The sequence below is a fragment of the Conger conger genome, chromosome 18, assembly GCF_963514075.1.
Source record: "Conger conger chromosome 18, fConCon1.1, whole genome shotgun sequence".
Classification (NCBI taxonomy): domain Eukaryota; kingdom Metazoa; phylum Chordata; class Actinopteri; order Anguilliformes; family Congridae; genus Conger; species Conger conger.
Window position 1 is genome coordinate 10202538 of NC_083777.1, and position 144179 is coordinate 10346716.

General features: G+C 44.2%; 5 protein-coding genes across 6 annotated transcripts in view; 2 read left to right on the forward strand and 3 right to left on the reverse strand.

Annotated features, from left to right (window-relative positions):
* Nucleotides 1-6634, reverse strand: part of LOC133118232 (SERTA domain-containing protein 2-like) — a 12801-nt gene extending 6167 nt beyond the window's left edge. Inside the window, exon 1 of the mRNA XM_061228059.1 lies at nucleotides 6236-6634. The gene's annotated coding sequence lies outside the window, so the exon portion shown is untranslated. The remainder of the gene's footprint in view (nucleotides 1-6235) is intronic.
* Nucleotides 6635-22329: 15695 nt separating this feature from the next.
* On the reverse strand, nucleotides 22330-42146 carry gclc (glutamate-cysteine ligase, catalytic subunit). Its single transcript, XM_061227919.1, has 16 exons — nucleotides 41547-42146; nucleotides 37901-38013; nucleotides 36273-36455; nucleotides 35034-35147; nucleotides 33276-33334; nucleotides 32903-33039; nucleotides 32214-32288; nucleotides 31528-31644; nucleotides 30728-30866; nucleotides 29753-29865; nucleotides 28668-28760; nucleotides 26726-26830; nucleotides 26436-26517; nucleotides 25831-25934; nucleotides 25072-25192; nucleotides 22330-23163 (listed from the first exon to the last, which is right to left on the reverse strand). The coding sequence occupies exons 1-16, from the start codon at nucleotides 41694-41696 to the stop codon at nucleotides 22979-22981; spliced, it is 1890 nt and encodes a 629-aa protein (XP_061083903.1). The 5' UTR covers nucleotides 41697-42146; the 3' UTR covers nucleotides 22330-22978.
* Nucleotides 42147-46846: 4700 nt separating this feature from the next.
* klhl31 (kelch-like family member 31) lies at nucleotides 46847-51988 on the reverse strand. The gene is made up of 3 exons (XM_061228805.1): nucleotides 51842-51988; nucleotides 49545-50747; nucleotides 46847-49049 (listed from the first exon to the last, which is right to left on the reverse strand). Exons 2-3 carry the CDS (start codon nucleotides 50717-50719, stop codon nucleotides 48317-48319), a joined length of 1908 nt encoding a protein of 635 aa, XP_061084789.1. The 5' UTR covers nucleotides 50720-50747; nucleotides 51842-51988; the 3' UTR covers nucleotides 46847-48316.
* Nucleotides 51989-52593: 605 nt separating this feature from the next.
* eloal (elongin A, like) lies at nucleotides 52594-64732 on the forward strand. 2 transcript variants are annotated; one of them, XM_061227353.1, is made up of 12 exons: nucleotides 52594-52704; nucleotides 54314-54370; nucleotides 54502-54614; nucleotides 54805-55747; nucleotides 55830-55929; nucleotides 56287-56448; nucleotides 56793-56890; nucleotides 57711-57891; nucleotides 60435-60585; nucleotides 61094-61146; nucleotides 62392-62480; nucleotides 63550-64732. In XM_061227353.1, exons 1-11 carry the CDS (start codon nucleotides 52630-52632, stop codon nucleotides 62475-62477), a joined length of 2019 nt encoding a protein of 672 aa, XP_061083337.1. In that variant the 5' UTR covers nucleotides 52594-52629; the 3' UTR covers nucleotides 62478-62480; nucleotides 63550-64732. The 2 variants fall into 2 exon arrangements, with proteins under 2 accessions (XP_061083337.1, XP_061083336.1); XM_061227352.1 differs by lacking the exon at nucleotides 61094-61146.
* Nucleotides 64733-68827: 4095 nt separating this feature from the next.
* Nucleotides 68828-114393, forward strand: lrrc1 (leucine rich repeat containing 1). Its single transcript, XM_061228338.1, has 14 exons — nucleotides 68828-69400; nucleotides 87211-87328; nucleotides 88209-88287; nucleotides 90447-90536; nucleotides 96537-96593; nucleotides 97588-97651; nucleotides 98266-98340; nucleotides 100006-100150; nucleotides 101523-101641; nucleotides 103071-103154; nucleotides 108727-108842; nucleotides 109391-109563; nucleotides 112172-112311; nucleotides 112801-114393. Exons 1-14 carry the CDS (start codon nucleotides 69242-69244, stop codon nucleotides 112948-112950), a joined length of 1569 nt encoding a protein of 522 aa, XP_061084322.1. The 5' UTR covers nucleotides 68828-69241; the 3' UTR covers nucleotides 112951-114393.
* Nucleotides 114394-144179: the final 29786 nt, after the last annotated feature.

Consider the following 144179-nt stretch of genomic DNA (forward strand, 5'->3'; position numbering starts at 1 on the left):
AGGTGGTTTTCTGGAATGTTTTTATTTTTTTTATATTTTTTTTTTCAAAAAAGTCAGTGTTCTCGAGCTCCATTGCTTAAGCTAACATTTTAGTTGTGGTTGTTACATCAGCATTCGAATGTTCAGCTAGGAACATTCTAGTTGTGGTTGTTACATCAGCATTAGAATGTTCAGCTACGAACATTCTAGTAGTGGTTGTTACATCAGCATTAGAATGTTCAGTTTGGAACATATTACACAGAGGAAAAATGACTGTAAAAAAGACACAGAACTGTCTGACAGGACAGAGGTCTAACAACTGCCAAAAAGTACTGGCACAATTCAGTCAGAAGTAGACAGGGAGACATTAGACATTAGACTGAAACAGAGACAGAATCAGTTCAAGTTTGTCAATATGAAGTGTTTATGTAAAGCTTTGGCAACACATAGGCTAGATCGAAATATGTCATTCCAATAATGCATTTTGAATTTAATTATGAGAGACAGAGAGAGGGAGCGAGAGAGAGCTTTTCAGGGGAGAGGGGAAGCAGCTGTACGAGTCATAGTGACTCACGGCAGAGACCTGCAGTAGGGACTCGAAAAACACCACCAAGGCCCCGCTCCTCGGCACAACTCCCGCCCCTCCACTCTGGACACTCTGGCGTATTGGTCATGAGCGAGGCCTGCTGCAGTGTGATTGGCTGTGAACGCTTAAAGGCTGTGTGGGTGGGAGGGGTATGGGGAGGCAGTGGCTGGGACAGAGCCTGACACACTCTCCTGCTCCACTTCCTGACTGTCACCCGACACCCTGTGTGACTGCCAGGCACGTGCGCTAGGCTCCGCCCCTCCAATAACCCTCAGCGGCACTTCAGAGAGTCTCCAGGCACGTCTTCCTCCACTCTCAGGCCTAACAGTGCGCGATCTCACACACACGCACACGCACACACATGCACACACGCACAAGCACAAGCACAAGAAAAATATTTACGTGTGGGACTTTCCGATTCAGAAATTCTGAAACTTCCCTTGAAGAACATAAAAAACTTATCTGGCAAACCCCTATTCCAGATTACAGTGTAAAAGCAAAGATACTAATTTCCTGCGAAATGTTAACTTAACCACAGCAACCGGTAGCAAGGTGAAGTATTCAAAAATGTAATCAAAATAATAAATAAGACATCGGCAACCCAGCAGAGACAACAAACTCTCTCACTCAAAGCTTCCAGCAGCACCTCGTCACATACAGATGGAACCTGAAACAGGGACTCAGAACTACAAACAACAAGAACTACAACACAATGGAATTGTGCTTCCATTAGACTTCCTGGCACAGAAGTACTCCACTTTGCACCAATCAGGACAGCAGTATCCCATTTCTTCACAAGATGGCAGACAATCTGCTGGTGCATAAGGCAGATAGATATATTCTCTAAGAGCCGTGTGACGACATAAAATTCTCCTATTCTGAGGTTAAAATATGTGCACCTTTCTCGCTCTAGGGCTACATGACGTTTCATGCTCTCGCTCTCATCCGATTGGCTGTGCCTGCTTCCTGTTAGGCAGCAGCAGGCTTGTTATTGGACAGAGGTAACAGAGATCAGTGCGTGCTTCTCTGTCTGCTTGATGGGAAGTCTGCAGAATCAGAGTATTATTGTACCTGCTTCTAGTTTACATGTCACCATTTCTAGTTGCGACATGAAGAGGCAAAATAACTGGGACAAAGTTGAGGATTGTAGGATTTAACAGGTATGTGCAGCAGGATCTACAGGCTGCACTATCATCTATAAATGTAGAAGACAAGCAGACAAAAAACAAGGGTACAGAAGCTGGAGTTTCCAGTGATATTATGATCCTGTAATTGGATATCTTCGTCTGCATGCCTCCCCTCCCCCTCCTCTCTTCGCAGTGCTATTTCAGGTCCTGAGGGCAAACGCATGCGTGCGCAGCCACACACACACACACACACACGCGCGCACACAGACACGCACACACACACAGACACACATGTAAACACACACACACAAGCACTACACACATAAACACACACACACACACAGTAGCACCATACAAACATACACATACACACACACACAGACACCAATTCAAATACACACAAGCACCACACACACACACACACACACACACACAGTCCACATCAGTTGTATGAAGCCTTCCGCACACGTGCACACAGAAGAGTCCAACCCCACCTCCCCCACATTCCACTCAACATGAACCCTGGCCCAGGACTGCCGGTGGACCCAGGCTGCCACAGAGCGGTGAGATGAAACAGAAGCGGTCGATACAGTAGGACAGCGTGTCCCTGGGAGAGAGGCCAGTGACAACGCTAAGCGTGAACACGTAGCACCTTTCACAAAATAACTCAATTCACCGACCACAGTTCAGCGTGAGCCTACGCTTCGCCCCGTCTCCTCCTCGGCGGCCGAGGGTTCCAGATGTAATTACGTGCGAACGGCGAAAGCATTCCGAATCTAGGGAGAACATCGACAACGGTCGCTAACGAGAGGCGGCAGATGTCAGCAGCTACGCCGGATGCTAGGCAACGCGCATCGGCGATCGCGAAACAACGTCCTCGCAACATTCAGGTGCCGCGCAGAAGAGCAGGTGGAGACACGGACTAAATTAGCGTCAGCATTTATCCGCGACAACTTTCAGTGACATTTGACAGGGTTCCGCTAAGGTAAACTGGCTAGGGGACAAATTAGGTACAGGTTAAGCTGAGGACAGGGTTTGACGTAGCACTGCATTAGCAGGGTAATTAAGGTTGCATTTCCTCACAGCTAGTGATTCACACAGGCAAGAAATTCAGGTGCCTTGAAGGAAACAGAGATGTTTTCTTTCTGCTCTACACAGCTGTATAAAAGTAGCCTACCTTACACCTTGGACAGGCGGGTTAGCGTACTTAGCCAATGTCTTCCCTCAAGTGTTTAAAAAAAAAAGCGTAGACCCACTTGTTTGGAAAGGGGCTATACAGGGTGAGAAAACACAGACACTTCAGACACTTGGAAGTCAGGTCACCTGGAAAGTATGTCCCTGGTAGCACCCCGGATCCATGAACAAAACAATACATAGGCCTCAGTATACCTATACAGGCAATATACAGCCTGTATGGTTACTTGCTACCGGCAAGCTGGCAAACAAATAAAATAAAATAAATGAAGCATATATTGCTGCTGACTAAAAATCATATCATATGCTATTAGAGGCAAAAAAAAACAAAAAAACAACAACCATTCGTTTTCATGCAACATCAAAGCACATTGTGTCCCATGTAGACGTTTTTTTCTTTTTTGGTGTATGGTCGGCTCCTAATAGCCAGCGCTGGTATTAGCTGCCTCTTGATCACTGTGGCCCCCATCGGCATGGAGCCACACAAAATGAACACTGCAGTCCGAATTGAGTTTACTTTCATCGGTGTCCAGCAACCTGTTTGCCAGCGAGTCTATTTCAAAACGTTTGTACAGCGCTTGCCGTACACACTCCCTACTTGAAAACGTTTGCAGTGGCTGTGACTACTTTGATGCCAACTGCCCTTTTTCGAGCCTGTGGCAAGCAAATGTTATTACAACGGGAGCCAATCAATCAGTCCATTAGCCCGCTGGTCAAGAGGACGGTGCCTTTCTGGAGAGCCACCTCTCGCAGTCAGCCGCAGACCGTCTGTATTAAAGACCAGCCGAAAATAAACTGGGCTGGAGCAGCACTGCTGTGACATAACTACATGGCACCAAAGATTCCCTACAGTAACAAGATACCCCACACACACCACAGTGGTGGCGGAGCTTAAAGCTGAACGGTTGTAACTTTTCGAAACTGAAATTAAACTTCTAGGACGACTGAGCCTGGAACTCCTCAGCTGATTATGGAAAGCCATGAGATTCTCCCTAACGGCATTTAACAATTAATACCATCTATTACTACACAAGCCAGCTATGTATAATCCTTCATTTAAACAGGGGATGCCTCTCATTGAGAAAATGTCTCTTTTTCAGAGAACGGATTCAAGTGGGGAGAGTGAGAGGGAGAACATAGGGGAAGCCCCAGGAGACGTTTTCGGGCTAACGGTCTTGCTCAAAGGCTCTTCCTTCTTCATTCAAGGACCCCGACTTCATTTCTCCAGCCAGCGTCCCTTATTGCCCACCTTGGGCTCAAACCTGCAACTCGGGCAGTCAAGCGACCTACCACTAGGCTGTAGCGCATCATGGCCGTTTGAAAATGTGTAGTACTGCGCACAACTGCCCTCAGCCACGATCACACAAACATGGTGCAGGTCCAAACAGAAGAGGGTTACAACAAAGATTGGAAATGAATCCCAGATTTACACCACCTCGCAGATTTCTGAGTCACCTACATCAATTCAGCCTCAAAAACAACCCAGGTCTAATACATAAGTGTTCAGATGAAACCGAACTATAAGTTTCCAAGAGCCTCCTGCACTAGGATTATCCAACCAATTTATTAGAAAAGAGACCGCATTCAAATGTATCCTATGAGTTATGGATCAAGGCACTGGAAAACAATGAACTTTAACAAATGAGGACTACCAGTTCGCAAACGTAGGTGCACTTTGATCCCTCGGGGACGTACAAATGTTGGTCTTTGGACCATGAAATCACCCGACAGCGGTGTCCCACTACAAGACCCACTGCCTGCCCTAGCCACAGCTCCAATGAGCCACATCACACTCGGTATTCCTACAGGGGGGACATGCCGTATTTTGCCTGTATTCCACAGAAGAGTTAATCATGGTAAAAAATGACGTGACAGTTAAAATATACAAGTACTCTGCTCTAACGAAGACAGTAGATGAGTAGAATCGATTATTATTTTACAACGGCCAAAAACTCTCCACTTAAATAACAGATGTGGAATATTTTTAAGACTTTAATTATACATTTCAACAATACTACACAGTAAAAATAACTTACTCATTCGGCCGGTTGTAAAGCATGAATTAATTTGCAGGGGGAAACAAAAACCAGATTTTTTTTTGCACATAACTAAATCACGTCACGCAAATCTCATAGATAACTGACAATACAATCGCCGCAATAGCGGTCCTGGCCAAAATGAATGCGTTACACTCAAAACACATCCACACTGCTTGGCTAAACAGGCGAATCGCGATACGTTGCTTTTAAACTTCCTGTACTTGTGCATGCGAGTCACTAGTACACTAGTCGGTGCCAAAGTTTTCCAGATTATCTGTTAAACAAACGGCCCGGTCAGTCAAATATACCAGCTACTGGTAAACGAATGGGGTCTTTAAAACAAACATTTAATTAAATACACATGCAAAAGAGTACAATCAAATGCATGCCTAAATGCAGATTTTTTTTCAGGGCATCTAACTTAAGAGAAGTGGTTGACAAGAACGCAAGAAACGAGTCCCGTTTTGTTATCATACATGAAGAAATTCTTGAAGCGTAAGCGTATAAACTGGAATACATTATAATCTAAAAGCCTATTTATACATTTTCATGAAAGAAGCAACATAACACTATGGCTTCGAGGTCGAATACGGTGCATTTGTGATAAAGCTAGATAGCTAGTCTAGATAGTAGTTTGGTTACATCGACCAATTCGGACGTAGGCAACTTTACAATACAAAATCAATCATGCTCCGTATCCGACTTAGTGAGCGTTCAACGGTGTAACCCTTTAGCCGGCTAGCGGGCTAGCTAAGGACAAAACCGAAAGAAAATCGCCTAAGAGCAGCCAAATAGCGATTCCGCGAACAGCTATCCAGCTTATGCTTCTAATCGAATGCATCGCCAAACACTAAAACATAAACAACTCATGCAAATGACATAACCTACCATGCTTTCCATGACACTGCAGCCAGCAGTAGGCTAGAACGCAAGTTTACTCCAAAATTACAATCAGAAGGTCAACCGCCACTAAAATAGCTTGCATCGAGATCGGGACTGACACCTCTCGCTAGCTACGGTAGCACGACGTTCGTGCAGCTGAACTTTGGCTACAGACCAACACGAGCTTGCGATAACCGCCTGACCACAAATAACCGAAAAATACTTCTCATAAAAACAATAGTAACACTTATATTTGTAAGCGTTTCCTGGATATCATCACAAGCTCTTACCTATGAGATATAAAAAGGCAAACAACATTTAACGTTACAGTAATTCCAACAACATTATCGAGTAGTTTGCAAGCTAAGTTGACTAGATGCGCTATATTTAGCCAATTTATATTTCAGATGTCTGAAAGCTGCACTTACCACATTTAGTCCCACCTGAGGTTTTAAGTGAAACATCGGGATTACTCGTTGGTAAATAGAGCTTGTTTAAAAACTAAACCACTGCGTCCACTATACCCTCCTTCGCTACATTGTCTTCAGACTCTGCACTTTCCAGGCGACAGTGAGCGAAGATCCACAGGCACACAATGGCGTTCCGGTGCGGAGAGACAAATTCCCCACCACTGGTTAGCCTGCTAAAAACCAAGACAGTGCCGTCAGCTGCGCTAATGCTGTCCCCGAAAAGAATGACGTATAGTGAGGCTTCAGCTGTGCAGTACGCCGACAACACTGTCTGGCTTTGGTGAGTTCCGCCCCTCATACACACTATTGCTCAGCCTGCGTCCTTTCTCCTCCCCCTCCTCGTTTGCTCCGCATACACTTAGCAGCTGGGAGAGGGACCAAGCAACCGCAACGATAGCCAGCCTGCTACATATGCCCCTTCTTCGCCTAAGTAGCCAATCAGAGAGGACTCTGGGCTTTCCTCTCCCGGTCGCTCATGGTTCATGCATGTGCCTTTATCCCATGGGGAAAAGTAATGCTTATTTTTTTGTGCCCTTGCGAAAAAGTCCTATCTGTGTGATACCAGGTCCATGTACGAGTTTACGGTGGGCTACAAAAACTTCAGTATTGCCTACGAACAATATCAATATCATAGGCTACAGTCAGCGACGCTGAACGGGCGTATCTTCATAACGCACCACGCCGCGAGAAGCGGCCCTGCAGAGAGAGCGAGCGACCACAAATATTTGAAGCATTCGAGTTATTTAACAAATTGAAACCGGTCAACAACTTCACTTACTAGACACATTAGTATTTGCATAGAGCAAAAGTAATTTGAACATTTTTATTTATTTCTACGTACTGTTTTAGTCAGACCAAGCAATGTAAAATACAGTCATGCAACTACCAATGGGACAAAAACTATAACTGTTTTCTAATCTTTATCAGCCAGCTGTCCCCTCCCTGTCTCTCAGGAAAGCAGCTAACTTGTTAAAAAAAAGCTTCCTATAGTGTAGTACAATTCAGGTCCATCTGATAATTTACCTTTTCCCCCATCTTAATAAAAATTGGCTCTTGTAACACAAGTGCCACATGTGGACTGTGACAGATGGACAGGCCTATGCCTCCACACTGCATTAGCTGGGTTTCTGTAATGGCGTTGTGTTACATTGACTGTGTGAAATCAAGCCTTTTCAGATTGAAACAGAATGACTGACATGCCATCAGAACTGGGTGAAACGAGTAATTCTTTGGGATTTAAATACTTTTGCCTGATGAATCATGGGTGAGCCAACCGAGAGGACCATAAGGCAGGGCTTGCACTTTATTAGGGTATTTTATAGGTTTCAATAGACCAGACGAGCTCAGGACAGTGTAGAAAAGTATATAAATCCCAAACAATTTCATATTTTGACCAAGATCTGCTTGCCATCAATTCATTTACAGTAGGTAATTCCAAGGAGCAGTTAATCAACAATCAGACAATCCAGCGGATTTGGATGCGCAAAAATAAATAATTCACTCGTACGCACTGACTGTGGTGTGTCCCCAAAGCCAAAGCAAGCCTACTTGAATAATTAACCCGAGATAACACAGGAAGTGCGCAACTGGAATAATCTGTCTTCAGAAATGTATCTGGATGTACGTATTTCTCACTGTATGTAGAAAACCGGTCAAACAGGTATTTGATGAGCACAGCAACTGCATAATATTGACTGAGGCGCACAGGCAGAGAACATATGGATGAGCCCCCTTCTGCTGGTGGACTGATACAGTCAGTGGCCTACAAAGCCTCTTACACTGCATTTCAGTCTCTAATATCAGAAATATCAAATAAAATTTTTTGGACAAACCAATAAAAACTAATATGAAATGCCCTGCCTGCAGAAATCAAATCATATCTAGACCAAAGAGCTTATAAGGAGGAAGCTGTACAATGTCAGATTTATAATAATAAGCGACACCGCCACATATTTCTGGCACTGGTTTTAGTGATGAAAGGTGTTTCAATTTGCGCAGTTTGACTTTAATAAATTATGAGAGGATGTCTCAAATACACGCTGACAGCAGTTCAGTTTGTCCTGTCGGCCATCTTGCCAGGCATCGAGCAGGAGGATGAGCAGATAGCACAAGCGAGGGTAACGTGTGCAGGTTTGTATTTCCCTCCTCTCTCTCACTGCTTTCCTGTAAACAGGCACCTCTCTGGGACCTCAGCAGGGCATGAGTCCAGGTGCATGATGGGAAGCGTGCCAGCATACATCACTCCACTCCATTCATAGACTTTTTATTGGTGGTTACCGCTTGGCTGTACTGACTGGATAGAAAAATAGCTGACCAAATGGCAAAAATAAAACTATGATATCTTACGCAATAATACACGAAGAGTGAGATATTTTCACTGTTGTGCTGCGTTTGCATAATCACAGCACAGCAGTGACAATATGTGTGACCCCAACTCCTGAAGCTGGGCCCCTGACTCTTGCATCACTGCATAGAACTCCTGCTGTGCCTCAGTGTCAGTCACACGGCTCAACTGTACCATCAGACGCACAGTGACCATGAAGAGTACCTGGTCTGTTCATTCCTCAGAAGGAAATTCAATTAAATTCAATTCACGAATGTACAAATCTCAATAAAACATTATTTTAATAAAATATTAAATTCATGAAGTGAATTTGCTCTAACCCTGATTGGCATTCAATTCAAATTCAAGCTGCACAGATGTTCTTTTAATTTTTTAATTATGGTTCCAATTAAGGCCACATATGCTTCAGCCATAACCAACAAAACACTTGTATTTGCTAAATATTCGATTAAAATTGGACATCCTGTAAGTGCAGTCTGGTCACTCCCAGCTCCATTGTGCGTGTAATTGGTTAATGCTGCTGTGTTGAGCTGGTTGAAAACTGTGGCAGCAGCTTATTCTGAACAGCTGAAGAACACGAGCACCACACTTCGATCAGTCCATTCACAAACCCAGACCGCTCTTTCATAACAAACCCTGCATGAAAAGAGCTTCCACGACAGCAAGGTCTGGCAAAGGTATCCCATACCTCTTATAGTATACCTTATAGTATAGCAGCCGATAGAATAGTTGCCGTGGCCTTGTGTTAGCTGTGCTGACAGGTCTTTCCATTCCCCTTTCTGAAGAATCCGGAGCAGCGTGACTCCTGCAGTAGTTCTGTGATCCCGACACAAGGGTCTGGATTCAATCAATGATCGTTCTTAGCTTTCGCTTAAAAATAACTGCCTGGTTTGCAGGTTTGCCGAACTCTCCTCATCTGAAAACCCACATGGACATGCGCTGGACTGACTGCTGTTACCAGACCTAAGCTCAATCACAGCCTCACAAACATCTCCCGTCGCGCTGTTCCAAAATGGGCACCGATTATGTTCCCAGTTTTTCCCAGTACCACCTCTCTGGATCCAGCGTCCTAGCAGACCCTTTCCCCGAGATACCTAACGGAGCCTGGACATCCGACAGCTTCCCAGTCCATCGCCACCCCAACCCGAGCGAGCCCCGGCACGCCACACAGGGTGGAGAAGAAACCCGATATCTACACGACTGCACCAATTGAACTATGCACCGCGAGAGACAACGGACACCCGAGCCGAAAATCTCATCCGCTAGGATTTCTCTTACCTCTATGAGGGGGGGACGATTAAAGTTTCATGAGAGACACGGCAGAGGTGGAGCTCTCTCACGGCCGTCGACGCTCTGCGTGCGCTGCGGGCCGAGCCTCGCCGTCGTCTGTAGGGGCCGTGAGCCGCGCCGCGCCGCTCGACGTGCTCTCCTTAATAATGGACGACGTCGACAGAAGGTGCGCGGTCAGGTCTGCCGTTGGGCGTCTGCTGCGGGAGCGTGAGAAAAAACCGGCCCGTATGCTCACCTATTTTCAGTCTGGCGTGCGCTAAAGACGGCAGAAGGCTCCGCCGCCGGCCCTCTCTCGTGTTTCGGGAGCCCCGGGAGCGGTGCGCGCTAACAGGTGGGACACGGCACACACTGCGCCTTTCCCCACGAAGCCTAAATCTTGAGCACAAACAAAGAATTATCAGTCTGTGTGGGGCTGCTTTAATTCCACCCAAAGATTGTGAAATTGCACATTCATTGTGAGTTGGTAGTACACAGTGTTAATGCCAGTAGTGCACTGTCATTGAAGCAAGTGCAGTTTTTAGCACAGTTATTCGCTGGCGGTTTCCCCCCCCCCTCATCATTTGTTTTCTTAACTAAACTGCGACTGTAAGGGGAGGTGGTTCTAAATAAAGCATTGGAGTCAAAAACAGGAAACAGCTCCCTGAGTAATGAGAGTGGGACTGAGCAGCTCTGGCTCCTGGACTGAACCCACAGCGGCACTCTGTTCCCTACCAGAGCGGCCAGCACAGCCGCAGAGAGGCTCCCCACGCTCCCCACCGCCCTCCCCACTGTTTACACCCCCTAATCTCTCACCAGACTCACCGTCTCTGCAGACGGGGGTCAGGTTAGGCCAGTAAACTACCCACAAAATGGTGTGTGTGTGTGTGTGTGTGTGTGTGTGGGGGGTGGGTTCATAAAAGGATAAGCGATTCCTTTAGGCTTTTACTCCTGAAGACGGAAGTCAGCAATTAGACTGATTAATTGGGAAAGTGGAGAGGGTCGTGGATTCGGGAAGCAAACTGCCAATCTTAGATTTCAGGTAATTAAGGACTTTGTCACAAGGCATTTGTGCGGTGCAGAAAGGCAGTGCTCCCGGGCTCTCTGCCCTATTAAAACCACACCGTCACGCAGACAAAGGGGAGGCCTGATTATAGTGCACTTAATTACATGGCCTTTCAGGGCAGGAACAACGCTCCAGCCTGTTGTAGCAGCTGAAGCCCTGGCCGCCTGCTCTCTCTCTCCCCTGCAGTGAACGGGCCTGGCTCGCCCCGCTCCCTCTCTCTTTCTCTCCCCTGCAGTGAATGGGCCTGGCTCGCCCCACTCCTGCTGTCTCTCTCCTGCAGTGAATGGGCCTGACTCTCCCTACTCCTGCTCTCTCTCTCTCCTGCAGTGAACGAGCCTGGCTCGCCCCGCTCCCTCTCTCTCTCTCTCTCCTGCAGTGAACGAGCCTGGCTCGCCCCGCTCCCTCTCTCTCTCTCTCCCCTGCAGTGAACGAGCCTGGCTCGCCCCGCTCCCTCTCTCTCTCTCCCCTGCAGTGAACGAGCCTGGTTCGCCCCGCTCCCTCTCTCTCTCTCTCTCCTGCAGTGAACGAGCCTGGCTCGCCCCGCTCCCTCTCTCTCTCTCCTGCAGTGAACGAGCCTGGCTCGCCCCGCTCCCTCTCTCTCTCTCTCCTGCAGTGAACGAGCCTGGCTCGCCCCGCTCCCTCTCTCTCTCTCTCCTGCAGTGAACGAGCCTGGCTCGCCCCGCTCCCTCTCTCTCTCTCCCCCCTGCAGTGAACGAGCCTGGCTCGCCCCGCTCCCTCTCTCTCTCTCTCCTGCAGTGAACGAGCCTGGCTCGCCCCGCTCCCTCTCTCTCTCTCTCCTGCAGTGAACGAGCCTGGCTCGCCCCGCTCCTTCATTATTTAGCCGGGCCCCGTTAGCGCTGCAGCCCTACAGCAGCTGCCGCGCGCCGGCGACCTGCGTCAGAACGGGTATCTGATTGTAAACCTCAGCCAGGAGGTCCACACAGGTGCTCAGGAGTCAATGGGCTGAAATCTGATTTAATTTCAGCTGTTATTTATTCAGTATCCCTGCGGTGGTGTTTTAATTAATAAGCCACCTGGTGGAGGTAGAGCAGCGTGTGAAGATGCCGTCATAGGAGCAGAGGCAGTGCCACCGTTACCCAGTCTCATTGCCCCCCAGACGGCTGCACCTACAAGATGGGGGTATCACTGTGAGTCAGTCATGCCCCCTGCAGGGTTTAAAAATGGAAAACAGCACAACACAGAGACAGCGAGCGCCAGCTCACATCACAAGGGGGTGGGAGCGCCGCAGTACTGCAGCCGCGGCCATGAAGGAGCTCCCAGTGGACAGCGGTCTGAGGGCAGCCACACTGGACACAAAGACATGAGCATACACAACCTCATGTTCCTGCTCCTGGGGGAAGGATTTCCTGTGCATTTTGGGGGGGGAGTAGCAGCTGCCAGCCAGCAGATAGTTGCCGTAGTCCAGAGGGACAGTACCAATGCTTGGACCATGAGCCAGGTGGAGTAGGTGGTAAGGACGGATTCTCCGCAATTTATACAGGAAGATTCTGCATACCCGGGTCACCACTGCAATGTTCTCTGAGAGGGACAGCCTGTTGTCCATCATCACTCACATTTTCCGTGCACTTGGGGATGAGGTCACCGTGGTATCTCCTAGCAAAATTAAGAAAAGCAAAAGCAAAAAAGATCAGGGAGGGGAGAGGTTAAAGCAGGGATGAAGATTGGCTCCGTCTTACCTGGGTTGAGCTTTAGATGGTGGTTGGCCATCCAGCTCTGGATGTCTCTCAGGCAAGCAGAGATATGGAGAAAAAGGGAAGAAAGAGTTGGGTGTCACCAGCATAACAGTGACATGACATACTATGACCAGAGATAACAGGGCCCAGGGATCTAGTGTAGATGGAGAAGAGGGGACTGAGGACTGAGCCCTGGGGAACTCCTGTGACAAGTGGACATGGGGCTGATACTTACTGGCCCAGGTACCTTGGGAGGAGCATCCGGAGAGGTAGGGCTCAATCCAGTCTTGGGCTGTGCCGCAGATCCCTGTAGCTCCCAGGGACGATAAGAGGATGGAGACAGAGAGATCTAGAAGGATCAGAACAGAGGAGAGGGAGGCTCGGGCAGCCTGAAGGCATTCGTTGACGGAGAGGAGCGCGATAGAAAAGGATGAATAGATACTGGGAAGTAGTTCTGGATGACAGAGGGGTCGAGAGTGAGCTTCTTCAAGAGTGGGCCCTATTGAACAATGAGGGGAAACATCCAGAAGTCACGGAGGAGTTCACAAGAGAGGTGACAAATGAGAGGATATCTGGTGTGATTGTCTGGAGGATAGATGAGGGAATGAGGTTGATTGCTCAAGTGGTAGGGCGGTGGGAGAGCAGGAGTTGGGAAACATCAGTGTCTGTGAGGGGAGAGAACGGGTCAGGCACAGAGAGAGGGGTAGGCACTGAGAGGGGGTCAGGCACAGGTAAGGGGGCAGGCAGAGGGGTGGTGGTGGTCATGAACTAGCTGCAGAACACTGCGAAGTCATCTGCAGTCATGGAGGACTGAAATGGGGGAGGAGGTGTGCTGGGGAGAGAAGAGAAAACAGAGACATTGACGACAGTTAGAAGTGGATTTTAGAATTTTGGTTTGATAGTAATCTACCTTGGCTGCGGTGAAGGCAGAGAGATTGGTTGGAAGAAAGGTCAGATGGATCCCTGGATGCACAGACAGAAATTCTGACACATCTGGCACATAGACAGTAAGACAGACGCATATAGACAGACAAGGACACAGACAGTGACAGCCACAGACACAGAAAAAGGCAGGGCAGCTTGGCCTGACTCAACCTCTCACAGAGACTGGAAACAATTTGGAAAGGAGGCAGGGCCGGGCTGGGCAGAGTAGGATAGGGTGGGGAGGGTTCTCACTCCCTGCCTTAATCCTCCACAGGACACAGCTCGGGATGTCCCAGCGCGGAGATTAGGAGAGACGCTTCAAAATGTACATTTTTTCACTGAAATTAATAGAAAATAGCCCAAATATGTTAACACCAATAAAATATGGGCAATTATTTTTTAGGTCTATATATTTACATTTTCCTCTAGTAGTTTGATATGAAATTGGCAAAAATAGCAGAATCATATTGTTAACTGCATCTTCATTCATTCGCAACATTATGATCTCAGCCATTCTTTTGTCTGTATGCATGTATATTTTGTAAACCTGAAATGTAGTAGCAGGACTTGACAAATGCCGGTGGATGTTACTGCAGAATTAAAGATGGAGACGTCACCCCCACTGTGTCTGCAGTCACCACAGGGCAGGTGGCCATCTCTCCCGTGGGTTTTTACCTACAGTCTATGGTTTTTACAGGCGCCAAATGTCTGATTCGGTGACTAGGGTCTGATTTCACTAGGGTCCGGTGCCTGCTCTGCACTACTTAATTTTTCTGTGTTCACATTGTCATGGTTATCAGACAGAACACACAATAACTTATGACCAAGTTTAAAGATCTAGATCACTCTCCACCCCACCCACCTGCATATAAAACACATAAATAAACTAACGACACTGCTGGACTGTGTTCTTCTTAAGAAAGCATTGTTTGCACTTTCATAAGCTCACTCCTACAACAGCTCTCCGCCCGTATCTGTGCTGTTCCTCTTTAATTAATTAATTAGTCTTGCTGTGTGCAACTTGAAATACAGCATTTGCATTGACCGAGAGATCATTTCAAGAGACACAAAAGAGAAGGAGAAGAAACAGGTTTCACATACAGGTTCTGGAACCAACTTTCTTTGAATTCTATACTGCCTTAATACAAAAGAGCTCAGGAAGGAGAACTCCGCTTCATTGATGAATCATTTAATGGGATGTAATCCCTTGGTATTAAGGTCAGAGGTTCACAACAAGGCCCGATCCATTTCAGGATTCTCTGCCAACTCTTAATTATTTAATTAGCCCGCTCATATCATGATCTGGCATTTTTATTTAAGCGCCAGCCGCAGGCTTGTGTATCCTAAATATTTCACTGTGCTCAAGTACAGGAGTGAACTATCAGAGTTTACAGAGCTGTCAGAAAAATAAGACTAAGGCAATTGGTTGGAACAAAGACAGATCGGCCCCCCAGAACCATAAGAGTGAGCACCCCTGATATAACAATACTATTTTGCTGACACTTTTATCCAAAGAGACAAATTGATGATTTCAACAAACATATGCATGTATTAACAATCAATCGTTTATACCTTATTTAACCTTACCTTTGACTTCTAAAAAAAAGAAGGTATACCAGAGAATCACAACTTTAAAAAAAATATAGTTAAATAGTTAAAAAACGGTAACATGAAATTCCATGATCAATTTCACACACATCCACTTTTTTGACCTTTCCTCTGAAAACAAACTGTCACTTTCCTTAAATGTGAGGCAAAACGTGGAACCCAGGAGAAGGCTTATGGGGCTGTCATAATAGACAGCTTTATGATAAGGGTGGAGTAGAGCTTACTGCACCCCACTGACATAATTAGGGGGCAGGGAACAGGCCAAGCGTTGAAGAATGCAGTCTCTCTTCTGTTTGGCCTGGTCTAAGCCAGCCTCTGTTCTGCAGGGCCCGCACTGGATCACAACTGTGCCTGGATCAGTACAGAGACCTGCAACGGGCATCAGTCCCCTGGTGAACAATCCAGCTCTGCCAGCTTGACAATTGAGCTGATCAAGCTGGTCATAAACTGGTCTAGCTAGGTATGAGCTGGTCAACCAGCATGGCCAAGCTAGTCATAAGCTGGTCTAGCTGGGTATGAGCTGGTCAATCAGCTACCAGCTGTTTCAAAACCTAGCTTGAGCTAGAATCTACACACAACTCAACATCACAACCACACCCAAGGGCCACTTCAGTAGAGGAATGAGAAGATTATTTTTTTTGGGAGGGGGGGTTTCTAGGACCAGGTGAGCTTCTTGCACCAATAGTAGCAGCTGCCCCTTAGCAGGTGAAGCCATCCAGGTATACTCTTCCTCCTCCTCTTCCTCCCCCTAACGTCCGGATCATTAGGATCTGGAACATGACCTCATTTCATGTTTAGTTGTTGGGGTAACTTCTTCAACAGAGTTCTGGAAACCGGTTTGCAACCCCACAACATGAAAGAGTGAGGCTGAAAGGATATGAAGTGCAGTGATCCAGATGTCTCAAATCCTACTTTTCTTTAAATGCTCAGGACTGGGCCTTCCCAGTATGACAGCATGTTCACGCCCAGAAATAAGACCCCCTATTTATCTTTCATTATTGCTTTCTTCTGAGTATCCCCTCACAAATTAGCCATATGCTTAATATACTGAGACCAATCTCAATAATTGCAACAGGAAATATAATCTCCAGGAGTGATAAGATAAATTTATTCAACTCCAACTCTAAATCGTGACATAATTACTAGAAATATTTTGGAATATAATGTAAGAAGAGTAGAAAAAACATTCACTGTCATGTCAAGTTGCAAGTTGTTTTTGTAGTGACTGACGCATTGCTGGTAAGACCCAAGTAATTAGCTAAACTAGAAATCTAATCTAAAACAAGCTAATAATGTACATTAAATGTTTTGAGAATAAAATTGGTCTCCTTTTAAATGTCATGTTTGCGAAGAACAACCCTTACTCCACAACCCTCAAAATCACTCACTTCTGAGACCGCCCCAAGCTCGTGTCCCAGCATGCAGCAGCAGTGTACGGAGCCGAATGCGCAGGTCACAGTCGGGGGGGTGTTGGGGGGGGTGCGGGGTACGGGTCGGCGTGTGAGAGATGGTCCAGCAACAGGGGTTCCTCAGACGCAGGCAGGTTGGTGAGAGACGCCTGCATCAACAGCCAGTAAACAGGCCCCCCATGAAACTCTCGCAGGCTGCTGTGCTGAGAGCTCAGGACTCTGGGTGAAGAGTTAACCTGGCGGCCAGCTCAAAGCTTCAGGTGGAACCACTCACAGAGCATCCATTTACAACCCATACGAGTGGAGGTGATATAGTTCTCTGAGCATTGGGGGGGGGGGGGGGGGGGGGGGATTGTGAACCGAATGCACTTCCTGTGTTTCATAAAGAACATCCCATCCTGCAGGTCTCTGCCTGGCTTCAGTGTGACCTGGTCAGGGAGCCACAGCCGGCTGAGTCAGTCAAACAACTAACAATGTAGCCTCTTTCTAAAGCCATCATTTGCCAAACAAATTACGAAAGTATGAGTTTACCTGACTGATGAATCCCCCTGGAAAATGACCACATTATTCTTCATGATGAACATAGCGATTTCAAACGTTACCTGGCACGAGATACATTTCAATAGGAATTTCAAGTGCAGTTTGCTACAATGCAGGGGTTCTGCTTTCTTGTTGAATTGAAAGGCAGTATACTCTGGGGTCCCCAGGGACAGTGGTTCATCAACCACAGTTATTTTTTACAGTGAAACGGCTGAGCCCAGAGCACAAGCTCCATCTTTTTTAAGTATATTTTTGCCTAGACCTGGAGCAAGCAGGTTCCTATTCAAATTTAAGTTGAAGCGCAACAGCACTGCTTTTGTACCTATATCACAATGGAGAAGTATATGAATGATTGTCATAAATCAACTACTGTCAAATTATGCCAGTACCACAATTCAAATTTCACGTGTAATAATACTGTAGCTACTATTGTAGTAACAATGTTTGCAATTGTTAAACTACCCTTTTTACAGTAAATGAAGTTACGAAAAGCACAACAAAATGAATTAATTAATTCACATATTTCTAGCATAATTTCCCAAAAATATGGTATACTTCACTGAAGTTAAATTAAGACATTTTAGGACAAGTTAGTAAATGAACAAGACACCGAAAAATTAGCAAGTGCAAGGTCTACAGTGCGTGTCATGTATTATGAAGAAACAAACCGGTTGTGATTGTGATGTGTTTATTTCCATTTCACTGATTGCAACCAAATGGCTTGAAGAGAGTGCCATGCTACAATGAGTGAGTGCATGCTAAATATTTACACCAAAATGATGGAGCTGCCTATTCTGATTCTTTCACAGTCAAGGTCAAACCCACCATAATTTGTTTTTCCACTTGTTCATGAAACCACGCTGTAAACAGGATAGCAAAATCATCTTTAAACGGTTTTGTGTCTTTTTATGTTATGCCTGAATCCCCTCAGTTACCATGTTTAATTGGAAATAAAAAGCATAAAGAGAACTCATATTGATTAGCACTTAAGATTAAACATGTATTGTTCAATTTTTTTTTAAATTTAAGATTGAGATCGTGGACCGGGGAGGGGTGGTGGCTGCTAAAACATTCACAATTACACATGGTGGTTCAGGCAAGACAACTGGCTGGTCTGGGATACTATTTAGGTGGCTACATAGTGCCCCCCCCCCCCCCCCCCCCCCCCCTTAATTACAATGCCAGTGGTGCAGCCATCAACACATGACTGCACGGTACTGACAAGGACTCAGAATATGATAAATATGTGTAAACAACTTTCCATAAAGGAGTCATAACTGCCCATATGTTGTAAATTAATTTACGCCCATACTTTAAGGAACGTCTTCTTAGAAACTGAATACATAATATGCCTACATTTCCAAACAAAATTTTGGTTGTGATGTCTCAAAACCATTTCTTTGCACTTCCATCTTCAAGAGTAGAACATTGCTCACTTTTCAGAAAGCCTCATGACAGGAATCAGAATTTGAATATTTAAAATATTTCTAAGGAAAATACTTCAACGATCCAAAAAACTCACTTTTGGGATGCAAATGTCTAACACTTGTTCTGGTGTGCATTGCAGTCCTGCCACAGAAATAGCAAATAGCAATAGTGAACAGCTTCAGTGCTGGACAATGACTGCTGATGGTTTAAACTGTAAAATCCACCCCCTTGAACAACTCCCAGCAACACATACCAAACCCTAATCTGGATTATCAGCAAAATTAGAAGTGCCTGTCTAATCCACCATTGACAATCTGCGTCTGTAGCCATTGACAACAGCCTGCGGAGTAAATGGATGCAAGCATGAGTGTGTATACCCATGCCATATCAGGTCCAGTGGGAGTCTTTCCCATACTGAAACCATTCTGCAAATATTAATAGCATGGGACACATCTAAATAAATGGGACAAAAAATAAAAGCGAAGATGAAACAGAATAAAAAGAACAAAGTAACTTTTTTTTCTACTTTAATTATATTGTCATGAGTACATTGCTTTCAGATATTGCTTTAATAATACAACATCACAATTACAAATGCAGTAGATAATCAAAATGGTCTTCGCAAATGTGTAACCGTAGCCTACTGTAGCTACCTACCCTCGTGTTTGTCCGGACAGTTACGAATTCTAGAGCACGAGTACTTTGGCGTAACACCTCGAGATCACATTAGTCAGTAGAAAGGTCCAGAGCGGCAGCTGAATGAATGACACATTCCAAGACCAAACATGTAGTGTAATTTCGATCATCTGAACCGAGAGCAAATATGCCACTACAAAATTAACAGTTCCGGGATAACGCCAGCAGGGGAAACTGAGGATGTTGCGTTACAAAACAGTTATGTAAGGCTAAAGCAAATGTGTCCTGCTTTAGGCTATAGCAGGGGATTGCTCGATTATAATCTATCATTTTGCCAGCCATATTCTGGTGGGTCTAAGTAAAGAATGATCACTTGTGATTGTGGCACAGCTCCAGGTTAGTTAGGTAGCCTATTACGGTTTCAGTGGTTCAGTCTTTCAATGGTTTCAGTCTTATGTTCCAGGTCCAGGAAGTTATGCATCCAACATAGCAACGAAGGCGTCACAGATAAACAAAAACAGAACAACGTGTCTTTGACAATTACACACATTAGCTAGCTACTACCCATTCGCCCTGTTTGGAAAGGCTGTACTGTGCGAATACACAGCAGGACGGGCCGGAAAGAGAAGTCAAGTTCACGTCTGCCAAATTGACTGCACGTGCAGTGCGTATCAGTAACGCCAACATCGCTACCGTTCCAAGAGAGCGAAATCATTCTTATGCATGAACATATTCAAGGTCAGTTCAACTCTTAACTCGATACCTGATCAAATAAAACCGCCATATTTTCTATGTACTCCCTAGGATTTCAGCAGCGTGAAATTGAATTTAGGCAAAAGTTAAGAGTTGTCTAGAAATCCTATTTACAAAAAGGGGTGCTTCATGCATTGCACATGTTTAAGTAAGGTTTAATTGGATTAAACAATTAAATTTAAGGATAAGACAATACATTAAAGATGTTTTTGAAATAGTTGATAATACGGTAGCTTGTTGTGGACAATGCAAGTTCTTGCTGCCCCCTACCGTTCAATATTGCACTAGGAACAGGTATTAATCCTGTCGCTTTTCCTGCATGATGTGAGAAGTAAACCCAACAGATTGGAGCTCAGAAAATTATCCTAATTAAATCTTACAGTCCCAATTCCTCCGATCACTGAAAGGCAGAAGATGGGCGTTTAAAAGACCCTGCCTGTGTCTCTGTGGTTGGGGGGACAACTCCCATCTCCCTCTTTCCACACATGCAGTCCAGCGTTACCATAGCAAGTCAATTCCGATCCCAGCATCCCAGCAACCAGGCTGTCCCTACACCGGTCTTTAACGCACACACATGGCTGCCTGCTTCCATTTTGTATAATTATATGAGGTCAGTTGGAAGTGTACAGAGGGTCACTGGTTGATGTTGCTGGGTAAAACCATGATGAGTGTGGCCTGCAAGCCCACTGTCCCATATCCAGTGATGGAGGGGGGGGCTATAGCTTTGGTGTGGGGATGCATAATGTACCCAATATAGTTCCTTTTTGCAAAAGACTTTGACAGGTTTTGTGTGCATTTTGCTGGGCAGCACCTGAACTGAGGGTAGTGCTCTATAATGGTGCTTTGAGGCAGGATCTCTGAAGGTGTATATTAGATTAGTCTATGTAAATGCGGACAACAGAATTACTACAACACAAGACGTATTTATCTTAAAGGTACAATAGGTAAGATTCTTGTGTTAAAACATTGCTGCAAGACCATTGTAAATCCCTTCCTATCATTGAAAAAGGCTCACTGACATTACCCTCTGCCTGTGTTTATAGTCCTTAAATTCAGGTTTCAAAATATACACTTGATGGCCTGACACTCTGTACCAAAACATTGTATAACTGTACAATAATTCAAGCTCTTTGGTTGAAATTGGTTCTAACTGCCACAGCCACTGGCGTTTCAACGTCAGCGCGTTCGCAGAGAAGGGGTGGGATAAACAGTGTTGTGGTTTGAAGGTGTTTGATGCTGCCATTCCTCTCTAGACTGTTGGAAGTCTGAAATGACCTATTTAGAAATCAGAGTTCAGAAATCACAGATAAAGAACTTAAGAACAGGCTTTCTGAAGGAGGCATATCTGCATAAACTTTTTTTTTAATTGTATAGTCCCAACCTTTACAATAGCCAGATTCCTTTTTGCAAATGCAAATAACATTGGCATTTGGCTAAGCTTCAGTGATACAATGGTTTGAAAGATTCGAAAGGCTCCATCATATTCAGCAGTTGGATTGCAAGTCATTGGTATTTGTCTGAAGTAGGGGCGACATGGCTCAGGCAGTAAGAGCAGTCGTCTGGCAGTTGGAGGGTTGCCGGTTCGATCCCCCACCCGGGCTGTGTCGAAGTGTCCCTGAGCAAGACACCTAACCCCCAAATGCTCCTGACGAGCTGGTCGGCGCCTTGCATGGCAGCCAATTGCCGTTGGTGTGTGAGTGTGTGTATGAATGGGTGAATGAGAAGCATCAATTGTACAGCGCTTTGGATAAAGGCGCTATATAAATTCCAACCAACTAAACATAGCCCATTTGGAAAAGAACATTTGCTAAAAGGCAGTCGGGTAATGTAATCCTTAAGTATTCAACTTATTCTTCAGGGTTTTTAAATGATCCATTGTGAAATACAAAAGATAAGAGAAATCGTTGTCGATATATAAATATATGAATGATATTTACACATACAAGTTATTGTAATATATTATGAATGGAAGTACAAACATACACAAAACGTATGTGCGACAAATTATCACATTCTGAGCAAGAACTGTATTTAATGATGGTTACAGTAAAAACCTTTTCTGTGATAAATGGCAAAATATGTGTGATAATAGAGTCAAACATATTGCGCACATATTGGCAGAACTCTGAGAATTCACCCAAAGTCACTAATCTATACAAGTAAAATGCTAATCAAGTTTATTCACACGGATTGTATGAGCGTTTATGGGTTCCTCTGATAGCCTCAGCTAATATCCTTACAGTGTTCAATAGTGTCGTTAATAGCGTTAAACACAGTTAAACCCCTCTGTTATTTGTGCTGCTAAGAACTTGGTCTGATAACGTGTTGGATACATAAGCTGTATTATGTTATTAAAATTAGATCACATAGAAGGAAATCAAAAAGACAGTACAACTCAGTACAATTTATTCAGAATTACTTTTATATCTAAATCGCCAATCAATAACCCTCACCGGAATATCAATAGGCTACTACTTGCTGTTTTAAGCTTTCCAGTACAATGCAAGAACAAATAGCAATCTTTCTAAAGACACTGCAGTACAAAGCCAAAATATTTATGCTTAAAAGGAAAAATATAATTAATTTCACATACAGATGAAGAGGAAAGCTGGTAGGAACACACCGTTGTTAATGTTTGCAGAGCAATGTAACAGGTCACTGATAAGATAAATCAACTCTAATGTACAGCTTAGTGTCTCATACTTAAATAATCTCACACAAACAGAGAACACAGCTAACACAAACATGAGAGAAAATATATACATACATGTTCGATTGAAATAGTTTTTCCCCAGCTACTAAAATAATCTGTGAAATTGTAAAAATCTGATATATACAAATTGGACACATCAGGGCTGAACACTGCCGACAGCATGCAGCGTGTGCGTCGTTTAAAAATTGCTTCAGTCAAAAGTCAACGGCGGATTTGGACCCCGGGTTCTTCTTCTGTTCAGGTTCAGTATTTGGTCTTCATGCTGAAAGGGCTTTCGATGGGGAGGGCGGGGAGCTGAGTGAACGCTCTGGCGTTTGGGCTCATTTGTTGCGGCGGTTGACGGGGTCTCCGAACAGCTCCGGGCAGCGCAGCTCCCCCTTGGCGATGCGGTCGCAGCGCAGCAGCAGGTCGTAGTTGATCTTGTCGGTGATGACGCTGTCCTGCTTGTACTCGGGGTGCTGGGCCACGTACTCCCGCATCCAGCGAGCCATGGTCATCATCTGGCCTGAGGACGAGGACACCAGCACTTTACACAGGGCCGTCCTACGGCAGGGCTGGCCAGTCTCTCCCTTCAACAATGCCCATCTGAACATTACTCCCTTCAACAATGCCCATCTGAACATTACTCCCTTCAACAATGCCCATCTGAACATTACTCCCTTCAACAATGCCCATCTGAACATTACTCCCTTCAACAATGCCCATCTGAACATTACTCCCTTCAACAATGCCCATCTGAACATTACTCCCTTCAACAATGCCCATCTCAACATTACTCCCTTCAACAATGCCCATCTCAACATTACTCCCTTCAACAATGCCCATCTGAACATTACTCCCTTCAACAATGCCCATCTGAACATTACTCCCTTCAACAATGCCCACCTGAACATTACTCCCTTCAACAATGCCCATCTGAACATTACTCCCTTCAACAATGCCCATCTGAACATTACTCCCTTCAACAATGCCCATCTGAACATTACTCCCTTCAACAATGCCCATCTGAACATTACTCCCTTCAACAATGCCCATCTGAACATTACTCCCTTCAACAATGCCCATCTGAACATTACTCCCTTCAACAATGCCCATCTGAACATTACTCCCTTCAACAATGCCCATCTGAACATTACTCCCTTCAACAATGCCCATCTCAACATCACTCACAAGCCTCAACAATACCCGTCTGAACATCACTCATAGGCCTCAATAATGTCCATCTCAACATCACTCACAGACCTCAACACTACCCATCTCAACATCACTCACAGACCTCAACACTACCCATCTCAACATCACTCACAGACCTCAACACTACCCATCTGAACATCACTCACAGACCAACAGTACCCATCTGAACATCACTCGGAGACCAACAATGCCCATCTGAACATCACTCACAGACCTCAACACTACCCATCTGAACATCACTCACAGACCTCAACACTACCCATCTGAACATCACTCACAGACCTCAACACTACCCATCTGAACATCACTCACAGACCTCAACACTACCCATCGGAACATCACTCACAGACCTGCTAAACAGCTTTCAGTTCTGCAAGAAGTAGTTCCACGAATAATTAAACTACATATAAATTGTTAGAAGTAGAACAATGCTCATTTGAAAAAAGAATTATAACAGCACATTGCCACTGCTTTGTTAATGAAGTCAGTAAGTGAACATTTGCAGTCTCCAAAGCTGCACTGTAACTGGCTGTGACCCTTCGGTGCTGTGGGTGTGGATTTGCACAGGGCTTTGATATCAGAGGCTCATTGCTGCTTATCACACAGCTGCTGAACTGAGAGGGCACAGATAAGACAACACCCTTCTGCTTTATTAAACACCCTTCAGCTAACACAACCAAACACCCTTCTGCTAACACTACCAAACACCCTTCTGCTTACTCACAGTGGACTACACTCCGGCGCAACAGCCTACTCAGTCTACTCACAGTCTGTTCCCCGCCTACTCACAAACTACTCCGTCTGCCAAGAGCCTGCTCACTGACCTACTAACAACCTGCTCAGTCAACTCACCTCAGGCTAACAGCTGCTCACACTCTGTTAAAGCCTACTCATAAGCCTGCTACTGAATACACACTCTACACAGGGCCTAGTCTCAGGTAGTGCCCAGCCCTGGACCAACACTCTTACACAGGGCCTAGTCTCAGGTAGTGCCCAGCCCTGGACTGAACACTCTTACACAGGGCCTAGTTTCAGGCAGTGCCCAGCCCTGGACCAACACTCTTACACAGAGCCTAGTCTCAGGCAGTCCCAGATTGGCTGAAGGCCCTGGAGGCTGAAGGCCCTGGAGGCTGAAGGCCCTGGAGGCTGAAGGCCCTGGAGGCTGAAGGCCCTGAAGGCTGAAGGCCCTGAAGGCTGAAGGCCCTGGACTCACACATACCAGAGGCCCGTTTCTTGATGAGCTTCAGGTAGTTGAGGATGGTGCATCGCGTGTCCACATCCACCTCCATGTTCTCCAGGTAACAGTTGAGGATTGGTATGAGTCCTTGGAACACACCCTCCTAAGAGACGGTACATAATACACACACAGATTATAATAATACCCACACAACATAAATACCAGAATTGCAATAATGCAAATAGAAGCAGTAGAAATTTAAATATTCAATTACCTTTTACAAGAATACAGTAATGGATGACCTGGCACAAATATAAAGACTTAGCAGCAATTACATGGACCACAAATTAATTTCCACAGCGAATTTAACGATAAAACTATGTTTTAACATTTGGAACATTACAGCACCACCATGTGTCCTGACCAGGGCAGCGCTGGTGGTTTGATGCCGCGACCATCTGGGGTTTATACGGGTTTTTAGGAAAGCTACACCCACATTACTTGTATATCAAGATACATGACACAGCTTCTCGAATGAATAAACACTTGCCTCTTGGAGCAACTGAACATAATTCCTGCATGTTGCTCAGAATTATAACAGCACCAAAACACAGCTGCATGCCTCCATTTCAACACTACAACTAATCATTAACAATGAATTGCTGGTAATAAATGGATAATACCAGTGTTATACTGCTGTTGCTAATGTTTCTACAGATGCCACCAGAGGGCACCGCCGCTGTAATAACGGCTGATGGTGGTGGCCACAGTAGCGGTATTGGAGCCGTTTTCAGGACGTACCTTTCCGTTGATGATGGTGTCGATGCTCATCAGGGCGTACTCCGCCGTGTCGCTGTCCAGGCCGTTCGGGGTGCCGGGGGAACCGTCCAGAACCGGGCTGCAGCCTGCGGACAGGAGAGGACACCCCGCTGCTTCACTGGGAGAGATGTACCCTATTCAACCCAGAGGGGTAATCCGCCCCTGGCATTTCTGCTCCTTACGAGCTGGTTGGTGCCTTGCATGGCAACCAATCACTGTTGGTGTGTGTGTGTACGAATTGCTGAATGAGAAGCATCAAATGTACACCGCTTTGGCTAAAGGCGCTATATAAATGCCAACCATTTACCATTTATCATTTCACCCATACTAGTCACTTAGGAGCAGTGGGCAGCCCCTGGGGACCAGCTCCAGGTCTGAGGTCAGTGCCCTGGTCAAGGGCAGGAGTACAGCTAACCTGACATGCATGTCTTGGCCACACCAAGTTTACATGGGAAATAAACTGGGTGCATGCTGTTAAGGCAGACCTTTTCATCACCACGATGGTTCACCGACTTCCAATGCAAAGGCCTTTCTATGAAACTACTGCGGGTCAATATTTTAACTGTGTAATTGGGAGACATGCTCACCCTTGAAAATGTCCTTCCGGAAGTAAAACATGCCCTCCTGGACCGCGTTGCGCTTCTGAGCCACTTTCATGTTGTCATCGACCTGCCGTAGGGCACGAGATGTTAACACCAGACCCTGCCCATCTGTCTCCTGGCCTTCTAGGTGATGACTTCATTCACTTTGGGGTTAAGCTACAGGTTACCAAAAGCAAACATTTCCATTGAAAGGACTCGGAAATGATTATCGAGTTTTGCCTTGGCCTGAAAGCCCACAATGCCCGGTTGCAGTAGAAGCTGTACGGTTTTCCTACCTTGGACAGGGGAATGAGGAAGTCCAGCTTGTATGACAGGATTACCCGGGTCAACAGAACCACAAACACCACATACGCCGAGTTCTCAAAGTCTGTTAGCTGCACCTGGAAACGCAAAACATTTCAAATGTTTTTTTTATTATTGGTACAAAACTACGCACTAACGAGCAAAATAAATATTGACAGTAATCACAAGAATCACTGCATTTGTATACAGTCAGGACAATTTAAAAGCCATCACTCTTATTCTGTATCTCTATCCATTACCACTAATCACACAGTCTGCAAATAAGCTTCACCAATCTTTACAATACATTACATGTCATTTAGCTGATGCTTTCATCCAAAGCAAGTTACATTTGATTAGACTAAGCAGGAGACAATTCCCCCAGGGGCAATGTGGGGTTAAATAAGCTACATCACGTGATTGGCCAGCGACTCATGACAGCATTCAAATTCCAACTGCCCTGTATGCAAGCATACTTCTGCTCAACAGTGAGAGCTGGTTGGGAGGGCAGTGCAGTCATTGGCTGTCGCTGTGATACGTTGCCGGAGGCTCCTAGGGAGCCTTGGTCAGAAAGAATCCTCATTGTGTGTTGAAACCTGTTACACATTTCTGGGTGCATTCCATCTGCGAGTTGTGAAAATGAATATCTTTATGTAAGAACCAAACAGGAATAACCTACCCCCATGCTGGAAAAATTAGGGGGGGGAAATCAATCTACAGTATGCTACATAATAATGAACACACTAATTTTCTCTCAAGTACATAATGTAGTATGGTGTGAGCCAGCTTGCAGTTAGGAGCGAGTCTGTTTCAGGTTCATAAATTCACACACAGCAGTTATAATATCCAGAAACTTCCGTTATGCCTACTATGCAATGGTCTCTGGGCTTGGAGGTTTGTTTTAACCCTTTCAATCCCAAGCCCAATAATAAAGTGGCTTTGGTTGAGAAAACTGATAATTTAGTAGTGTTTTAATAGGGGCTCAAAAGAATAGTACAGCTGTCATTTTGAGAAGTTGAAAGGTTATGAGGTCGAGAGGGGCATATGGCACAGATTTTACGGTAGCTATGCTTGAGAGCCACATGGCACTGTTGGGCGTGAAAGGGTTAACAGAGTGTACGTGTGTGCACCTATGCTGTACAGTAGACTGATAAAGTAGTGGATTGACTTTGCCAAACACCTCAGCATCCAGCAGAGGGCAGCAGTGGTGCATTACAGTCTGTAATTTACGTCGATCTTGTCACACGGATAACGAGATTCTGCTGCGCTGCGATTGCGTTTAATTAAGTAAACAATGAGCGTGTGGTAGGGCTGGGCGTTATAGCCATCTCGGTACATTGAATATTTTTATAAGAACTATTTCTGGCAAGTGGCAGTAGGTTTTGTTCCTTCTTTTCATGTTTAATCATACTTCATACGATAACATCTCCAAACAGAAAAGCTTCCGGGGGAGAAAAAACATCAGTTGTATCTACTCAATGTTGCTTAACTTAACAAAACACATCACTTCATTTTCGCTCTTCATCTTTGTAGTCATGTTTTTATCTACCACATGGAAAGAGTAGCTGTCATATCAACATTGAAAAGATACGAGTGATGTTTCTCCCCTCTCCCCTCTCACCCCCCCCAGAAGAATTTAACACCGGATCTAACACCACATCCCGGAGATAGTAGTTACTGCAGTTACAAAAATAATGCATTATACCGCAATGCCTATATCGCTCAACCCTAGCGTGTGCCATCAGTTCAGAGACGGAACATGCCATTAGCTTACACAGCTGATGAACTGGGGCAGTATCTTGGCAAGCCAATCGCATCACTTCGGTTTGATGTGGCTTGCAGTTATAAAACTGCGGCAGGCCAACAGGAAGCTTGTTATACTGTCACCCTTAATGTCCGTGAGACACCCCCACCCTCCACCGGATGCAGACTCACCTCCATTGGGCGGAACTCCACCCTCCAGCCGATGTCTGAATTCGGGGGCGGTGGCTTAAACCGCATCGTCTGCCAGTTGGTGGACTGCAGGTTCTGCAACAGACAACACCACTAAGCTGAAAACTCTTCTGTTATACAGTCTTAATCTTAGGTTTTAAGAAGATGGAACCATTGTTAACTGAACATTCCTATGCAGATGTAACAATCACCATAGGGGGCGACATTGGCTCAGGCTGTTAGAGCAGTCCTCTGGCAGTCGGAGGGTTGCCGGTTCAATCCCTAAGTGTCCCTGAGCAAGATACCCAACCCCTAAATGCTCCTGACGAGCTTGTCGGTGCCTTGCATGGCAGCCAATCGCCGTTGGTGTGTGAGTGTATGTATGAATGGGCGATTGAGAAGCATCAATTGTACAGCGCTTTGGATAAAGGCGCTATATAAATTCCAACCATTTACTATGGGTAATTGAAAGCAATGTTCGAGGACCCTTAGAATTCAGAAAAACCCTTCTATAAAAACCTACTCTTCAAAGGGTTAAGTGCCTGATGATACAACCCACTATTTAGCTTATCTGAAATGGGCTGAACTACTTCCTTTGTGTTTGTCTTATTATAGAGCGGAAACCTGCCGGGGATAGGTTCAGTTCTGAAAGGGAATTTGGCCTGAATTGAATCAACGTTTGATCTTAAGGCTGACTTTCAAATAACGCAAGTGTCCCTTTTTCTCCAAAAGTGTGGTGAATTGACAACCAATCACAAGAATTAACCTGCTGGGCTAAGATTTTTTTTTTTTGTATTTGAGAGTCAACGTTATTGGGGACGAATGGGAAAAACTGGATCTGTCAGAACACATTTACCACAACATCAGAGTTCAGGGTTGGAATTTGAGAAATTAGCTGCAGGGAAGGACGACTATGCAGGTGTGACCAAATAGTATCTGAGCTTCGGCATGAAAAGAACATTCAAATCGGAAAAGTAAATAAACAATGCAAATGGCGGTTGAGTCTTGTGTGCTCGACGTGTGCGTCTGCGGTCAAGCGCTGAAGCCACGAGAACATCCGTTAGCACATGAGAGCGCACCACGCTCACCTCAAAGTGGTCCGATTCGTTGGCGTCGTCCAGGTGGATCTTCTCCTCGAAGAGGCTCAGAGGGTCCCGGATGAAAAGGTGGGCTACGTGCTGAGCCAGCAGTTTGTCGATGCCTACAAAAATTTACCTCAGTTTCACTCTAGAATAATAATAAAAAATAAAAACATTTTGTACCATGAAGGCCTCAATGCTGCCATCCTGTACAATGGCAGATTGTTGGCTTCCACAGTGATTCCATGATACATTCTGTGCAGTCCGTAAGTATTTGGACAGTGACACATTTGTTGTTGTTGTTGTTGTTGTTGTGTGCTCCAGCACATTGAATTTGAAATAAATCCACGACTACAAAGTTAAAGTGCAGACTTTTAGCATTAGTTTGTCCAAATACTTACGGACTGCTGTGCCTCAAACTCTCCCACAAGCGGATAGAGGACAGGCCTGCAGGCCCCAGGGCATGTCCTGCAGGTGTGAACTGTGGCTACCAAAAAAACACCGACGTGCCCAAGAGCCAAATGCAAATAACTTAATTTGCTTCTAAGAGTGATCAGCGCTTCATGTTTCCCAACAGTAAAATGTTCACATCAATGAAGGCATGGAAGGCCAAGATGTTGCCAGGGATAATGGTTTAATGTATTTCATGGTTAAACTGAAGACTCCAGCATTTTGACGTCTGTCTACACTGGGACAAACTACAAATTGAAATATAATGAAGCTCGACATTTTGCTCTCGTTTAAATATCTTTCAAAAGTGAATAATATTTCATGATATTTGCACATGGGATTCAGTAAAGACATGTAATGGCAAAATGCAGGCAGTGGTAATTGAAAATGCGTGCTGGAACTGAAGTGTACATCATGAAGCCAGTATGCATTTTCCCTCCCCTGCAGAAGCGCAAGGAGCATGGAAATGCACTTTAGCAGAATGAAGGCGCTCCCTCTCATAGCCATGAGCAATCGCAGAAGCCGGCACGTTACCTGCGTCCAGAAGCTGCTTGTTGATGTCCTCGTCTATCGTCAGATCTATGTCGTTGTATTTCTCTCCGCAGGGGGAGAGGTAGCTGTCGATGGAGTCATATCTGGATTTAAAGATTCGGTATTTGTTGTTTTTCAGGGGCTGGGAAAAGAACCAAGAAATGTATTTAAACGAGGGGTGAAAATTCAAGTGTGGCAGGGCTCAGTCTTGGAGTGGAGTGGGGCATCAGTTATGTGGGTGTGCGCGCAAACTCACTTTGATGTTTATGACACTCTGGGTAAATGCCAATAATGTAATGTAATGCGATGCAAACATCCAACTGCGGAAACGGACTGCAGGCAACAACATGTAACACAGCGCATGCATCTGGTAGATGGCTTAAATATAAAAAAGCTATTCCTTTTTGCAAACGTATTTGCCCCTAAAAAAATTAGTTTTTATATGAAAAAGGGAAAGTTAATAAATAAAATAGAAGAAATAGTCATTACTACAATAAATACAGAAGTTAACTCCTATTGCCCATTGTCATCGAACAAGAGGCAGCTAAGAGGCAGCTCAATCACTGCCACTGAATACATTACACAGTAAATGAGTAAATGTCTTCTTACACAAGACTACATTATGTGGTATAAATGCATTTATTATTCATAAAAAATACCATTATTGTTCATTTGCACAAATGGCTGTTGACCAAAATAAACTAGGGACTGAACATTAAACCTCCGGCGGTCCGATCCACACGAACCGCACGACCGCGGCGAACGACAGCACAGCGGGCCGCCGGCGGAAGGGCCACTCTCACCTCTAGACCCCGCTCCTCCTTCGTGCGGTCGTCCACGGAGGCGGAGATGACGCCCCAGCGGCAGTCGATGTCGGAGACCAGGCCCCTGTAGAAGGGCGAGGCCGCGCTCAGGGCCATCTGTAAACAAGTGCACTGTCAGCGCGCGCTGCCAAACCGCAAACCGGCAACGGGAAGTAAACACTCAAAATGGTCGCTCTGCTGCACGCAAACTCGGGCTGTGTCCGAATCAGCCTCCTAACTGCTGGGTCGTCAGAGGGTACTACTACAGCTGTACTAAGCATACTGCATACTGTTTAGGGCATACTTTTTAGTAGTGTACGTGATGGGGAGTATGCTAAAAATATTCTCCACAGTACTGTGGAGGGGTCCCAAGACGTTCCACCCATGTGCGGCCATCCTCACACACCAGTGTAGTGAAGCAGTGCTGCATTTTAAAGAAGCTCCACATCATATTTATATGACCGATATGGCTGTTTACTTCCAGAAAAGCATGCTCCCGAATGAGAGAATATTCAGTGAAATCCCGGAAATAGGTACCATCATCCTGGGATAGTAAGTACATTACATTTAGAGAAATTTACAGGAAGGCAAACCATTATTACTGGCTAAGTGATACGACAAGATGCTATGAAATGTGTCTTCTCCAAGGGTAAGGTGATAGGCTGCTTCTCATTTTATGAACTTACCACAATCGGGCATATTGTAGCCAGCTGGTCATACAGGTACCTTGCCTCATAAATGCTACAAGCCTGGAATGTTACCTACAAAGAACAGAAACATCTTTTAAAAGTACAAAAAGGAAGTTTACCAGGAGAAGAAACAGCAAGAGAGTGGTGGTTTTCCTTTAGTCGCTCCGTGTTTATCCTTAAGTAACCCTGCGAAATACGCTGCTCTCAGCTTTCAGAAGAGAGGAAAATAAACATTTTCTTTCCCTGGACTGGATTAGCAGCAGCAGGAAGTGGGTGCAGTTGTTTGGCCTTACAGGAAATCTTGATACGATAAATCAGGGTGTGCCTGAAGGAGCATGATAATTCCCACGAAGGCACGATGTGAACAAATACTGTGACATGGTGCATGAACCAAGCCTGCAAGATGCGCTATGCTACGTTATACTATGGTATGGTGTGCTGTTATGGTATGCTATGCGATACCATGTTATGGTATACTAAGTTATGGTATGCTACACTATGAAATGGTAATGCTACGTGATAGTATGCTAAGTTATGACACGGTATGCTATGCTATGCTATGTTATGTTATGCTATGCTATGCTGTACTAAGTTATGGTATGCTACGCTATGAAATGGTAATGCTACGTGAAGGTATGCTACGGTATGCTACGCTATGTTATGTGTGGTAACGCAGGCGAGTTTACCTGCAGGCAGCAGTTGCCCATCCCAAATCCCATGGCGTCCATGTAGATGTGGTCAGGGAGTGCCGCCCTTTCCGCCTCTCCGTCATCTTCAGGGAATTTTTCCACAAATGGAGACGGGGTGTTCTTGTCCTTAAAAACTATCCGAAGGAAGAGAAGGCAAAGAAAGGAGGAGGACATTAAAGGGTCAATTAAAATCCACCTCACCTGGGCTCTGGAGTGCCAGGGCGTGCGTGTTTTCATTTCCGCACTTCCCAACGTCCTAAATCGGACATATATCACATACACGTATTCCCTTAAATTACGAAAAACTCAGAGAAACGCTTGTTCGTGTAAAACAAAAAACACAGCCCAGCCACTTTGGGGAGGTACTCACTGGGCACGTTGATCACCACCTTCTCCCCCCTCCTGTGACGGATGTTTCGAGTCAGATTGCTGGAGAGCAAAAATATAAATATAAATATAAATATAAATATAAATATATATATATATATATATATATATATATATATATATATTTAGCATTTTTTAATCACAAGGCTTTACATTCAAATTAAAAACATGGAAGTTCAGGAACAACAGAAATAATTGACCAACGAAAACGTGTTTACCACACAGAACTTCCATAGTGTAGTTTTACTCATTTTCATACAGAGCAAACAAAGGATTTCCTGTATGTAACTGCATGCACCCCTGCCAACCTGTAGCACTACTGCCCTTCAGTCAGTGCAAAGTACATGAAAACACAGTATGTGCAGTGTTATCACAGAATACAATGTTTACATGCCACCGTAATGTCATGCTGACTACGAAGGTCACGTATGGTAATGACAAGCCAACCCACCCACGTTGAATAGACAGACATCGGGATGTTATTGCTGTGCCTCTGTGGAATCTGCAGCATGCACGGCACATGGGACAACGTCGCAACACACGCACTGCAGAATGTTCTTTTCAAATTGGCCGTAACAAATTCCACTGAGACTTCCCTCTATCCGAGCCAGGAAGGTCAATGAACCATGGAGACTTATCAGACTGAGTTGAAGACGAGGCATGAAGCTTCGCTAAGCCTGTGTTTTGGCAGTTTCTCTGGCCCTGGCTAGCTGCCGGTTAGCCTGTGTTTGGGCAGTTTCTCTGGTCCTGGCTAGCTGCCGGTTAGCCTGTGTTTGGGCAGTTTCTCTGGTCCTGGCTAGCTGCCGGTTAGCCTGTGTTTGGGCAGTTTCTCTGGCCCTGGCTAGCTGCCGGTTAGCCTGTGTTTGGGCAGTTTCTCTGGTCCTGGCTAGCTGCCGATTAGCCTGTGTTTGGGCAATTTCTCTGGTCCTGGCTAGCTGCCAGTTAGCCTGTGTTCGGGCAGTTTCTCTGGCCCTGGCTAGCTGCCAGTTAGCCTGTGTTTGGGCAGTTTCTCTGGTCCTGGCTAGCTGCCAGTTAGCCTGTCTTCGGGCAGTTTCTCTGGTCCTGGCTAGCTGCCGGTTAGCCTGTGTTTGGGCAGTTTCTCCTGTCCTGGCTAGCTGCCGGTTAGCCTGTGCCGGTCAGAGGTCAGAGTCTGGGTCAGGCCGTGTCTGTCCATGGGACAGCGGGCACCTTGTTGTTTTAGCCGGTTCTGCAGCGCTGGTGGCGGTTGGGGGACGCGGGGGGAGGTGCGGGTCACCCTTAATCCCCCATTCATTGGTCTGGCTCTCACCCTCCACAGTCATCCCTCCCCTGCCCCAACCGTGTTACATAACACTGCCAACAACAGCCTAATGCTCAGAGCACGGCCTTCATCCACATCCAGTCCCAGGCAAACACTTCACTGTCGAGTTGAAGGCAAGCATCTGAACTCCACTGAAATGGTTCCATTGTTTGATATGTTTGATGTGCTAGATACCGCGGTAATGACTCATGCACAAACTGCTAATGTGCAACTTTTTCAATGGAAAGCCCCTGTGTATGATCATCGAATAATGGCACACACCACCCAAAACTTCTACACAAATCTCTTCACTCTGATAATGTCTTTGATCGATCTCTTGGAGGAATTTATTGCGAGAGCCAGGAGCGAGATAAGCAACACTGCCAAGCCCATGCACACCACACACTGCACACTACATATTGCACACTGCACACTACATACCATATACTATATACTACATACCTGAATCTCGGGTGCCTGTTTATAGCCTCGTCTGGGAAAAAGAGAGACTTGGATGCCCCTTTGTCAACTGGAGTGGGCTTGAACTCTGGCGAGGTGAAACCAGGGCAGCCCAGCCTAAAAACACAAGGGTGTCAGGTTGAAATGATGTCTACTTGGCCCGGAAATTCAACTGACCCGGTCAAGCTGCCATCCTCAGGTGAGCTGCAGGAACGGAAAGTTCTCCAGTTAATCTGCAGAATTTGCCCAAAGGCGATACAGAACAGAAGAACTAATGTTAGAGTTAGAATTGCACTTTCCCTTAGCACCCATTATCCACTCAAAGTAGAGAAGATTTGCTAGAAGCTGAGGTTATGTTCAGAGTCTAAAACCTGATTTATTGTTATTCTGAGCTAGCCTAGATAGCGAAGACTGGTTTCCACGAGCCTCTAATACCGAAGTACATGATCACTGTGTGGCGTAATGTCAATGGAAAATCAAACAAGGAGCTAGGCAATTATTAAACACAACAAATATTTAATCTGGTCGAGGATAATGAACAAAATGAGCCTAATTCACTCAGAGCCATTTGTGGGTCAACAGTATTCAGCAAGAGAGTGCAACATCGTTTAAGCCCAGCTACCCTTAATAACCTGTTGACAAAGTTGTCAAAATGAAACTTTTTTTTCTCTGCTATTCTCCATACGCGTTCAGTACCTCAGCTTATTTCCTTTTCACCAAAACACTCACCTTTCATAAATGTAGTAGTGTGTAGTGTGTTCGTGTAGGAGGCATGCCTCCTTTGGTCCCGTCTGTGTACAGGGCCTCAGGTGTGTGTCATTACATGACAGTTATTTGGCTGATGTTTTATCCAAAGTGACTGACAGTTGAGTAGACTAAGCAGGGACCAATCCCACTTGGAGCAATGTGGAGTTAAGGGCCTTGCTCTACACTGGGGCTTGAACCACCAACCCTCCACATCCCGGTCAAACACCTTAGCCTCTAGGGTTTTGGCTACCCCATGTTAGGGACATGGTAGACGTAGAGAACGTGGCTTCTGGGGCGAAGGTCTTGATGGGCTTTGACCCCCTGTGACAGGATAGTGCGCCTTTGTTACGGGAGGGAGGGGGTCCAGTGACCTCACACACCTGGTTACGGGAGGGAGGGGGTCCAGTGACCTCACACACCTGGTTACGGGAGGGAGGGGTCTGCTGACCTCACACACCTGGTTACGGGAGGGAGGGGTCTGGTGACCTCACACACCTGGGGAATGACGTAATGGTGCAGAGCGTCTCATGTGCCTGGAGGACAGAGGAGGCCTCCTTCCTGCGCTTCTCCATGTTGTCCTCCACCGTGTTGAACTCGGACATGGTCCCCCCGTACGGCTGCCCGGGGGTGCCCTCGATCATGTAGCTGCCGTACTCTGGCCTCCAGAGCGTTGGGTGGCTGTGTGCGCACACAGACAGACACAGACACAGACACACGCAATGTTATTTCAAATGCCGGACATTCTACGGGCAGACAATACCAGTCACCCATTAAATGTCCCTGGGGGGGGGGGGGGGTTTGGTGGGGTGATGGAAGGGGCTCACTGTCCAACGCTGGCCACATGACAGGCTTAGCTAAACTCTCAGACCAGTTAAACATGTTTTTAATCTGTGTTGAGCCCCTATCTCAGTGGGGGAAAAGTGCTGTGTGGGGCACTTCAGAATGTGCAGCAGAGAGGCAGTAATGAGGAATGACACAGCCCAGCCCCCAGATCTCCAGCGGCTTGCGCAAGCACATTCGTACAATGCGCACCACCTCACGATGCATGCATTTACTTTGCTAATAAAAGAGCAAACAACATGTTTACATTTTCGCACCTTGGGCTGCCGCACTATTAACACAAATCACAAGAGAACGACCGTATCTTTAATCAGCGCTTAACCTTCAACCGCGAAACGTTTGTTTTAAAGTAGCGAGTCTCTTCCTTTGGTCGGCGAATGATTTCTTGATACTTTTTCACCAAGTGATGTATTTTAGAACAAAAACAAGAACAACGTGAGCCAGAAACTAAAGAAAATCCAAAGTGCTTTCAAAATTAATTTTTCAAATTGGGACAAATAAAATAATAATGGCATGAGCGAAGGGGTGGTTGAGTTACCCAGCTCACAACAAGCGGTTTCGAATTGCACTGTACCAAGGACAACTCTCCACAACAATATGGAATGAAGGATAGTTCTGTGTAGCAGAGGAACTGGACACTCCTGTGGGTTTCTCACAAATTCATAACGACAGAGCGGTAGTGAACTTCAGCTTGCCACAAATTCTCAGGTAAGTGTACAGAGGAGAGGCCAGCTCACATGCTCTCAAATTTGCCTTCAGGCAAAACCAACAAGAACACGGCCCTGCAGAAGAACCGATGCAATCAGTGAAAAGTAGAAGCACGCAAATGGCCCATTTTATAAACAACGTTACGACGATGGCATCCACCCCCATAGGCACAACTGTATAGTCATAGTCATATCTGGGCCACGTTCAAACGTAGAAAATGTTTATTTAGACAGAACATCCCGTTACAAACCGTGGGGCGGACTGACTGACATAGCACGGTTTGCTCCTAAGGTGTCAGATAAGTCGTTCTCCGGGCTTTAAAGCATAGGCCTACCTCATTACTGATTAGGGCTACACGCCCGACACATCCACAAAACGGGAGCAAACATAGCTCGAAGGCTGTTGCTAAACGTCGCGCACTGCTGAACATACCGTTCAACGCGGAAACTGTAGCGAAATGTTTTCAGATGGGACGCGCCCCAGCTCTACAGACGTGAGCGCGGGAGGCTTGCTTGTTGGGTTGGCTCTCGAAAAGGCCACCCCTTTGTGAACAGTGCCGTTCAGAGTCCACTTACTTTGGGTTGGTGTTTTCACCTTTGTCCTGAAGCGTGTGGAGCACCTCGGCTCCGTTCAACACCAGGCGAACCTTCTCATCCTTCTCATCCATCGCTATCAGCATGTACTCCACCTAGCAATGCAACAAACAAACAAATAATATAGCAGTTTATTATAGTAACATAGCAATATAGTATAGAATAACATTCCTCTAGTGTATTTTTTAGATCAGATAAAGATAAGTTGAATTACACTTCATGAAAACATTGCGCTTGTCCACACAAAAATGGTTCAATACAATCAAAAATAAAATAAAAACCTTCCAAAAATATGCTCAGGCACCAGCTTTGGGGTATCTTTTAGGAAGTAATAAAATGTTTGAATTTTCAAGCCAATCTGGGCTTCAATTTTCTACTCCAGACAACCAGGAAATATAACCAACTGGGTATCAAAACAATGTGCAGTATAGATATCTAGCAAGCCTGAACTTGTTCCAGTAAAACACACAACTAGTCATTTCAGGAATCTGTTTGTCATACAAACTGGGGTCAGTTGAAGTGCAAACTTTCCGTGAGCCAGGACTCAAACTCTTCTTCTAAAGGTGAGTCACAGCGCCGGCCAAATACCAGGCTCCTCCCAAGATAAAAACGGGACGCATTTGCCACATCCCTTTCCGTTTCAGCGGACGGGTTGTCTTCGACTTTGATTGGGCTACCCTGTAATCCCCTGTCTGCACGTGGGATTATTCTGAAACAACAACATTCCAGCGTGTTTGAAACGAATGCACTGTGACAAGGAGAAGGCTTGACAGACTGAGGCCGACTCTGGATAACGCCACTGCTAAACGCCATATACTTATCCCATTGAGCTCCGAACATCTCGGTGTCAGAGCCCATCGTATCAGCCGCAAATTACATTTTTTACATTACATTATTGGCATTTGGCAGACGCTCTTATCCAGAGCGACGTACAACAAAGTGCATACCCATAACCAGGGCTAAGTGCGCTGAAAGACCCTAGAGGGAAGTACAATTTCAATTGCTACCCGTACAACAAAGACAAGGCTTTTTTTTTTTAATCAACAAATAAACAAACAACAAAGCAAACTTAACTATCCAAATACTGCTTACCTAGCCAACTAAAAATACCAAAACACAAAGTAAATCACAAAGACAACAATTAAGGTTCACAGGGAGGTAGGGAGGGATGGGGAGAGGTGCTGCTTGAAGAGGTGCGTCTTCAGTTTGCGCTTGAAGGTGGGGAATTGCAAATTGTATAATTAGTTTGGATTAAAAACTGTGAAATGTCATTATCGCGTGATCAGACAAAATGGACAGATGAGCAAACGAATACAGGCCAGGAAAGATGTGTGACCGACGAGCACAGCGTCGCTATTCAATGCAAAGCCAGCCCTTATCGGCAGAGGAGGCACACAGCTTTCAATTATTAATGACAGAAATTAAAAGTCCCCTGCATAGAACCAGGATTAGCCAAGAAGACAACGTGTCACAGTTACGCCTAAAGTGTCCCGCCTGACCCAGGCCAAGCCAACGTACAGGTAAATGTTGTATCGGCTCAGTAGAAAATATAATAAAACGCTAAATGAGGTTACATTGCAGCTGTAATTATTTACCCCAAAATCAGGTAATCCCTGTAGGAATGAGTTATTCTTCTACATAGTAACCCAATCTTAGGGGACCAAAAGTAATTGGACAATTAGCTGCTCAGTTGTTTCTTGGCCAGCTGTGTATATTAGTTCATGCACAAGAAAGCTAGAGTTGATTCTAGGTGTGGAATTTGTATTTGGAGTCAGGTGCTGTTGCCTCTGAGCACGAGGACCAGATAAATGTCAATACCAGCTCAGCGAGCCATCGTGAGGCTGAAACAACTTGAATAAATGAGAGACTTAGCCAAAACATTGGGTGTATCAAAATCATGTCTGAAATATTGTCATGAACAAGAATGCACTGGTGATCCCAGCAATAGCAATAACCTGGTAAACCACAGAAAACCACTACAGACTATGACCAAAGAATACTTTTAATTGTGAGGCAAATAAAAAACGTAAGACGTAAGCACAGATGTATCAAAAGACTACCACTAAATCAGCATAAGCTCACAAAGGGTTCACTGCAAGATGCTAAAAACTGGTCAATCTCAAGAACAGCCTGGTTAGTTAGCTAAAAAGTACATTAAAAAACCTCTAGTGTTCTGAAACAAAGTATTGTGGAAAGATGAGGTCAGCATTAACCTGTACCAAAGTGACGGAAAGAGGGAAATGTGGAGAGATAAAGAAACTGATCCAGAGCACTGCCTCATCTGTTGAACTTGGTAGGGGTAGTGTTTGGGCCTGTACAGGTGCTGCTGATAATGGCGGACTTGTCTTCGTTCATGATGTGACCGCTGACGGCAGCAGCAGGATGAACACGGAAGTGTACAGAAACATCTCATCCCCTCCGATCGAACCCAATGCGTGAAAACTCATTGGACGATGCTTTATCTTGCAGCAGGACAACGACCTGAAGCATACTGCTACAGCAAGGGAGGGTTTTTTTTTGGGTCAAAACGTGGAATGTTCTTGACTGGTCAAGTCGATGAATCCTGAAATTCAAATTAATATGCATTTCACTTGCTGAAGACCAGACCGAAGGAAAAGCCTCAGGACTGGAACAGACCAGAGATCGCACCCTCAGGGAAAATCCCCAGCCATCACCATTGATGTCTATCACAAAGTATGCTGCAACACTGCACTGTAACCTTATTCATGTCCGTCGGGTTTGAAATAAAACCAAAGTAAAGTAGCTCACGGAGCAACTTCAACTCTGACTACAACCATGATGCAATCCAGCCTCCGCTTTCAAGGAAACAGGATTAATTCACAAATTATAGACTTCCGTCAAATACGAAAAATCTTTTCAGGAACAGGAAGCCAGTTTTTCTGACGCCAAATGCATCTTAAATCACACAGAATTGACCAAAACACACAAAAACATTCAGAACGTTACACTAGAAAATCCAGTTAAACTTTGTGGGGTTTGTTTATTAACAACAATATACAGATATGATCACGGTACATTTTTGCAACAAAACACTGGACGATTCAGATTATGAGTGCGCTTTCGGAAATACAAAAAATATAGATTAAAATAGGATTCTGACAAATAACGGAATATTTTCACTTAATGTGTAATTATATTTTATGATACATTTATCGTAAAAACTTGCAGATAAACCCTTGGTATTTAATTAGGAAAGCGAGAAAGTATGGCGGAAAATCACGAGTATTATGAGAAGCGATTTTATCTTCAGAAAACATTGCGCATTGACCTGACAAGCATGGGGACCCAACGTCGACCGTAGCTAAACATCGTAGCTACTGCCTGGCGACGCATGCACCTGCTACACTACGGCAGGCAGAGATCTTATAACTTTAAAGGGCCTACACAAAATGTCTAAGAATGGCTGCAATAGTCCATCTGGATTTCGTCACGCTAGCAACAATGTTTGACCGAAACAAAGCTACATGTATCCATTCTGAATGAAAGGAATACCAGCGCAGCGAAACATGTAACTGTAAACTGCAGCGCATGCCTAGTGCTTACAATGAACACAACAACAGCAAAGTAGGAAGAAGATAAGCACTTTATCAGTGTTTCTGGGTCTTACCTCGTCACCCCATTTTAACACATCCTTCTGCCGATCTTTCACCTTGTTGTAGATGTTGAGAAACTGAAGGATGCCATGTTTTCTAACATGATCAGCGTACTTTTTAGTCTCTTCCCAGTTCAGTGGAGACCCTTGTGACAGCAATCCCATACTAGCACAAATCTGCAGTAACAACAGACTTGCCGGTGTAAGTCCAACGACGCAGCTAGCTAGCTGTGCACTGCAAGTCGAAAGCTAATTAAATTGAATCGATGTTTATTTTATTGATTTACTGTTCACCACTTCCAAATGAGATTCCAACCTCTTGAATTTGAGCTAGCTAGGATTATTAGCTAGTCAGCTAACATACACGAGGCCTTCTCACATTACTTATTAAAAATGTCCCCAACGAAAACTAACTCGAGTTTAAGGTTTATCTTCTGCGCCAAGGCAACAGTACCACACCGAACAATGAAAAGTGAATTAACACAGTAATTTGTCGCGGCCGGAGGTCGGAGCTCCTCTGTGTTTGAGCAGTGAGTGAAGGCTACTGAAACACAGCGCGCTCAGTCAGTCGCACACTCACACACACCTCCTCGGTCGGCTTTTGAGTGAAATCGGACGCTGCCTCCCTACTGGCACTCCACGACGCTGAAACACACGTGACCTGGTCAGGCGCACGGACGTCATACAATGACTCAGCACTCCCTCTCACCATTCCGAACGCTCAATGAAGCGGTGCACACCGCCGATAGAGGCAGACTTTGGAAGGTGTGCATGACCGCAGTTTATTTGGAATTTGCTGTTGTTATACCTTTAAGGGCTTTTATTGAGCGCATTGCCCGCTTGCAAATCGCAAATGAACAACTACTTTCTTTTGAGCCGAATTCCATCGTAATGTGCGCACAGAGCATGCTACTGCACTTATAGATCAGTTTAGCCTATATTACGTTATTTTGAGTAGGCCTGTAACAGACAGAGTTATTCTATTATTTATTTTATTGCGCCAATGATTCAATGTGAAAGAAGCACTACCTACCAGGATATATAAGTTAGGAGCTCATTTTTGTCACCTTGTATGCCTTAATATACATGCGTTGTAATATACAGTCAGATCATTTCCCCTCAAGTCACTGAGCACAGAAACACAGAACAAACCACTTAAAGAAAGCTAGTCACATTTGAAGTCCATAACTTTTGTCTGCATGCCTGTTGCCATGTCACTCTGATTCAGCAATCTGCTGTCCTTTTTGTTTTGATGATTAACGTGATAATATTATATGATGAAAATTAAACAAAAGAGAATATAAAATAGTGTCAGTGATTTAATGCGAAAGAAGCACTATCCACCACTACCGATGTAGTCAAGTAATAAAAAGCATCCTAGAACTTGTTATGCCTCAAACAATGTCCAACAGTTTCTAAGCAGATAGGAACCAGTTTTACTTGTATTTTGTCTAACATTCTCTCTCATTCCTGCTCTCACAGAGGCTGAAAGCCTATCACCCATTCAGCTCTGTCCAGTCTTCAGTCTCTTGGTCTTTCTCGGGATCTGTATGACTAAGCGGAAATAGCATATTGATGACGACTTGTCTCTGCTGGAAATAAATGCACATAAGTGGACATTGCCGTTTCCTGCCACTGGATGAACTAATTTAAGGCAAGGGTTAACTTAACTATGCATATCGATCAGAAGTAGGTTAAAGACTGCGACGTGTACATATGAGGTTTCTTTTATTGAAGCACACAAGTAATTAACAATATGAATGACTTGTGTGCTTCAATATAATATAAATTGAAATATAAAAAGAGTACCTCTTTGTCAGCTTGTATATATGAATATACAGTCTTTATCTGTGGAAACTGGTGTATTTCACATTCATGGTTAACATTCCTACTTTCTTATTATCTCAGATAATTTATTGAAAAAATTCTGAGTCCCAGAATTATCACCGAGCACAGAAACAGAACAAGCGGCATAAAGAAGGCTAGTCACATTTGAAGTTTTAGAAGACTTTTGTCCGCCCGTCTGTTGCCATGTCACTCTGATTCAGCAATCTGCTGTCCTTTATTGTTTTGATGATTGATGTGATAATATCCTATGATGTAATATACATCGTAACTGAAGAGATAACAAAAAAAACAAAAAAAACTGATATGTTTTTTTTTTTTACCCTAAAAAAAACACTCTTCCTTCTGCTCTGATTTGTGTTTATTACTCATTATTCAAACTGGTTTAATATTACACAGCACTTCTACTAGTCTGTGGTGCCTCAGTCCTGACTGGTGCATGGTTATCCATTTTCCCCTTTTGTTGTTGCCAGTTTATGAACGCTGCTGTAGTTGTAAATTCACTGTAAACAGACTTTGTACAGTAACTGTAGCAGAACACAAAGGGCAATTCTCAAAATGTCCTTACACCCTGATCGTGTTGTTCAGGTTCAGGATCCATTTTACAGTTAGTTGACTCTGAACTGAACTGAACTTCAAAGAGATTAATTTAATTTGAACATACAGTGCAGTCTGTAATTATTTGGACAGTGACACATTTTTGTGAACAAACAAATAAAACGTCAAAATTACGTAAAATGTTCAAATGATATGGTTTCCTGTGGTTTCCTGTGGTGGACAGGGCTTGAACTGGCTAATGGCTGGGTTGGAAAATAGTTGTGATACAGTGGGTCCCAGAATTATTGGTATAATTGATAAATATGTCCACCAGTTCAGCTCTTATTCACCAGTCCAGCTCTCACCCACTAGTTAAGCTCTTATCCACCCGTCTGATCAGTCTGATCTTATTTGCATAACTGCAGTTCCTGAAACATGATCTACATTAAAACTGTTGTGTTCTCGACACTTTGCGTTTTTATACTATTTTGAGCACAGGAGGTAATGGTGTGTAGTTTTGACACAGTTTTCAGGAATGTAGATAATTGCATTTAGACAAGTGAAATTTGGTTTGTGAATTACATGACATGGATTAATTAAATAGAAAATGTATGTCTGTATAATTATTTTGTACTGTATGAACTGTCAACATAACAAGGATTGAATGTAGCTGATTAGTTATTTTTATAATTATTATTCATAGTAATTGTAGTAGTAGTATTTAATGCCTGTTTGTCGCAGGGGTGAAATTATAATTATTGCTTTGGCAACACTGTGTTTTTGTTGGGTAAAAATAGGTAAAGAGCAAAAAGTGGGAAATTATTATTATTTGAAATTGTTGTAGGAATGTATACCTTCATTTCATATAGTTAAAAATGATTGAAGAAAAACAAAAACCAACCAATAATGATAAATAAATAAAAGTCTGTTTGCAAGTGTATGTTACGGATATTTACATGAGTTATTTACTAGATATTGGCTAGTTAGTTAGGGTTGGGTGTAAGGCAATTGGAGCTTGTTTCATAGGAATGCTTCCATAGTGTCTGTGCTCCTGACAGATGGTTTCCCTCCAAGCCTGGGCTCATGCACTCTTAAGAGCCACGTCAATCGGTGCAGCATACAGCACACACACTCGGTTTCCTCTTTGTGTTATACTGTATGTAAAACAACAAGTTAGCTCACTATGTTCTGAACAGTTCACTGTGTTCTGCACAGTGCAACTTTCATGAGCATATCAAATGCATATGAAATTACTTCCAGATAAGCTTTGGTTTTTGTATGTATTTATTTGTATAAAACTTTCAGTTACATTTTAAAAACATTTTATTTTCAATTGCCAGGTCCTTGTTTTCATGAAACTCCACCAGAAAGGCTGTCCCGGAGGAGGTTTTTAATCCTCCTCCTGAGAGTGAGCAGTGGTGTGTTTTGGTCGACCTTAATGTTCCTCATCTTCCCCAGAGCCTGTTTCACTGTATTTCGGATTCCCCACTGACGCTGGAGCTGGAGGGTCTTCCATCCCCCCGACGGACCATAGAGGGCGCCCTCAGCAGTCAGGCAGGCCCTCGGCAGCAATCTGTTTCTGTAGGCAGAAGAACAAACAAGACCCCAGACCCCGTATCTGTTCGGAGTTAGCATATCCATGGGGGCAATGGTCAGTCAGGGCAAAGTGCTGATGGTAGATAAATGTCCTTGTGTGGAGACAGCTATGGGCAGTCATCCAGGCAATGAAAACATTGTTTTTGCTTGTTTGTAAGATGTTTGTGTTTTACATTTGCCCAGATGACCTGTGGGTCTCAGGTCGGTTCACCCCTGAACCAACCTAATCTTAAGAAAGCTATGACAATTTTGTAGCTCCACAAGGTCAGGCTGGCCTTGGGCAAACCTGCCCTGAAGGTCCTTCAGGGCCTGATAGATGTAATTAAGTGCAGAGTAACAATGGACACCAGCAGAGCCTGTAGCTCTCCAGGGTTGGAGACCACTGTACTACACTGGCCTTCCATGGTCGACCAGGTCGTTTTTTATTACTGAGCTCACCGGTGCATTCTTGCTTCGTAAGAATTTACCGAACAATTGCTTTGACACACCTACCCTTTTGACTATGTCTCTGATTGATTTATTCTGATTTTCAGTCTAATGATGGCCAGCTTCACTGGTATTGACATTTCATGTTGAGAGACAACAACAGACTCCAAATGCAGATGGCTCTCCTAGAATCAACTCTAGACCTTTTGCTAGCTCTTTTACGCGTGAATTAACAATGACACTTAACACACCTGTCCAGGAAACAGTTGAGCGGCCATTTGGTCCATTACTTTTGTCCCCCTAAAATTGGGGGAGGGAGGCTATGTATAGAAATGGCTGTAATTCCTACATGGTTCACCAAATATGAATGTAAAAACCCCCAAATTAATAATCTGAACTTTAACCGCACCATGATCGATTTATTCAGAATTGTTTGCAGAAATTTAGAGCAAAATAATAACTAAAAGCATTTGTCACTGTCCAAATACTTACAGCTTGCACTGTATATGCCTGTGTATTCTCCTTTTCCAGGAGGATATCTTCTGAGAGAGATTTGAGGGAGATACTGTGGCAAGGTTCCCCATACCCACGGAGTTATCCTCTTTCTGTCCTTCTTGAATTTCCTCTGGGATGGTTACGGTGCAGGAATATTTATGTTATGTATTCATTCTTTATGCTGTCGGTATTGTAATACCATGGGTATATTACTTGTAATATTAACAACTGTGATGCACAAATGTTTAATCATTCTTTGTGCTATTGTACAGTATGGTGTTGTAATACTGTGGGTATTTCACATGTAGTACTAACAAATTATTGGATTTGTTTCTCTTCCATGGTTTATTTTTGGTACAGATGACAGCAACTTACAAACGGCCTTAAGGTAATGTACAAACAAACAATAAAGTATCTGATTTTCATAGGAAACTTTAATGAAGACATAGAGCTTTGAAATGGCTCAGATGCTGGGATAAAATCAATAATTTTTGTTACACACATTCACAAACGGTGGAACACAGTGCCATCAATGGGGAACCAACAGCAAACCATCCACCATCCAGGCAGGTATCTTATTTACCTCTCACGTGCCCTACACCAGCATTACAGCATAAAAACGTTTTCACATAATTTCATTTCAACCTATGAACATTTAAAACATGAACTCCCGGGGAATTCCTGAAGCACTACACTTAAAGCAGTGTTCATCCTTGAGGCAGCTCAGGCGTGAAACGCGTTTCATTTATAACTACAATTTTTTTTTTTTTTTTTTACAAAAGGCTTTCAAACTCCTCTATGTTCCTTTATTGTCCCCAGTCAACCTTCTCAACACACTCATGGTTCGCTCAACGTGGATCCTTCAGTTAGTAAATGAGGGCGTGCTTTTGCAATGACGGGCGCCTGTTCCCCTGTCTCTGAGCAGCCAGCAGTATACCTGTATTTATGAATGAAATAACTTAAAATGGACCCACCGCCCCCTTCATGCCTACTCCTGGCAGGCAGCTCCCACTGAAATAACATTGCCAATAACTTTTATTTTCTAAATTATGAATAGTTTACTTTTACTAATTTTTCATCATTTTACCCATGAAAAGCAATCACGTGTATCATCTACATTCACCAACAAGAGAATGCTTTCACTTTATTGGAAATTATGTTTTTTATACAAACCCATGCAAATACAAATATTGATTTAATCTATATAATCTAATTATTTACTCTGGAAAAGTAGGACTGTTATGCCATTAATATCTGGTTAAACTTGTATCTGGTTATTGGACCCAAAGGGAAAAAATGAAGTTGTTTGTATCAAATATTTTTCTTAGCCAAATCTGTCCTTTAAAAAAAGTTTTAAATACATTGTTGTTTTCCAGGTGTCACAAGTACAATGCACAATCACTACACTATACAGTACAACAAAAAACGTAATCTGTACAAATGTCTCTGCTTGTCAGTGTTCCCCTTTAGTAAAATATTTCCAGAATTTTCTGAATATTTCATCACAGATTCACCCAGCATAGCTTGGTTTTAATACAACATCCAGTATATTCAGAAAAAAGTGGCAAAATTTCTAAAATGGCTGCATTGTTGAAAACAGATTCTGTGATTTATTTATGAAGTATAGTGAATTTTTTGTTCATAAATATCTGGTATTTAATTTTTCAGATGAGACTTCAGAAATATGCTATTTCTGTAATATGCTAATATTATTTCCCTGAATTATTTATTATTCTAAACACAGCATGTCATAGAGGAATATATTGTCACATTTACATTTCCGTGGATAACAAAAGCCTTAACTTTACGGGTGGGCGGGGGGGTTTCTTTCCTGTCTTGCTCTCCATTGGCTGGCAGTAAACTACATTGTCCTGCTGACGTGATGTTTATATACTGACTGGTGCAGATGATACCGAGCTGGCCCTGGACTCTCGGGACCTGCGGGTGGGTATGGTCACCACGCAGCACGAGATTCCCACCGTGGCCTCCGGCAGCTCCTCCTCCTCGGTCCATTCGTTGAGGTCAGGGTTGAAAATCTGGACGCATTTCTTGTACTTCTTCTCGATCTCGTTCCAGCCTCCGAGGAGGTAGATCTTGCTGTCGAGGGTGCCCACGCCCGCCGTGCTGACGCCCGTGTGCAAGGGGGCGGTGTAGCTCCACTGCCCGTTGTGAGGGTTGTAGCACTCCACCGCCATGACATCCACCCTCTCCCCGCGGCCGCCCAGTTGGCTGCCCCCGAGGACATAGGCGCGGTCGGCTACGGTGGTGGCTCCGTGCCACCCCCGCGGGGTGCTGAGGCTGTTCTTGTCCTGCCAGCTGTCGGTGGACGGGTCGTACGTGCACACAGAGCGCGAGTAGGCGTTGTTGATGTAGCCGCCGGTGACGAGGATTTTGCCGTCGATGACCGTGCTGGCGTGGCAGCACCTGGCCACCTCCATGGCGGTCTTCATCTGCCACTGGTTGGAGGACGGCACGTAGCACTCGACGGAGGACTGGGGCCCCTCGGAGTTTCTGCCGCCGACGGCGAACAGCAGGCCGTTGAAGGAGTTGAGGCTGAAGTGAGTGCGCTTCTGGATCATGGTGGCCAAATGGATCCAGTTGTTGAATCTGGGATCATATCTGAGAAACAGAGAGGAATTGTTCGGTTTGTTTTGTGCAACGCTTCTCAAGGTCGGTCCTGGGGGACCCCCGTGGTTGGTTTTCATTGCGACCACAATTGCAATCACATTTTTAATATATATAATGTTTTTCATGTTTTCAGGGATTACGTACCCTCTTAAGCCGTCAGACAAACGTATACATGCCGTGAAGAATAAATGACCTATATTCATGTAGTGCAATTTTGCAAACAATTACATAAAGACTGGTCAAAAAGAGATTGGTTGGAAAGAAAATTCAACATACAGGTTCCCCTGGACTGAACTTGTTCAAATCACAGGTTTAATGCATAGCAGGATATGCTTTCACACTACCCAATGTAAAAAAGCAAAATAGTAAAAAGTAATATATAAATATATATACATATATATATACATTTTTAAAATTGTCATACTAGCAGAAGCAGAGGTAAAGCCTGGATGAAGAAATGCCCTCATAAACGGTGTGAAAACTCACCTGCAGAAGTTGCTGACAGCGTGCTTCGCCTGGTTCCTGGCATCGTTCTGGTCTTCACCGCCAGCGACGTACAGGAAGCCGTCCAGGACGGCCACGCACTGGTTAAAGCTCTTAGCCGGCATCTCGGTCAGCTTGTTCCAGATGCCGTCGGGGTCCCTGTAGAGGATGTCTTTGCTGAGGGACTTCTCCGTCAGGGCGGGACGCCCCCCCACCGTCAGCAGGACGCGTTGGCCGCCGCGGAGCTTGGTCCTCCTGGACTGCAGGATGTTCTGCTGGTAGGGCAGCAGGTGGTAGTTCATGGCGTCCACCAGGAGCCGGTGGCACTCGTTGTCGTTCATCATTCGCGGCACGCTCTGCACGTGGTTCACCAGGTCCTGCGCGGTGATGGTGCCGAAACGGATGTTGTTCAGCAGGTCGGCGGCGTACTTCAGCCTCTTCTCGTCGAAGTCCAGCCACTTGATGGCGATCTGGAAGGCGGTGATCTCCGAGGGCAGGTGCAGGGAGTCGTCCATGAGGAAGTCGGTGATCTGCTCGTAGGTGAGCTTCAGGAACTGCTCCATCTCGGAGAACTCGATGAAGTTCTCCCGCATGAACTTCTGCGCCGCCTCCTTGGTGCCCTTGAGCGCGTAGGTGTCGGCGATGTTGGCTACGTACATGCAGTTCTCCACGCTGATCTCCTGCGTCAGGAAGTCGCTGCAGATGCGCACCAGGCTCTGGATCTGCAGGAAGATGGCCACCGCGATGGTGCTGCCGATGGTGGACAGGGACAGGGTGAGCTTGCCCGAGTACGCGTACGTGATGGCGGTGGCCAGGCCCGCGGGGGACAGGTCGTTCAGGTCCAGCTGCTGCACGGAGGAGTCCTTCTTCAGGACCCCGCGAATGTACTCACTGCAGGACGCCATCACCACCTTGTGCACGCTGAAGGATTTCGTCTTGGTGGCCACGGTCAGGTCGCACAGGAAGCTGTCCTGCCTCATGGTGTTGAGACCCTCCAGGAGGTTTGGGCCGTAGACGGGGTCGTTCACCTCAGTGGAGATGCAGCTGAAGCCATTCCCTCCCTCTAACAGAGTGTTGAGGCCGTTCATTTTGTTCACTGGACCATCATCCACTATCAGCGACATCTCATTGATGTCTGCCTTGTTCTTTTTGGCGGTCTTGTTCTTCTTTGGTGCCATGACTGTTGCAATGGGTCACAGCCAAGGCCTAAAAACAGGAAAAAAAAAGTTTCGTTTTATTTTTCCTAATTATTTTATTCCATTTATATATTGCAAATTCACATATTAGCACGTCAATAACATTATACAATATCCTGGCACTGGGCAAAATATAAACGGTGGCCCAAGATCATACTATAACTGAGTAAAGATTATATTTCCTCATGTGTCCTTTAAAACTATTTATGTTGGCCTAATGTAGGCTACTCTAACGTGATGGACAGTGGATTATAAAATTCGAGGAAATACATATATAATTAGGAACATATTTTGTCAATTCATTAACAAAATGGGTTTACCTCATTTACAAATTGTATTGGACAGGTACTAGCCTTTATCTAACGAATCCCCATTTATCTGTACTTGAGATTGGGCCTGTGCTATTTACGGCGCAGCGCGCCTGTGAAGTGGTCTATTACCTTCCTCAAATTCCCAGGGCATGTGCTACAGCAGTACAAGCGGCAAGGAAGGCAGAGTATATTCCGCGACAGAAAGTAAGCTTCCACAACAAAAAAACGTTTAGTATTTCAGAGGCTCTGACTAATTGGTATAATTTCCGGCTATTATGACACCATTTACACTTTGAAAGTTGATAAAAACTGTGCCGTTACCCAACATTCCACACCTTGCATCTGTCACAATTTATCAACAGCAGCTCCAAGAATAGCCCCATCGCCAAGCTGAACGGTTCAGCTTGAACCAAAGCGTTCTTCGAAAATAATGTGTATCAAGGGGGCCTTTCTTAATTTTTGACATCTGCCTTTCAATATAAAATAATTGTTCTGATTCCACAATGACTAACTATTATAGTCTAGTATTATTCTTTTTTTAAATGTATTTTAAATTGTAATTGATTAAATATAAGTCACTGCCATCGTGGGATTTTGGTATTGAGGAAAACAATAACTAGGTCAGCACTTTGACAATTGAGAGAATATCTGCGATTAAGGCCAGGCTACTTGCCCGATAGCCAGAACATAAAAATCGTTGTTTTATGGCATATTGAGCTTTGTCATCTCAGAACAGCATTATACTATTACAGTTCAAACGATGGTACGTGCACACAAGCCATATCGCGCTTACCTGACAGATAGCAGTGAATGAGAAGTTGGCGGTGAATTGACCTGTGCCTCCAAGCCCTGGTGAGGAGCAGAGAGAAAGAATCAAAACTACCAGTAGCTGAGTATCCTGGCAATTAACTCCTCCTCTAACTGACAGTGGGGTGAAGAAGAGATTGCGCAATACGGTGGTGGAACCCATCCTCTATTTCGGTTCGGCCCCCAATCTTGACACCTATAGTAAAACCAAGCAATTGGGAAGCATGACATATTACATCAGGTGTAGCCTAATGTAGGAATAGCGATTATTTAACATTATGTATGCCAAAGCTTACTGTGCAACACAAACAAAAGTTTCCGTTTAGCAAGACTTTTTAAACTAAACTTACTAGTAAAAGTAGGCTATAGATAAAGGAGCAGCAACAACAACAACATTTAGTTGTATTCAGCTTGAAATGTAATTCATTCTGCTTGTTCAATTTCGTTACGGATTTCTCTATTGCAGCTCACCATAAGTAAAGGTGTAGAAATACTCTGGGCAAATAATCACAGTTATAATGATATAATGTTGTTGGAACCAATTATTTCAGGAATATGCTTATTATGCAATTTGTACATGCACATTATATTGACATTATGGACATTGTTGCTTTTTATGAGTACGTCCATACTGTCAATCAAAATAAACAAAAATAAAACGCATTTCATACTTAATTTTGCATCATCCAATGAGCCCACGCCCCGTATAAAAGATGACGGCAGTAATTCCGACGTTTCCAAGCCGCAGGTGAGTTGCTCACGTGTGAGGTCGTAATGGCCGCTGCTGATGTTTTGAAGAAAGTCTTGCAATTAAAACGTCAACTTAAAGAATCACCAAATTCGAAAACGGTATGTTTTACAAAAAGTTTCCCATTAAAATTCAACCAATGTGTTTGAAGTGGATAGCAAATGATAAACCCATTTCATTTTTAAAATCCTATACGTAACTATACGCGCTACAATCACTATCGGTATAGCTTACTTTCCTATATGGAATTGATTATACTTTATATTGAAGGTTACTGTTTTTGTTGTGAATATCGTTTCAAACTTGTGGAATGCTTTGGGAAAAAACTGGTTATGGCCTAACACATTTGTATGTCATTTTTTTCGTCTGCGTAGATATTAGTTTCAACCTTGTTTTTAAGACTTTTAAATGATGAAAATACATGTACACATCCACTGCACTGCACAGTATTTGGAGTATTAAGTGTTTAATCAGTTTTGAAACCTGTATATTTGTGCATAGTAAAGGCATTTTTATTGCTGAGGATGACCCTTAGTGTATACCATGTTGGATTGCAATGTAGATCAGACCTAAATGGGTTCTCTTGGAGTTTCATGAATTAATGTTCCATACTCCACTGTTCTCCTTACACTCTGGAGTGTATTTGTTGTGGGTAGTTGATTCAGGAGGCAGGCATGTGCTGGATTCTAAAAATAAGACCACCCCTCCTCCACTGTGCCCCCGGACGGAATCCATCTTGGATCTGCTGTCCACCTGCTCTGCCCGCGAAATCAGAATTAAACCTCCCAAAAACGAAGAAAGGGGAACCATCGGAATGCAAACAAATACACATGGAAATGCTGAACCAAAGTTCTGAGCTCAACTTTGGGTCCTTTGGGGAGAAGTGTAACGGCACATTGAAATACGAGTCCCTCAGCTCGGTGACATCTGCTGTGAATATATCGCTGTCCTGCTGGTGCTGCTGCCAGTCTTGCGCGCCAGCCCTGGCTTGTGAGGTCAGCTAATTCTTTTTACAGCCAAGCTAGCTGCCGACATTAGCATTGCCCATTTATAGTACATAGTAGGGGCTGGCCAGTTCTGTGCTATTCCCATACATAGCTCCTTATCTCAGCGCACACTCAGCTATTCTGGCTTTTCAGAGATCCTATGGTAAGGGGCCTCTCCATATTCGGTGTCTCCGACTACGTTTTTATTTCTCAATGGGCTCTATTTTATGTGTGTAAAAAAGGCAGACTCTACGATGTGTGGTGGTGTTTGAGTAGTTACAGGGGTTTTATAGCATGGTACTAGGAGGAATGGCGCTGTGCTTTTTACAAGGCTAACGAGCGTAATATTCAGTGCGCAATAATAAGAGTTTAAGAACAGTGGAGTATGGAACCCCAAAAACATACATGAAGTCATGAAACTCCTAGAGAACCCATTTAGGTCTAATTATGCACTCGTAAATTGCTTTGGATTAAAAGCATCTGCTAAATGATTAATCAATGTAAATCTAATCACTAATCAAGTCTTTGGGGTTTGGGGGCATTTTAGGGCATGAGATTATGAACTGTCAGCATTTTGTTTTACTACTGTTATGCAATGTCATCTTGTTGTAATGAGCACTAATAAACAGGGCTTAGATTGCAGCGAGGGGTTTTTATGTTCCTCTTGAAAGTTGCTGCACAGTGATTTTTCACGGACCGTGTGAATCTAAACCTCTGGTTTCAGATCCTGAAAACCTTGACAAGACTTCAGGAACTGGACATAACCCTTACCATCCTCGCAGTAAGGGACAACTGCATAATCTCATCCCACTCGGTTGATTAGTATATTTCTCATGCACCGACCTGCAAAGGTTGCTTTTCATTTCTGATTCTTATTTTAAAGTAAAAAGGCTTTTCTTTCACATTCTTCAGGACACCGGAATAGGGAAAACAGTCAATGCTTTTCGGAAACACGCTGAGGCTGGAGAAGTGGCCAAATCATTAGTTACTCAATGGAAAAAGTTAGTTCCCAAGGACTCCACCAGGTATAACTTACTCTGTCATAATTTATATACTTGTATATTATTTTGATATTAGTAGAAGTAGCAACGCCATCAATATCAGTACTAGTATTGGCAGCCAAAGCTGTATGGTATGTAGTTTTGTAATGGTAGTACAGCCTTATTATGAGATGAATAACTGGGATCCTTGTGTGTTGACACATGTGATGCTCAGTCCAGTCCAGAATCAGTCAGGGGAGGAGGATGAATGCCATGGAGATCAGCGGGAGGTCTCTGAAAGCAAGCGGGAGGTCGCTGAAAACAAACGGGAGGTGCAGGCGGTCTCTGAAAACAAGAGGGGGGTCTCTGAAAGCAAGCGGGAGGTCTCTGAAAGCAAGCGGGAGGTCTCTGAAAGCAAGCGGGAGGTCGCTGAAAACAAGCGGGAGGTGCAGGAGGTCTCTGAAAACGAGCGGGAGGTCTCTGAGCACAAGCGGCAGGTGCGGGAGGTCTCTGAGGACAAGCAAGAGGTGCAAGAAGTCTCTGAAAAGCAGCGTAAAACGTCTGAATCCACAAGTCCAGATACCCAATGCAAATCTGTAGGCCGTCACAAGAAGAGCAAAGTTCCCTTCAGGCATGAGTCCAGAGGCAGCAGCTCCCATCGGAAGAGCTCTCCCAAAAAGGACAAAAGCAAAGTCTCGTCCCCCCAGCCCTCTCTGCCATCTCCGGTGCGTCCAAACGCTGATCCCAAATCCAGGGGAAACCATAAAAGTGGTGTGTCTGAGATCACAAATGGCCAAGAAGCCAAAAGCTCTCTGAAGGACAGGAAGTCCTCCAGGGCTAAGGAGATGTCTCCGGAGCGCAAGAAACGGGAGGAACCCTCGGACCGGAAGAAAGAGCGGAACCGCGAAGTGAAAAAGTCGGATGTGGAGGAGAGGAAGGTAAAGAAAGGAGGTGGGAGCGCCAGCGAGGATGAGAGCGCAAAGCCCACCATGTCCTTCGAGTCCTACCTCAGCTACGACGTGAAGGCCCCCAAGAGGAAGAAGAAGCTTTCTGACCGCCAGAAGCCTGCCAAGAAGCCCCGAGTGACTGCTGCCCCAGAGGAGCCTCAGGGGAAGGCCTCCAGTGGGAAGAGCAGAGCAGAGCAGCCCAAACAGCCTCCAGAGGAGTCTCCCAAAAAGGTAATATATATTTTTTTTATATAATGGGTAACGTGTCCTGTGTGTGTGTGTGTCCTGTGAACGTAGAGTTTTTGTTTTCCAGGCTTCCGTAGGATCCGTGATGGACTTGCTTAACATTCCACTGCCAACCTTCTTACCAGAGTGTGAGGACTTTACCGGCTTCCCATACTTTGAGAAGAAATGTGAGTATAAGCGGCCAGTGGTGTTTGTGCCCCAAGGTCCAGAAGCGTCCGTCTGTCACAGTTAAATGCTAAAGTGTGTCTTTGTTCACAAAAGCAGTTTGGCGAATTTATCACCAAAATAAAAATGTTTTGCATTTGCAGGATGAAAGAAAAACTAGAATGTGTTTGTCATAAACTAGATTATTATTTTTTGTTTCTTTCCTTTTGTACATACATCTTTGCCCTCAACCTCTGAATTGCATAGCTGCCTTATTAATGATGTTTATTTTTTCATCTGGAGCTCAATAGCCGTGTTGTGAGGTTAGCAGTTGGGCATCAGTCGCTCAGTCTCATGTTTCTAACCGATGCGACTCGCAGCCGAGGACGAGGCCTGTTCCATGGGTGAAGAGGCCCCCGTTTTCACCGGACAGAGGCTGAACCGGAAGATGCAGGTGTACTCTGGGGCAAAGACCACCTACCTGCCCTCCATGATGAGTCTGTACCAGCAGTGCATCCGTACGCTCCAGAACAACATCGACTGTGAGTCAGGCTTTTTCTTTCTTTTCTTTTTTGGTTTCTTTTTTTTTTTTTTTTTCCTCCCCCCTCAATTTGCATCTTTACTCCACACTTTTAGAACTGTTATCAAGCAATTCACCTTGGGTTAAAGTACAGACTCTTAGCTGTTATTAAAGGATATAAAAGATATAAAAAAAGTTTGCTTTCACCATGTAATCCTAGGCCCCCCCCCATTTCATACTTGTACATACTTGTCCCGAACGTTATGCAGGGCACTGTACGTGTGTGCATGGTTGTGTCTAGCCGTATGTATGTGGCTGGAGCCTGGGTTTCCTGGTGAATTGTGGGTAGTAAGGCCTGTCTTGCAGTGCTCTATGAGATCGGCGGGGTGCCGTTTGAAATTCTAGAGCCGGTCCTGGAACGCTGCACCCCCGAACAGCTGCTCCGGATCGAGGAATGTAACCCGGTAAGAGTGTCACCGTGGGCTGGCGAACACTGGTCCGACAACGTTTGGGTGCACTGGGGATTCTGGGAGGTGTCACATTGTTCTTTCCCCCCTCGTGAATGAGTCTGTGTGGGGAAAGCTCCTCGCCTGTCTCTGCCTGTGTCACAGGGCCCTGGTTTTTGCACACGGTTCCTCCACAGGAGAAAAGTCCTTGTGACATTGTTCAGCTGATGTCATCACACTGGAATCCACATGTGTTTTCCTTTGGTTCTCTGACCTCACTTCCTCTGTGGTACAGTGCATGCTCTCACTCAAGGTGACAAAACGCACCCCTTCCTCTCTCCTCCTCCAGCTGTTAGTCAGAAAAGAGCCCTTTTGTTGCTGTCTGGTTGGGGCCTGTTTCCTGTGGGGCGCCTTGGAGGTCTGATCGAAAAGGACATTACTACTGTTTAACGGTTTCACATGCTGTAATTTAAGACCCATTTGAGATGATTAATAATCTTCTCAGCTTGGTTTCATGTGCTGTAAAGGGGACAGGGAGATATATTGTGTGCATATGTGTCCCTCCAGGTCAATTTTTGTCTTGCGTTGCATTGGAAATGCCTGCTGTAGCAGATATTCTATCTGAAGCTGACATTGCCAGCAGGTGTAACCAATGTGTAATTTTATTGATGTCCTCCTTTGCACTTTAGGGTGTAGACCTTTTGTTGCTGCTGAAATCAGTAGCTGTGGGACTGGGGGTGGGGGCAGGACTTACCCCCTTTCCCCCATTTGCTTCATGTAATTTGAAATGGCGGTCGTTTGTGCTGATAAGTTATAGAGATGGATGCTTTTCCCGCAGGTGTACATTGGAGACACTGACCACCTGTGGGAGAAGCACTGTCAGAAGGACTTCAGGAGCGGCCGTCTGGAGGAGTACGAGTCTTGGAGGGAGATGCACCTCCGGCTGTCCAAAGAGCGGGAGAGGAAACTGAGGAAACTGACGGAGAGCATCGTCTCGGCTTACTCCAGGAAACCTGAACGTGCGTGTGTCACACAGACCGTGCTGGGCAGTTCCACGCCTGGAGGGCCTGTGTGTGTGTTGTGTGTGTTGACCAATTACCCTAGCTAAATGAGCTAATTGACAGTTTAACACTGGTCTACTTGTACATTTTATCACAGTAAAGTGTATCTTGTAGGGACGCAAGAGCAGTCTTTGGGTGTCATTCATGAATTTATCGAAGTGTATCTAAAATGTCTGGAGTGAATTAAGGCCAGAAGTTTGCATGGAAACCGGAAACCGATACGGCTCTTGGCTGCCTCGGGGAAACCCGTGTGCTGTGTCTGAATCTGGGGGCTCCCCTTCCCACTTTTGAGGCTGAACATTTAGGGCCCTGCTTTCTGAAGCACTGGAGCCGTGCAGAAAAATTGTGCTTCCTAGGAATTTCCTTTCCTTTCGGAATTTCCTTTAGGGCGCCTTAGTCTGTAAAGGGTTAACTTCAACAAAGCCTGTTTTTAATGATTGGGCTGGTTGAAGTGATGCATATGAAGATTTATTGACAGCGTTGCATGATCGACTGGTTTTTCACGTCTTCTCTTTCACTCCTTTCTTTTTTTTTTCGCCTGCATAATGAGGATTTTGTTTTATTTTGAAGTCGTCTACTGTGAATGCAGCCTGAATATTATTCAGAATTCTGTTGTGATTATTCTTTTAGAAAGAAGTTCCTGTATGCATGCTCACTAGATTGAAGACATCTCTGGCGAAGGCCACATTTTGTTTGAAACTGCCCTGTCTTGAGTGAACGGTATTCTGGGAAATGCTGTCCTCTCTGGTTGCTGTGAGCTGGATGTTCTCATTGGTCTGTTGCACTGCAGACAGTGATTTGAGCACTTTAAACAGTTGTGCACCATCACGGTCTCCTGCTAATGCAGGTTAGCTTGGGTCTGGCCATCTGTCCCCGGCGGCTATAAATAGCTGTAAACTGCACCCAGGCGGAGGGGTTAACTGAGAGGCCTTGCAGGTTTGTGAGTGATTACAGTGGTCTGGTAGGGCGGCAACCCTGACTCGCATAATCCAGCTTTTAAGAGATTTAATTTTTTTTTTTTTTACATGTTTTTTTATTTAGAGACATGCTTTATTCAGATATGTGAGTTTGGTACATGTTAATGTGCAACAATTATTACTGACAACCTTGCTGTCCTAACCGTCTGTCCCAGCTTCAAGTAATTTTTATTTGAAATCTGTGTGCAGGAGAGTTATTGTGCTGTGGTAGATGTTTTTCCTGAGATTAGCGGGGGTGTTTTGTGAAATGGGATTGAGTTGGCCATCCACTGTGCAACATCCATGTCAAAATCACTGGCAATGAACTGTTTAGTCAGGATGACTCGGCAGTTTTGCTTACATTTTCTTTGGCGCTCGACACCTCTTAGTCATTATGATTTCAGTCATGCAAAGTACAGTAGGATGTGGAAAATATAAGGATCGGTTTGGACAGTTCTATCGGGATTTTGCACCTGTTGTTCAGTTTCAATGACTGTTTTGATGGAATAAACTCGCATGATGTTGAAATGCTATCAATCATTATGGTTGACGGCTGTCGTAATCCATCTTCATTGTACCCTTTGTAGTGTCAATTTAGCCGATCCCATATTTTGGCTGGAGATGCGATATGTGCACCCGGCGGTCGAGCTGCACCTTCACGCCTGTTTTCCGTTCTGGTTCCTCAGTGGTGGAATGACTTGCCTACCACTGTCAGAACAGCAGAATCCCTCCCCCTATTTCGACGCAGACTCAAAACCCACCTTTTCAAACTCTACCTTAGTCCTCCCTCCTGATTTCCCCTGCCCCTCCTTTCTGATATCCCTATCCTTGTCTAACCCCCCCCCCCCCCCCCCCCAAAAAAAGTTCTGGATGTGATGCTTTGACTTATGGTAGAACCTATGCACTAAAATGTAAAATGTAAAATATGACATGTCATAGTTCCTCCCGTGCTGGCCTAATGCTCACTCTTCACTTCCTTACTTTCGGTTGTACCTGCTTCTCACCAATCCGTGTTCAGTCTTCTATGTTTTTAAAGGTTTGACAGGTAGCTTCTTCATTGAACCAGACTGCCTCTCCTCTCCGCTTCATCTTTGCCCTAAACTGAAACAGAATTACCAATGACCCGAGTTATCACTTCAAACCTGAAGTGAGCGGAAATTTGTTCAGCCGTTTGAAATGCCCCGCTGGAGTTACACCGAACTGCCAATCATTGTCAATTTCCCAAAATACTTTATGCTCATTTCTTCACATCTCGAGGTGAATTTGGGTTCATCTGAAAGACCATCAGCACTCTGATATGCTTTATCAAAAGGGCTCTGATCTAGAGTAGGGACTTGTCTTCGAACCTCATCCATTCTGATCAAAGGGTCCTGTACTGATGAGCCTATGGGTCCATTGTTATACACTGTCTGTGTTGTTGAGCCAACTCTCTGGGAGGATAGGAGCAGTGAAGGCCCTTTGCTCTCAGGTTACCGTGCATTACCCCCTTCACCAGGGCTGCAGTCGCTGTTCACTGGCTAATCGGCTCTGCTGCTCCCTCTACAGGTCGGCAGGTGAAGTTGGCCTTCATCAACTCCACGGTCAAACCGCCCAGGAACATACGGATCAAACAGGAACTGCACGGCACCGCCGGGCCCGTAATGTTATCCAGCCTGCCGGACCGGCCCAGGTCCACTCACGCCCTGGACAGAACCAGGTCAGTCCACACTCCTGGGCGCGCTCGCATGCTACGACTTGTGCTGCTAACCCTCACCGGAGTTAGGCTGTTGTGGTATTCTGTTGTTGGCAGTTCAAGATGACTCCACATTCACCAGCTGCTCTGAGGATCTCCAGCCTTGCTCTCTGGATGTGCTCATGTGAGGCCTTCCGTGGGGGGTGACTGAGCATTGATTGCTGTGATTGGCTGTCAAGCTCAGATGGAACGCTGTGATTGGACAGTTGTTGTTGTGGGCCTGAGAGGCTGGCTGCTGTGAGCAATGATGGGGGCGGAAGGCAGCTGTGCGCAGGGCTCTTGCAGGGGAGTGAGCAGCGGTTTTCATGGAGGATGTCCTTACCTGAACCCTGCCGAAACACCTGAACACTGTTCTGTCAAAATCAGTACATTCAACAAGCAATTTAATCTCATTTAGACATTTCTGTAACTTTTGTGCAGACTTTACCTCACTGAATTGGCAATGTTTTTACCAATTTGTTTTTTTTCCAAGATATGCCAGTGGGGTACGAATTTCTCATCAAGCAAATGGTATCTTAAAACAAGGTAATTCTGTTTCAGAAAAAAAACTTACCAAATCAAAACTCTTAAAACAGGCTTTTGTTCATGTGCCTTCATAAATGTGTGCAGCTACCTGTAAATTTGTTGATTCAGATCAGTCAATTCTTTTGTCAAAGCCCCAAAGCTAACTCATATTACTGGCAATAGCTTGTACCTTGGCAATGTCCCCAATGTTTTAGATTTTTTCCAAGATCTTTATTTTTGTCAACAAGAGCCTTCCATCAGTTGAGTTTTGACTTTAGCATGATCTTAATAGATTTCACTTTGCTCTGGATTTGGACTGTGTCACTGCATCGCTTACGGCCCTGTGTACTGTCCGTGTCCAATCGGGGCCTGACATTGGGCATATACCTCTGGGGGGTGATGGTGGAAGCCGAAATGCCTTTTGCGTGAGGCGAGCCAGGCGCGGGGATCAGGGGAAGTGCTGTATAAACTGGTTTGGTTCCGGTTTGAAGCAGTGTGTGGGTCTGCCCTCCGACGTGGCTGAAAAGCCAGTCTTCCCTGTGTACACAGCTCCCACTGAACCGTCATCCACCATCTGTGAATTTATTCATTTACTTATTTGCCGTACTCACCAACTTACTTTGTTACTGTCTGACTCTTACTTTCTTACTGTACTTTACTTTACTTTTCCTGACTTTACTTACGACCTCTAATTTGTCCCAAAGAGTTCTGAGAAATAGATGTGGCAGTGAGGGAGTTGAAGTTTGGGTTGAGCTTTTTTGAAAATGTTATTTTTATTCTTTTTTTTAAACCACATGCTGAGATGGTTCGGGGTAGAAGATGCTGATGCTCCGAGATCTAACGCAGAGTGCCGAACACCTCGCTTATGCTGTGAAATCCATACTCGCTGAAGTTGACCCGGGCAATAGGGAGAAAATGAGAATCTGCTTTAACTGAAATAAATCTTATGATTTTGATTTGGTGCTTGTGGCCTCTGAACCGAAGTAGACCGTATTAAAATACTTATGCCCCCGTAGCACAATGGATCACTGATCTTCAGGCACAAACTAGTGCTGTTTCCCCTTCAGTATGGCACCCTGCTCTTGGCATTGCTCATTTTAATATAGCGGCGTCATTTTGTGATTGTAAGCCAATTTCTTTTTGCCTCTAACTGCTTGAATACCTAAACTTGTTGTGCCCCGCTGTATTTCTGTGGAATTGCCCATGTCAAACATGTCTTGCTAGATCAGTGCATGATGTCACTTCCTGCCTCTCCCTCCCTTTTAGCACCAAGCCTTCAGACAGCAGAGCCCGGCCCAGCTGCAGCAACATTCCGTCCAGCGCCAGCCAAGCACCGGAACCCAGGAAGTTGAAGAGTGAGTCTCACCCTCTCCTGCCCACTTCCTGTGGAGACTTCTGTCTGTCTGCATTCTAGGGGCATTGTTCCGTCACAACGCGCAGTCTAGGGGCACTGTTCCGTGTCAACACGCAGTCTAGGGGCACTGTTCCGTGTCAACACGCATTCTAGCGGCACTGTTCCGTGTCAACACGCATTCTAGCGGCACTGTTCCGTGTCAACACGCATTCTAGGGGCACTTTTCCGTCACAACACGCGTTCTAGGGGCGCTGTTCCATCACAACACGCATTCTAGGGGCGCTGTTCCATCACAACACGCATTCTAGGGGCGCTGTTCCGTCACAACACGCATTCTAGGGGCGCTGTTCCCCTAGTCTAGCTAAAACATGTCTGTTGAACCTGTGGAGAAACGAGTTCAGATATGTTCTAGTATGTGTTGCGCTTACAAATGGCCTATTCTATCATAAATGATGCCCCATGATAAATTTATGCTTTACCTAGTATGCTTTATTAGTTTTATCATTACTTATCATACATTTAACAACTTATTTAAAGGCACCCTAAGGGTATTTCACAGCCCCTCAGGGTGTACTGTTTGCAGACAAGGCCATTAAGGGAATTGCTTTCTTCGTCTTGAACCTGGTAATCTATCACCCCGTTAATACTTCCTACATTTCAATTGAAGCTTATGGTGTGCTCGTGCCTGTCTGCAGCTTGAAACGAGAACCGCAGTAGCACTATTTCACCACTAGAGGGACTGATGTGCCATGAGAATAATTGTCGCTTGTAAAGGGTAGAGTGAGGCCACAACCCCAAAGTGAAGTTGTCATTCTCTCATGAGTCATCTTTGCAGTGATCGGTACTGTGTGTGCAACAACTTTCTCCAGAGCCCATAAAGTCCTTCAGTCCTATTCTGATTTGTTGAAACGGGTCCATGTCTATATGGGGCGGTAAATGTGCAGTAACTATTTCCTCTGTTAGTAGAGTTTCACGGATTTTTATTTTTATTTATTTATTTATTTTTTTTAATTTTAAAGAGCAGTTTTGCTGAGCCTAAAGACTGTCTGTCTGTGTGTTCTCCCCTTGAGGAGTGGCTCCCATCATGGCGAAGTCCTTGAAGGCCTTTAAGAAGCAGCTGGTCCACAGATGAACCCGCCATGGGGGTGGTGCACCATGGACCCGGTGAATGGTTTGGGATCGGGTCTTTTTCTACTCCGACTCGTCTCTGGGCCAACCCTAACCTTGTTGGAATTGATTGCCTGAAAAATACTGTATGTTGGTGTCGCAATGAAGTCTCACTTGACTCGTCGGTGAAAACGAATCATGACACTTTACGCATTGATTGTTCATTTAAATCATATAAAAGTTTGAAACTGAATTTATTGAATATCCTGAGAAACTCATTAACCTGTGTACTGTTATTTTTATTTTATTATTTATTTATTTTTTGGTCAGTTTTGCTTTACTACTGTGCATACTCCAATTGTTAGTAAGATTGGAAATGCTACAAAGAAGGAAATTGCTACTTTTGGGATTTGAATAGTTTTCAAAAAGGCCTGGAATTGTATGTATGAATGAAGCCTTTCAATTTTACAGTAACATGTAATGTGTTGGCTCCCCCTAGTGGTCTTGGGCATAAATACAATGAATTGAATGGTTTGGAGAAGCTACTCCATATTCACATTATAAATATCATCATTGACCATGTTTGTGCAAAACATGTTACTTAAATTTAAAATCTAGTGGTTTGTCTATCATAATTTCATTTGTTGCCATTACTTCAATTCCCACCCTCATTTGTGATATCAAAGTGATTAGTTCAACAAAATTGAGGAATGAGTGATTTTGTTCAATATTTGCCTACATTTTCCCCTTGTTTGGAATATTCAATGTCCCATTGCTGTAGCAGCTTCTGCCATCAATTCGGGACAGTCCAGACTAGCATTTGAATGCAGTCTTTGCAGCCAAAAAAAAGCCTGTGCAATCGCTATACCTGGGACTTCCTTTGCCACTAAAGTCCTGTCTCTGTGGGCAGTGAGAAGGCCAGTTATACGCTTCTTTCTGGCCTGCTGCTCAGTGTGTGTGGTAGCAGTCAGGATTCAACACCAGACTGGGCTGTGTTCTCCTACTGAGAATGCTTATACATTAAAAAACAAAAAGCAAACCGACAAAGGGGGAAATGTTTGGCAATTGTCATAAAAGTATGTGCATTCAAAACAAAAAGGAAAAGGCAAAATTAATAAAGGTATTTGTGACTGTCATGGAAGTACACTTTGCTATAAGCGTGTATTTTGTGATTTGTAAGCACCATTTGGGTCCAACATTTTTAGTGGTCCAATATCGTGCTTGTACACACAGTTTTTACCTCCTCAATAATACATTTCCTTCAAACAAAGAATGTGTGTGCAGCCTTTAATTCAGCAAGATGTTTGGCCATGTTCAGCACTGAATCGATCTGGATTAATATGCTGAGGTTGCAATCTCAATCTGAGATGATGCTGGAGATTAGTGATAATGGCTGAGGCAGCTGTCAGAAATGGATTCCTGATGACCATGCAAGCTCCTGGCTTTGGGAGGGGAACATGGTAATGTGTAACTGAAATAACCACACATCAGAATACGCAATGTGCTGTTATGCTTGTGTAGGAGAGAGGATGGCACTGTTCTAAAGACTAATTCCACGGTCATTAGACTATGGAATCAATCTACCCCACACACATGACTCTTGTGCATTTGTATTTTTTTATTCATTTTATTTTTTATTTTTTATTTATTTTTTTAAACACTGTCATGTCCTGTTGGATGATGGTTCTCTGTTTTGGAAAAGCATCCCACCCAAAAAGCAGTGCATAAGAAATCTGGGAAGAGATTGCATGGAAGGGTTTAATTATTTATTCTATCTAAACCACCTACAGGTTACAGTGCCATGACAGTATTTGCCCTCTTCCTGATTTGCTCTATTATTCTATGGTTTCAGGTCTTTAGACAAAAAAATAATAGATTAAGGAAACCTCAGTAAATGCAAAACAAATTCAAATGAATTTATTTCATGAAAATTGAACCTCCATATCACTCTTGTGGGACGGGTAACTGGCTTATCCGCCATTAGCAGCAATAGCTGCAACAAAACCTTTCCAACAATAAATCAGTCTCGCATCAATTTGGAATATTTTTGTCTGCTCTTTGCAGAACTGCTTTAATACAAATTGGTACTGCCACGACATCTCTATTGGGAACAAGTCTGTACTTTGACTAGGTTTAATTAAGTTTCTTTTCAACTGTTCAGATGTTGATTTAAGAATTTTCTGGTACTGGGGAAATAATTTTTTCACATGGGTGATAATTAAAAAAAACTTATTTAATGAGAATTTTTTGTGTTAATCGGTTTCCCCTTTGTCTAACATCGCCTATAAAGATCTGTAACTATTCATCGTGACCATGATAATGGAGGAACTCGGAAAGTGAGCAAGTGTGATTTCACTGTACTGTACAATACCGATTGCAGGCCTGTACTTAAAATTGTTTTGAATCAAGTAATTGCAGTTAATCCCTCTTCACTAAATGTTAAAGTTGAATCTAGAGTTGAATCTTGAGGACTCCGTCGTTATCTAACTTGGATCAAATCTATGTGGCTTCTTTATCCTTCGTGTCATAACTTTATATTCTTACTTGTTTCGGTTGAACACTGGCATTGTTGTATTTGTTTTACCTTCTGGCGCTGTATATCTGATCCTCTTCTGCAGGGATCATCAACTCTGGCCCTCAAATCCAAATCCAGCCCTGGTTTTCCCTTCTGCCAGATAATTAGTGCTACTGATTGGCCAGACTGCCTTCACACCTGACTCCCAGGTGAAGGGAGGGTGGAAAAGCGGCAGTTCTCAGCCTTCGGGGACCATGAGCTGAAACCTGCACTACTGGGATCTCTGCCAACTTTGAGAATTGATTGATATGTTTTCATATGCATATATCTGACAAATAAAACCATGAAGGTGTGTCTCCACATTTTGTTTATGGCACTGCTGTGTAAAACATTAGTTAAATGTGGCTTAGGCTTGTACCGCTGAGAGACATGAATATGTCATTGTAAGTCCGCAGCATTGGTTATCTTAAATTACCTGATCATTATACGCTGGATTTCCTGAAATGAACTGAATTAAAAATGATTTTAAACTAGTTATTGTGGTGCTCTACTTCAGTTTGCTTCTATGTTCCCAGGCCACACATAACTATGGGTCAGAGTCAGGGGTATTCTGCTCTGCTGGAGAAGTATTTAAAATATGTCTGTTGAACTTCAACAGGAGTTACTTGAATTTGGTTGGAACTTTGGTTGGCTGTGGCCAGATGAGACCAAAATTGAGCTTTCTGGGCAGGCCACCAATGGCGGTTGAGGCAGCGAATGATTATGTTGAAGAGGACATTGTACCTACAGTGCAATAAGGCCGTGGATCTGTGTTGAGTCGTTTAGCACGGATGGGTTATGCGTGTCATGTTAACATCAATCAGATCTTGAGCCCCAGCACTGAACAAGGGCTAAAACTGGACCGGAAATGGATCATTCTGCATAACAATGATCCAAAGTGTACCTCAAGATGACTACTTTGCAAAGGCTGTCTCAGTCACCAGACTTGAAACCGATCGGTTTGAACAGTTGTGCAGGATTTAAAAAATCTAGTTGTGTGTGGAGGAATGGTGAAAGATCCCCTGCTGTGTTCAATAATCTCATAAAACGCTACAGAACATGACTGTACTGTCATCCCTTTGAAGGGAGGGTGTACAATGTACTGAAATATTGTGTGAATATTTCCAATCTTTCTGGGAAAGAAAGTTTTTTAAATGGGTCATTTTTTTCTCTCAGCAATTGTATTAGTATCAAATATGTAATAATTTCCCTAATTAGGCTATAATGTAACATCGAATGTTACCTGTGCTGAATCTGTGAAAATGCTGTGTAATATTTAGTTTAATGTGTTGAAATTTTGTTAGTTTGCTGAATTCTCACATTAACATATTAATGTGTCTTATTAAATTTGCTTTCTGCCCATTTTGCATTATGAATATATAACAATGATTAATGCACTTTTGACAAAACAGCAGTGGTTCTATATCAATCTAACCAGGTCTAAACTTTAGGAATATTCCAAAGTTTGGGGTCACCTTCTGCTTTTTCTGATTTCATATTTTATTGTAATCAAACAATTAATATGTGGTCAAAGTGCAGACTCCAAGCTTTTAAAAGGCATTTTTATTCATTTTGGTTTCACCATGTGGTAATTACATTACTTCTTTTTATATGTAGTCCCCCATTTCGATGTTTGAGACAAATGAACATAATGTCATATAAAAGAGTCATGTTTTGCATGTGGTTGCATATCCTTTGCATGCCATGACTTCCTGATGTCTGTGACACTTCAATCAGAGTCTGGATACCTTTTTTTCAAGTTGTCCTACAAGCAATACCAAAACTATTCGTATTTGAATGGATCTCTAATGGAATTGGGGGGGACTAGATTCAGCTGTAAATTATGCTGATACAGTATGAAACACATTTGCTGGCTAAATGGTTTTAAGTCATCCACTTAAAACCACTGTGCTGCTGTCAGATATGTAGTAGATACTAAAATAATTATATTTTCAACTGGAAAATTCGTCAGGAGAAATAATTATTGTAGTATCAACTGCATATCTGGCAGCAGCATGATGGTTTGGGCTCATTTCATACCTTGGACCCTTGATGCCAAGGTGTGAAAGCGTATTGTATAGGTAGACCTACGAGTTTCTGTTCAAAGTCGCGTGTTCTGACGTCATTTTAATGGTGAAGATATCTTTTTGAGCGATTAATAACTGCGGAGTGGATGACAGTATAAGTTCACACTTCCCTCTGCCAAAATATGACGGTCCATAGTTCCCCAAGTGATAAAACTAATAAACACATTTCTATGAGCGTCTAAGAACGCCCAACAAAGTTATAGGCTATCATACTCGACTAACTTCCCTTATTTTGTAACCTCTGAGAAAGGCATAGTTCCCTTTCACACACTAAATCTGGGCAATTATCATTTGAATTTCATGCATATTAGCCTGTTAATTGCCTTCGTATGGGGAGAATCTCTAATTTAAACAGTCATAGTCGTGTAAAAACTGCTGTAGTTGTCACATCTTTCAACTAGCTATACAGAGTTTCCAATCTGCATGAAGTTTGTGCAAACTTGCAGGTAGGTAACGCAAAGCGCGCCAGGGGGACTGCACTATCTCACCCTCGGCCGTCCCTCCCTTGTTCCCACGATACACCGAGGGAGGGAGAGGAGGAGTGAAACAAAGGGAGGAGCAGTTAGGAATGGTGACGTCACATTGGAATGAGGGAGTGAATGTTCCGGGTCAGAAACTGGAATGAGAGGAAATTAACTCTAGAGCGAGAAAAACACGAAATCGGAACCGACCAAAACCGAGATGTAAGCGTCGGTCAGTGAAAATAAAGGCCAAACTATTCAACATTCCAACGACTGGGAAGATTTGAAAATCGGATAGAAGCCAGCGTGAGGATAAAAAGTATTTGAAGTGTGAGAGCACGACCAGCGGTTTTATTCCATGTTACTCTTTGCAGTTTATTTATGCCCTGAGAGGTGGTTTGCGCGTTTGTTCGCTGTTAAAAGTCGCACGAAGAGACGCTGCTGTAGCTGATACTGTGCGCGGAAACTTGGGAGTTCTTTTCTTTTGGATTCTCCATTTATTTTGTGTAGTTGTGGGGGGATTTTCGAAGAACGGAGTTTATAGCAACCCGTGATGTTTCACTGTATTCCCTTGTGGCGGTGTAACCGTCACATTGAAACGATCGATAAACGCCACTGTTCTCTAGCGTACGTCCCAGAAGAAATCTATCGCTACACTCGCAGTTTGGAGGAGCTTCTGCTTGACGCGAACCAGCTACGGGACCTGCCTAAGGTAAGACCTGGAGCCGGGACAGATCTTCATGACATGCCAAGTGACGTGAAATATTTATTCAGGAAGATCCCTGACTGCTTGGTTAAGGGGCTTTTTGTGGATGAATGACTATGCGAGTTAGTGTTTATTCCATTCGCTTTGGTCGATGTCACGGGAAAATGCCAGAACACTGCTCTATCGCGGAGTTTCTAGCAGGTTGTAGGCTACGTGGAGCTGGTTGGCTACGCCGCGCGTCTCAATGTGAAAGGTATTGTTCACGTTACGCAATGACGGGGCAGAAGGCCACGGTATTAATTAATTAATTAATTATTTATCGAATGGGCCTACGGCCACAACACCTTGTTGCGCTCTTTGATCAAACAACCGCAGCTATTCTCTGCACTCTGCGCTCTATACACTTCCGTCCTCTGCAACCACTTCTCCACCGTGTTAGGCTGTAGAGGAATTGTGCAATGATCGCGGACTCCGGCAAGAACCACAGGCATTCCATATCTTTTATTGCTCTCTTATCTCACTCGCGAGCTGTGAGCAATGTATTAGGTCACTTAGGTGTTGCCTAAATGCCACAATAAAAGGGACCTGTTCATTGTTTTGAGAGGCAGTAAATAGCTTTGGTTTCTGCCTGGGCAGACACTTTATCTTTGCATAGTGTCTTGAGTGGTTCTTTTCCTGTGAACCGATGCAAATGCAGTCTGGAGTGTCAGCTGTACTGAACATTGAACCTGTGCTGGAAAGCTCAAACCCTCACTGACGGTGTGGTGTCGTTTCATTGTAAGCTGTTTTCCAGATGGCGACTCGAGGAGTGTTCAGACAGGGCAGATGTGGCTGAAGACTGGTCATAAAGTTGACTTCAGTCAAATGCTAGGCCTGTAAATGAGAAGACAGAGCAGGGGGTACTTGAGTATTTGAGGCTGTGAAACCTCAAAGCCTCAAGCCTCTGAAACCTCATTCTTTGCATTATTGCACATGCAGGTAATCGTTTGTGTAAGGACCACGTCGCCAGTCCCCTGGAACTGCAGAGTTGGGCTTTCTTTGCCATAAGTCAGCCACATGTGTTTATGTATGGTGCTTTGGCTTGTAGGTAATCCCATGTTGGGTGGACCTGTGCTATGTCTAACAGAGGAAGTCTTCCAGCTCACAGGTGTTCTGTCCCAGCTCTCCGATGGTACGGCAGATTCACATACGAGGCTACAATAACATTAGTGTGAACTCTTCTTCTCTGGTTTTATTGCTGAACTCAATGATCTCAGGGTTTTGTTTTTGTTTTGTACATTCTTGAGTTCAGAACAGTGCTACCCCCCATGCATACGTGCACACACGCGCGCACACGCGCACACACGCGCACGCACACGCGCGCACACACACTCACACAGTTTGAACTTGCTGTTCCCTTGGCCTAGGATGAAGTGTAGCACATCACAGCCTCTGCTGAGTTTAAAAAAAGGGTCACTTTTGACCTTCTGCGATTGATCGGAATGATATCCCTCAAATGTTTTCCTATGGGGGAGGTAACGCCAGCCCCTCTCGGATACTGCTGATTGGATCTGACCCACTTTGAACAAGCCTCCATTACATTCTGCCCCTGATTAGAATGCAGAGGTGACTTTGCTTTTGCACTGAAGATAATAGCAAGCTCCGTCACCACATTCTTTAATTATTACTGGAATATGTAACTTTTTTCTTTTTTTTCTTTTCTTAAGCCCGTGTCCCCAATTCACTGAGATGCCACTTTTGAAACTTTGTAAGGCTGTACCAGAATCATGAAGTTGAATTAACATACAACTGAGCACAGTTTGATTATAAATTTTTAGTTATGTAAAGAGAAACAAGATGTTTCGTTTTTTTCAGCATTGGCGAAAGGGTGTGGCTGACGGGGCATTTTGCGTACCCAACACCTTCGTCAGGAGTGAGCTCCATTGGTTAAATTTGTTTGACGTATTATATATTTACTCAGCTGCATGTTTACGTGTTGAGGAATTTGGACTCGGTACCTTGTTCGACACTTACAGCAGCTGTTCTCCCTCTTGGGCTGAAAACATGCTACCTCCTGGTTACCGGCCCTGCTCCCTTAACATCACATCACACCGTCTTTATTTAGTTTGAACATTTTCAGCAGAAAACTGGCAGGACTAATCCACACTGAAGTATTTGTTCATCTGCTGCTCAGTGTCACTGTCAGCTCCCCAGTATGAGAGAACGAGCCTGAAACGCAGAATCACTCTCACCTCTGCCCTCTGTAATCCTTTGGTATGTGCGAGAGAAGTTTTGATTGATCGACCTCTTCATTTCGATGAATTCTTCCACCGTGATGAAGTGTATGTGATTGTGCAGGTTTATTTGGGATGTTGCCCGATGGCTGTACATGCAGACCTGGAGAAATATGTTTTCCATAAGGATCCTATCGATAAAAGTGAGGCAGTTTATACTTTAAAAGCCAAGCGCTCAAAGGTATCTTAATAACCATTTAATTTTCAGCCCTCTTTATGACTTCATAAACAGTTGTAACTTTTCCTGGATTCTAGTAAATAAGTACATTTCTGTATTTATTTCCCCAGTTACGATTCCTACTGATTAGGGGACACCATTTAGGCTCTGTTTCATTGCCTCAGTGTCAGTGCGCTCCTGCGGTCCTGAAAGACGGTAGCACAATCCGTGGAAGGTATTGAGCCAGACATGACTGCTTGTCACTGCTGAGATGCTACAGTGGGCGACTGACTGCACAGCTGGGGCAGAAAGGTCACAGGTGCCTGAGGAGTCCATGCTGAGTGACGAGGCTGGGAGACGCTCTCTCCCTTCCCATTGGACCGCGGTGGCCAATCGGGCGCCAGGGCTAATCTGCGGTTAGCGCAGACATTGGCCGAGTCTGGAGTATGTGACCCGTCAGCGGGTTGGGAACGTGCACCTCAGACAGACATGTCAGTCAGGTGACCTCTCGGCGGTCCTGGTTGTTCCCACGTGGACCGGCTCTGACCTTCTGCCTCTGCCAGGAGCCGAACATACACTGGGGTCATGCAGAATTTCACAGGAGTGTTTGTTCCACTCAAAAGTGTCTGACTGTTCCAACGCGTATGTATTGCCGGTGCAAATTGTTGACTCTGCACTTTCTGGACGTGCTTTGCGGGCCTAGTGAAGATGTTTAGATTAGTTATGAAGGTCTTTATTTTAGTGCTAGACTTTTTTTCCCCTGCTTGTGTCCCTTCGGGAGAGACATAATTTGTTATCACGGCATTTCCTTTCCTGCTATTATCTGATATGAATGCTTTTTTACCACAGGTGAAATGGCAGTATGGTATTTTGTTTTGGTGTTTTCTATTCGAATTGTTGCTGGGTCATCCCCATGCCTGGACCTCCATTAAAGCTTTAGAAATGAGGCCTTGCAAATCCCTTTAATGGAGTAATCAAATCTGAGAAATATGCTGCTGAGAGCTATCATTGTTTGGTCAAAAGTCATTTCCCTAGATAGGAAAATGAATGGGAAATATTCATTTTAGACCGTTTTAGTCACTGTAATGCCAGTCCTGCATAGCACTATTATTTATTCTTTTAATCAGTTGAAGGTGACACACAGTGGATTTTCTTCAATTGTATTGCCCATGACTGGTCATTTTTAAAACCTAATTGAAATTTATAGTGAGTCTTCACGTCAGCACCTGTGCCTCTGTATTATTCGCTGGTTGAAAACCCTGTTCGTGCAGCTGGGTTAGTTGATGTGAGTTTGGGGTTAACTTTGCACCGGATTCCTCGTAATGTGTCTTTCTCACCGCTGATTGAGTGATTTTCTTCCCACCGGGGAGCTATTTTTTATTTCTTTTTTACCTCATTTGTTTTGGGCATTCAGGCCTGATTTTTGTTTTTTTGCCTGATTTTATTTTATCTTTCCTCTAGAGTCTCATAAAGGCCTAAGCAAAATAACATTTTAGAGAATTTTTAGTGATGTGTCATATAAAAAAACCTGACCATTGCCGTAGACAAATATTATGTTAAAATGGGGAATACGTTGCAGGTGGCTTTTTAATAACATCAGTCTTAAGTCTGCCGCCATTAGGCTGTGCACCGAGGCCTGTTTTCATGCAGCTTGTTAAATGCTTGTGCCTGTTTGTCATGCATTTTGCTTATCAGAAATTAGCGAAACAGTAACTTTATTGCATTGTAGTTGTTTCAAAGTTGATTCATATTTATATTAACTGAAATGGAATGACTCATTTGCTTGGTTTGCATTCTGTCAGAATTTTTAAGCATGTAAGAGTAACTTACATGTACTCTTAAAAATGCAAGTATATTTGGACCATTCAACTGTATAACGTATGTGTGCCGTCACTGACAGTGCATAGCCTTCACAAAATGCAAAATGCAAAAAACCCCCAAAAAACTATATCCAAAACTGAAAACCTAAAAGGTAGAAGAAGAATAATGGAAAAACAAACCATAAGAATGATCAAAATAAAGTAAAAGTAAACGATAAGAGCAACTATGCTTGCCCACTGTTATTCCTAGCCTGAAGTTAAAAGTTAAAAACACTGGTATTGGTATCGGTCTTGGAAAAAAACAGAATTTAATAGGTGGCTTTTTTTTTTTTTTTTTCAAGGCCAGAATATAATCTGGCCTGAATTCAGTGAATATTTCTTCTTTGACTTGCAAATGGATGCAAGATTTAGTACACTTCTTCTCTGGAAACTGTTTGCATTACTTTTGGGGATTGCTGAGCTCACCAAACTTTATAATAATGATGGTTCACTTTATCATTAATGAATAAAAAGATTGGCTAAAATATTTACCTCATATTTCATATCCCCCTTGGCAGTGGTCAGGGACAAAGTTTCATGAATGTTTTGATTTGATTGTGTCCTTCCTCCCATAGACCTTTTCTCTTGTTCTGTTGAGCTATGTGCTGTGGTTTTCAACTCTGCTCCAATCATTACACAGATTGAAATGTTGTGCTACATGTCGAGGGCTTTATTACGAGCTTGTCCAAACTTGAAATCGTAGTGGGCCAGCCAGTTTCTCTCCTTCCCATAAAAGGCAACAAGAGCGATTTATGGATAAAAAGTTTCAGTCTTCTACCAATCAACTGTTTTGTTCGATGCACACGTTTTGGGAATCCCAGGGGATGTGTTCATCTCAGGTTATTTATGCCTACACTAATGCACAAATGTGCCAAATGAACCAGACTAATAGCAAATGAGGCAGACTAATAGTTGGACTGGGGTGCGTGTGTGTGCAGGCCTGCTTACATGTCTGTCTTTGGCAGTCTGTGTGTGTGTGTGTGTGTGTGTGTGTGTGTGTGTGTGTGTGTGTGTGTGTGTGTGTGAGTGTGAGTGTGAGTGTGAGTGTGAGTGTGAGTGTGAGAGTGTGAGTGTGAGTGTGAGTGTGAGTGTGAGTGTGAGTGTGAGTGTGAGTGTGAGTGTGTGTGTGTGTGTGTGTGTGTGTGTGTGAGTGTGAGTGTGAGTGTGAGTGTGAGTGTGAGTGTGAGTGTGAGTGTGAGTGTGAGTGTGAGTGTGAGTGTGTGTGTGTGAGTGTGAGTGTGAGTGTGAGTGTGAGTGTGAGTGTGAGTGTGAGTGTGAGTGTGAGTGTGAGTGTGAGTGTGTGAGTGTGAGTGTGTGAGTGTGAGTGTGAGTGTGTGAGTGTGTGAGTGTGTGAGTGTGTGAGTGTGTGAGTGTGTGAGTGTGTGAGTGTGTGAGTGTGTGAGTGTGTGTGTGAGTGTGAGTGTGAGTGTGAGTGTGTGTGTGAGTGTGTGTGTGAGTGTGTGTGTGAGTGTGAGTGTGAGTGTGAGTGTGAGTGTGAGTGTGAGTGTGAGTGTGAGTGTGAGTGTGAGTGCTGTACTGTGTGTGTGTGTGTGTGTGTGTGTGTGTGTGTGTGTGTGTGTGCGCGCTTTTGTCCATGCGTGCATGCGTGTGTGTGCATGTGTATGCGTGTTCATGCTTGGCTGTCCTTCCGTGGTCTTTAGTCACCTCTCCCACAGATACGCAAGTTACCACACCCCATTTTTCCCCCGGAGCTTTGAGAACACGATACCTGACTACTCCCAAAATAGGGGGTCAAAGGTCGTGGACGAAACTGTCATGGAACAGTATCTGTACAGACCCTGTGAAATCGGTGGGCAGATGGGGTGGGATGGGGGGTGGGGGGGTGGGGTGGGTAGAGTTATTAACAGATCCCCTCCAGTCCATTTCACTGGAGCCAGAAGTGGTATGGAAGCACTATAATCACATAAGAGTGACACAATCTGTGAAATCCTGTCTCATCTTGTCTCGTTTTGGCCAAACTGGGATCTTTATCATCCCACACATGATATCAGAGGCCGGCTTGGCGGTCCTTCCCCCGCGCTTCTGCTAAAGTCAGTCGATGCCCCCAGAGTCTAATTGCCCTCTGCCCTGGAATTGCACACACAGGGAAAAATTGTTCGCCACATTTTTGGAAAAGTGTCTGGATTTATCATGACTGGCAAGCTGCAGAATAACTGGGTCGCTGCAAATCCGTGGACACGTTTGCGGTCAGGTCCGCGGAGACCACGGTAAAAAGAGCGACCCACGGTAACCAATCCTCAAGGGCCGTTGTGGAGCGCAGTCCGCCACCTCGTTAAACTCGCCGTTTGGTTTGTTACCGTGGCAGTGGGGGGAATGCAGAGGGGCAGCGGCGGAGGTTTGTGTCGAGGGAGAATAAATCCGACCGAGCGCACTTTTTCACATCCCAAAGTGCCTGTTTTTCACTGTAATTTTCAGCGCTGGAGACCGTCCCTCAAATGTAGCTCTTGCGTTTTTTTGGACGGCCAAATGATACAGTGTTCGAAAAAAGCCTTCCTGTGAACGACCGCAGCTATGAAACCGTGCCCCTTAGCCCCGGCGCGTCCGTCTCAGAGCTCTTGTACGGCGATAGCCCGTTTGTGCAGGCCGACACACAGGATTTTACACTGCATTGTGAATCTGTGAAGCATAATCCTGTATGAAGGGCAGCTTTTGTGCCTCTAATTTGTACAGCTGGGTATTAACTGAAGTGCTTCAGGTTTAGTGCTTAATTTGAGGTTGTAACAAATCAAAACTCACTGTTAACTTACAGCCCCGTTCTGTAAGAGGCCTGGTTCCCTATACAGTTCAATATGGAGGAGGGCCCAGGCAGGTTTTTATCGGTCCACTAAAATAGCATCAACCGTGTCCAGCATATATCCATATTCTCAGAGGTGAGTCATACGAGAAATCAGCTCAGTCGTGCCATGAAGAGTTCTACTCGAGACTCCTGAAGTTCTGACTAGTGAAGGGACAATGCTAGCCTGGTGTCTGAGAGGCAGATGATTTGCCTCATTTCGCAGTGAGTAATCTGAGCTACGTACCACTGCGACAGTCTGCAGAGATGCTTATATCTGTGATGTCAAGAGTAGTTGATTACTTTATCAGTTAAGTTCCAAATAACTCGCATGAAGTAACCGGTTTGTCAAAAGCAATGTTGAAAATCCCAGCTGTGGCTCTGGAGCGGTTCGTGATGTTGACGTCCGTTTCTGGCAATAATGATTAAAAGATGGATCACATCCCTTTAATGCGGTTATATAATTGAGCCGTATTAATTTTTAAACGGTTGCGGATTGTCCTCGGTGGTGGTAGCGGACGGGGAGATCTGGTTTAGGGTTGTTCCGATCAAGAGCGCCGTTTAGACGCACCCACTTTAGCCACTTCCTGCTGATATGGATTTATGATGTTCGACTTGCAGCCAGCAAGCATTTCCCTGGACAAACATGAAGGTGTTACGGGATTGGTTTTGTTATGTAAAAAAACTGGAGGAACAAAAGTCCGCCAGTCACTTAACAATGCATTACTTATTAAGTGTTTGAATCTGTCTGCGCGCACTCACTTAACATGAAGAAAATCTCATTATAGTAATTCATTCGGGGTAGAAAGCTTAGTCTGTAGTGTCTTAATATTGGCCGACATGAAGTCTTTATACTTTACAGTTACTGAGATTAATGATGTGCTTTCCAATGCTCGTTTTAAGCAGCTGCCTCTTTTTTTAGTGCTTAGTGCTGTTCATTTATAAGATACTGCTCCAAATGTGTTATTCTGCCTCTGAGAATTACATTGAACAGAATAGGAAAATCCCTAAACAAGGTTTGTTTTGGTTTAGTTTAAAAGGATCTTAATTTAAAATAAGGAGATTACCTAAATTGAAATATCAAAGTCACTTAGATCACATTTCGTCCCAATTCTGACATTTGGTCTGAACAACAGCTGAACCTCTTGACCACATCTGCATGCTTTTATGCATTTAGTTGGCCCATTAAATATTTGCATTAGCAAGTTGGTGTACAGGTCTATCTAATAAAGTGTGGTGTGGTACATAGTCATGTTTTGTATTTGGTTGCTTGTCCTTTGTATGCCATGGCTTCCTGATGTCTGTGACCTATCAACATCCCCAGAGTCTGGATATCTTTCTTTTAGGTTGTCTTACAAGCGATACTAAAACCTCTTTGCATTTGAATGGATCTCTATGGGGATTGGGGGGTAGGACTCGATTACGCTGATACAGTATGGAACACATTTGTAGACGAAATGGTTTTCAAGGTCATCAAGGGTCTGAGGTATCAAGCCAGCCTCAAACCTCCGGCTGTCCGTAGATATGTCATAGATACTACAAGGGTTGTTTCTCCCGAATCATTTTTCTATTGAGCTCAACATGAAGATTAGTGAGGAGAAACAACCCTTGTAGTATCTACTGCATATCTGGCAACACTATGTTGATTAAGGTTAATTTGATACCTTTGACTTTTGATGACGTAAAACCATTTAGCCAACAAATGTGCTCCATACTGTATCAGCATAATTTACAAAAAACGTATAAAAATATGCTTTAATAAAAGCTTTGACACTTTGAATTGTTTGATTTTGTCTGCTATCAATCAGAAAAGGCAGAAAAGGGCAAGGTGTGCCCAAAACCTTTGACTGGTTCTGTATGTGCACCAAGCAGCTGAAAAGGAGATCAGAATGTAAACCTGAGTGTTGTCGTTAGGCACAAAATACTTTTGATTTTTTTACTTCAATGCTAATAGCTACAAAATGAGAACTACAATAGAACTATGGCAAGAAAATTCAAGCTTCAGCCGACCTCCAGCCTAACTAGTGCAGGCAGCTGGACGGCTGTTTCACTCTGAAGAGGAGAGAAACTCACAAACGAGTTTCACTTTCGCACTCGTTTGCTTCCTCGCCCAGACCGCTCGTGTTTAGGATGGCGATTGGAAGACGAGGGTCTAAGATAAGATAAGATAAGATATACTTTATTGAACCATGTGGGTTAATTTGTCCTCTGCATTTGACCCATCCTAGTTACCTAGGAGCAGTGGGCAGCCACAGTGCAGCGCCCGGGGAGCAATGTGGGGTTAAGGGCCTTGCTCAAGGGCCCAACGGCTGTGCGGATCATTTTTATTGTGGCTCCCAGTCATGTACCTTAACCACTACGCTACAAGCCGCCCCCAAGTGATGTGATACACCTCTCCTAAGTAACTAGACTGGGTGAAAAGCAGAGAGCCAATTGCCCCACGGGGTTCAATAAAGTACATTACATCGTATGATTTACTGTATCACCGATGGCTTCAGAAGCTCTGTCTCCTGATGAAGGCGAGGGCACTCGTACCGTAGACCGGCCGGCCTTTCCCGTTGTGGCCCTGGGGATTCAGATGGAGGATGACCCCTTGAGTGGGTCACGTCCTTGTGAGTAAGCAGGAAGGCCACCGGGCAGAAGGACAGCTTCGGTTCATGGAAGCAAAAGCGAAATTTAATATTTTATTAACCATCCGTCTGTGACGCTACGCCCCCCCCTGTGGAATGTTCCAGAGTGACATTCTTTAGCGTGCGCCTGGCTCGTGTCGAGGTGACGGTTTCTGCGAGGAACTTAAACGCAGCGTTTAAGAGCCTGCGGTGGAAGGATGGCGGTTTTGAGCGCGTATGCGTCGTCCTTTACTGATGTTGTCCTTGTACCGGCAGCACCAGCCCGCTGGCTGAGTCCGTTTGCATCTAGCCCGACAGGAGCGGCCTCTCCCCAGCTACACCAGCCGTTACGCGGGTGTGCCAAGCTGTACCGGGCTTTCTTGATGGGTGAGTTGCGGTGTTTGCATTGTGCATCATGGCAAACGTTCATCGCCCATGCCGATTCAAAGAGCGGAAAGCGGTTACTGCCTTATTCGCCAGCTTTAGCTGCATTTGTGTATGTGCGTGTTTGTCTGTGTGTCTTTTTGTCTGTAAGGGGGGTGGTGGTGGTAGTGAACAGAAATCAGCAGGAATAACAGGTCTGGCCTCCGCTAATTTGTATTCTCCTAAAACCCCGGAGACTGCCTGTCCCCTTTTTAAAAGGGAAAAGAGCCCTGAAATGTGCGGAAGGGCCGGTGTAACCGCAGGGTCAGGGCTGACGCGCCCCCCCCCCCCCCCCCCTCGGGGTTCAGTGGTTGCCTGGCAGCGGCTGAAGTGGTGGCGGAAATGGGCGGTGACCGCGCCGTCAGCGGAGCGGGGCTGGTTTAACGGCCTAGCATTGACCTGTCAGCCGCGCGCCGTGACGCGCCTCGGCCCCTCGCCGCGCGCTGTTGTCATCGACGCGGCCGTCCCACCTGTCGCCGCGGAACCAGAGGAGTGACATTTCTCCTCCGCTCGTCCCCCCCCCCCCCGTACCCCCACCCGACCGCTTCAGAAAAGGCAGATAACATCTCAAAGTGCCTGCTGGAAATGTGTCCAAATGGTTCCTTTCCTGTTATCTCTCTAATTTGTTTTTCTTCTGTGGAAGTCAGCGGGGAGCTGGTGACCTTTTGGACAATTTGAAGGTGATTGCGCTCCAAAACATCAGTATAGATTCAGCTTCAGGTGCCCAGGCCAATATATGTGAGGTGAATGCACAGTTATATTTGCACTATTATACTGTATTCTGTAGTTGCGTATATTTACGCATTATTGTATTAAACTGTATGTTGTAGCTACGTATATTTGCACATAATTGTATTAAACTGTATACTTGTAGTTATATTTGCACATTATTGTAATATAGCGTGTGCTGTAGTTGTATTTGCACATTGTATTATACTGTATGCTATTGGGGCTGAGTTGGTAATTGGTCGCTGGGGTGTTCTGAGGTAGAGGTATTGAGCCGGCTGCAGTCACACAGCTGGTCTGCATTACAGTGCGGAGCCTGCCTGCTCTGACTGTGCTTGCCTTCTGTTAATCCGTCCAGATAAGGTGAACTTTGCAAGCCTGCCTGTTTTTGATCCCACCTCTTTCAATGGGCACCACGTGCACCCTTAAATGAGTAAACCCAGGGAACAAGATAGGTTGGCCATCCCAGCACAAAAACAGTGCTGCTCCTTATGAAACAAAGTGAAGGTGTGTTGCGCAACAAAATGTTATTTATGGTCTCTCTTTTTTTTTTTTTTCAGTACCTTGAACCTGGAACTTCCTGCTGATGTTATCTTGTCCCTTAGCCCCTGCGTTACTATGCACTGCTCACTATGTTGTGTTCAGGTTTAGAAACCAGTCTTTGGCAGATGGCTGCAATGCCCACGCTTGTAGCAGCTTTCTGTTACAAAAATGTAGGCTATATTAGATTCAGAATGTGATGTAATTTCCTGTGCAGTAGTACAGGTATGGGTCTCTTTTGTTCGCTCAATTAAAAATACTGAAATGCAAAGGTGAATGTGTATTTCTTCTTCAGTTTGCTGAGAACCACTTTGTCTGTAAATGTTAATGGAAGTGACCCACATTATTCCGGGTGAAGGTTGCGTTTAAAGTGCTTTCTAAATGACCCACTGCATTCTTTTATATTGCAGTGCCTGGGAACATGTGTAAATGTGCCTGCTTAAATCTGCCTGGGAACATGTGTAAATGTGCACACTCTGGACCTATTGCCGACGCTGTTGCCAGTCTTGTTGTTGTAGAGTAGTCTGGTGGCAGTACCCACCGAGTCGCAGTTGTGGAATGCGTACTTCCAGTTTATGCCAATTCATTTGGCTTCCTGGAACATTAAAGTGCTTACTTCCCTAACCATTCCCCCCCGCCCCCGCCCCCCCCCACCCAGAGAGAAACTCTGACAGCGAATGACTCACTATCATTATCGACCAATCACAATCGCCACACAATAGCACCTGAAACACAGGGCGAAAAAAAGAGGCTTTGATGAACCATCGCAAACGTGCACTTTTATTTTGGAATCTCTTCAGGAATTAAGGGGGTTTCATGTGACTCACAATCCAGTCTCTACACTTTTGTTTGAATTCAGTATTCGGAGAGAGCCCTTGGCAGAATAGCTTGATGGAATACGCTCACGCGTTTGTGAGTGAGTAAGCGTAGTGCTCCATGGTTTTCTCAAAGCTGAACCTTTCTGTGCTTCCGTGTGGTCGCGATCCCAGCATTGGAAGGCGACGGTCTGGTTCAGCTTGGTCATGGTCCCAGTGTGATAGGAGGTGGTCTTAGTCTAGGCGTTATATTGCACTCAGGTTAGGTTATTTTCATTCCTGGTTTCACTCCGTCTTTACTTTTACTCTTCTGGCTGTTGGTTGAGAAAAACCTTGACCCACTCTCTAAACCAAAAATCATAAACCAGCATGTGATTATGTTCTTTAAAGGTTCTCTGTGGGTTCTTGGTACAACTCCAGTTTGTAATTAGCCATTAGTGGGTGTGTTCTCGTTTGGGCTTAAATATAGCCCGCGTCTAACTAAAGACGAGATTCAAGTGGTCTAAGAAGGTGTGACGTGGCACCACAAAGGGTTATACTTCCATGAGGAAGCATATTCTCATAAAAATAACAGCACATAGAAATCATTGATCTCTGAACATGATAGGCTGCAGTTTCTATGAAAGAGACCATTACATTTATTGTGGATATCAACGGCAAAGGTCATTACGGGCACATTATGAAATCGCAAGGTCTAAAACTGTTTTTGCTTTATCTGTTTTTACTCCGAGTGCACACATCACATCAGCGATATGGAAAAGGAGCATCATGCCAATTGCCTAATAAGTAACAAAACTTCATTTATAATGGTTGTCAATTGTGTTGCGCTCACGAATGCTAATGGAATTGAAGTGCAGCAAAGCAAGTGGAAGAAGCCAAGGGAGAGGGGGGGATTTTCCCTCAGACATCTTTCTGCTCTGATTGTCTCTTGTGCAGACCCATCAGCACGGCCCTTGGAGCCCCTGGCACTCCGAGTCAGAGCTCTGTGGATGTCACACGTGAAGGATGAGTGCGTGTGATGGGGAGGCTTTACTGTACACATTATTCACAGTCCAAACTCCAGTGCCCTGTATCGCACCAAACACTGTGGGCTATCATGCTGGGAATTTGAGATTGGCTGTACGGGGGAAAAGCCAATCTCTGCAAGGGATCTTCTGTAATGTTGGTGCATTACCTTGTGTGCAACATTCCGTGCTGCCTTCTGAAGAAGGGCTTTTGTGAGATGTTTTGGTTTCATTTTAATGGAATTGCTGGTTCTGAGCTGCTCAGATACAAGTGTTCTCTCAGAATAACCGATGGGCCAACATGCTATCTGTTGCTCTGAAGAGCTGCAGTCATTTCCCCAGTGAGGCCAATTCTTTCCATTTTTAGTACAGTCATTAACTGTAAAAGTGTGGGTGGACAGATGGCTCCTATCCACGTGCCTTTAGCCTGGTAGGCTGACAGAGCTTTTACTGGCAGCCAGCACTGCCTCTGACCCGTATTTATGTGTGTATTAGGGAGAAGAATAAAAGCTAGGCCTAAATGCGAACCTTTTTCAGAATAGGCTTTTTGATTTTGCTTTCAGGAGTGGTTTGTTATAACTATGAAAGGCTGTTGTGCTGTTGCTATCTCGTTCCACCTCTGGTGGTTTAGCAAGGTGTCAGTTTGGAGTTCTGCTTTTGTTGTTGGTTTCAGATGCCTTTTGGGTAGAATTGTCTGCATGGACTTGGGGGAGATTTCTTCTCTAACTGGAAATTAATTTTAATCCTGAAACATCAGGCCATGTATGAGTATGAGTATATACGTAGCTGAATTATGGGGTCTTCGTTTAAGACCCGTTGGTTTTTTGACATGAAAGCCTGTTGCCATTCTCTTCAAAGCTCGGCCATGGTGACCGTTTGCCATTAGATGCTTCTGGGTCGCAGTAGAAGTCCTTGTGACCACACTGTGACCGCGTATCAGTGATGGTTCATCTGTCACGGTGCAGTTGGCTTTTCAGTGCTTTCCATTTGCCCTGAGAAAATCATGGCGTAAAATCTCTGGAACATATGTAAAGGTTATGTTTTTTTTTTTCTGTATGTGAATGATCCCATTTTAAATCGCACAGCAGATTATTCCGGGTGACTTTGCTGCCCTGCTCCTGCATACGGTCGGTTTGTGTGGATGATCGGCACAGGGCTCCTAGAGTGGTCATCAGCACGAACGGGAATGGAAAGCCTTCTGAACACGGGTCAGGGTCCCTGGTCTTTGCTCCACGGAGCCGTCCCCATTTCACCCAGAGGCGAGTGTTTGTAACTGGGCTGCTTGCCTCCAGGTCCTGGTACTACACCACCACTATTGACCTTACTTCTGGAAACATGATGGAAAGCTGATTCGTAAAATCAGGTGTTGTAGTTCACGGTTGGGGGGGGGGCTTAGAGCTGGTAATTCCCATTTTTTCCTTCCCTACTGTTACTCTGTGAAGCATCTTTGGGACAGTCCTCTGTGAAAAGCTGTCTACAGCTAAAATTGAATCGAGTCGAACGGTTGGAGCGAATGCCTGCAGACACTGCGGCCCGCAGGACCGTTTACGCTGGTTTACAGAGTTTTGCCGAAAGGGTTAAATGTCAGGGACGCGCTGCGATGGCACGGCTGATCTGAACTCTGCGTGGTGCAGAGGTCTCTCGACCTGAGCCCCGCGCTAATCGAACGCATCTCTCTGACCCCGGCTCGCCATCTTAAAAGGCAGTTCGGCTGCACTTTATTGAACACTGTGCTCGCTGCGGTTAGAAGTGACAAGTAGGTCATGCAGATAGAAATGCATGGGTGGTTATTTCTGCCTGGGCCCGGAGTACTCCCTGCTGCCAGGCCACTGGCTCTCGGCCGGTCGCCCAGGAGGCCGAGCTCTCCGACTGGGGCCTGGGGAACGGGTTTTCTCCTTTGCTGACGATTGTTGTTAACGTCGAACGCTTTAATGGTGTGATACTAATGTATCGCTGTTGATTTGGTCTCTTGTCAGCGTGGGGCAGTACTCTGTTCAACATGGTTTCATCGTTCTGCCCCCGGCTTTACTGCTGGGTTTGGATTTTTCTGGAAGCCCTTCCGACTCGTTTTAATTCTGCTTCCCTTTGTTTACATTCGATGGCCGAAGCAGAGGCTCTATGTGTTACTTCACTTTTCTTGTGTTTGGTCAGCCTTTCGCCAAACAACCCGGTGCTGCTTCCCCAAAACTCTACTTCCCACTCCCGGGGACTGCTTCTAATGTAGGTGGAGATCCACCTTGTTGCAGTTTGTCTCTTGACAGAACTCGGGCCTGTGTGCTGGAATCCCTGTATTCAGCTTTCTAACCTTCTTCCCTCCTGAAATGTAGAATATTTGGTCATGTACTGTATAGCCACCAGCAGCTGTGTCTTTCCGTCTGTGGTCCACCAGCTTAGCTGCTCTCCAGCTGGTAAAGCTGGCCCTGGCAGGCTAAAGCCCCTATGTTAGCCAGAGCCGCTATTGCAAGGCAAAACAGACGATAGCTGCTTGACTTTCTGCATTGAAAGCTGCTCTGGAATGGATTAAACTGTCTGCTAAAGGAATGCAATGCTGTGTACAGGCTGCAATCCAGAGGCTATGGTCCATGGTGTATGCCGTCAACACTGGCAGGGTCAGGCCTGGAACCAGACAGCGGGGCACACTAAAGAACGAGTGCCCAGATGGGTATGCCTCCTGTGTTCACCTTTATGGGCAGAGATATTTTGTGTGATGGAAGAGTTCGCCTTCTGACACGAGAGTTCCATCACGCAGCTTCTATAGACCTCTTTTATCGTCCGAAATAGAACTGCATGCGCAAAATGTTTGCGTGCCTTTTTTGACAACATATATGGCAGCCGCAAAATTATGGCTTTCCTGCTCTATAAAAAGGCTTCCACGCCAGTGTCTGGGTTCTGAAAGTCTTCTGTCTGGTTCTGGTCTAGTTCAGGGCAGGCGGTGCAAGAATCCACTGCTCTTTGCTACATGGATTCCTCACTCCAATAATGTGTCTCCAGTATCAGCCAATCCAGGTGATTTAAAGATCGGACTGATATTACTCAGCAGATAGTGCTTTCTGGTTTTAGAACCATGTGTACCATGTGATTTTTTTAATTATTATTTTTTCTTTTGAAACCAGTATAATTCAACTGGATGTTGAAGTCCATGTATTTTGATATGATAAATAAACTGTGTGATATTACTCTTCAGTTATTTATCAGCAGGGATCGATCTATATGAGAAATATGAGAGGACATTTCCTTGTGTTTCAAGATTTAGCTGTATTATGTGCAAGCAGCATTGTTTTTCCTGCTCTTCCAGTAACTTTCTAATGAAGGACATTTCCAAAGTTGTACAAACCCTCCAGTCCTGGTGGGCATCACTATTTAGTTGCAGGATTATTAGTTTGTTTGAAAAAGATTGGCAGTTTCTGGCTCTTCAGGTGACACATAATTACAGTATAGCTGAACAAGATATTGCCTCAGTAATAATTTTAAATTATAACAATAACAGCTTGAGTTGAAATTGAGACATTTCATGTCAGTTTCCTGAAGGTCATTCTGTGTGCTGGACACGGCTTCTGCTAACAGTTGACTTCTTAATTATCCCAATCAGCCATCATTCTCTGATCACCGATCATTCTGCACTCCGCCTGAAAGTATAATTACTTGTTCTTTATTTGTGACAAGTGTCCTGACAGGGTGCTTTGTGAAGCAAAAGAAATTAAAGTGCAAACAGAAAGAGAAAACAAGAAAGCAAGCCACACCCTGTCGTGTTGCCACAACGGTTTTATAGTAACAACAATAACAGCAGCCATTTTGTATTTCTAAAACAAGTTACACAGCTGAGATTCTTCTTTGTTTTGACTGTTTACTGGCCGTGCATGCAGCTGAATATTTAGCAGCACAATACAGGTTAAGCACCTTGCTTAAGAGTGCAACATCAATGGCTCATTTGAGAGATAAACCCACGACCTTGACAAGCTACGAGTTACAAGCCCTCACTGTTATGTTGTATTGCCACTCACTAAAAACGAATTCCTTTGGTGTCCCTCCAACGTGTATCCCACAAGGAAGCTGCTACATCTGATCTCTTCAGCCAAAAGCAGTGCTTTATGGTTTCTCAGCCTCATAATGGTTTCCTAGATCTTCACTGGCAGAACTCTGGCCCTCATGTTGACAGATGCCAATAACAAACTCCAAAGGCAATCAAAAGCCTACAATCAAGACTAGATACTAAAAGATTTTTTATACTTTCACTAAGGAAGCATTTGAACATACCTGATTTACAAATCTAAAATTGTTAAGTACAGGGCCAAATCAAGAAAAGAATACGTCTTTGCCCAAACTTCAAAGACTTTTTCAACTCACTGTATGTCTATGTATAGGACTGTGTATAAAATGGGCTGTAATTCCTACAGGGACCCGATATGAATATAAATACAGTCTAATTAAATCTGCACTTTAAGGTCTGCACCTTCACCCCATATCACTTCAAACCGCTCATTGTTTCTCTTATAGAACCATGAGTAGGAAGCCAAGGGATTTCATGTAGCGAAATCCATATGATCTTGCTGCTGTTTCAGATTGCTTTGGGCCACCAGAAGCTGCTCCATTGATTTGTTCTGTTTGCTTATTTTCAGCCATTGTTTCAGCTTGTGAAGCTAAGAAAACTGGGCCTGAGTGATAATGAGATCCAGAGGCTTCCTCCAGAGATTGCTAACTTCATGCAGCTTGTAGAACTGGACGTCTCCCGGAATGGTAAGAGGGCGCAAACCCGTAACACAAATATTTACCCCAAATATTTACCATAACACCAACCATTACTCAGTTTCGCAATCTTAAATCGCCACGGCATGCATTTCATTTTTTGTGAATAAATCCGTGGAATAGCACAAATGTAGCCATTCCATTGCATGTGCTATGTGCGAAACTCAAGTTTTTGAAAACTGTGCTGTTGAATTTAAGAATTCACCCATGTTCAGCTATGTTTTGAGGTAATTATTATTATTATTTTTTTATGAGTTACTGTATTACGTGAAAAGCTTATCTGCCAATTTAGAAACTTATCAAACATATAATATTTGCTGCTCCCTTCTTAATTCCCTCTTAAAGATTTGGCTCCCTGCTGCTTACAACCGGGGTCATTTCCTGCTCCTGTTCGTGGGTGGCTGGGGGCCATGTTAAGGACGTTTGAGTCGGCCCTCCGACCGAGACCCCCGCCCTACTGTACGCCGTGTCTAATTGTACACACGGTCGAACACGGGGCCTGGTGTGCTCTTGTGTAGGGAGGGTTACGGTCCTCTGCGTTCCTTCAGGTCAGGGATCACAGGGCTTCCTGGGGAGGAACACAGTGACAATTACACTGATTACATCAGCCAATTACAGAAGGTCAAACTCTGCATGTTCGACGTGGGCCGCCTCTAATTTGTGGCTTTTCAAAGGAGCCTGAGTGGTCTGTGCTGCCTTTCGGACAGCGTGTTTACCTAAAGTCTGGGAGCCTCGGCCTGAGGGATGTATGTTCCGAGATATGGCCGAGTTAACCTCGCTGCACACGCATGTGGGCGTTACTCTAGGTTTAACAAACTCCACTGCTGTCGTATTTTTCTTACATCTGTTTTTTCCCCTCTTTTTCTTGCAGACATTATGGAAATCCCTGAAAGTATTTCCTACTGTAAAGCTCTCCAAGTAGCAGATTTTAGTGGAAACCCACTGACAAGGTAAATTGCTCGGTCTAGCTCCGTGAACGAGTGCAGCCAATAGGCAAAATCGCTTCCAGTCCAAGAGTGTGCTATGTCGCAGTGTTGCTAAGGAGCAGGGTAACAGTCTAATGTTCCGCAGGGCTGCTTGGTGGCTCAGTCAGTGAAGGCACCGCACTGTGGTGTGAAGACGAGCCGTACGCTCTCGGATCGAATTCGGACAGAGCCAGTGCTGCCTGGGGCGGGTTGCTCCACAGGGTGATGCAATTTCCCATCGGTTCTCCCTGGGTATGGGATCTATGCAAACTGTGCTGAAGTCTGGGATGTGAAAATAAGTGCCTGGTGATACGCCAATCCCCAAACCACCCGGGTTGTTGGACAAGGCTGCAGTTGCAGATAATTGGACATTTCAAAATGGTGGGGATTGGACTTGTTGAATCCCATGTTGGGTGCCAAATTTCGAATACATTTTTTTTTTTTAAGTTCAATGTTTGGCACAATATTTAGCTATGATATCAGAGTTTTCTAAACATAATATATCTTTTGTCTGACTAATGTTGTCTAAATGTCCTTGAAATACATTTCTACACAAAAGCTTGAAAGCTTCTTGTTATATCTTTAGATGGTGAATCATGTCATTGAAATGGGATTAATGCAACCCAGTCGCTACGCACTGGGACTGAAATGGTTGCCCAATAAGGTTTGTGTGGTGGGTGAAATGATTCTCACACTTATCTAAAAGATCCACAAGAACTTTGCTTATGAGTTTTGTGCCAGTGCTGCTAAATCAATCTCAATTTCAAGAGGATTTCTGAAGTTACTTTGGGCAAAGGTGAGCTCCGTGTTTCCTCAGTGTTGTGTGTTTCCAGCGGGCTGAGTGTGAAGCCTACAGAGCTGATGAAATGAAAGGAGGATTTGTGTGTAAGCACACGGTCTCATTTCTCCCGCTCGATTTTCACTTTTAGTTTCCGTTCCAGTGGCCTCATGGGTAATATGCATGCATCTTATAGCGCTACCACCAGGCTGCCAAGTTGATCGCACAGTTTCACTGAATGCTGCTGCCATCTTGTTCTAGCTGGGAAAGGGGTATAATGAGCCTGGTTCAGCTCTACAGTGGGAAAGGGGTATAATGAGCCAGCCTGGTTCAGCTCTACAGTGGAAAAGGTGTGTAATGAGCCAGCCTGGTTCTGCTCTACAGTGGGAAAAGGGTATAATGAGCCACCCTGGTTCAGCTCTACAGTGGAAAAGGTGTGTAATGAGCCAGCCTGGTTCTGCTCTACAGTGGGAAAGGGGTATAATGAGCCAGCCTGGTTCTGCTCTACAGTGGGAAAGGGGTATAATGAGCCAGCCTGGTTCTGCTCTACAGTGGGAAAGGGGTATAATGAGCCAGCCTGGTTCTGCTCTACAGTGGGAAAGGGGTATAATGAGCCAGCCTGGTTCAGCTCTACAGTGGGAAAGGGGTATAATGAGCCGGCCTGGTTCAGCTCTACAGTGGGAAAGGGGTATAATGAGCCACCCTGGTTCAGCTCTACAGTGGGAAAGGCGGTTGTCTGATACAGTAATGGTGCAGTGTTTTAGTGCTTTGTTGCTCTCTCCCAGGCCCTGCTCTCTGCTCCCTTGTAGGGGGGAACCCACTCGCTGCCATGTGCCTTAGACTGGGATTTACCCTCTGCAGAGACCTGATTACAGAGGACTTTTCTTATAAGAGCGTGGGCTGCTTTTGGACAAAGCTTTTTAATGAAAAACACAGATGCGCACACACACACAGTGGCAGAATCATAGGCACACTGACGGGACCGAGACTAACAGTGGGGGGTCGTTCGAAGTCGGGGTGGCTTACGACCAGAATCTCCCAGACAGACACGGTCCGCTCAGCGAGAGGTCGGAGAAACAAACGAGCCGCCGGTGACTTCATGTGAGAGCGCGGCAGGGGGGCTCTCACGGTCTGAAACGCGACGCTCCAGTTCATCTTCCCCGGTGGCTTCGGCCCTCCCCAACCGCACGGCTCCTTTCATGAGAGTATCGAAACTGGCCCCGCTGTGAACCCCGCTGCTGGTTGGGGCCCTGGACGCAACTCGTTGGGCTGCTGTGGTCGGGAAAGGGCCCCGCCACATGACGTTCCTGTGCCTGTACTGTCTCACTTCCATCCCAGTGACCCTTTTCTCTCTCTCCCTTTTCAGGTTGCCCGAGACCTTCCCTGAGCTGCGAAACCTAACATGCCTTTCCATCAACGATATATCGTTGCAGGCCCTTCCGGAAAACATTGGAAAGTAAGTGTGTCATTGTTATTTTTATTTTTTTCCCCCCCTTTCGAAGTCCTGTTCTTAGATTATCTTTTTGCTGTTTTGGTTTCTAGACACTGCTGCTGTGGACTTGATGAATAGCTTTGGCTCTCAGCCATGCCGGCAAATTAAAGCCTTCAGTCCATTTTTTTTTTCCTTCCAGAAACTGCATTTTTATCAAAGTGTACCTTCTCATATCTTTGGCGCCTCGGAAATTGGGCTTTCAATTTCCGAAGAGGAATGTGATCTGCGGCGCCCTCAGTGGCGTGTCTCTAGCTAGTAGCAGTGCGGGGGAATCAATATGGCGGGTTGTTTCTCATTTGGTGGCGGAAAGCATGAGGGCTCTTGTGCGGAGCATTAATATTGACCTGTCTGTTCAGAGTTACAGATAACTGGCCGGAAGCGGAGTGTAATGTTGAGGGAACCTGATATATAGTCCAGAGATAGCAGGTTTCATTCTCACATAAGGCTCATTGTACAAGGCACATACTGTAACCCTTGAGCGGGGTATTTAGCCCAAACAGCTCCAGTAAAACCTCCTGCTTTATAATAGTTTGTATGTACAACTGCAAGTTGTGTAAGTTGGATGTGGATAAGCATCAGTTAAATGCCTATAAAATAATATGTCGATTTTTGAGATTAGCAACGCAACACAAAAATGACACGCACATCCATAAGCTGAGGCAGGTGCCGAACTGAAAAGGCTGTGAGGTGTTGGCTGAGGTGAGGCTGAGGTGTTTCACGCTTTATAGGCTCCCAAACAATGTGAGTTTAATAATGAAAAAAGTAATCTTTCGAGCTCAAAACTTTAAGTTTGCCTTGTTTAGGAGAACGTAGAGTGTTCGACGCTTCCCCCTTCCTGGGAGATGACACAGCCCTGTCCTCTGTGAGACATTTACTGAATATGCCTGGATTTGATATCCCTCGCTCTTTAAAAGACAGAATAATGCCATGGCTTTGAATTGGGCTGTTGTGCTATTATGACCACTTCAGCCTTCTTAGTGATGTTCATTATTGTGCTGCCCTTTTGAAAGCGAGGAAGCCGTGGGTGTGAATTTGGCCTGTTGAGTTCTAGCTTCATTCGTTTTTCAGTGCGACGTTCACTCGTGGTCGCAGATGTGAAAGCCTTGGGCGATTGTGTTGCCTCTTAAGAATCTGAGCTTTGCGGTGAAAGGTTTGAGATGGTCAATCGATGCGTTGTTCGGGAGTCCGGCTTGGGCATGTCGGCCAGATGGCGGCTGGTAAAGGAGTCTAAATACGTTGTCTGGAACACGAGTCGTTGTTCTGATAAGAGCCCTAAAGCACTTCCCAAGGCCCTTCTGAAGCATGGTTGTGTGCTCAAGAGTCTCTTCCCTGAAGGCTACCACCATAAAAAGGAGAATGCCATCAATCGCGTGTAAGTGAAGTCCACTGCAAAAAAAATCTGTCTTAACCAGTGTTTCAGTCTTGTAATGGGGCTTAAAAATCATATTTTTCTTCCTCAAGTAGAAAATAGTAGCTTATTGTTGGTTGCTTTTTTTCCCTTGTCAAGTGAAACGGTTACCCCATTGGCGAGTCTTAAACTGCCTCACGTTACTGCTAGTGTTTTTGTCTTGGCAAAAAAATGATAGAAATAAGATAAGTCTAAATGTATGACTAAGCTATCTGTTAATTTGGGTTATTAACCAATTAGCACAAGCTGATATTCAGCATGTAGGTGTAAGACGAAACGTTCATGCAGTATCACACAGTATCCATTTTGTTTTAGGGTTTCCCCTCGTGGTTTTTCCCTCATATTCTTTTCTTCTTTTTTTTAGTAAAGTTCTACCTTTCACCTAAATAATTGTACTTTTTACTGTTTTTTTTTCAGGGATTCTGGGGATTTTCTCTGATACTCCCAAAGTGTTGGTGTTGGTTAGCTTTAGTGCCAGGAAAACCACATCTGGTTTATCCTGCGGTGGCCATGCACCACTATCACCCCACAAAATTAGCTTTTGCTGACATTTTGAATGCCGATGGGGTTTTTGATAGGGTGCAGATTTCAGGACTGTGAAATTAGCATAGCATAGCATTAGCCTTGACTTTGTTGGTTTCACAGATGTGCTGGTTGGACAGTGACTCCAGGCCTGTCTCCCCCTTCAGCGATAAGTAGATTAATGTTAAGAGTGATGTTATTACTCATTTCTCTCCATTTAGTCATAAATAAAGCTGGGCTGATCTATCAGTAACCATGGTGATGTGGTAAAACCTCAGTAAAAGGGTGTTTGGCAGTTTATGAAGATTATGGGGGTGAAATGGAGCGACATCGACACATATGGGCAAATATGAGAGGGCAAACGTGAGTTAATATTTCATCCTACTCCTTGTGATGTGCATTTCAGATACATTTTTTACAGGAATAAGATGAATCAGTCTAACATTGAGTGAATGTGTGGGAATATTGATACTGCGGTTGGAGTAATTTCTGGAATCAGAAATACTGTTTCCTGAAGGCCCAAGGCTCTAAACATAACTAGATTTTCATATTCATACATCATTCAAGTTGTGTGTCTCTGCTTCTTTGGTATTGGAATGCTGCCAAGGCTTTTGTCTCTCGACAAGATGTGGTTCTGTTTCAGTTTTGTGTGAGACAGTGACTCGTAAAAAACAAGTCAGTGTTTTTTTTAATGCCGATCTATCTATAATCAGTAAATGGTCTATAGTCAATATATGAACTATTGGTAAAATATGAGCATATTCAAGTTTCCCAAGCATACACATAGCATGATCTGCTGTGCTCGCATCAAAAAAAGTTTTCACACACTTGGCAGTTGGACTCAAGCCAGTTGCCCTACCAGTGCTTGGATCACCACCTAAGATTCAAAATTCGACACAGTTACCTTGGTTTGTGGCTCTAATGCTGAAAAATGCTATTGGCTCATAACAGAAATGCAGGCCTGTGATTGGCTCGGCGCACGTTTGTACTGAGGCGAAAAAGCTAAACATAATTACATTGTCAGGATACTTTATCTCATCAACTAACTGCGTTAAAGGACTGTAATGTGTTTTCCCACTACAGTCTTGCACATTATAGCGACTGCCACTCTGCTGGGAAGTTTGTGACGTGGACAGGAGAGTAGTCTGTGCGGGATTGTCCGGGAGACTGGGCGGGCTGTTTGACAGGAAAACTAAATCCCTTCCTGGAAGTGTGACATACGTTCAGCCTGAGTGTGCACACGGTCCAAAGGTCACAGTCAGACTGACATGGGGTTTGAACTGAAAAATGTCTCTGTGAGATGGGGTTGCGTGACACTCCGGCATGTTGGCTTAGTCCACGTCTGAAAAGAAAGATGAGTGCGGTAATACAATCAGTCCTGTAGCTTAGAGTGTGCAGTATGTATAGAGCAGGGGACCTCAGGCCTTACACTGGTGAGGTACAGTATCTGCTGCTTTCCGTTGCCACAGTAGAATCAGTGACGCATTTAGAAACCTGGTGAGGTGGGTTAACAGAGTAGTCAACTACTTAAATCAATCAGTAACTGGGTAACAAGAAAATCCTGCTGGCTGTGGCTCTCCAGAACCAGGGCTCATGTATTTCTACTTGTATAGTTACCTGTCGCCTCTAGCTGGCAGTAAGCCAGCTGTGTGCGCATAACTATTTGTCAGGGAACCGATGCCCTTATGTTTATTTTAACTGAGAGAATAAAAAGCAGTAACAGTAAATCATTACTGGTCATTCCTGCGTTGATTTCTATGGTTGATCAGTTGCTATGTCTGCATTCACCTGCTGCATATTAATTGTTTGTCAAGCAGTGCAACCCATCAAGCTCTTAATATTTTTCTCTTAATATTGCGTGTCGTGACATGACTTCATATTTATTTGTACCATTTCAATATTGTTTCTTCCAATATTTGCTTGTCTGTGGCAGGGCTTCACTGAAAAAGTGACCTCCCTGCATAAATAAAGATTAAAGAAAATAAATAATGATAAAAAGAAGAAGAAGAAGCACTGCGCTTCTGCTCTGTCCCATATTGACCGAAGACCACGTGATTCGTCAGTGGGGAGAACTGAAAATACTGGGGATTTAAAAAGCGCTGCGTTATTATCGCTGGAACAGGCAGTGGGAGCTGCCGGGCCGTGCGTGCGGTGAGGCGGCAGGGGAAGGTTTTAGCCGTCGCGCGTGTGCGTCCTGGTCCCCGCACCCTTCGTAATCCGCCGCACAGATCTGCCTCTGAGAAACGGTCCGGCCAGAGAGGGCCCTGCTTTGCGACCAGGCGGTCCCGCCATTGAGGAGATATTATTTATAGATATAAACCTTGCTGCTGGTCGGCTAATCCCCTGGCCTGCCTCTCTGTAGCTTAGACGGGAGTGTGTTTACCCTCACTCCTGATTCTCCTCTAATGCAGCGGAGGAAAAGCACCTGATGCGGAGAAACGCAGCTGATGTAAAAACCCAGGTCGGATTACGAAACGGCGCTTTCCTGCCGTTTACGCAACGGCTTTCAGTGTAAGCCCACAGCCGCAACAGTGCTCTTTTCAACAGACGCGCTCTTAAAAGCACAACCCCGGTGTGGCGTCCCTTACTGCGTAAAGGCACCGGCTACCGTCAGAGTCCCGTCATCTTGTGATATCACCTCCAGTTCTGCTGTGGTGCAGGCATCCCTGCAGAAGGCCTTTGTGTTCCTAAGAATATAACCTTAAGCCAGCCTCCCTGCCCTTATCCTGCAAACACACGACAGCCTCCGCCCTCAGTTTAGCACGCTATGGACAAATTGGATCCCCTCACGCTTCCAGGTGCCACTTACAGACTTTTGCGAGTGTTCAAAGTGCCCCTCGAGGCAAGCGGACAGTGGATTTTCGTTAGCGAGGGTTTTTAACCAGCGCTAACCTCTGCCCCGGCCTTCCGTTCTGTTCCTCGATTGGTCAGAACGGCTAACGTGCTCGGCCCAATCCGTACTGCCTGCAGCCGCGAATGGTCTCCCGGGAGACGCGCGCACAAATCGGATGTTGCGTCCATTACGTAAGAGTGTTACCCGCTATGCCGGGCTCAGTTCCCTTGGGCCTGCCGCTGTTAGGACAGACCTGCCCCCTGAGAGAGAGGCCTCCCCGGCCCTGCCCGTTTGTGCGCGGTACAGGCGTTTCGGATTTCCGCGGTATGCACTCTCTGTTGGGCTGCGTGCGATTTCCATGACACCCACAAGGCCCCAGCATAGTCACCCCAAGTCCTCCTGTATGACTCGGACAACCTCGGTGATAAATTACCTTGGAACTTCCCCCTTCTACCTTCCCGTAATCTCTGCTCTTTTGACTGGGACTCGGAGAAATCGTTTCTGTGCTGAAGGGGCCGGTGTCTGTTGGAGCGACAGTGCCTCGGCACAATGAGCTGATTGTTATTTGATTCCCCATCTCTGTGCCTGAAATGCTCTAATGGCCTTATTTGAGACTAGCAGCAATGTCCTTTAAAAGCAAACCGTTTTACTTGTTCTCATGAAGTAACATACAAATATGTAATTGTAGCATTGTGTAAGAGTTATGTTATTAAAACTTTGCACACTAATGCCCATAATTCACATTCAGTTTAAAATAATTTACATGGAACATATTTTATTATCTTGGGGATGGGATTGTGTCCTCATTGTTTATGAGTTAACTTTTGGCGGATGATGTCATTGACATTGATATATGAATGTAATCATTTTTACATGGCTTCAGATTTCAGGAAGCACTCAGGAATGCCTTCAGAGAAATATGAAATTACTGTTTACATTTTATTATTAATTTTTCAGCATCTGTGGTTTGAAACGGTACCAAGTTTTTTTTTGACGTTTCCTCTCTAACTATGTGAATATCATTGAGTTATTGAAATGGTATTGTGTAACTTTGTTTAAAAATATCTTGACTTGAGACAATAAACTGTGCTCATGCGAATAACAGCAGGACGTTGTGTTTTCGTGTAGTGCACACCATATGGTGCATTACCCCCTTCTGTTGTGTTTATTTTCTAACTCTTTCTAACACTTTTCTCCTCAGTCTTGCTAACCTGATATCACTGGAACTCCGAGAGAATCTGCTGACATATTTACCTGAGTGAGTATCTCCAGGCCCTGTCATCTTTACCAACTTGTGTGGCTCATAAACAACTGCGACAAAATGGAACCAGATCTGGCGTCCCACTCATGTTTTGAGCGCGCTGTTAAATTGCCACCTACAATGCGGTCGACGGAGATGTTCTGAGCTAAGGACATCGCAATCTGATTGGCTGTTTTAGGAAAACTGTTGCCTTTGAAGCAGTGGGGAGCCAATTAGACTTTGGGCATTATGTGGAAAATATAACCTTCCCAGCTCATAGACATGTGTGCTCCATATGTTGGAGGAATGTTTCACTGCTGTGTTTAGATCACTGTATGTGTACACAGAGACTTTGCTAAAGAGAAACAGAAGCACCCAATGAACTGTAGTTACCCTGCTTTTGGTAAAATAGCACATGCTACTGTGAGACCCCAGTCTTCGCTGAGTCAACACAATAGGTCTTTCACCCATGGATGTGATGTCACCCGGTTTAAGCCTTCTTCGATTGGCTTATCACAAACTGCATTGTGATGTCATTCTGACACAACCACGTATGGTGGCACTAATTTGCATGATGGCTGCCTATGACTGTACTATTGAACTATTTACTAATGAGCACTATTAAAAAATAATGAGTGACATCATCCACGGATGTGATCTCCCCTAGTTTCAGCCTTCTTCGATTGGCTTATCACAAACTGCATTGTGATGTCATCCTGACACAATCACCTATGGTGGCATTCATTTGCATTCATGATGGCTGTCTATGACTGTACTACTTAACTATTTACTAATGAGTACTATTTAAAAATAATGAGTGACTGACATTGTTTATAATAATCAGCCATCTGATAGATTAATCGTTTTTTGTCACAATCGTTCGCACTTCTCATTTGGTTGGTGTTGTCGTCTCTTCATTTTAATAGCGTTTTGCGTTACAAAGCGCGGTTGGTTTGACTGGTGGGACACAAGTGTTCTGTTCCCTGTTGCTAAGGGCCGGTTTTCTCCACAGGTCCCTCGCTCAGCTGAACAGACTGGAGGAGCTGGACGTAGGGAACAATGAGCTCTATAGTCTGGTAAGTTCATCTGAATGGGTCTATTGGTGTAGCTACTAAATGTGAAAACAAACTAATTAGACTGTTGGAGGTGACTAAGGTGAGAGATGAACGCCGTGTTTAAACAGAATTATCTCTTGATATGTCCGTTATTTTTATTGTTAATTCGAGCATACATGCACACATTCATGCCTTGTCTCTCATATATCAGGTCATTGGGTGACTGTACTGCCATCTTCTTACAACATTAAACGTCACTAAAAATGAAGGAATTGTCTAAAATATAACTCACAAATTGTTTGTATTTGAAGACCCTAAGATTAACACATCACTTGTGTTACGATATTTAGTACATTTTTCCTGCCTGTGTTTTAAAGAGCGAGAATGTGTGAGTTATTAGACAGAGAGACAGACTGAGAATGAGAATGAAGAAAGTGCACAGAGATTCTAGGAGGAGGTAGAGAAATATGAATATAAATCAGTGCTTGCCTATTAACAGATATTTCACATTCCACCGTTGTCCACAAGGGTGTTGCCGCGAGCGACGCTGGCCTCCCCTGTGTGTGACCCACCTGCTGTCAGATGTTCTCCTTCCCCTGTTCTCTAAAAGCTTGTCATTCTTTTCCCCTCTGCAGCCCGAAACAATAGGCTGTCTCGTCAGCCTAAAGGACTTGTGGCTGGATGGAAACCAACTGGCAGACATACCCGCGGTAAGCCCACCCCAGTTCCTACGCCTGTTGTTTGGTTTGTCTTGTTCCCAGGCTCTGTTATGTCTGGAGGGACTAAAACTGTAAGTTGTTTTCGTTCTTTGAGTGCACAGGTCGGCCCTGGCTGAATGGGAAATGCTGACCAAATTAGAAACGAAGGAACAAAACCTAACACATTCTGTAACCTGCCGTGTGTCCCACATCTATAGACTTTTAATCCATGGAAAATGCCCAACATCAACTACGACTTTACAACTATTTACATCTGTGTGACCCACATCAGTTTACTGATTTGCTAATCTGTATTTAACTAGCAAAGTGCCCAACACAAGCAAATTATTTAAACTGTAAACACCAGTTTATTAACATGAATGTAACCAGCAAAGTGTTCAACATCCATTGATTATTAATTTACTGATATTTAACCTGCAATGCTATTTAAGAGCGTGGCTCGTTTACAGTAATGAACAGGGGGAAATGGGTTACCCAGCTGGTCAGCTGAAGGGGATCAAAAGCTTGGCAGATTGAGAAAGCAAGTTTTGGAAATTTTGGCTGAACCTCTACTTCTTAAAACCCTTCTCTTTTAATGGGTGGTAGCAGTTTTCAACTAGGGTCTTTAATTACCACAGCGAGTGAAGACATCAGTTCAAACATTTCAGATTTCAGAGGATAGCATCTCCTGCAGTCTGTAGTCTTTAGAGTCACATACATCAGTCATTGAAGCCGGGAAATGTATATCTTATTTGACCTGCAGTGTGAACAGCAAGTGATTTTCATCACTGTGATGTGCCTAGAAAATCTTCTTATTTGATTGTACCATTTGGTGCTAAGTTGCGGTCACACTTTCTGCATGAACCTTGAACTTAAACCATGGGCCTGCTTGAAACATGCAGTACCTGACAGATCTTTAGTTCTCAGAAACTCTCTGTATTAAATAGCAGATGTTTCCTTTCACAGTTTCTATATACAGTAGGAGCTTTCTTTGAAAATTTGTGCAGTGTGTTTTTTGATTTAGCTGAGGCTCTGTTCATTGAAACTGAAGGAAGATCTGATCTGTAGTATGGCCGACATGTCTTCAGATGTTCGGGAACTGTGTATTGGTGTTTCCTTAATCGCCATATCGTGTGATGTTTTAGAGGCAACCCTACAGCCTGCGATGCTTTAGTAGAGTGTTTCTAAAGATGCAGCTCATAATGGACTTCATTGCTGTGGAATGTCTGGAACATTCGATTATCAGTGAAAATGTTAATGCATACAGTAAGCGTGTTTGAATATATTGATACAGTAGCATAGACTATAAGGACTATGTGGCAGTTATCTCTTTTCTTGTCCCCCCATAGACCTGGGAGGGGTAGACCAATTTTCTCCACGCTGATTTTCATGTGAATCTCAACTTGTGAATGTTTATAGCAAAAGACCAAGGCTGAAATAGACCGCACTGAAGATGAATAATTGGTTGTTTTCGCAGTCTGGCATTCTCAAAGCCCCAAGTCTGATTTCCTTTAAAACTGTAGTAAATGGTGGAAAGGCATGGCATTGTGTTGCAGCCGAGTGTTGGCAGGCTATGATTATTAGTGGCATATTGCATTGTGGTGACCCCTGCCCCAGCCGTCAGGAAGGGTTTCCATGGTGACGGTAAAGAGTGGTGCGTTTGTCTGCCCCCTGCAGGAGATGGGCAGCATGAAGAGTCTGCTCTGCCTGGATGTGTCCGAGAACAAACTGGAGCACCTCCCCGAGGAGATCGGAGGCCTCACCTCGCTCACAGACCTGCTGGTGTCCCAGAACCTCATCGACTCCCTGCCAGAGGGCATAGGTCTGAGCCTCTAAATCCTGTGTGTGTGTGTGTGTGTGTGTGTCTGTGTGTGAGAGCGAGTGTCTGTGTGTGTGAGAGCGAGTGTCTGTGTGTGTGAGAGTGAGTGTCTGTGTGTCTGTGTGTGTGAGAGCGAGTGTCTGTGTGTCTGTGTGAGTGTCTGTGTAAGTGTCTGTGTGTGTGAGAGCGAGTGTCTGTGTGTCTGTGTGTGTGAGAGTGTCTGTGTGTGTGAGAGTGAGTGTCTGTGTGTGTGAGTGTGAGTCAGTTAGTGCAGTGTTTCTCCCCTCCAGTCCTCATAACCTACTTGCCAGAAGGTTTTTGTTGTAACCAGGGACTCACACACCTGATTTAACGACTGAGCAAATCAAACCACAAACAAAGGCTGTTGATTAGATAAATCATTATATTGTCTGTATGAGACAGTATAAGGGGGAGCAGATTCCCCATAGCAGTTATTTGAACTAATGTGAACCGTTAATCTGATGATGCATGAGCAGTAGCTGAGCTGAGCTGGTGGCCCTGAGTCACAGCAGTCCATATGGGCGATGACTCGTGTCTGGACTGGGAGCTGGGTTGAGTAGGTGGTGAGAAATGGGTGTTGCGGGGGAAGAATCCACAGATCTGAGCCACTGATGCTATGGCAGCTAGTGACATATTCTTGTCTGGTGTCACGCCAGGGCTCTTGGCAGTCTGGAACAGAAGCGCGCATGTGTGATCAATACAGATTACAGATCTTGGATTGAGTGGATTTGGCAGGGGGATGGCGCAGCTCATTTTGGTGAGGTTCGGTCTGAGATGCTGATTATTTATCCAGAGAATGAAGGAGAGAAGGAAAGGAGAGGGAGTTCAGTATCATACCAGCTGTAAATAAAGCCCATGAGAGTAAGTAATGGAGCTAGGGGATTTTTGTGTAATGGGGAGAACTGGATTGGACCAAGTACTAATCCCTGGGGTTCTCTTACCAAAAGCCTGTGTGTCACTGAGAGGTTGCCTGGCCTGGTTTTACCTGCCCTTAGAATGTAATGACAGGATGGAGTTCTAGTTAAAGGCAGGCTTTAGGGATCAGTAGATCAGAAAACAGTTGGTCAGCTTTGTGGAATGCTGCCGGTAGAATCAGGAGGGAGTTGGGGAGGCTGGCAGATAATTTTGGCAATTCGGGTACAGACGGTCTCTTAGCCCGGGGCTACAGTATTGACTTACAGAGTCTGGCCCAGCTCTATTAACCAGAAGTTTCCGTACACTACACACAACCAAGGAACCATTCTGAAGTTATTTTTATTCATTGCTGTTTGGCAGCCTTTCATTGTCTCTATTGTATCTGAACGCTTCTCCACCCTCCGTGTTACATTTTTCTGTTCTGCTGTTTGTTCTTCAGGGAAACTGAGGCGGCTTTCCATCCTCAAAGCGGATCAGAACCGACTGCTGCAGCTGCCGGAGAGCATCGGGAACTGCGAGAGCCTCACGGAGCTGGTGCTGACGGAGAACCAGCTGCTGGTGAGTCCCGCGGTGGAGAGCCTCTTTCAGGGGGCCCCGCCATAGAGTGCTGGCTATGCAGTTCCCTCTCCAGGGGCGAGCTGCTGTCAGCTGATCCACCATAGAGTGCTGGATACACGCTCATATGGATGCAACCAGAAACCAGACAACTGCGTGCACTGAAACCTTTATCCAGATAACCCACTCTGGCTGGAGGTCATGTTGAACGGGAGCATTTTTAGCGCTATTAAAGCGAATAATTAGTTACCCAAATCCTTCCTAAAAGCCCCTTGTTTTAACAAAGGCCACTCGCTCAGTGGCGTACACCGGGGCATTTCCTTGGGCCAGTGTGAAATTGGTCTGTGTATATGTCGGAGCGATGGTCTCCTCTCTCTGCTTCTTTAATCAAAATCCTTAATTGCTTTCAGGGGTGAATTACTTCCTTCAAAATTAGTTGTAGTGACCTTGAGCCTGGGTAGGTTTGTTACCATGGAGACTGGGATGCCTATCACCGCTGTGGTATAGCTGTTTACAGTCCGTAAATCCAATGGGATTCCCCCTCTAATGGAATTGTTTATATCCCGGTGCCAGCATGTGCTGGGGGTGTCGCCCAAAGCGCTTCCTGAAGCGCTCTTCTGCTGAGCAGTCAGATTCCCGGTGTGCCCTCTGTTCCCGGAGTCACCCGGCTGCTGCTCTCTGACGTTTTTTCCTCTTTTGTAAAGAATTCCTAGAGTTTGGTTCTTGAACTTTCATTACTATTTGTTTTTAAAATGTTTAAATGCCTTTATGCCTTATTTGGTTTTGGTTTGGTCCTTGAACTTCCATTATTTGTTTTTAAAATGTTTAAATGCCTTCATGCATTATTTCACGGCTTTCCCAATTCATGATCACTGCAACACGCGTGAATGTGTGAGGGAGCCGGCTAGCTCCATGTTGACGGACGAGCATGCATTCAGTCCGCTGGCTTGATCCCTGCAGTTAGTGCAGGCAGATGGCAGGTGTCTAATGGACCTGAGGCCTATGTCATGGCGCTTACTGAATTAGCTGGATAACTGCACTTAGTAAAACTGAAAACGCCCCAAGACCAGGAACTAGGACAGAAGTACGTAATAAGAGTTGCTCTTACGGGTTTTTTTTACGCAGTGCACTTATCCGGATAACCCTGTAAACTGGCTTTCTGACACAGGCCCCAGGGCTGTGTGAGGCCTGTGTAGTTGTTCCCTCTCTGGGCTCTGCTCTGGCTGGATTGCAGATTCACTGTCAGCACTAGCAGGGTCATGATGAATGCTTTTTTACCATATAGGAGGCCCCTCTGACCCTGTATTGTCACGTGTTCAGTGTATGTTGAAGTAATCTAGGTCACACTTTTTTTTTTTTTTCTGGGAATCATGCATGTCATCTAAATGTGAACGTTTCCTGTTTTTCTTTTTTTTTTTTTTTTTTTAATTAGAGCTTGCCAAGGAGCATTGGAAAACTGAAGAAGTTGTCGAACTTAAACTGCGATCGGAACAGACTAACATCTTTACCAAAAGAGGTATGCATGTTTTTGTACTTCTATGAACCTTCAGATTGAAACGCTATCACTTGTCTGGGCATCTGTCTTTCCTGGTGCTGGTTTTGGCAATGTCTGTATGGACACTACAATATTATTTGCAGTACTGCGTTAGGATCTTTCTTAGAATTCTGAATTTCCACATGAAACTTGGTTATATATGCCTAATTTTCCACAAAGATTTTCACTGTGGAAAATTACTGTCTACAGCTCTCATTGTTGGAAATCCTTGTTTAATGTCTCAGTTTTTAAAGATTGGATCTGCAGTAGTCTTTAGAAAACCAAAATCCTTGGCTATGGAAAAATGTTTTAATGTGAGCTCTAAAATAACATTTTTATTCTTTCCATCGTAGTAGCAAAGCTGGATAGAATGTAAAACTATCAGAACCGTGCAGTGTTGGACTCGATGCGTATCTCACACCTGGCATCTATAGGGCCAGCTGGCACAAACCCAGGCCTGTTCGTAGCAGGGAAGAAATCGCTCTGTGGAACTCACCTGCTTACCACCCACTGGGTGTGAGTCTGGCCTGCTCCCACTGAAAATCTGCTTTCAGCTCTGCTCCTCTGTTCTTTTCTTTTACAAGTAGACCCACTTGTGAGTTCAAAATGGCCTACAGTGTCTGCTTCTCGTGTGTTGCATGCAAGGGAAGGAAAGTAGGAAGGTTTAGGAAAGATTCTTTGTTTTTTGAATGTGATGCCTAGTGCCTTACACGGGTTTTTGCGGACTTAACTTCTCAGGAATTTTAAAGAAACACAAACCAAACACCTCACCCGATGAGCATGTTTCAGGACACCGCTGTCAGGGTGAATATACCAGATTGTGCTATATACTAATATATAGCACTAATATATATTATATACTAATATGTATATAGCACCAGGTATTTTTCTAATATTACTGCCAGTCTGATGGCGGTGAGCAGACCTGTTTTGTGGCCTTCTCAGGTTGATTTGACAGTTTGACAGTCTTGCAACATCGGGAGCAGGTTTGGTGAACTACTCGGCCTTGCATGCCCTTGTGAAAAGTGTTGTTGACCTTAAAGAACACTACCAAATGAGGTAGGATGTATTAGAGGGAGATATGAAAGCCCGCTGCTGACTATTTTGAGACGCTTATGGGAAAAAGACCCGGCGTTGTTTGTGTTCCTCGTCACGTCTAAATTCATTTGGTGATGAGTCTGTGAGTAGGCAGCACTGAATGTGCTTACAAGACGGTTAGTTTTTTTTTGTTCTGTAGATAACTCTTACCTACCAAATGGCCTTGGTTGGACTTGAAGAAAGTTGAGTTTTAGTATAGTAAAAAAAATGGTAATAATGTTAAGCTTGCAGAAGGGCACCTGTTGTATCCCCCTGCTATTTCCATTGAAAACTGAAACTATTATTTCTGTGTTTTTTGCAACATTTAAAAATCTTTTTGTAAGGGCCCTTACAGGGCTCAGTGTTTATTGGTGACAAAAGGGCCCTAAGCAGAAATAACTGTCCAGTGCGTAGCGCCGTGTCCTCACATCAAGATGGTCCTGGATTCAAGCCCCGCCTGCGCCTTTGTGTGTGGAGTTTGCATGTTCTCCTTGTGTCTGTGTGGGTTTCCTCCGGGTACTCCGGTTTCCTCCCACAGTCCAAAGACATGCACGTCAGGGACTACAGATGAAAATGAGCTCATTTGAAACTGAAATTGTCGATCAATGTGCACTGTCACTAGTAAATAAATAGGTACTGGATTCCTCCCCCTGGGCCTGAATGCATGTAGGGACCAGCCGTGAGTTGCGTGAGCAGCAAGATGAGGCTCCAGGTACCGTGGTGTGTGGGTTGCCATTGTAATTAAACTGCTCTCGCCCTAACACTGCGGAGCGTCATTCTCACCTCCTGGTGCCAGATTTTCTGCTGTAGGCGTGAATTCAGACAGACCCCGCATTCGTTTCATCTCGGGAAAACAAGATGGCAGACCATGTTGGAGCGGAGAATAAAGAACGGACTAGCCCCGGCTGCATTTTAAGAGCTGACAAAAGCTAACGTCACGCGTTTGAAGTTCATTGATTGAAAGACTTTCCAGATGTTCTTTGTATCTGTTCAGTGATAAACTGTAGATGAACCTTGTATCGTATTGTATGGTGTGGGGTGCTGTGGTGCGTGTGGGTCTGTGTATATTTAGGAGAGTAGAGATACCGTAGAGGTGGACAACGTGTATTTTGTGTGTACATGCAGTTGTCCATCAATCTAAACACTAGTTGCTTGCCATGCATAGTCTCCCAGATTTCAAAGATATTCCCAGTGCAAGGTAAGTGTTTAGCGCTAAGACTCCTGTTTTGTATGATAAATCGTATTACGATAAATTTGATGCCTATTCTAGATAGTATATTGGCTTGGTATTGAAGTAGCAGAGGTGGAGCACCCCGCACATACATCAGAAATGGATCACTCTGCCCTGGCCTATTTCAGCCAAGATAGTCACATTAATCATTGATTGAGTTCAAACCCCTAGCACTTTGTAAGAAAGCAGTTTAGTTCTGTCTTATGTGAGAGGTGGAGGTACAGCTTGCAGAATCTCACCTTTGTTTACTTTCATCCCACCACTATGCGCTATACTCCTGGGGACAAAGTCCTGGGTGTCGCTCGACGTGTGCGTCATGTGACGGACCAGTAAGGAGGTCTTTCCCAGGAGCTCATCTGACTGGCTACTCAGAAGCGCTCGACACTTTACTGAAACGCGAGAAGAGTGGGAGGTGCCGGCCGATCTTTGTGAACTTCTGCGGCCTTGTTCGACCTTCATCAATCACTTAAAATTCTGTGTGCATCTGAAGATGAATGATTGAAAACTTCTGAGTGATTGTTGTACTTGAGTGATTGTTTCACAGAGGGCACCAGTGAATTAGGTGTCAGATGTTCTAATTTCGTAACTCAGTTTTCAATGTTGCGCACACAACAGTGCTTTGATTGAGGTCGTGTTTTGATTGTTAACTCCTGTTTAGAATAATCTGCACCGGTTTAAGCCCTGTGTGGTGAAATGTTCTGGAGCTTTAATCAATAAAACAGGCCTATAGTTATTCACGGTCAATTGTCTGAAATGGTTTCCATCCTGAGTTTGTTGTTGTTGTTGTTGTGTATTGGAGCAATACATTTTATTGCATTGTGTGTGCGTGTGCGTGTGTGTGGTATTCATTGGTTAATGTTAGCGAATGTATCAAAGTGAAGCAAAATAACTTCTCATTTTGCCTTTGATTGGCCTTCTTCTGCTGGGACCATTTATCACCCTTAGCCTGAGTTCAGAACTGCCCGCCTGCTCTGGTGACCACTAAGAACTGATCTGCATGCACGTTGCTCTGACAAGATCGGTTTTTCTGCCAAAAACAAATCCCCGCAGACCTCTGGTCGCCAAATCTGGTTCCCAAGTGGCAGTTATTCTGAAATTTGCCGGACCTCTTGACCGACGACACTGCGGAGGCCGTGGCCTGCGAGTGCGTTGACTTTGAGCAACGCACTGTCATGTCATCTCTCTGAGCTTCGCCACGCTTAGTGTCCCCCCTGTGCGTCCGTCTGTACGTGTAGCATCTAACGAGGGGGGGTTGTTTCGCACGTTATATTTTTGTGTTTATTGAACGGCAGTTAGGGCGAGGCACGCAATGCTTGTTTGCTTTTCCTTTCTCTGGTTTTATCTGCTTTGTGTTCGTGGTTTGCATTTGTGCGCCTGTCGTCCCAGAGGGCTGGCTTTGGAGCCTTCTGTTCTTTCCAGAAGAGCCTGTATGAATCGAGGCCTGTACTGATTACACAATACTGCAGTGTCTGAATAATGCCAAGAACGGGGGTCCTACACACCTGCTGTTTCACATATCTTTCCCAGCATGCATACGTCATCGCTTTCACTCCCAAAATACACTATTTCGGTTGAATGCGATTGGATGAAACGCTTCTAAATTAACTTGGAAAAGGACACCTGGGTTTTCTCTCTGACAAATGATTAATTCTTCACCTTGTCAATAAAATTTAAAACGGCATATCCATTTCAGTCTAGTTTATGTTCTCTGGAGAAACATAGTTTTAACTTCTAATAGAGAATGATACCTTCCGGGAGCATCTTGTTTGATATATCAAATCAACAGTCCACAGTCAGTGTAAGATCTGTGCTTGGAGCATCCCTTGTCATGCATTCTTCTGGTTTATTAAAAACAGAAGCAACACTACCATTGTTCTTTTAGCAGTATTGGTTTTGAGAAAAATACCTCCCTTTTGGAAGACTGAAATGGATGAAAATGGTGTTTTTTTATTGATGTCTGAAAATGTACACAGCAGCCATACTGTTGCTTTCATTTTCCAGTCTGTGTAATGCGGTCCCTCCAACTGCTCCAGTTTAACCTACAGCCAAAGTGAGCTTCAGAAAGTCCCATTACAACTCTCAGCTTCGTCCCTCAGCTGCCTGTAGGACGCTCGTTTCCCAAGAAATTAGCGTTGTAGATTGGTGCGGTTGTGCGCTAGCTTACGATGAAGGAAGAAGTCATTATTTTGGTGCTTTCAGTTTCCGTTCCAGAGAACCCGCAGCAGAATGATTGCGGTCTTTGACTATGATGACGCGTGAATCTGCCACACACTGGGCTCCCGGCTGAGCTGCTGTTGTAAGTGCGGTCGGCTGAAGAAGTGGACACTTGTTTGGGTTTCTTTAGAGAGAGCCCCGGTTTGCCACAGGTGTGTCGTACCTATAACGTAGGTGACTGAGTGGAGATGCAACTGTAGATCCATATTTGACTGTGGTCAGGCTGCTGTAGGGTGGATTAATGAATGTCACTCTGTTGTTGTTCTTTGTATGTCTGTTTGGCCTCCTTCCTCATATCTACCCTGGGAAGAGCAGCCCAGCTTAGGCTTGTCCTTTTAACTTGATGAGACGCCATTACTGTGTGCAGGCCTGGGCACTGGCTCATCAGCAGATTAATCTCTGCACATTAGCCTTGCCGTTGGGGGTCCACTTTGGCCCAGGTCTAAATGCTCTTATTTTTAACTCCTCTGGAGAAACATGTTGACTGGCTATGGATGTGACACTTGAGCTGCTGCAGCTCTGAGGTGGAACAGCATTTTTTAGGGCTGGGTTTTCTTTTAAAAAGGTTCCTGTCCAACGGCTTTTCAAAAAACAACATCCTTTCCCCTGTTATTTCAAATATGCAGCTAAAATCCCATGCATAGCTATAGATATAATTCTTTGAATGATCATCCCACTTCCTAACTTTTTGTTAAATTATGCATTTGCTGTAATAACATAACAGATGGATAACTTTGAATGTGTATTATTTTGTTTTAGCGCACCTTTAGAGTGGTTACACCTGGATGTGATCATTCACAGAAGAAGATTTTGCGATTTATTTCAGAGACAAACATGAAAAGCCCTTCTGTTCTTGAAACAAAACCTCTCTTTCTCTGACACTTGGGAGACGGGCCCAGTTTCTGAAGGGTTGGGCTGGGATTCTTGCTGTTTTTGTTCCCCTGGGCAGGGCATGCACATCCCTGTGCTGATACCGCTTTCGTCCTTCTGTCAACCCTTCCCTTTTGTTTCCTCTCGCCGCTCGCTGTCCAGATCGGGGGCTGCTGTGGTCTGAACGTCTTCTGCGTTCGAGAGAACCGCCTGACGCGGATTCCCGCCGAGATTTCTCAAGCCACGGAGCTGCACGTCTTCGACGTCTCCGGAAACCGGTAAACGCCTCGCCGAGGCCCGGCTCAGAAATCCAGTTCTTCTGGCGTCCTTCTCACGTTCTCACGTTCTCACGTTCTCACGTTCTCACGTTCTGATTCAGTGGGAGCGCTGTTCTGCCCCCGGAGGACTAACTACAAATCGTGTCCAGGCAGATTCATCATATTTTGGCAAACAAAGTTATTCCTAGAATTTTACATGCATATCAATGTAAATGGAATGGTGAATGGTTGCCGTTTATATAGCGCCTTATCCAAAGTGCTGTCCAATTGATTCTTCTCATTCACCCATTCATGCACACGCTCACACACTCACACACACCAGTGGCGATTGGCTGCCATGCAAGGCACCAACCAGCTTGTCAGGGGCAATTGGGATTTAGGTGTCTTGCTCAGGGACACTTCGACTCACCCAGGGTGGGATCGAACCAGCAACCCTCCGACTGGCTGACGACTGTGTGGTATCCCTTACCTATACACCGAAAGGCTGTTGATACTGCATCGACCCACATCAGTGTTCAGCTGGCTGATGAAGTGTCTCTGCTCCCCAGGCTGATGTACCTCCCCATGTCCTTAACCTCGCTGCGGCTCAAGGCCCTCTGGCTATCGGAGAACCAGTCCCAGCCGCTGCTTACGTTCCAGACGGATGTGGACCCCGAGTCGGGGGAGAAGGTGCTCACCTGCGTCCTGCTCCCTCAGCAGCTTTCTGAGCCAGAGGAGCAAGGTAAGAGCCCCCCCCCGTGACCCTCAAACCCCGGCTCTCTCACCCTTCAGTCCGCCTTCCGCCAATCACAGTGGCCTGTGAACCGTGAGGTCATTGTGATGTCACGCATCAGCCACCTTCTAGAATGCTGTGTAATTGTTCATGTTTCCCTGTGAATGGAAAGTGAAATCGAGCTTCTTCCGGAAGACAAACGAAACCAATGAATCTGTTGAGTAAGCTGGGTTTGTCTTCCTGAATTACATTGATTCAACTGAAACGTGTTAAAGATTTGTTTTTCTTCATTAGCCGAATGATTGTGTCTGACCATACGGCAGGATTGTCTGTTTACCCAGAAGCATGCCTCTGTGTCAGTCTAGCAAATGACAAACAAATCATGGTATGATAATTAGTGGAGAAAATGACACCTGTCAAGAAATGGTAGGTATAAGGAAGAAAGGCTCCCATCTGCCAAGAAAACTATTTCACTAAAACACATACGGCCTGAAAGCTGTCCTCCCTTTACAGGGCAGAGGCAATCGCACATGGGTCTTAAATGCTGGGAGTGTGCATGCCCAGTTACTGAAACCAGCCTGAGGAAAAAACAATTTAAATGGTAATGAAGGTAGACCTGGACAGGGAAGTTCTTCGCTGTCTTGATTGAGTGAGAAATTGGCTGGATTTTCTGAAGCAGAGACATGCACTGGATGCTGAGAGCTGAGGGTGGGTAGGTTAGCTGTGAGCTATTAGATCTGATTATCTGGGTATAGCTCTGCTTATCATGCAAGTGTCTCTCTCTCCTCTCTCCCTCGCTCCTCTCTCACTCTCCCCCCATTGCTATCTCACTCTCCATTTCAATCTCTGTCATTTAACTCACGCTCCCTCAGAGCACATGCTACACTAGTGTCCGGAGGCAGTCAGTGCTCAGGTATTTCACATTTCGTGCACACCATCTCCGGTTCTTCAGAAATCCCTTGCAGTAGCATGTTTTCCGAAACTGTATAGTCTGTCCCGTTAGTATGTAAATGACGCTCTGTGGCACTGCTAGTGAACACCCTCCCATGCTGGTCATTGTCTTCTTAATTGGACTGGCCTGGTCTTCCGAGGGTAAACTCTTCATTTGCTTTCGAGTACGGCGAGGCCTGTCCACCACCCGGTTGTGGTGGTGGACCTGGCCTCTCGGATCCCCTGGTCCTGGCCTCTCAGGTCCCCTGGTCTGAGGTGGTGCTGGTCCTGGCCTCTGGGATCCCCTGGTCTGAGAGCCGCCCTGCGGATTGGACAGCTAAGGAGGCTTAGCGGCGGCTCCTTGCCAGCGGGGCTCAGAAACTTCCGGCACGTGACGGTCACAGGCAGCCGCGTGGCGTCAGTATCGCCGCCCCATCAAATCACGCCCGCCTCTCACTCCGTGTTATTATTTAGCGCGGGTGACACCCCCGTTTTCCTGGCCGTGGCCTGTGCAGCTGAATGGCTGCGTGGGGCCTGTGCTCCTCGTGTTGCGGATAGCCTCTGCTCAGAGCAGAAGATGTAAGGGCGGGGAGAGGTGGGGGTAGATATTCTTGCGGTAAGCCAGGGACTAATCTGGGGATTTGAAACCGTGATCTGCAGCTTGGATCCCTCATATGCTATAGCTCTTTTTATTTTTTTGAGAGCGGGGTGGGGGGGGGGGGGGGGCGGCTGTATCATGCAGCAATATGCTATATTATCTGGCCTTGTAACTAAATGCTTGTTGTGGCACCGTTATTCTACCCTTGAGCTATTTGTTGAAGGTGGCTTTAAATTTTTTTTTGGTGAGGATGCCTCCTCCTCTAAGAAAGCAGTGAATTTGTTACAATGGTGTAAAAATCACTGCTGTACTTTTCTTCTGACTTGAGCAGACTTTTCTTCTGACTTGACTAGAGAATCACTGTGTTGTCATCATGCCCTGCAGGAAGGGGCTTGTTGTATGGTGTGGGAGGCAGGTGTGAGTGGCGGTTGGACTGAAGGAATTGTGCTCAAACCAGTTTGGGCGAATAAAATGTCTGCTGCAAAAACAGCACAAGAATAGCGCTTCATTCTGAAAGCAGTCGCCCTATGCACAACCCCGTTTGACTGAATAAGGGTTTGTTCAGAAACCAGGTGGGGAGAATAAGGGTTTGTGTTGAAACCAGTTTGAGCGAATAAAGGAGTGGATGAGGATAATGGACTTTATTTAGCTTGGATGATCAATTGAAAACTAAGTTTCATGTACAATGATGACCTGACATCCGTAGTCCCTAAATTACGCTATGCTAAGTTTTTTGGACTGAAACTTAGAATAACCATGGTTTCAGGCAAATTTTTAGACATTGATAATCTTGGTGCATAAAGGTGTGTGAATGAGCATAACTCTGGTTTCAGGCTTGGATAACCTTGCTGTATAAAGGTGTGTGAATGAGAGTAACTGTGGTAAATCTGGTTTCAGGCTTGGATAACCTTGCTGTATAAAGGTGTGTGAATGAGAGTAACTGTGGTGAATCTGGTTTCAGGCTTGGATAACCTTGCTGTATACAGGTGTGTGAATGAGAGTAACTGTGGTGAATCTGGTTTCAGGCTTGGATAACCTTGCTGTATAAAGGTGTGTGAATGAGAGTAACTGTGGTGAATCTGGTTTCAGGCTTGGATAACCTTGCCCGCTGTGGTGCTCTGGAGAGCTTGGTCAACGACACGGCAGACGACACCTGGGACGACCAAGCTGCCAATCGTATCAGCGTCATCCGCTTCCTGGAGGAAGACGACGACAATGACGATGAAATGGTCAGTTGGGGGGGGGGGTCATCTGACAAGGCAGAATACAAGGAGATATCACCATTACTCTTCATCCAGATGAAATGGCTTTTATCCATTTTGGTTTGGTGGCTTTTCAACTGTTAAGCATCCGATTTTTAAAGGATAACGACAAGAGTAAACTCTGTGCGTGTATGTGGAAACCTGCATTTCTTTCGATTCGATGCCGCTGTGTTCAGGTATGTCAGTGTTAATTGGAGTGTGTTGACACCCCAGCGAACATGCAGTCGCACCAACGTTAGTCTTGGTATCTCACCAGAAGCAATAAGAATAGCTGTAGAGAACTAACCATGACCGTGCAGATTGGTGACCCTAACCGTGGTTAATGCGGTTTGCAAATGGCCGTTTCACTGCATCACATTGTTCGAATCGTTCACGCTGGTGAACGATGAAAGGCGGTTGGCTTTAAGTGACGGCGTGCTGACTCTGCCCCCCCCCCCCCCCCCCCCCCCCACACAGGGAAAGCTACTGCGGCGAGCAACTCCACACCCCGGCGAGCTGAAGTCCATGAAGAAGGCGGCCGAGAACCTTCGCAACGACATGAACGCTGCCAAAGCCCTGGACTCCAACAAGAACGAGGTCAATAACACTGTGACCACGTCTGTGTGAGACTCTTACCTCAGAAACATTTTACCTCCTGTGTCTCTCCACTACCACCACCACCACTACCACCCAACAGCCCCCACCCCCGCCCCCCGCCCATCCTGTCCTCGCACCCCGGCCCGCTCCAGTCTGTCCGCGACCTCGGCCCGGCCCCTCGTGTCCGACCCCCAGCTTCATCTCCAAACCCTCACCAGCTCCCGCGGCTAGATCGCAGGAATCGGCGTGCCTTCTGCTCATCTCGTTTCCACGGCAATAATCTGCACAGGTCTGCTCCTTTAAAAAAAAAAAAAAAAAAAAAATCTAAATAAATTCCAATGCTTTTATAAAAAGAATTTTAAGATAAAAATAGGTAGTTGCACTATTGTAAGTCTAGAATATATCACAACTGTTGAAAATCTATATAAATAGTTTTATTTTTGTTTGTTTTTTTCTTTTTTTTCCTTTTTTTTAGCACTGGGTGAATCATTTTTATTTTTTTTACATATTTGGGATACAATATATTATACCCAGGATTTTTTGGACCTACTGATAGAATTATTGTATAGTTATGTGAATATTGATACTTTTATACTTTTTATGGCAGCTGAGATGGTGTAAATTTTTTTAAAAAATTGTATAGCGAGTTTCTTAATCGATGGCGGATTTTAAAATCTCTTTAAATTTGGTACGTATTTTATTTTAAGAAAATATATAAAAATGGACAAACATAACTGTCTTCATATCACACTTTATTATTGTTTATGAGTAGGCAGCCTCAAATTTGTAGTCCGTATCCAGTGTTTTTAAAGAACATCTCACCTGCTTGGAGTGTAAGGGTGTTGTTCTTTAGTCACTAGTGGCCAACACGGGTAGGAGAGACCTACCTACATTAAACCTACAGGGCTCATGCAAATGGAATCAGTGCGTGCGATAGGTCTGTCTATCTCAATGCGCACTTCTGTTAAATGACAAACGACGGCTGCATTTTTAAATGTGCTTCAAACTGAATATGAGGAACAAGTGACTTCTGTACTGTTGGCTTAACAACCCGGTGATATCTTGGGCAACATGACCAGCTTTTAACATTTTGAACAAATGTTGAATTAATTTACTCTAAACATGGCGTTTTTCTAAAAGTGGCGATCTTTAAAAATGCAGTTGCTTGAGGGCCGCACAGTGCACTTCTGCAGAGCACTGGACTTTTAAAATGAAACCGCCTACTGTTCTTATGGTATAGTACACTACAACATTTGTGGAATTTGTTTGCTCTTAAATGTTCTGTGAGGAAAAACCATGGAAATCATTTATTTTTATTTTTTTTAATGTTGATTTATCTTAATTATTTTATTCAGTGATCAAGCTGCACAAAAGAAAAAAAAACTATCAAATAGGCATAAACACTTCTGCCCTCAGATTCTTATGACTTTTAACCACTGATACAATAAAATGGATTTAAAAAAACGAAACAAACACATTTTGTTCTTCCTGTAATTTCATTGACACGTCTTTGAGTTAAAAACATCACTATTGCAGATTCATTGTGCATTAGTTTTGCTTTCTTCACTGCTTTCATGCTAAAGTACTTCTGAGAGGGACACAGCCAACTGTGTCTAGTCAACTCTATGCAGTTCTCTTCCATATGCATGTCCATAATTGTTTCTTAGCTCCCAGATGCTAATCTGCCATCTCAAAACTGTTTGCTTGAGTTTGTTCTTTTGCCATTTGATTGAATTCAAACAATTAGCATTCTGTATAATTTTCACCTCCTTTTGTCATTTTATTTAACGGAAATCACACTTGTAGTCTCTAAAATTCTGTCGTAACAAAGTATGTCGCCATTGCTCTTGGTGTTGGCTCTTAAAAATGTCCAACCCTTTATATACATTGCAATCACGCAACCTGTTTTAGTATCATGTAATTATCCTGTAGTCCTGCTAAGCCATGTGTTTGTTTTGGCCGCATACCTTGTTTGTCTTCTTGGTTTGTCAACCTTGCCTGACCTTTGCACCTGTGTGACCTCATTCACCTTGTTATCGTCTTTGAATATGTGTGTGTGTGTGTGTGTGTGTGTGTGTGTGTGTGTGTGTGTGTGTGTGTGTGTGTGTGTGTGTAGTTCGCTTATTTTTTTTCCCTCAGGCACACCAACTGCATTGACATGCAGAGCGTATCCTCAATAATGGAGAGATTGAATCGAATGGGTGTATTAGGACTTCTGGAAACTGTCCGATTTATTTTGCGTAACTGTTACAGGATGAGACAAGGCCAATGTTTAGAGTACCTTATGGACTACCAATATAAAATACCACCAGGGTGTGGAGGCACAGTGAGGTAATGGATTCAGTACTGTTTGGTTAGAGCAGACCCAGGAAAAGTTTTTAGTTCAAATGAATTCTAAATACTTAAATTAACAAATCAAGTTCACAATAGTCAAAGTAAAGTAAATGCCGCATTAACAGTATTGGTGTGTCGCCCAGATTTTTTAGAGTAATGAGTCCTGACATTCAGTATAATTTATATTATGTGTGCTGTGTTGCAACTGAAACGTTTAGGACCTAAAGAATTTGAGGATGAGGTAAGTGAAGGTGTCACTGTTGGTAAGTGATAAAGGGGGACATTGCATACACAGGAAATTGTTTCTGACCAACAGTACTTCCTGGAAGAGAGTGTACAAACAGAGGCATAAACAAATGGCTAATGAACATTTAAAATGGCAGCGTTAGACTTTTAACTGAAATATAGCATTAGGTCACTGCCACTCATATAAACGTCCCTGAACCTGTAGAAAGAGGTATGTGCAGCCTATGTCTACAGTATTTTTACTGTAGACATGCACACCATGCACACCATTATCTGCTGTCTGTATGCTGGAGTGTCTTGGCTGTAGTGCTCTGCTTTGATTAATTTGATTCATTTTTGCCATGTCTTGAATTGCTGTGCCCATATTACAAAAATGTTGGCTTGTATTCTGAAATAATTTGACCTCTTGAGACCATGATGGGAACTCCATTATTGCAGAATTTGAGGGTAGTGATGTTGCCAAGGAAACACTGGGCATATGTGCGTCCTCTTGATATTAGTATAGAATAGTCATATTAAAAAGAATAATAATGAAAAACCTGATGGTGGGCGTACTGTTCACAAGGGTCTCCAGGCCATGAGCTTTGTTGATGCAGAGCCTCATGGACCTGGCTTGTAACACACACACACACACACACACAGACACACACACACACACACACACACACACACACACACACACACACACACAGACACACACAGACATACACAGACTAGCACTGATGATTCCCCACCAGGGGGAGCTATTGGCACTCAACGAGATGAAAATTGGGGGTGTTACGTAAGAGTGGTGCTTCACATCAATGACATTTGCCTTGCTCTTTTATGTTTTGAGACTTGTCATGGTACTGTACATGAATGTTCGCCCTACAAGTCGCTTTTACATCAAAGTATCTTAAATTTGGGCTTGAAAAAGGAGTTCCTATACTTCAGGGAAATGGTGACCTACCAAGGAATCAAGGGGTGGGGTATGGCTTGGCTTTGTCGAGGAATGGTAAGGTTCCAGCAACATATACAGAAGAGAAACTGAATTATTTATCCTTGTAACTAAGCTAAAATGGGCCCAATGTTGCATATTCCATAGTGCTGCCACAAGCTGTATGTTATTTCAGTTTATAAATCTTTTATTTAATTTGTTTTATTTGAATAATTAAGTATAGTGCTGATATACAAAATATACATTAATGTATATATGAATATAAACACTTTATTAACTGCCACCATTTTACATAGTGAACAAAAGCAGAATTTATGAGCCTCTCGCCTTTAGGGGCATGGCAACAGCAGTTACTGTAAGAAAATTCCATAAATACTGCGACTGAAAATATCTGTTGAAAGCTTCTGCCAAATGAACAGATATTAATATTTAAAATATAGCTGCTCGTACAAAAAAAATATTAAAATGTACCTTTGAGGTTGGTAGTGCAGTGTCATACTACCTTTGAGGTTATTTGGTAGTATGAATTCTTGCATGGCCTAATATTTCAAGGAAGAACGTGGCATCCACTGTTGCTAGGTGTGATGCTATTCCAAAAAATGCTCTGTAAACAGTTAACTTAGAATTGCTTTTACCCACATACTTCCTTTCAAAATCACCAAACAACTGTCCATCCCATATATGTTTACTCCAATAAAATTCCCTACATTTGGGGTTTATTCACAATTTGGCAACCCTGGTGCCCCTTCTACAGGATTGGTTCTGCTCATTCCTGGAAGCTGGATTGCTTCAGTTGATATCTCTTCCCTGGCTGCCTGCACTCATCTGATTACACAGCAAACACAGCTATCACATTGCCCCCCTGGGCTGCATGCGTTTAACTTAAACCCTGTGATTACGGACCTCTGGTGTCATTCCGATTCGGCGATTAGGCGGATGTCTATGTTAAGAATAATTGGCAAAAATACGCATTCCCATCTTCTTTCCATGGTCTTTTAAATTCCCTGTTTTTTTCTTTTCTCCTTGAATTGACTGTCGAGAATACCCAGCTGATTTTGGGTGGGATTGATTTTTTCATCCTGTATTCATCTCTGTGTGAAGACAATTTCCTCTGCCTAGCAAGAACACCCTTAAGCGTACTGTTTCTTAAAGTTAGGCTGATTTTGTCAATGAGAGACAGAAGAGAATTGTGGGCCCTGCCTGATTGGTCGCCAGGCAACAGAAATTGGGCTCTTTATTGCGTCATGCTGCTGTCTGCTCTTGTGTATTTACTGACTGTTAAGAAGGAAATAATGAAACTACAGGACTGCATTCTAGTGCCGCTACAGAGGTCATCTAACCGTCTAAAAGATGAAAACATGATCTGTTGCAATTGCCTAGTCATAGTAAACCTGTTGTGCTTTTTTTCTCTTCTAAAAGTATTTATCATCCTGCGAGAGCAGCTCTCGTAAACCTCACTCATCATGGAGAAATTACCAAGCAATTTAAAGAACTTGATTATGAATGTGGCTGAAAATGAACTTAAGTGATAATAAGTACGGATGAAAAGGAACTGGGAGATTATGAGTGTCTATGCTTCTTCTCTGCTTCGTGTGAATACAGAAACACAATGACACGTGCCCTTCATTCAACCATGACGGCAGCTGTCACTTGTCACCCGAATGGCAGACTCACAGTGCAGGAAGATGGTCCCTTTCCACTTCACATCATTCATTCTGAACTAAGTCGTCTTGGGATTCTGGAGAGCAGTTTGTTTGGATTCCTTGGCCAGATAGTAAGGAATCTAGGCATGTATTTCACCTCACACCCCCACACTTGTGCTCATTCCACATTTGATTTGCCTCACACATTGGAGAATTGCGATCGGCACCACCAATCACTGACTACACAGCAGGGGATTTATGTAGTACTGTAAATTAGTATGTTACTGTAAACCAGCGATCCTCACTCCTGGTCCTGGAGAGCCTCCGGGTGTGCTGGGTTTTTGGTTTTTCATCTTAAAATCAGCAACCAATTCAGACCCAAGTAACCAGGTGAGGTGAGTTAATTGTGCAATTAACTGCTTTAATTGATCAATTAAGTGCTCAGCAACAGCCTGAGGCTCTCCAGGACCAGGAGTGAGGACCACTGCTGTCAACCAGACAAGGATGATACGGTCAGTCAGAAGGCCTCCCCTATTCCCAGAGACCTTAATCACCACAGTGAGCAAGAATCTCATACCATCGCAAGAATAGTTCATGAACATGGAGGGTGGTTTCGGCAGTTGGCAGTTGGCAGTTAGATAATGTGAGAGGCTGTGGTGCAAATGAAAGACGGATCTATTCGTTTCAGCTGAGGCCACATCTAGCAGACGGTCAACTCGGCGGCTAAGGAAGTACTCTATTGGAAGTCCAGTGGGGTATCTGGAGCTCTGAGTAAGAAACAAAAACAAATGGCAGCCGAGTGTTTAAAAAAAAAAAAAAAAAACTATTCACATCAGTAACCTGGTAATTTCAGAATGAATACATAACCTAATTATTTGGGTTATGCATGCATTTTGGATTGGTGCCTTAGATGTGAAATAATGCAGTGAATTCCATACAGAAGACCTTCAATAAGCCTGGACTATAGTTTTTGGGAGCTGCTTTGCACACTGCATTGTTTGGGGCTGCTCACAACCTCGGAGTCTTCGGTCCTGTTGTTCCGTGCTGTTGCAATTAGAATCTCCCTTTGACAGCTTCACTAGAGCCAATTAGGACAGCAGGCCACTTCAAAACAGAATATTTTGCCCTCTGACAGGCCCTTGTTATGCTTGCCTAAAAAAGCAAGGCCAGAAATAATCTTTATTATCAATCCTAAAAGGCTCTGTGTTTATGCCGGGCGGTATGGGCCTGTTTCAGAAGCCCTCTGGCCGTGGGTATGTGTGGGTAAGTCTGGGAGGGCAGCAACCCCCTCATATTTGTGGGTTACTCAATCAAACGGGGCACCCTGGTGAGCTTTTTAAGCAGAATCAGGTCAAGGGGGCTCTCCACATCAGACTCTCACTCCTGGTTATGCTTTTGTGAATCTGTTAGAAATGCCAAGCAGCAATGATTCCAAACAACAATTTGTTTTGATACCACCCCAGTGTTGGCTGTGTCTCTAATTCATTTATTTGGATCCACTTTACTTTAACAGCAACACGTACAAATGCAAATTCCACAGGTAGAATGAAGCTTAGCTTTCTTGTGCATAGACTAAGGACACACTAATGCCCAAGAAGGGGCTGAGCCACCAGTTGTCCAGTTACTTTTGTTCCCATAAAAAACTATGCAGAAAAGGGGCTGTACAGGGATCACCTGATACGGATGTAAATACCCTGATAACTGAGACCGTTGCACTTTAACCACATATTCTGTGTTTCATTTCAAATTCAATGTGCTGGAGCACAGAGCCAAAACGACAAAAAATGTCACTGCACTGTATTGTATGTGTAGTTCCAAAATAAAATCTCTGCTTGTTTCTTGAGATCACAGTGCATATACATATTGTGCTAAATTATATACATTATTATTAATATAATAAAACTGGCATTGCCCTCCTTGGCATTGCTTTAAGCATGCTGCAGTCATTTTATTCTAAATATGATGTTGAGGTAATTAACCGTTTCTTTGGTAGACCTCTGTTTTAGTCATTTTTCTGTTCGCTGCATTCAGGCTGCATATTAAGACAGCCGATTGCTATATAAACAATTTAGCATTACCATGGACAGTTCTGGCTGAGTTGAGTTACTTATCGACCGGTTTGACCATTGTTTCATCTCTCATATAATCTGTCTGTGCCTTGGCGACATTTTTGTTCATTAGCGCTCTCTTTCTGCCGATCGGCCGGAGATGCAATCTCTGACTGACATGTAGCTCCGGTGGGTTGGCTGTCGGCAGCTAAAACTGCAGCGCTTTTTATTCCCGTTTATTTACTCTCCCTCCGCTGACAGAAGACTGCCTCAGTACAGATGTTACCGAGAAGTGCGACTCGGAGTGCGTCTATCGTGAGAACACCAGGGGGTACCCTGGATAGTCGACCCTCTGTCTCCTTCCAGATAGCTCTGTGGAATAAAATGTGCTGATCATTTTTATACAATACACAAAGGATCTGAACCTCTCTCTTCACATCTCCCTGCCCAGGCCCTGGCACTCTCTCGCCCGCTTCACTGCAGTGCCCGACAGTACCTGCCCGTCTCCCTGATATGACTTCTACACAAACTTCTCAACTTGGGAAAGAAGAAAAAACACCGTTTGGGTGCTTTTCTTCCACCGGAGGAGTTCTTTTAACCTCAATTGCTTGCTTTTTGGGGGTCCGGGCCTGTTTTTTTTCTCTGATATTCCCGCTGTCTTTGAGACAGTGTCTCGGTAAAAAGCTCTGTACAGATAACATTGAGTTGACTGCAGGGTTGTTATTCGTCTTCAGTCAGAGGCTGGAGTCCCACTGCTTCAGACTGCCCTTGCTCCCCCCCCCCCCCACCCCCCACCCCCTACTTTAGAATAGTCATGGATGCAATATGTATATATTCAAGATTTCTATTTAGTTTCTCGTTTAGCATAAATTGGAATGTAAATAGAAGCCGCATGCTCACTTCATTAGGTACTGTGCACCTGCTTGTTAGCGCAAATAGCTTGCAATAAATAGCGTCCAAACTGGGAATCGTGTGGCTGAAACTTAATATATAACTCAGACATGCAGACATGGTGAAGAGGTTTAGTTATTGTTCGACCTGACATTAGAACATGAGCTCAACGCAATAGACCGCCTTTGGGAACTGGTAGAACAGGATGTTCGCATCATGAATCTCGAAGAACTGTGGGATGCTATCGAGCCAGCATGGACCTAAATCCCTAAGGAATGTTTCAAGCCCCTTGTTGAATCCATGCCGTAAATAATTTAAGCTCTTTTGGAGTCAAAAGGGGGTGTCCAACCTGGTACTGGAAAGCCGCAGCTAATAAAGTGGTCACTGAGTGTAGATGCTCACTGTTGTTTGGCATGTCCGGCACGGTGATGATAACGTGCATGCATACGTGTTCTCGTTGTAAGACACTATAACAGGACAACAGAGCGGGCTGAATAAATGTAATTCATGTGTAATTTAATGTTTCACAGAGAAATAGGGCTCATGTTTTATCATGGTGCTTGTTTTGAATTTCCTTCTTGGCTTGGATTTTCTCTCATGTGCTTGCGGTACACTTGAGCACGTAGTGTAGGGGATTGAATTTGCACATACTGAGGAGGCATCTCGACACGCTGGTTGATCTTCTATAACATATTTTTGATGTAACCATGATTGGATTTAGTGTGCGGTATACTGTCTTTAATACAATAAGTTACATTGTCCGGCTATTGAAAAAAAAAAAAAAAAAAAAAATGTTCCTGTGCGGTATATTCATGCAGCAATGCATTATGCTGAAGGACGAGGATGGTGTTTAAATATTACAGCACTGAAGGGACTGTCCATCCTCCCCTTTGCCCCACACCTCCAGTCCGCCATTTCAGATTGATTCATTTTGTAATGCAATATATGCCATAGAGTATTATCCGTGTCTCGCCTGTCAAAAACCTCCATTCTCCGGTGACAGGAAAGCTGATGAAGGTTGATGTTACCCTGTATCATTCACACACCTGGCCACCCTGGGAGGCCTGCCAGGTCTGAGTGTGTGAGTGTGTGTGTGAGTGTGTGGGTGTGTGTGTGTGTGTGTGTGTGTGTGTGTGAGTGCGTGTGAGTGTTCACTCCAGACACCTGAAATGAGACCCTGTGAGTGGAAAATCAAAGAAACTTTCTCAATGACCCTGAGGTGTGTGTTCCTCTTGTGTTTTCCTCCATGCCAGCTAACTGTGTGTCATCATGCCAGCTAACTGTGTGACATCCTGCCAGCTATTTTTCTTCTTCCTGTAGAATGTTTCATTTCACTTTTTCCAATGTCCTGTGTTTAGGAGTTTAAGGGACGTTTAATGGGTTTGCAGTGGGGTGTGTGGTAAATAAAGTGGCCACTCCTTTTAAATGGAAAGAGTCATGCTGCAGATGCTAGTTAGTTATAAATTATAAATTATAACAGAAGTCAGGTTATAAGGTTTTTTTTTAAATATATTATTAGCCTGGGAGCAAAAAATAATTTTGATTAGAAAGCCAAAACATAATTTGTAGCTTATTTTGTCCCGCAAATTGTGCTCTTTCGTTCAACTTCAGTTAAGTGTCATAATAAAATTATGAAGAACATACATTTATTTTGTTGTTATTGTGAGTCGGAAAATTGTGTACAGTAGATGAGTGAGTGGGTAACGGTGAGTGGCTGTCGTTGAAGTTCCCTGTCTCTGACCTCTCCCAGTACTTGGTTGGTGTCTCTTTCAAGAAAAGCAGAAGACTTTACCTTTGGAGTTCAAGTGTATTTAAGTAATTAAGCATTTCAGTACTTGATATGAAAAGTTCCATGGATAAGAATATTTGGACAACTGACAGAACCATGTAATAATTACGATCTGATGACAACAGGAAGGTAAGTCTGTTTTTGATTTCCTCCTGAAAGTAGCTACAGTAGCCCTCAAGTTCAATGGGTGGAGCAAAATTTGCTGGTTGGAAAGCCTGCCTGACCTTATCCAACCATGTCCATATCGGTAATGCCTTGTGGTGTTCTCTGTTGCCTGCAGGGGCTAAAAAATGTGCATTCTAGGGGTGGTTCTGGGCCCCTGGGTGGGGCTATGTCAGGTCTGCGCTGGACCTCTGGGAAAGAACGTCTCCACGGTGACCTCAGGCTCTTCCCCGTCAATGACAATGTCCTCGGCCGCACCGCCAGCCCTGAGAAAGAGGCGGAGGAGATCGAGGCTCAGACGGACGAAGGAAGGCCCTTCACCCAGATCAGTGAAGTAAGAGAATATCCCCTCTCCCAGATTAACACCACCAGGCCACCCAGACACAGTTTCATAAAGACCATGCACTCTTTCCACACGCTTATTTCATCCACCCTCCTTGGCCCTCGACTGACCTGGAAATCAATAGAGGTTGGCTGTCTTTTTTATTTTTTTATTTTTATAAAGAAACAAATGAAACAAATAAACAAACAAACAACAAAGCAAAAGTGACCAAATTTAACTAGCCAAACACTGCTTACCTAGCCAACTAAAAATACCGATACACAAAAAAGTAAATCACAGAAATTAAGGTTCACAGGGAGGTAGGGAGGGACGGGGTGCTGCTTGAAGAAGTGCGTCTTCAGTTTACGCTTGAAGGTGGGGAGAGATTCTACAGTTCTGACCTCAACGGGGAGTTCATTCCACCACCGTGGAGCCAGAACAGACAGTAGTCGTGAGTGTGAGGTGGAAGTTCGGAGAGGGGGAGGTGCCAAGCGGCCTGTGGAGGCTGAACGAAGAGGTCTGGCAGGGGTGTAGGGTCTGATGATTTTTTGTAGGTAAGCTGGGGAAGACCCCTTAACTGCTTGGAAGGCTAGCACCAATGTTTTGAATTTTATGCGAGCCATGACAGGCAGCCAGTGGAGGGAAGTAAGCAGGGGGGTGACATGTGAGTATTTGGGGAGGTTGAAGACCAGACGAGCTGCTGCATTCTGGATAAGTTGGAGGGGTCTGATGGCGGACGCTGGGAGGCCAGCCAAGAGGGAATTGCAGTAGTCCAGGTGGGACAGAACCATCGCTTGGACCAGGAGCTGGGTCGAGTAGGGGGTGAGAAAGGGGCACATTCTCTGTATGTTGTATAGGAAGAACCTGCAGTCACCGCCGCAATGTTCTTGGAGAGGGACAGTCTGCTGTCCATCACCACGCCGAGGTTCCTTGCACTGGGTGATGGCGTAAGTGTGGTATCCCCGAGGGAAATGGAGAGATCCAGATTGGGAGAGGTATTAGCAGGGATGAATGTCATTTCAGTCTTACCTGGGTTGAGCTTTAGATGGTGGTTGTCCATCCAGCTCTGGATGTCACTCAGGCAAGCAGAGATACGGGCTGAAACCTGTGTATCAGATGGTGGGAACGAGATGAAGAGTTGGGTATCGTCCGCATAGCAGTGGTTGGATAGCCCATGTGCAGTGATCACAGGGCCAAGGGAACGAGTGTAAAGAGAAAAAAGAAGTGGGCCTAGGACTGAGCCCTGGGGAACTCCTGTGGCAAGGGGCTGAGGTGTCGATACCGTACCAGCCCAGGCAACCTGGAAGGAGCGACCAGAGAGGTAGGACTCAATCCAGTCCAGGGCTGTGCAACAGATGCCCGTTGCTGACAGGGCGGACAGGAGGATGGAGTGATCCAAAGTGTCAAAGGCAGCAGGGAGATCTAGAAGAATGAGGACAGAGGAGAGGGAGGCTGCTTGTGCGGCATGGAGTGATTCACTGACGGAGATGAGCGCGGTCTCTGTCGAGTGGCCCGATCTGAAGCCAGACTGATGGGGGTCTAGTAGGTTGTTGTTAGAAAAGAAAGAAGAAAGTTGACTAGAAGCGGCTCGTTCTATGGTTTTAGAAAGAAAAGGAAGAAGAGATACCAGGCGGTAGTTCTGGATGATGGAGGGATCCAGAGTAGGCTTTTTTTTTTTGCAGCGGAGTGATGTGGGCCCTCTTGGAGGATGCTGGAAAACAGCCAGAACACAGGGAGGAGTTGACAAGGGAGGTGACAAATGGGAGAATGTCAGGTGTGATAGTCTGGGATAGATGGGATACCATTTCCCCTAACCAATATCAATTATGCTAAACCATCACACCTCAGGAGTCCTGAAAGAAACATAAGTGAGTATTTTTCTGATTAGTTTGAACAGCCACATCCCTGCTCCCCGCCCGCTGTTAAGCACAGTTATCTTTTAATGAAGGCTTTAGATAAACATTTTAATTAATTCCACTAAAGCACTGGAGTTGAAGTGCATCTCCTACTGCTACAGTCTTAAGTTGGATTTCTAAAGTTATACTGGAAGCACGGAAAGGATTTATCGAAGTCATTTGCATCGCTATGATGTGGTGCTTAATAAGATCTTGGGATTGAAAGTGGAAGTGCTGGTATAAATCCCCGGTGGAGGTATGCCGTTTGTATTTAAAATGTCATGTTTTATTAAGTCATCCAAGATAAGTGCATCCTCTAAGTGAATATGGTAAAGTAATTAACATTCTTACATTAGTGAATATGTACATGCATATAAAAATGTATATAAACATGAATCTACGTAGATTAAGTCTTCCATTTTCGAACCATTACATTGTCAAATGTAAAAAGATAATTGTAAGTGCACTGATTGTACCCTTTGCCGACTTTAAAATTTAACCCTTACTTTACCCTCACAGTATGGTGTAGGGTCCTCGCACGGGCCGCCAAGTAAATGTAGGGTCCTTTCACGGACCGCCAAATAACATAGGGATTTTACTCTCTACAAAACCGGGGCGCCAATGAATGTTATGTAGCAAAAAGTAATCAGTCTCATAAAATTACTGTTATTAGAAATATCTAACCACAAATTTAGTCTTTTAATTAATAATTAAAATAACCAATATTAATGATTAAACATACCGATAACCTGAAGGTTGGAAGTTCTTTGAAAGACTGCTTTAACTCGGCTCTCATGTCTATGTGACGCCAAAACAGACACCGGGTTCAATAAAATATGTTTATTAAACAAACATACAAACACAGAACAGATAAGCTAACGGGAAGTTAGTAGGGTAAATTAGTAGGGTGTGTGTGTGCGCGCGCGCAAGAGCGCGTGTCCCTTGAACAAAGGAAAGTAAAGTGTGCACTTGTTAGTTATTGTTAGCTGTGAGAAGACTACTTGCATAGTTTACTCTATCTATGCGCAAAGGATGGCAAATCAATTCACGTACATATATAGCTAAGAAAATACATTCCAATGATAAGACGGCAAATATGGAAACACAGATTCACAAAAACAGTTCAGACTAAACTAAACACTAGCTATGCCTGAATGTTTGTTGTCTTACTGAGTCCATACGCAATGCTGGATCCAAAGACGTGCTGTCCTTGTAGAAGCGGCGATGGTAATGTGAATGTACTGGAGAGATGCGCAGGCTGGATTGTTCCCGTCTTAGCCGCGCGTTGTCGTCTGGTACGCTCGGTTGCTGGAAGGATGTTCGCTTGTCCTTTTTCCGGGTGGAAAAGTTTGTTGCTGTTGGTGAGCTTTGCAGGAGTAAACTGATGTAGCGTTCCGCGTACACCAGTTTCCACTCGCTATAGGCCACTAAGTTACCGCAAGGTAACTGGGTGTGTCCGTAGGCCTGGTAGTGCGCTGTGCAGCATTCAGCCTCTGTTCGAGACTTGGAGCAGATGAGCTGAAGCAAATAGCCAAAAATGGTGCGTCGAAGAAGGGAATGAATAGAATGAGAAGAAGAAGGAAGAGAGGGATCCCGAGAACATGTCTTGCTCTTATACGGGAAAGTTTATTGCTCCCGCCATTACGGGATTGGCTGAACCAAGCTAGACGTCATGCGGGGTGGACTTCGCGGAATTGTCCTGTGGGATTGTGGGAGTTGTAGTTCCTACAATGGTATGTACCAGAAAAAAACAATTATTTTACATATGTAACTTAACTGAATATTAATTTAAATGAGAAATCTTCTCCTTAATAAAATCCTGGCTTCTTTCATAAATTGATGGGATTTTGTGGTGACTTTGTTATTTTGCTTTTATCCAACGCAACTGACAGTTTATCAGACTGTGGAGGACAATCCTCCCTGGAGCAATGCATGGCTAATGGCCTTGCTTAAGGGCCCAACAGCTGTGCGGATATTATTGTGAACCACCAACCTTCCGGGTTCCAGTCATGACACCTAGCCACTAGGCTTCAGACTGCCCCTGTAGATGTGAGGTGCATCATTGGCGGGATCACTGAGGTGGATCATCAAAGTGGATCTTTGGTGGGTTTATTGAGGTGGATCATAGAAGTGGATCATTGGTGGGTTTATTGTGGTGGATCATTGAGGTGGATCATTGAAGTGGATCATTGGTGGGATTATTGAGGCGGATCATTGAGGTGGCTCATTGGCAGGATCATTGAGGTGGCTCATTGATGTGTTTGTTTCAGCAGTTCTCTGAGGTGGAGTCCAGCTCCAGGAAGCTGCGGACCTTTCGGGGGGACCTGCGGGAGGCCTGGAGGCTCCAGAAACACAGAGCACCGCACGGGCAGCATCTGCATATCCCACAATGCACTGGGGCCTCGGAGAAGCAGGAACAGCATGGGGCCATGCAATGGGCAGTTGCACACAATTCAGTAACATCACAAATGCCACTGAAGGTACGAGAGTCCTGCACTAATTAACCACAGGTCAATATGCATAAGCTATACACTCACTGAGCACTTCATTAGGTATTTATTAGACTTCTACTGCTGTAGCCTATTGACTTAGAGTTATGATGCGTTGTGTGTTCAGAGATGCTCTTCTGCATACCACTGTTGTAATGTGTGGTTATTTGCGTTACTGTCACCTTCCTGTCAGCTTTGACCAGTCTGGCCATTTTCCTCTGACGTCTCTCATTAATAAGGCATTTCTGTCTGCAGAACTGCTGCACACTGGATTATTTTTCATTTTTAGTACCATTCTTTGCAAACTCTAGAGACTGTTGTGTGTGAAAATCCCAGGAAATCAGCAGTTTCTGAGATACTCAAACCACCCTATCTGCCACCAACAATCATTCCACGGTCAGAGTCACTTAGATCACCTTTTTCCCCCCATACTGATGGTTGATGTGAACATTAGCTGAAGCTCCTGACCCGTATCTACATGATTGTATGCATTGCACAATTGGCTGATTAGATAATCGCATGAATAATTAGGTGTAATAAAGTGTTCCTAATAAAGTGCTCAGTGAGTATATATTCCATTTAAAGCTGGGCACATTATGGTCAATGACAAAATGAGTCAAAAGTCTTCTCAGTGTCAAGATTAGGGCAGTATTTTCCCATTTAACATAATAAAGGAGGGGGAAGATCATTCCAGATCTGTCCCAAGCTTTTGAGATTAATGATGCTAAACAAATGATGTATATTAAATTTGAATAGTAGGGGATGACATTGCTTTTTAATGTACTAATGTAATGTAGTCAATAGAACAATAAGGGATTGGGTGGGTCGAAGTGTCCCTGAGGAAGACACCTAACCCCCAATTGCCCCTGAGGTACTGGTTGGTCCCTTGCATGGTAGCCAATCGCTGTTGGTGTGTGAGTATGTGCGAATGGGTGAATCAGAAACATCTATTGTACAACGCTTTGCATAAAGGCCCTTTATAAATGCAGACATTTTCGATTTACCATTCAATTCCGAAGTCTGTTGCTGGCTATTCCATGCCTCCTCTGGAACTAAAATAGAATTTATAAATAATTTGAAGAATAAAATATTTTATTTGTTAAAATATTGATAATGAGTTGGCTGTAAAAGTAATATGTACTGTAGTTGTACAAGGAAAAAGGAAGTGTAAAGTTAAATAATAAAAGTATTGTTGATGGCATACCATACAGTAGGTTCAACTTGAATTTAATCATTTCCAGTTAGTTTGTGGATGTTCAAGACCCATCATTGTGGTGTCAATACCTCCGCAGGAGAATAATCTACAGCATAATGGAGAACTGATTAATATAATTTCCCTGTCCTTGTTAGCTTGAGAAGATGACGATGTCACACTGCTTCCGTTCCGCTTTGTGTGATGCATGCATGCATTCTCTCATCCCTGAATTACAGCTCTTCTACCTTGTTAGAAAAACACACGTTTCTGGATTGCCAGCTTTCTCGAAGGCAATGTTTACACTGAGGATCTCGTGAAGTCTATAATCACAGCACGTCTGTCCCTCCTGCCTTTTTGTCTAGAGATGCCGGCGTGTTCCTGTCAAATTCAAGCTTTTGCCTTGGTGTCGTTCTCATTTCAAGAAAGGGGCTGTTATTTTCCTTTGTGTTGTAATGATATGCTGTAGGTTTTACAAAACAAATTGAATCAGATTGAACTAGGTGGATATCATTGTGCTCTTTCCTTGAAGTGGTTGCAGGCTCCGTGTTTCTGCTCCGTGTTCCTCTGAAACAACCTCTTCTGTTTGTTCTTAATTATATATGTAATTGTACAAAAATGCACAGCAAAAGGACTAAAACACATAAAAGGTGTTTAAGGTCATATGTTTAGGGAAAAAAAACCCTGGCCCTAATTACGTGTAATAAAATAAAATATAGATATATACTCTCACCATGCATTATTAGGAACATTTTTACTTTGTCACACCTACTTACTCATGCAATTATCTAACCAGCCAATCGTGTGGCAGCAGTGCAGTGCATACAATCATGTAGATACGGGTCAGGAGCTTCGGTTAATGTTCACATCAACCATCAGAATGGGGGAAAAATGTGATCAGCAGTTCTGCAGACAGACGCACCTTGTTAATGGGAGACGTCAGAGGAGAAGGACCAGACTGGTCAAAGTTGACAGGAAGGTAACAGTAAGGCAAATAACCACACATTACAACAGTGGTATACAGAAGAGCATCTCTGATCACACAACGCATCATAACTATAACTGTAATTGGATAGGCTGCAGAAGTAGAAGTCAAGTAAGAAATAAGTCTAATAAATACCTAATAAATTACTCAGTGAGTGTATATACAGTATATTTGAATTCAGGCAGAGATTGACTAGTGTGTATGATGCAAGAAGGAATATTGTTCGCGTCTACTTGATATTACTGGACAATATGGTTGTCATAGGTTAGACCCGAGAACTTGGAGAAAGAAAAATGACTTCAATCATGGCACGGCATTGAAGGCTTCATTCTTTATGTGCACCTAATGAAATAATTAAACAGGGGAGGCAATTTCAAATGCTTTTCTCTTTCTAGAACATTATTGATTTAAATTTGAACTGGGCGAGCGCTGTAATAAGCCCTTTTGCCCGTGATCGGCTGTCCAATTGTTTGGGTGATGAATGAGGTTGAGGCCGGTGGCAGAGTGATTGCGCTCTTATTGTGTAATAGTCCATTCATGGCTGTAATAGTACACACTGTATGGACGTGTGTAAATGAATTTGAGCGTATCTTCAGATTCGCGAGGAGAATGAAGGGTGTCAGCACAGAACTGTGTGAGAAACATTCGGTAGTTTTTCTACTTTTTTAAAACCTCACTTGCAGTTTTTTTGGGTGAGGCTCTTCAGTTCTCGTACTTGCCCGAGGCCTCATTCCAATCGTTTGTTTTTCTCCACTTTTTTCCTTGCTTTGCCCCTGACCCAGAACTCGTACGAGGTCCGCCATCTTTAAAGACATTCCAACCCCCTAAATGTTCCTTCAAGGAGCTAGACGTAGACATCAGTGTTTTTTTTCTGGAAAGTCTGATGTATAAATGATGGACCTGTAGATCCACCTCCCACCAAATGCACATCTGCCAGGACTGTAACTGACCCAGCTTCCAACTAACAGTAACTTTACTTCTTTTTCTTTCATCTTTTCCTAGCCTCTCTTGATGGGTGGAGCTAAGGGCAAGGAAAGGAAAAATGAAAAAGAAAAAGGGATAAAATAAGGGATTGGAATGAACCCAATGTTCATCCCTGCATGTAGTTCCCTCCTGTGGAATCAGATACAGAGATGGTTGCCAGGTTTAACTGACATAAGGATGTCTGTGGCAGAGATGGTTGCCAGGTTTGACTGACGTAAGGATCTCTGTGGCAGAGATGGTTGCCAGGTTTGACTGACGTAAGGATCTCTGTGCTCCTTTGCCCTTGGCCTCAGCTGCAGATGAAGATTTACGGGCAGAGAGGCAGCCTCGGGATCAGCATCGCCGGGGGGAGGGGCTCCCTGCCTTACAAGGACCATGCCGAGGTCAGTCATTGGGCGGAGAGGTGGTGTGGGGCGGGGCACAAGCAGTGAGGTAACCTAATGTCTAATGAGATGTGGGTTATCAGGAAGTTACAGGGGCAAAGTTCTAGCTCTTCAGAATGTGTAATGTATTTGACGTTTTACACTGTATGTTGGTTTAACTTTGTTTTTTATAACCTTGCACTTTTGGTTGTATGACTTTATTACCCAATGGGTAGTTTACCGTTTGTCAATCAGGTCTGTGCTTCTTGCATCGACTGTCTCTCTTCAGACAAACTTTTCCCCTCTAGACAACCATTAGACCTCACTCCCTGCACTTCAGTCTTTGCATTGTGTTTGCTTTGTAAGTTGTTCTGGGTAAAAGTGTCCTGTAAATGCCAGCGATGTAATGCTATGACATCTGAAAGGAGATGTCAGATGTGTAGAAGAAGCTCTTTGCTTTCACAATCCACATAGCTGTCTCTTTTCCATACACACCTCCATAGTATAACCCACTCCATTGTGAATCTTTGTGAATCTTTGTGAATCTTTCCATCCCATGCCATTCCATTCAGTTTAGATGTGATATAATGAAGTTTACATTTGTGTTGCCTATGATGTCACAGGACATTCTGTACGGGTTTCTCAATCATGAAATCAAAGTCAAAATGACTATCAAAACTATGGACTTAATAAAGTTGTTTGCCAAGTTGAATCCCTGCCACCTCTCCAATTAGCATAAAACATGAATCTCTGAAAAAGCTATGATAATAAATGATAACACATGCGACTAGAGTATTACTCCCTCATGTCAGATTAATTCTGGTTTACATACTGATTTGAGTCTTTAACATGGCTGGTGTTGTTAAGCCACGTCTCTCCTCTCTCTCCAGGGCATCTTCATCTCTCGAGTGGCCAATGGGGGACCAGCGGAGAAGGCGGGACTCCACATTGGAGACAGAGTATTGGAGGTACGGCCAGAGAGGGCGTGGCTCTTTCATGCCAATCACCGTTAGTACCACCAATCAGATCGTATCTGGACTGGAAATGGATTATAGAGGGAGAGCATTGTCCTTTTATCCAATAACAGATCCTCATTCCTTCTTTGAACTCTTTGAGTGACAGAGCCTTAGGATACCAGCCAACTTCCCAACTGCCATTCAACGGTACCACTAATATTAACAGCAAAATATAATTTAGACAATATTTGCTGAATAACATTGCCACTGTCTCATCCTAGTTCTGGTAGTACTGCTAACACTATTTCAGCCATGAGGGAATTGACTTTCATGAGTAAAGCACTGATATTGCTTTGGTGGAAATGCATCTATCTTATGTCTGAGGAGCTAAATTAAAATTATGATGAATTTTTTGCATCTTAATCAGAGAAATGGCCAAATGAAAGGCTTGAGCCTGAAGCCACACCATGCTGCAGTTCTCATCCTAGCCACAGGAGGGCATTGTTAGACTGAAACAGATTCAAATGAGCTAATTAGCATTCAGTGAAGCATTATCATATTTGCTACGTTCATTAATAGAACGAAACGCCAAAACGCATAGTCACTGTGCTCTCATACTACTCAACAATATTGCATGACAATGAAAATATATTTTCCATTCAGGATTTCATTTAAAAAAAATGTAAATCACAATGTAAATGTAAATCACAATGGTTCTTTCTTTGAGGTACATGGTTTTGTTTTAAGTGCAAAGGGTGTTTTAATGGAGTAAGTGAGATTCCAGTCCATAGCTCTATGTGCAAATCGAATACAGCGATCTGGCATTATTGAGCAGTATTGTAATATTGAGCAGACCCAAGCACTCTTATGCAGTCTTGAGCCACTCTTGGGTTTGCAGGTTTGAATCCTGATGAGGGAGGCAGTTAAAGCTGAAGTGCTGGGGGCAGGCACTCAGCTGCCTGGCTCGATTATCCGGGGAGAGCATCACCCTGGATCCGGGCACGTCCTCCGCTGATGGCTAATGTAATGGCGATGTGACCTTTGACCCCGTCCTGTGCAGGTCAATGGCCTGAACATGCAGGAGATGACCCACCACGAGGCGGTCAGCACCCTGCGGAATGCTGGGAGCTGCGTGAGGATGAGGGTGCTGAGGGAGAGGAACCTGTGCCCGGCCCCGCCCACGGCCCCGCCCACAGCCCCGCCCGCACAAGCTGAGGCACCAGAGACGGACCCCCCTGTGGACGGAAAACCCACCAACCCCTCTAAACCCGCCAACCCCGCCAACCTGGGGAATCCTGGGCGCAGACGGCATGACCCTGAACCTGAACACAGGTTGCCGGGGGAGATAAACGCCGTCGTCCTCTGCAATGGAAATGGAGCGGTCAGTGAAATGGGGCGGAGTGGAACAGGGCTGATAGTGTGTGTGTGTGGGTGTTTGTGTGGGACAGTCTATGGTATTGTATGTGTGTGAGAGTAGTCTCTGTGTGTGTGTGTGAAGTGTGTGTGTAGGACAGTCTTTGCTCTTGTATGTGTGTGAGGGGGTAGTGTGTGTGTGTGTGTGTGTGTGTGTGGGGGTGACTGCATGTGTGTGACATTGCAAAAGAGGCATGTTATCACTGTGGCTGAAGTAACCTTTGATAAGATGTGTAGCTCACTTTCGAACAATTTCACGGTGATGTAATAGTTTGTGGCCAAAAGAACAAGCATTAGTGTGCTCTTCACTTGTCACTGCAGCCTCAAGCTAATGTCACATCTCAGCCCTGATTGGCCACTTGCAGGTCCTTTTCCAGTACAGCCACCAATCAGCCTCAGGGTCAGGAGACGGCCACTGGTTACAGGCAGGATAATCCTGTTCTTCTGAATCTCTGAATGCAGGTTTTTCAGCTTAACTTCGCAATGTTGTCTGTGAGTCATTCTGCACCATTCCTCTAGCTTTTTAAAATATATCATGTTGGCACAGTAGCACAGTGGATAGCCTCACACCAAGAAGGTCCTGGGTTCAAATCCCGGCCTTTCTGTATGTCCCCCGTGTCTGTGTGGGTTTCCTCTGGGTACTCCGGTTTCCGGCATTAACAGGGCGTTGCTGCCAAAAAGCATTCATGCTCAGTCAACTTACCCTGTATAAATAAAGGTTAATAAATAAATATGTCTTGTGATATCTCTTGTGGCCAGTGAGGTCTTTAGTAAACAGAATCTTTCTAAAGAATGATTCATGATAAATAAAAACCACATTAAGGATGGAACTTATAGTAAAGGTTTGAATCCCTTTCAGAATTTTACCTCTTCTGGATGCTGTGTGTCGTTCCTGAGCTCTGGTTCTGGCAGTGTGAGTTCTGCAGTGGCGATCGCGGACGTGTTTACTGACTGCCCTGCGGTGCTTTTTCAGAGCTCAGCTGACCTGGAGAAGCCCATGGGTTGGACAGTGAGAGATTCAGAAGCCTCCTTCAAGGCCAACGCATTTCAAGTGGTCAAAAACACCATGGCGGTGAGTAGGGTCGAGATTTGCATTCTGATTAGCATTTTTAGGATACATATCTAAGGGTTTGCGTAAGTCTCCAGGCCAGACTTCTGTACGTTCATTTGCATTTGTCCAGTATCTTTTTTTGCCTTTTTAAAATAATCCATCCATCCATCCATTATCTTAACCTGCTTATCCTGAACAGGGTCGCAGGGGGGCTGGAGCCTATCCCAGCATACATTGGGCGAAAGGCAGGAATGCACCCTGGACAGGTCGCCAGTCCATCGCAGGGCACACACACCATTCACTCACACACTCATACCTATGGGCAATTTAGACTCTCCAATCAGCCTAACCTGCATGTCTTTGGACCCGGAGTACCCGGAGGAAACCCACGCAGACACTGGAAGAACATACAAACTCCGCAGAGAGAGGCCCCGGCCGACTTCGATTCAAACCCAGGACCTCCTTGCTGTGAGGCAGCAGTGCTACCCACTGCCCCAACTGTGCTGCCCTTTTAAAAATAATATATAGTATATATACTATTTACATTTAAATCATTTAAATTATTTATATAAATGCTACAAGCACTAGAGATGCCGATGATGGTGATGAAGATGAAAATGTTCTTGATGAAAATGTTCCATATCAAAAGATCTTTAGATGGGTGCATTTACATTTACATTAACATTTTTGTCATTTAGCAGATGCTTTTAATCCAAAGCGATTTACAAGTGCATAGGTTCTTCCACAAGTTAAAGCATCACATCCATAACTAGTAAAATACAGATGAACTGTTGTTCTAAACATATAGTCATGATAAGTGAAATTTTATTTATTTTTTAAAATATTTTTTTTTGGGGGTAGACAAGAGGGATAGGGATATCAGAAAGGGGGGCGGGGGAAATCAGGAGGGAGGACTAAGGTACAGTTTGAAAAGGTGTGTTTTTAGTCTGCGTCGAAATAGGGGGAGGGATTCTGCTGTTCTGACAGTGGTAGGCAAGTCATTCTGAGCCAACCTGGGCTGACTGGTGATCAGGCGGGCTGCAGCATTCTGGACCAGCTGGAGGGGCTTGATGGCACAAGCTGGGAGACCGGCTTGGAGGGAGTTGCAGTAATCCAGGCGGGAAATGACGAGCGCCTGGACTAGGAGCTGGGTGGCTTTCTCTGTCAGGAGATGACAGATATGGTGTATATTGTAGAGAAAGAACCTGCAGGTTCTGGCAGTGGAGGATACTTGTGGAGCCAGGTTGAGGCAGTTATCAAGAGTCACCCCAAGTTCTTTGCTGTGCCCACTCTATATGGAACAGCACATAATACAATTAAAACACATTATTTTATCAAATGTCCTGGGCTATCATGTGTAGTTTCTGTTCTATTCTATGATTGTAGATTATAAGTATATCAAACATAGCCACCACAATACATCTATTACAGTACATCCAGTATTATTACGTAAGATGTATCTTCACAGTCAACGCTTGAACATTAGATCCTCAAAAAGTCTTATGAATTATGCTTCAAAGAACCTGAAATGTAATTTCGGTCGTAGCAAACTATGAATAAGATCTATTTTGGCACACCTTAAAATCATCAAAATATTATTCTGAGGCACTCTGCATTTGTTGCATGGACCAGTGCAGGTCAGCAGGTCTGGTTTTTGCAGGCACTTATCGCAGTTGATTGCGCAGTTATCTCCCCATGGCTGGTTTCTGGGGTCTGAATTGGTCGTTGATTTTAATTGTTCTTCAAGTGAAAACAGGAACAAGGTGACCTTGCAGCCCTCCAGGTGTTTGGCTGCGGTTCCCTACCATTCATGTATGAAATCTCAATACCTATTTTAAACATTATACTTTTCTGAATGTTATTCTTGGAAACTCAAGTACTCAACAATCTTTAGCTCTGGATTATTTTTCCTGCCCTGTGGCAGCTACATAAAACTGCTTTTGTCATGAACTATATTCATTCACACTGAGACTCTACCCAGAGCTCCTCAGTGTAGTTCCAGCCCCCTCACACTGTGAATTGCGACTTACAAAACCATCAAGAACTCATGAACTCTGACGCACAAAAATGTTCTTGCATAAAGACATGAAACCAATTTCTTTCAGATTCTTTTGAAATTGATATTTCAGGATTTGAAACATATACATTTATGTTCTCATAACCATTAACACTACTTCTACACTCACTGAGCACTTTATTAGGAACACCTTTACACCTACTTATTCATGTGACAATCAACCAATCATGTGGCAGCAGTAAAATGCTTATAATCATGCAGGTATGGATCAGGAGCTTCAGTTAATGTTCACATCAACCATCAGAATGCGGAAAAAATGTGATCTATGTGACTTTGACCGTGGAATGATTGTTGGTGGCAGACAGGGTGGCTTGAGTATCTCAGAAACTGCTGATCTCCTAGGATTTTCATGCACAACAGTCTGTAGAATGGTGAACATTCAGTGAGCAGCAGAAAAACATCCAATGAGCAGCAGTTCTGCAGGCAAAAATGTGTTGTTAATGAGAGAGGTCAGAGGAAAAGGGCCAGACTGGTCAAAGCTCATAGGAAAGTGACAATAATGCGAATAACCACATGTTGCAACAATGGTATTCAGAAGAGCATATCTGAACACACAACGCATCGTAACTCTAAATGGATAGGCTACAGCAGCAGAAGACCAATAAGTAAAAGGAAGTCTAATGAATACCTAATAAAGTGTCACTGAGTGTATATGCACATCATCATTGTGATCTATAAGGACCAAGCTATATACAACAAGACAGTAGATAATCTGGTCATTAATTTTATTTTACTTTTTGTAACCATGTTCCTGATCCTTCACCCCTAGATACCTCGGATTATCCTCACCCACCCGTCTACCTCAGATGAAGACATCGAACCTCTAACACGAGACCCAGACCACGAAGAGCTGGACGACTTTGGCGATCTGGAACACCATGCCTACTCAGATTGCTTGAACAACGCTTTCTATCCACCCTGAACTCCCCTGGATGGGGAAAGCATGGTCTGCAAGTAATATGTTTGCACTGAGTATGATGCTCTTTCCCTTTATACTGCATATAAAATGTGGAAGTTTAAGGCATTTGACCTGAACAGGAATATTACAAATGAACATGGAAGGACAGCTTCCTTATGGTAAGGGTTCCGTGATCATGTGCCGATTTTTCTGGCTGTAGTTATTTATTTTTCTGAATTTGTACATGCTCTAGATGATCTTGCATTCAGACTCATGCTCAGGTCTGAAATGCAGATTCGCCTCGGAGTAAACTTTTGACCAACAGGGTTCATAGAATGACCTCTGATGCAACACAGAAAACAGATCACTTTTTAAATGTAATGTATTCCTACAAACGCTACAGAGTAATGTTAGTTTATCTTTCAAGATCTGTTCTCATTCACAGTTTTGTTTTACTGGTTTTAATGCAGTCAAAGGCACAGCAATATTGTGCAATATTGCACATATATAGACACACACACACACACACACACACACACACACACACACGGACATATTCAGAGGAAAACGTTCAATCATATGCACAACTATCTCTCTCTCTCTCACACACACATAATCAAGCCCATGCATGCACACACACACACACACACACACACACACACACATTAACGCACACACACACACACACACACACACACACGCACACACACACATGCACACACACACACACACACATTCAGGCACACACCCACACGCACACACATACACACACACTGTAGTAAAATACATTTATGTTCTCCCCAGTTAACTGGCTAATGGACTGAAACTGCTCTTACATTCCAGACATAGTTCAAGTGTGAGAACTTTGCTAGAATGTTTTGTGCTAGCCATGATGCCTTTTAGCCTAGTAAAAGCAAGGTCTATGCATTCAATACTGTCAGTTGTGGACACAGCTATGACCTCACCGCTCTGCAGGTTGAGAAAGGGCTCTGTTTTCATTTCTTCATAGAATGTTATGTCTACACTGACAAGTGACTGGTTTCACCACTGAAACTGGCTAATACATGTGCATAATTTATATTATGTTAATTTATGGAACATTTTACAAGTATTTCATGTGCATTTAATTTTATCCTGAATTCAAAAGCAATAATGTAAATTAGTTTCGCTCTTTTGATGTAGGGTGATGTTGGGACATCAGGTAATTTGGGACACCTTAAATACTTTATAGTCTTTCTCCTTAACTAATAATTGTCATTCAGTATTTTCACCTCAAAGACCTTGCATATAAACTAATTGATCATGGTCATATGCCATTTATAATGTGACCTCATCGACGTGGGCATGGCAACGGTCACCCAGGAAGTAGGCAGGAGACAATAAGGAGGGTACAATAAGTACAGGGACATAGCACCTGTTATATGTTAAGATGATCAAATGTCATGCACGATACAACATGTTTTATTATGATATACAGTACTGTGCAAAAGTTTTAGGCAGGTGTGAAAAAATGCTATAAAATAAGAATGCTTTCAAAAATAGAAATGTTAATAGTTTATTTCTATCAGTTTACAAAATGCATGAACAGAGGAAGTGAATGAACAGAAGAAAAATCTAAATCAAATCCATATTTGGTGTGACCACCCTTTGACTTCAAAACAGCATCAATTCTTCTAGACATACTTGCACATAGTTTTTGAAGGAACTCGGCAGTTAGGTTGTTCCAAACATGTTGGAGAACTAGTCACAGTTCTTCTGTGGATTTAGGCAGCCTCAAATGCTTCTGTCTCTTCTGACTCGATGATGTTGAGATCAGGGCTCTGTGGGGGCCATACCATCACTTCCAGGACTCCTTGTTCTTCTTTATGCTGAAGATAGTTCTTAATGACATTGGCTGTATGTTTGGGGTCATTGTCCTGCTGCAGAATAAATTTGGGGCCAATCAGATGCCTCGCTGATGGTATTGCATGATGGATAAGTATCTGCCTGTACTTCTCAGCATTGAGGGGACCATTCATTCTGAGCAAATCCCCAACTCCATTTGCAGAAATGCAGCCCCAAACTTGCAAGGAACCTCCAACATGCTTCACTGTTGCCTGCAGACACTCATTCTTGTACCGCTCTCCAGCCCTTTGGCGAACAACCTGCCTTCTTCTACAGCCAAATATTTCAAATTTTGACTCATCAGTGCAGAGAACCTGCTGTCATTTTTCTGCACCCCAATTCCTGTACAATTTGGAAATGTCTGATGCTTGAATAATGGCGGCATGGATGGTGCAGTGGGTAGCACTGCCGCCTCACAGCAAGGAGGTCCTGGGTTCGAATCCCCGTCGGCCGGGGCCTCTCTGTGTGGAGTTTGCATGTTCTCTCTGTGTTTGCGTGGGTTTCCTCCGGGTACTCTGGTTTCCTCCCACAGTCCAAAGACATGCATGTTAGGCTGATTGGAGAGTCTAAATTGCCTGTAGGTATGAGTGTGCGAGTGAATGGTGTGTGTGCCCTGCGATGGACTGGCGACCTGTCCAGGGTGTATTCCTGCCTTTCGCCCAATGTATGCTGGGATAGGCTCCAGCCCCCCTGCGACCCTGTTCAGGATAAGCGGGTTAGGATAATGAATGATGCTTGAATAATGATGTGTAAGTTAAGGGAAGTATCATTCTGTCTATGTGTTCTTGCTGTGTCCCAAATTATCGAATGTGGTGTCCCAAATTACCAAACAAGAAAGAAAAAACTGATTTTGGTGATTACAAAAGTTTGCTATACATTCACATGTTAAAATAATACAATTTGGCATATATATATGAATATCTAAGAACATGAGGATTGTAAAAATGTCCTGTGTTATGGGTTATCATATTAAAACTGGAGGGTAGAATTTACAAAAAGTGTCCCAAATTACCTGAATTGACCCTACTGAATCTGGTATGGAAATAAAGTGATTAAATGATTTCATTAACATCTCCCAATTTTTATTAAAAAAAAAATATTGGTAAAGCAGTGAGCATAGACCCAGTGAAACATTAGTTCAGAAATATAATGAAAATCAAGCACTTTAATCACAACACCATTTAGATCCATGGGTTTGAAATTTACTATGTAATTATTTCTCCCTGATGGCATCTTCAAATGCTCCCTCACAAAGAAGAAGTGTAGCAGATGCTCCTGTGCCTGGGTCAAATCGTTCTCTCTCACAATCTCGTGTCCTTTTTTATGGGTCATTGTCCTTTGATCAGATCTAAGATACATGTGAGCGGAACAAAGCCTCTGCAAGCGCACTCATCGGCAATGCCATGGATGCACCTCCGCTGCGGTCACCAAAAACACAGTTCTGTATCTACTTACATGTGGAGAGGGGTGCAATGCTGTGTGGCACTGTGTGTGCAAAAACAAATGACGTGGTAACTCCAAACAAACTGTTTTTTGGTAGCCTGTACGGAAAGTACAAATTATTTATCCACTTTATCATGAAACATCTTGCTTTGAAGAGTTCTTTCAGATGATTTCAAATTATTATCCAGATACAATATTTCTGTGTGAACAGTTTTGACTGATGTTCTCTAAAATGATATTTGTTTTGTTCAAAGACAATTTGCAATGATGATACGGGCCTTATTTTCATTCATATTAAGTTGAATTTAACAGGACTCTGTTACTCTGAATTTAGCTCTGTCACCATTCTTAAATTGCCAAATATTTTACATCAATAAACATCTCTCTTGCTAAAAGGACTGTTATTGTGTATTGTTATCTTTCATTTGGAAATACAAGTGCTTATTACTTTACATGCAACATACTGACGACTAAGTATGTAAATGTATTTCATTACAAACATAAATGCCAACCATTACAAACACAAGTATTGAATGTGCTACTTCATTTCTGCAAGTGCAAGATTTTTGCCAAATGGCATAAGCAGCTTTAACCCCTTAAGTCTTTTTTTATTTTTTACATTCATTCCATTTTTAACAGTGCAAATTTCAATCACTATGGTAACGGCATATACCGTTTGAAAGCATTAAAACTCAAGGTTTTGAGATGCCATTGCTTTAGCGAAAACATGTGGGTGGTAAATCAAGCGTGTATAATAATAACAATAATAATTTTTGAATTGACAAAAAGTGTCCCAAATTACCTGAATTCACCCTACTGCAGAAACTGAATTCACCCTCAAAGAACTCAAAGAAACGTCGATAGAATGTCCATTTTTTACTTAGAATTTCTCTGAAGGAATTATTTTCTGTCTGTCTGTTTCGCCACTGCATACTTTTACAAAAGTATTTGTACATATGAATGCTATTATGTACATTTGTATAGGCTCTCTGAAACAAGAAGAGCCCACATACAAACTTCTTTGACCAGTATCGGTAATCCTGTTGCACAGTAAATCCGTGATCCCCATCAATGAGCAAAAAATACAGTATAACTTCAGCTGAACCTAGAACCTACTAGTGGTATTGTATTGAAGTAACGACAGAGAAGCAATTTTTAGTAATTGTAGCGAATTAAATTACGTTTTCAACAGTGTATAGTTTATTAGGCACTCATGAAACAACACAGTAAAAACTGTTACTTGAGATATTCCCAAAAAGGCTGACGTTTTACAACAAATTTGCAATGCCTACGTCTAAATAGAGGACTTCCTTTGGGGGATTGTGATTATTGTACTTATTCATCTTCTCGACCTGTTTCTATATGAGGAGAGCACAATGAGGAGGTTGGGGGTATGTGACGGGCTGGGGTAAGTGCAAACATTTTCAGAATAAAGTGTTGTGTACTTTAGTGCTTTAGTATAAACACGTCATAAGACCCATAATATCTTTTAGTTTCTGTGTCCTTTTACAAATGTATTTTTTGGATTACTGCCTAGACATAGGTTAGAAACATTTTGGTTTTGGTTTTGGTGATATTTCGAGGGATTTGTCCAGTGTTTTGGCTGTGGCTTCATTGTTTTTCTAAGTGCACTAGGCACTGGCACAATAATCTTTATCCAGTAAAAAACAGAAAATCTTTTCAGTGAGAAAACAAATCTTCCACTTTCACTGTGTTTGAGCTTCTGTAACTTTGAATTAGTAATACTGACTCTTGGAAAACAAACCCCAAAGGGTTACCAGGATTATGCCTGTACTCTTATTTTTGGTATGTCATTTGCAAGCTTGTGTTAAGAAAAGGGGTGATACTTAAAGGGGGGTTACGTGAGTTTTAATTTTTTCAAGTTATTATCAGGCCTCTTTCTTTGGTTTCATATCACACTACTTTTTTGACATCAAGTCAACAGGAATGCCAGGGCAGTACTTCAACACATATTATCATGACAGGAGTATGACACAAATGGGAATCAAAAACTTGTTTCCTCATGCACACCTAAAAAAAGAGGCACACGGTAATAAACTTGACATGCAAATGAAAGAAATAAAACAATTACAGTGATGGCAAAAAAAGAATGCATCTCACTACATCAAGACCAGATACTCCAATACATGAATTACTGAAACAACTAAAAAAACTACAGAAATAGTTTCTGTTGAAACTTACTTGATTAAAAAATCGGCTTCAAAATGAGCTACTGTATAAAAAGGCCTTTCATTTTAATTTGCAGTGAAAACAGCATCAGTTCTCGTCAATTCCCTCCTTGCTGTAGTTATGATCTTATTATAATTAACATCCAACCATGGTCAATGAGAAATGAATTGTCTCTTGCTAGATTGAAGATGGTTTGGGAAGGGGGGGGAACGTACACTCAGTGGTGACACAGCACTATATCAGAGCCTTCGGTTTCTAAAGGGGAGCCTGAGTAACGTCAACATGCTGCAACATGCTGCAATGCCAGGTTCAAAGTAACATTGTCCATGAGATCAGAGTCCTCCCTATCCTCCAAATATTCCTGATAGAATCATCCATTAATGCGGGAGCGTCAGCATTCCCGTAATCCGGCTGTAATTCCCGACTGTCCCACACGGGGGCCGCTCCTCTGGTGGGGGGAAAAGCAGCGCGTACTAATGTAATTCTCTCACACCGTTACGTGAAATGGCGCAATAAAATAAGCGGTTTGGAGGGGAGGTGTGGACAGGTGCAAGTGCCCCCTCCCGCTGGCCTTTCAGGATGACTCCCCGCTTGGCACTCTATATTTACCCCCCCTCCCTCCTGCCCCCATCCTGTCTGCGGGGGCTTGTCTGACGGGGGTGGGAACAGGGTGATGGACAGGCGCAGCTGTGCTGGGGCAGTGGAATGCAATGAGGATTTGGGAATGGGGGCCAGTGGGGGCGAGGGGGGGTTTAGTGCTGTGGGTGTCTAACCTGCTTTCGCTTTGGCGGCTGTGTGCTCCCAAACAGAAAATGGGATTGGAGACATTCTGAAGCTCTATGAGTCAGGCTTCTGATCTATGCTCTGAATACACAGCACTCACACACTCACACTCACACTCACACACACACACACACTCACTCACTCACTCACTCACTCACTCACTCACACTCATACTCGCTCACACACTCACTCACACACACACACTCACTCACTCACTCACACACTCACTCGCACACACACATACTCACTTACTCACTCACACACACACTCACACACTCACACTCT

Excerpts from the sequence above, each read along its gene's own strand:
- gclc (XM_061227919.1), bottom strand. The coding sequence starts at position 41,696 with ATGGGATTGCTGTCACAAGGGTCTCCACTGAACTGGGAAGAGACTAAA. Across the intron at positions 26,518-26,725 it reads TCCTCATTCCCCTGTCCAAG|GTCGATGACAACATGAAAGT; the intron begins GTAGGAAAACCG and ends GCCCTACGGCAG. Across the intron at positions 25,935-26,435 it reads CCGGAAGGACATTTTCAAGG|GCTGCAGCCCGGTTCTGGAC; the intron begins GTGAGCATGTCT and ends TCCTGTCCGCAG.
- klhl31 (XM_061228805.1), bottom strand. The coding sequence starts at position 50,719 with ATGGCACCAAAGAAGAACAAGACCGCCAAAAAGAACAAGGCAGACATC. Across the intron at positions 49,050-49,544 it reads GCTGTCAGCAACTTCTGCAG|ATATGATCCCAGATTCAACA; the intron begins GTGAGTTTTCAC and ends TCTGTTTCTCAG.
- eloal (XM_061227352.1), top strand. The coding sequence starts at position 52,630 with ATGGCCGCTGCTGATGTTTTGAAGAAAGTCTTGCAATTAAAACGTCAA. Across the intron at positions 56,891-57,710 it reads GGATCGAGGAATGTAACCCG|GTGTACATTGGAGACACTGA; the intron begins GTAAGAGTGTCA and ends CTTTTCCCGCAG. Across the intron at positions 62,481-63,549 it reads GGAACCCAGGAAGTTGAAGA|GAGTGGCTCCCATCATGGCG; the intron begins GTGAGTCTCACC and ends TCTCCCCTTGAG.
- lrrc1 (XM_061228338.1), top strand. The coding sequence starts at position 69,242 with ATGTTTCACTGTATTCCCTTGTGGCGGTGTAACCGTCACATTGAAACG. Across the intron at positions 87,329-88,208 it reads ACTGGACGTCTCCCGGAATG|ACATTATGGAAATCCCTGAA; the intron begins GTAAGAGGGCGC and ends TTTTTCTTGCAG. Across the intron at positions 108,843-109,390 it reads TTCGACGTCTCCGGAAACCG|GCTGATGTACCTCCCCATGT; the intron begins GTAAACGCCTCG and ends TCTGCTCCCCAG.